Below are 130786 nucleotides of genomic sequence, written 5' to 3'. Positions count from 1 at the left end.
TAGTAGAGAGAGAGAGAGAAGAAGAAGAAGAAGAAGAAGAAGGTGATAATGATGATGATTGAAGAGGTTGGAGAGAAATTGATCTCAGACCTGAGATCTCAGTTCTCATATCTCATATTTGAGATTTGTGTTTGTTGTCATCACCATTATTGTCACCGGTGAGTATTGAATCCCTCTCCTCCTCTTCCTTCTTCTTCCCTCCTTTCCTCCTCCTTCTTCCCTCTTTCCCTCCTTCATTATTTCCTTTCCTTTCCTTTCTCTCCTTTCTTTCTTTCTTTCTTTCTTTCATTCTTTTCTTCTTTAAATCATTTTTTGTTTCTTTCTCAGACTACAACCACATTCTCTTATCCTTTCTCATATAAAACTTTTATATGAGAAATATTTTCCCTAATAATGCAAACTGTTCGACTCGGATGGTCAAACCGTTCACCCGAAAACTAGTAGCTAGAGAAGTTTTATTTCTAGGTCAGTTTTTAAAACCTTGGTTGTCACTTTAGCAGATGGATAGGGATCTTTTACTAAGAAAGCACTACTAACCCTGTCCCAACAAGTCATTGCAGCCTCACATTGGGAACCATCTCCCTTGTCATTCATGGGGAGATGTTCCTAATGTACAATTGCAATAGCCAATTGGGAAAATGTTGGTATTGCGCAAGGCTTTAAAAACCGACTCAGAACTAGAACTGTTCTACCAGTTTTGGGGTCGATGGTTTGACCAACTGGTTTGAATGAATGGTCCGTTCCAATTTAAAAAATAAAAATAATAAAAATAAAAAAGGGCTAAAACCATTGAACGGGTCAAACAGGTTGATGGTTTGATTGCCCAAGTCAACGGGTCGCTGACCAAATCAACGATTTTTGGCCAAGGACCATGTTAAGGTTGAAATGGAACTAATTCCCTAGACAGTTCTCGGGCTGAATGGTCCTACTGTCCTGGTCAACGATGGTTCAAAAACATTATCACTGTTGTCACCGTGTGTTGGTAGCTGATCCTAACTCCTTGCAAACAGGCATTGAAGGTTATATATTACGTATTTTCTTATGCTTATGGGTATCCAGGTGCCAAGATGACCTAATAGTTGAAATGGTTACATGTCACCCCTCAATTTAGGAGGCATAGGATTAAACCCGCACATACACAGGCTTTCCATGTATGGCTAGTGAGCCTCACGTGCACCTTGTTCTGTAGTCTGCCCCATCCCTGAAATCCGTAACGTGATACCAATTTGTGCTACAATGATTCAAATCTTTGGGCAAGAGTTCTCTAAGCAATGTATTTTCCCAATAATCATCTCCTCTAAGCTAAGTTAAATGGCGGTGCATCTTAGGGTTGGAGAAGTGTGATGGAAGGTAAAATTGTTCTTAGTAAAGGAATTGTGTGGATGATAAAATCTTGGGTAAGGTTAATGGTTTGTATACAAATTTCGTTGCTAAAAAAATTCTTGAAATAAATCTCTAGCCTAACTCTTGGATTGATAAAGGTTGTGTTTGGGATCATTGCCACTTCTACTTGCAACTTTTTAGGTTGGTTAATGCAAATTTTAGGAGAATAGTTTTTTCTACTACAGATGCTTTGAATTATCAATACAACATTGGGTACCGTTGCTGCTTAGTAAACGTTATTTGGTGTTTCTACTATAAATGCAAACACCTAATCCAATGTCTATATTTTTTTAGTGAAATTAATTATTGATGTGATGTGATAACACGATTTCTCAAAAATTTGTATTAAGCAATACAAAACTTGCATGGCAATGATACCAAACACAACCAAAATCTTCTGTGCTATCAATGAAAATGGGAATGTGTTTTTGTCAAGCCTGCATACTTTGTTGCTAAGAACATCATTGGTAAGCAAGAAAACATATCTAGATCCCTGCTTAATGACAATTCTTGGAAACTGATTTGGAGGTGGTGTGAATGAAATTTCAATAAGAGAAAGCTTAGAGAAAGGTAGTTCCTTCAGCTATATTGGCAACTGGTTTAATAGCATGCTATTATCTCTACGAAAAACAAACCTGGCTAAGAAATCATGGCTAATATTTCGATTATATTGTGGATTATTTGAAAAGAAAGAAATGAATTTTATTTTGAAAATTTTGAGATTAGTAACTGTTGAAAGGTCACTGATCCAGAAGCTAAGGCCCCATTTATGGTGGAAGTTGCAGGTAGTTGGCTTTTGGAAAATTAATATCAATGCTAGCCTTTTGAATTCTGATCATGCAGCAGTTGGTTTTTTTATTAGAAATTTTGAAGGTCTGCGTTGGGGAATTGGTTGTTTATGTTGTGCTTCTTCCCCTCGTTTGGCTAAAGCAAAGTTTTGCTTGAAGTTGTTAATTTATTTGCAGTGAGATTCAACCTGGACAATATTTTATTTGAATCAGACAGTAGTCACTTAATTTCCAGTATTAATGGTAATGAAAACTCCTGGCAGCAAGACATCTATTATATTTGCAAAGATAATAACCACTTGTGTGTAGGCAAGTTAGTTAGGTTCCTTTGGTGCCTCAGAGAAGCAAATAAGGTGGGTTTGGTTTGAAGCAAATCTTTAAGTGTTTGATGATGCACTTCTTTAATTATCTTTAAAGATTAGAAAATATTTTGTAGCTCTTCTTTGTGGTTAATGGAATGTTTTCTTACAAAAAATAAAAAAAAAGAAAAAAGAAAAGATTGTAAAAATAATGTAATCCACTAGTTTCAAGTTTTCAATGGTGGTTCCCAGAACTAGGGGTGCCAAAAACCGAATTAAACTGGTGAAGCTAAATCGAACAATATATTGTAAATACTACAATATATTTGTAGTATATATGAACCGGGGTGCTCATATATTTATAATCTTCTATTTATAATATATTATATATTTATTTGTAGTATATATTGTAAATATAAAAAGTCAAAAACAGAAGAACTGAACCAGTTAAAGGACCGGTTTAGTTTGAAAAAACCCCCGGTTCAGGAGCACCCCTGCTAAAAAGTAGGGGTTCGTTCCAGCTAAATCGAGCCAAATACCTGGCTATTCAAGTTCAGCTCATAGAAAAGTGTTAAGCTTGAGTTTGGGCTTGATCTAGATTCGAGTTAGAGACATGAATTTAAGTTCACTTAGAGCTCGATAATGAGCCAAGTTTCATATAAAAAATAAAAAACATACATATAAAAATAAAAAAATTATATATAAAAATTAAAAATTACTTGTTATATATTATTTATATAATTAAAAACTGTACATATAATATAAGTTCAATTAGGCTCATGTGCTGAAATTCATTAGGCTCGAGCTTGGCTAGATGAGCAAATGAGCCTACATGCATATTTGGTTCAAGTGTATCAAACTTTTTACAAGAGCTGAGCTCAAATAGCTTGTAAAAAGCTTAGTTCCTTGGAAGAAATGTAGGTAAATGTTAGCATTGATCCCCACACCTCTATCATCAGCCAATACAAAAAAAAAAAAAAATAAATAAAAATATAGAGACTGTTTTCACACATTATTCATCACTTTCTTAATTGAGACTGAACCAAAGCAGTGATGAGCAGAGTCCCAAACTCACTACCATTCCACTTCCTTTCTCCACTAATATTCTCTCTATTCCCCTCTCTTCTTCTTCTTCTTCTTCTTCTTCTTCCTCCTCCTCCTCCTTCTCCTTATGGTGTGAGCTTCCTAAGTCTTCCTAGAGTTCTTGTACATGCTCCTTTCGGAAACTTGCAGCAGTGAGCATTGTAATAATCAATTGATTGTTCATATTTACTAGTGCTGGGTAAAGTGGCACTTTTCAATTCAAATACTAAAATGAGACCATCCCCAAATCACAAGGTACTAATCCACAATTTACCAAATAAATAAGTATAAATATTACAAAAACTTCCACATGCAACGTGCATATTTATTAGTACTATTGTTATTCTGAGCTTTTCCCTTTGTTGACGACAGAATCAGGTACAAACAGTTGTCCAAAGAACCTCCATTGAGAAAAAGGCTTGGATAATTGTTGTGCTTATTTCTCTGTATATATGGAGTTTTGGGCAGTTCATGGTATATTTGAATTAGCGATCAATCTTATCCATAAAAACAATGGTGTTGCTAAATAATGAAAAACTGGAAATGATGGAAATTCTCCTTTCATCAAATCTCTAGCATCGATCTATGACCTTGAAGAGAACTAGTTTTGATGGGTATTGTACAAAGGACATCTCTTCGATTTGTCTATGTCATACATAGATCCAACACTTGATTTTACTAAAAAAAGGTCCAACATTTGAATGGTACTACAAAACCTTCCTTGATGAAAGCTGATTGGGTTTGGATTTGTAGTTTAACTTGAGCCCTTGGAGTGTTTTGCACTGGGCAAGATGGATAGCCATAATGATCTCTTTAATATAAAAACAATAATGGTTTTGATGTTACCTCTACACTACAAACCATTGTTGTTTCATTTAGAATCAGAAGATTAAGTTTTGACTAACCTGTTGGACAAGCTAGGATGGACGGGGATGAACGAAAGGGTTACAACAAATATTTGAATTGCCTGACAGTTTAGATGGATATTGGTGTTGAGCCAATATGTTTTGATGATAACAAACTTTTTGAGAGTACTAACAGGGTGAAAAGCTAAGTGTGTAGTTGCAGTAAATCCTCAATTGAATTTAAGAGACTTATTAGTGAAGCAAATGGTAATCTTTGGCACAAAGGAACAACTAATTCAAATGGTGAAAATACTCTCCAAGAAAAGAAAGAAAGAAGCGGAGCTACCATGACAACTTTTTACTCTATACCACTATGCACTTTCTTGAGGTAGTCATTTGTAGAACGCACAACATTGGGTTTAACTGTGATTGGCCTCAACTTTACAAGACCTTGAAGACTAATGGTTAAATTAGTTATAAGTGGCTATGTTTTCTTCATACTTTATCTGAGCTAAAATGAGAAATTTCTAAGTGTGAAAACCTAAGGAATCGATTTTCTGTTTCTAAGTGTCACCCGTTAAAGTTTTCAAAAGCTGATCATATCTTATAGTCGACTACCTACAATGTAGTAGTCGACTATCTGTGATAGCAGAGACTAGTGTCATTGAGTATTTGACTACCCATGAAGTAGTAGACAACCTGTGACAGCCAAGTTTGGTGTCAAACTAGCCCTGGCCAATAACCGACTAATGGACAAGGGGTATGTAACTATCCTTAACAACCAGGACCTTAAGTGCATCAGGTAGCCGATTACCAAGAGGTAGTAGTTAACTACTAGAGAGAAAATTCTTTATTTTGAGCAATAGTCGACTACTTACTTCTAACAAGGTTGAAGCAATCAGCTATTAGATCGAGCTAAGCAACAACTTTATGAAAAGAACAAAGGTTTTTTATGGCTTGAAGGCTCAATAACTCTTTCCTCTTTTGGTAAGCCTTCAATCTTATTGAGAACAAGCTTTGAACATTTCCTAAAAAAGATTAATCTCTTCCCAATAGATCTATAACATTCATATGCTCTTAAAGAATGATTCTTATTATAAATACATGCATTTGAGATGAAAATCTCAAGAAAGTGTATAGTGCTATAAAGTAAAAAAGTTCATTGAGAGCAATAAGCAAGAGAGCAATCTTGAGTGAAGAGATTCTAAACTTAAAAGAGGTTTCATCCTTAGAGAAAAGCTTGCAAAAGCTATTTGTACTTCATTAATTATTTCTAAGAGTCTTTAATCTCTACATAGTTGGGGGCATTTTATATTGTGCTTCCATTGTCTTATCTAGTGTATTTGGAGCTAAGTATTCTATGATTAAACACCATAGTGGTTTGGATAACACCCGAAAGTCTAATTGGTTAAAAGTCATGTTGGCACTTGTGAAATTCAATTGTTCTAAAGGTCTTGTTGGCACTTAATAAGTCCAATTGGTTGTAAATGTTTTGCAGGCACCTAGGGAGTTTAGCTAGTATAATGAAAATTGTCAAGTGGTATAAGTAGGGAGAGGATATAGAAGGAAATATTTGTGTACTTTTATTGTTTGGTTTTGTAGTTTGTAGATACTCATTTCATACTACTTTTTTTATCACACAAGTACTTCACACTATATTGCTCACAATTTGTTTTTGTTTAGCACGATAAGTTTTGAACAAGTATTGGTTTTGGGGGGAAATCTTTTAGAACCCAATCAGGTCACCAGGGCTAACAACTAATTCCATGGTAAGAAAATTTGGTGAAGAATAAGTTGATCACTAGGATGGGGAAAGTGGGTAATAGGAGAGCCACTATGTTTGGAATTTGGATTTTTTCCTCATACCATCCTCATAGCCCTTACATCCATCCATTGGGAGTGTCTCCATGAATAGAAACATATAAATACGGAGATGCTCCTAATGCATGACAAGGCCAGTAAGGATAGATTTTGTGAGGACAAAATCTGAATTCCTATGCTAGGCAATAGTGGAAAAAAGAACAATGGGAAAGAAAAAGTAGAAAAGAAATAAAAAGGAAAAATGGAGGAATAGAAGTGAGGAGGGAAAGGGATAGAATTGGTGGCATTGCTCTGGTTGCAAGAAAATAATAGAGATGTAGAAGACTAGTTTTTGACATCCATTGTTACTGTTCAATCTGTTTCTCTACAATAAGTCAGATGAGGCTATAGGAAATAGGGGAGAAATAAAATGGAAAAAATGGTCTATTTGGTTTGTAGTTGGAATTGCAATTAGAATCGAAATCCCTCGGAATTAAAATCAGAACAGTTTATTCCCTTAACTTGTTTGGTTCAGACAAGAATTGGAATCAGCTGGAATGGGATCTCATTCCCAAGGAAGGGGATACCATTCCACCGGGAATAAGAATGGGATTCTGATTCTGCCTAAATAAATTATTGGGGCCATTTTGGTTATGATTCCAAACCCCTATTCCTAAAAATCAAATGACCCACAATATAGATGAAGAGGGGAGATAGAGGAGAAGGAAATGGGAGAAGGAAGAGAGAGGAGGAAGTGAAGAAGGGAGGGGATGACGAGACCGTTTCTTCGTTTGATTTTAATTTAGAGAAAAGCAAAAAAAATGTAGAAAGAAAACAAGAAGGGGGGCTGAGATGAACTCACATTCATGGACCCAACCCTCCAATAAAATTTGAACATGCCATTTTAGTTTTTAAATGATTCAAAACATAGGGTTGGACTATGATATGGGAAAAACGTTTCTCCAATGAACTAGAATCATAAACATTGTAATCACTCAGTTGTTATTTATCAAAATTCATAGGTAGGTTTTAATTGGTCAAAACTCTTTCGATACCATATCTTTTCCGCATCATAGATTTCCCCTAAACATAATGTCAATATCATCAACTTTGATGGTGAAATTTGTATAAAGATTTAAAATTAGTAGTCATTTTTGAGTTACAATAGACCCTACCACAACTATCCCTTTAAGTACAAAAAAAAAATAAAAATAAAAACCATCCCCTTCTTTGGTTTTTGCCTGAGAGAAACAAAGATCTTAGACCATAACCACGATTTTGACAATCCCAAACAATAGTGACAATGGTAAGTGATACATTGATGATAATTCTAGACACCGATACCTACAATTCTAGACCATAACCACCGAGATTGATTTTGATCTATGGGGTGGTAGGTGATGTTCAACCAAGACCCATGCGTTGAGATGGATGAAAATTAACGAAGAGGGGCTTTGGTTCAATAACAGGTGAACTGAAACAATTGCTGTAATTTAACTTTCAAAAATGAAAAAAAAAAATGAACTGAGAGAAAAGGTGGAAGAAGGGGAAAAATCTTTATATATATATATATATATACATTTTTGGTTTAGTGACTAAAGGGGTATTTTATACTGTAGATGAGAATTTAGGTGATGTGTTTTCATCCAAAAGGGTTAAATATAAAGTTTTCACGTGTGGCGTGAAGGAAATAAGGGGCAAACCATACTATGATGTTTCTCAATCCTAGCCATAATTTCTCGAGAATTCTGGGTATTTCCTTTCATTACCCACAATAAAGTATAGAATGGAAATTTGAGTGCAGAAGGACAGACGTGGAAACTTGTGTCCACATGATGGGGTGGGGGTGGGGGATCTCAACTAGATGTTGTTTAGTGTGACATTGCTTGGGTTAGCTTTAGTGCTTAAAAAACATCACCAGTGGATTTGAGTCCCATTTTACTAGTGAAAAATGTCGCGAAGACAAATGAAAATCAGATACAATTCATAACTCAATGTTGAGCTAAAAATTTGGTTGGGTTAGCACGAATGCAACCTGGAAAAGTAGGATTGGGTTGGGTTGAGTTGACAAGCATGAACCCGGTTTAACTTCAGAATGAGATAGGGTTGAGGCTTTAGCCAATCTAAACCCAATTTAGCTTCATATATAATTATGTATTTATTTAAGTAGTTTTTCTAAAGCACGACACTTGTGTCATTTTATATATAATGAGATAATTATTAAATTAACCCCAGCCCTTTATAGTAGGGGAAAAAAACTATGGTTTTCAAAATCGGACTAAACTGGACGGTCAGATCGGAAAAACCGGGAACCGGTCACTTGACTGGTTCCATTTTTTCCCAAACCCGCTTTTCCCCCCAAAACCGTTGATTTTGGTCAGCCAACCATTGAATCGGCTGGTTAATCGTTCGAACGGTTTTGACATTTTTCAAAATTTTTAATTTTTTGTCAAAACAGTTGAACCGTTCGAACCAGTAACTGGACCCCTGACCAGTTCAGTCACCAGTTCGGTTTAAGAACCATAAAAAAAAAATAGTTGATTGATATAAGCACAGAAGTTGGGCCAAACTAAGCCCAACCTGATCTCAACCCAATTCGAAGTTTTCAAGTTTGGATTGGGGTTCAATAGCTTGGATTGGGTTAGAATTGACCTCAACCCGATCTAACCTGGCCGACATTACACCCCTAACTTGGATTGGGATGGAATCTCCACTATAAAAACATTTCTTCAAACCTAGGCAAATGTGTACGCTAGGACCTAGGCTTCAGGAGGGGTATAAGAGACTGAGCTGTAAAATGTGATGAGCTTACTCCAATTGTTGGTGGAAGTATTCCTTGATCCTTCTAAACTAGATGGGTGAATATGGACTTGTACTCCCTCTGGTTGTTTCTATTGTATTTCATTTTTTAGAGTTCTCTCCAAGCCCTCCATTAGTTCTTTGCCCTCTTTCCCAAGTAAGGTGATTTGGCACAAGCCTAACCCTAATGAGATTGGTGCATTCCACTAAGAAGTTTCCCACCAGAAGATTAATGCTTTTGTTTTGCTTCAGTGAAAAAATTGGAACTTATCCCCACATTGTTGTCTTTTGTAAAGCTAATAATGAGAGTAATTATTGAGGTTTTAAAAACTGACCCGAAAATGAAACCGTTTTGGCCACCAATTTTCAGGTCAACAGTTCGATCATCCTAATCAAACAGTTCGAACAGTTTGAACATCTTACCCATTAGATTGGAATATTAGGGTAAGATGCATACTATATAAGAGAAAATAAGGTCTGAATGACAGGTTTAAAAAAAGTGAAGAGGAGGAGGACTTGTAGGTTGCAATGGTGATGACGACTACTTACAACGGCAACGGCGGTGGTGATGGCAAACTACAGTGGCAACAGCGACAACGATGGTGGCAAACTGGTGATGAAAGTAGATATGAGATTTCTTAGTCTCTCGGATCTCACTCTCTCAGCCTCACATCTCAAATCTCTCTCACCGTCTCATGCGAGAGATAGATTTGCATAGATCTAAGATTTCTCAATTTTTAAAACCTTGACGCAAACCATTCTCTAGGTCAAACAGTTCAATGATCAAACCATCTGGGTCAACGGTTCGTTGACTAATTCAACGATTTTTTACTAAACACCGGGTTTGGGGTAAAACAAAACTGATTACTTGAATGGTTTCCAGTCCAAACGATCTGACCATCTGTGCCAACGACGGTTCAAAAGCATTGGTAGTTACCATTTTCTCATCCCTTATGATTATACTACATCTATTTGTTCCTTTCTAGATGTAGGCAAAATCCTTACAAAGCCTTTTTATTCTAAGCTTTCTCCTGCAATCAAATAAGAGGGAAAGACTAATGTGACGATGCACTAAAGCAGCAATACTTGGGAAGAAAGAAATCCAAGAATTTTCATAAAAAAGAAAAAAAAAAAAAACAAGGCTTGATTGAAACAATAATGATCAAGGTTGCCCATTAGATAAAGTCTTTAGACATCTTCTCTAATGTTATAACAGATGACATTCTTAGGAATTAGAAGTGGCGAATTTTGCTCCTAACAAGATTGGTATTATCCATCTTTGGTCTCCACCAACATTAGGGTTTATTAAGCTCAACTTTGATGGTAGCAACATGGGAAACACAAAACTATCATGAATTCATGGTGTATTTATGAATGAAAAGAGCAAAGTTATTGCCCTATATTCAGGGCCAGTAGAGAGGGAGATTTTCTTAGAGCTGAGGTTTTTAGCAATGATGGAAGGAGTGCAAAGGGCAGACTTCGAATATGGGGAAATTAATAGTGGAAGGGGGGGCTCACAATTGGTGGTAAACAGGCTTCAAAATGAAGAAATGAAAATGTGGATTTACAATAATGAAATAGAAAAAATTCAGGTGGTTAACAAGGTACATGGAAGTCTCATTCAGTTGGTGTATGTGTAGTGCTAATTCCATTGTATATACATTAGTGAAACAAGGGGTGGGACGGCAATATCTATTATGGGCACAATTGTAAGGAATGGGTGTTGTCAAGGGGAGAGAGAGGCTCTTTTATCTCTCAGTCTTTACCTGTACATTTACTCTTTGTACCATAACATTTTCCTGATCTTAATGAAAGTTTATAGTGGTCGATCAAAAAATTAGAAAAAAAAAATCATTGCTGCAGGGAGATCTCAGTTCTTCACGTCACTAAATTCAACAGTAACTCCATTCAAGCATCCGCTTGACTGAAATTACAGCCAGTCTTGATAGAATTGTGCACACGTGAGAGAATATCCACTAGGTTGGACTTTTGACTGTTTAAATTGTAATCACGAGGTCTCTGAAACAACAGCTCTAGCGATCATCACGGTACTCTGGGTTCTCTTTCAAGATGACAAAACCTTCCAGGATGGGTGAAAGTGGAATGTATCTGCAAAAACAGAAATTCATTAGTGTGCACTGAATGATTCAAGGTTAGCACTGAGCTATCGTTTTTCAGAAAATCATTCAGTTGTTTACTTCTCTGTAGCTAGTTCAGCCCTATCGCCAGCTGCAAGCAAAACTGGGGTCGAGTGTGTTTGGAATCCAGTTATGGTCTTAGGTCGTCCGGCCTGGCCAACCACATCAACAGCTTGGCCCACCCGAACAGGGACAGACAGAGGTTTCAGATTCTCATCCACAGTCAACAACATTCTTGGCTGTAACATTGAACAGTGAATGAATAAATAACTTGAGATAAAACAGACGATATACCAGAAAACCACTGAAACTTGTACAAAAAAATGTGACTAAAAACAAGGATGAAAAAGTCAAAGTCAGACCTGTATGGCCACAACAACGAAGTAGAGGACATAGTGGTATTTCCCCAAGATGATAGATTTCATGTCAAGACATGCATGCAGTAAGACCACTAATCCAGCAAGTGCCATCCTGGAGGAAAAAGAAAACAACGAGATTTGAAAGCTACCTCAGCCTATATGCAATTAGTTATTAAGACTGAAATTGGAATTCAAGTCCATAAAGAGCTTAGTTTGAATTAGTCCTACTTTACTACTTAAGGATGGAATCATCCATGTCTTCAAGAATTAATGGTGTAGGATTTCTTTAAAGCAAGTGGGCTTAGAAAGGGAGAAGAGGTTAAGAAATTAATGATGGAATCATCCATGCCACAATGACATGGAATCATCCATGTCTCCGTAAAGCCCCAGTTGCAAGAGTCATAATCGCTCCCAAATATGTTATGACGTCAAACCTTGGGACCTTCAGAAACTTTTTGGTGAGCTACATGAGAATAACATTATTGATAGAAGCCTTGGTTATTCTAAATTGCCTTCATACCAAGAAATCAGGTTTACTAATTGTCAGGACCAAAAGGCATCCATCCAATCAGCTTGATCGGTAACATCTATAAGAATCACTTTAAGATACTACCCAAAGAATCAGGTAAGTATTAGGATTAATCTCCTTTTTTCCAGTGTTATGGAGAGCCATAAAAATTCTTGAATAACAACCTTTGGGTCTTGGAGGACTCATTCTCAATAGTAAATCTAGAAAACAGCCATGCTCATGCAGACAGCAATTTCTTAGGTAGCCACAAAATAGAGAAAGCCTTGGTGATAGATATGGTGGACAAAAGTTTGTTCTGAATGGCTATCCTCCGTAGGATTTTACACTTCCAATCAAGGGTAAAAACAAGGTGATTTGCAGATGATACATCCCCTACCCTTTTTCTAACACAGAGTAGATAACGAGCAGCTAGTTTTCTATCATATGGTGCTTTGGAATGTAGATTTTGCAATTGAAGGATACCCCTTAAAACACCCGGAGATCTACGTTAGCTAGATACAGCAAAGTGAAGAACAGGGAACATACTCTTATGCTGTGTTTTCTTTCATAGAAATTAAGAGACAAAAATTTCACAAAAATCCTTAAGAATCTTCCCTCAAACTTTTGGTTGTTATCTTATTTCCTATCAAACCAAACATAACCTAAAATGAAGTATCTCACATGATAGAGGCTCTTTATAAGTATTTGGTGTATCATAGGGTCCATTTTTTAAAATGCCTCTAGGTGTCAATCCAATCAAGTTCAGGTATTGGGATCCATGAGACAGAAGGTTTAGAAAAGAAGCTTGCCTCATGGCAGAGGAGGGACAATTGTGTCTACCTGTGTCCTGACATTAATTAAATGCAAAATAAATGTGCTGCATATGTTGAAGCACCTCCATACAAATTTGCAGTGGGAGGAAAGCGAAATCCCTGGACCAATTGATAAATTGGAAAGTAACATGTACAAGGAACGAAGGTAGCCGGCATCAGTAATCTGAGAGAGAAAATCATCCCTAATAACAAACTGGCTTAGGAGATTCCCTTTAAAACCCAATGGTCATTAATCATCTCAAGAAAATGCTTGCTCTCCAAAGAAAATCCTTGCAAAGTATTTACTTTTTTTTCTCTCGGAAAGCTAAGAGAGATATACTTTTCCCTCTTATGTTAAATATGCATCCTTCTCCCTTATTTTAGATATGAGTTGATAAAAGTGGACTTACGGTGATAGTAAAAATCGATCAGAATGGTAAGGTGCCAGTGTTAGTAAACCCTTTCCCAAGTGCACAAGACCTTGAGCAATTCGCACCTAAACATGAAACCAAACCATATTAGTAACACCCCCACCCCCACCCCCACCCCCCCCAAAAAAAAAAAAAATCAATCAAAAACAAAAACAAAACAAAAAAGGGGAGACACAAAAAGGAAGAGTACATGTGAAACTTACACAGAACAGAAGACTAGCTTCTTTGTAATAATAGCTTGAAAGATTACGAAGCATGCCTGCTATTCGAGCATTATTGGTACCAGCACCTATAAGACCCAAGGAAATGATGGCTGCCTGCATAACCCACAATTAATTAGTTCTGGGATATGTTTTCTGTTTCTTGATGAATTCATTAGTTCTGGAATATGATAAAAGGTTGGATGCCAAACATGCTGCATTAAGCACATACCATTGCTACTTCTGAATCTGTATCGTGGCTGAGTCTACTTAATGTGTCCATAACATTGACCTGGCCAAGCACATTGAGTAAATAAATTGAAGGTAGTGAGTTAAAAGTTATCTATCTACAGGGAGAGAACAAAACTTTATAGTTAATAGGACTTAGACCATTAAGCTGAACACTTTGAGAGTTCAGCTGACATGTATGTCCACAGTCCACACATTAATTACCTTAGGATTGGAAACACACAGAAGACCAAGAGCCAAAGGAACTGCCTGGCGGATGTTCTGTTCACCATATTGTAATAGATGTTCCAATGATCGAATAGCCATCTCAAGACCCAGTTCTTCAGCCATTGCTGCCATAGCAATTCCAAGCACAGCAGGGCCCTGGTGAGTCTCACCTTTCTCAAGGTGCTGTGCACAGTGCCCCAGAAGATTCTGGACCTGTACGAATACGGATTATCAACAACTTCATAAACTAAAAAATGATCTACAAGTGAAACCAGGCAGGCAAAGATGGAAGACCTTGAGTACATTCCCTGTTCCAGCATAGGCACAAGATAGCAAGGTCATGTCACAATATTTTCTGATTTTTTCATTAAAAGTCTTGGAAACTTCAGTAGTGGCCTCCACACTTTCCTGCAAGGCACCAAAAACTCTAACTATTGTTAATGAAATTGCCACAACTGTAAAACATTCAAATTATGTGTCTTTCTGGTGAAACATCAGCAGTCAGAACACACTAAAAGGATACCAAACAATCAGCACAGATTCAGGGATTGGCCACTTGAAGACAATATGATAGTAGAGTCAGAACAAACTAAAAGTTTAAGAACTCAGTAGGATAAATAAGAACGCCAACGATAAAAGAAAAAAAAAAAAGAGAGATCCAGGGTCTTGACTTCAGTTACCTGCTTCCCAAGGTATAGAAGGCCAAGACTTACAGGCAGAAAACGAGCGAGTGGCTCACCCAGTTCTGAATCACTTCGGTCCATCAAGGCAAAGACAATGGCCTGTGCAACTTCTTCATTGCATGAACTGACATATATCAAGCCCAATGATATTGCAGTAAATGCAATCACATCAAGTGGAGCTTTTGCATCTCCAAGAATTGGAGATAATTTAAATCGTAACTGTTAATACAAGGCAGTATAATACGTAATCAGAAAAAAGATAAATAATTAAATCCAATAACTAATTATACCAATATAGTGGCCAATTTTTCTATTTAAACAGTCTAGAAAGTAAATAAATATAGTATCACTGACCATCCAATTATTCTTGAATTGTCAAAATTTAGAAATAAATAATCTGAACGTAGATGTATTTTCATAGTCTGGGACATACCCTTCAATCAAATCTAATAAAGAACTGATCAAACAGTTACACAACCTCAGCTCAGGATCTTATGCACCATGCACTGCACAACATATTGAAACCCCCCTTCCCAACCCAAAATATGGAAGAAGATAGCAGTCAGAAGGTCAAAAGTCAAGGCTTTCACCTGCTCATTTTGGGTTCCTGCATATGCAAGCCCGAGGCCCATTATTGCACCAATACGAACACTGGAATCATCTTTACCTATATAATCACCCAGAAGTGCCAACGCCTGAAAATGGATGACATCAAAAAACAAAGCAATGATATGAATTATAAATAAATATTAGCCTGCAAATATTTTAATCTATACATAAAATGTTTAACTTACAGGATCACAGTCATTCTGAATACCACAGTTGACAATACCAACTCCTAATAATGCACCAGCAATGACATGGTTGTCATTGCTGTGGAAGTATTTGTCAATTTGTGCAAGTCCAGAATCAACATCCCATAACAGAATCATACCCTAAAAGAGAAAAAAAATTAAAACATGACCACAAGTTGGGAAAACTCCAAAACCAAATTCTAGTGCAGGATATACCAGACTTGCAGCAGCACTAGTTTTCCCATGTTCCTTATTCTTGAATAACCAGCTTCCAGTAGAACCACCACTTGAAGATTCTGAAGGAACAGTCATTAACTTATCCTGCAGGAAGGAAAAGATAAAACTATAAAACACATGGAGGTTAGAATTGATAAAAATAAACATCAGTTCATAATCACACAGTTACCTGGCCAAAGCCGGCATTTACAAATGCATTGACAAAAGTAGCTGCCAAATTCTGCCTGGCTGAATCAACATTTGCACTAGCACTTGCCCGGCCATCAAGCAAGTGCACCTAAGAAAATCAGATCAGACTATAAATTCATATTAATACAAAAGGACTATATACATAGTAAGGCAGATTACATGCACAAGGCGTTTAAAGTGTTTCTGGTAAACATGGTGCCAAGGATCAAAATATTGATACACCCAATACTCATCAGTGGGTATTGGTGTGTACAAATATGACTGATGCCATACTTTTTTTTATATTTTAGCAGCTTTATAGGGATGTAATCTATCACTCCAAAGTTTTAGTTTTAAAAACCTGTATATCGGTGTATTTGATCCTTGCACGGTACATGAAATATAAATTTAAAATTCATTTCCCATTGGGGAAGTAAAAGCATCAAAAACATCACACTTGGAGATACTAACAACAGAGTAATAACTTAAAGGCATCAAGTTGAGAAAATGATGCTGCATAAAACACAACACAAACATAAAAACAAGGGTCATGTGACTTTGAGTGGAAAGGAATTAATGCAATAAATTGTACTCAAGGTATAAATGAAGCCAAACAGTAAAATAGGTCCCAATCAAGGATTAAAGTATTGGGTATTGTATCGAACAATTCAGATGTGGGTACGCTTTGCAAGTGCATGGGTACAGATAAAAAATCAACTAAATATTAAATTCTCAAATGTAAACTAAAATATCAATTAATAATTTATAAAAATATATAATCTTAGTTTAAAGTATATAAATTTGTTAAAATTTCTAAGATACATATCATATGCAAATTAATGATTTTTAATTAATAAAATAATTATTCCATTATTAATATTTTTATTTCTCTAAAATTTTTGAAATAAAAAATCATTTTTCTGAAATAAAACTACATTATTAGATTTGATAGGTTCAATTTAATATTATATTCTTAAATATTTTGTAAACAATATTTTTATTTTTTTAAATAATAAATATGTTGTTATTATTGTAAATTAAAATATTAATTAATAATTTGTAAAAATATATAAAAAATTTAAGATGTATATCGTGTGTTAATTTATAAATTCTAAGTATTAAAACAAGTGTTCTATTATTAATATTTTATTTTTATAAATTTCTTGATATTAAAAATCATCTTTTGATACAAACATGGATTTGACAGATTATTTATTCCATTAGTTTATAAATTACTAGTTTTGAATATTATTCATTTGAATTTTTAGTTGGGATTTGTTAAACATAAACATGTGTTGTTTGTTTGGATTGCATGTTGACACCAAAACTAGTAAAATTATTTCCTTCACATTTATTATCACAAGATGTAATGTGGCTTAGCGGTTTAAGTTGCATTTAAGGTTTAGACACTTTGTGCTAGGTGACCTCAGTTTGAATCACACCATATTCATCTTTTTGATAGATAGGCGCAGTGTATCAATGTGTATCAGTTAATACAATGCGATATAGGCCAACACACACCCGTATCTATCCAATACATACAATTCACAGGATATGTTTCTATTAGTAGCATATCCCATGCTGCCATTGACTGATACTGATAGGATATGTATCAGACATATCATAGCAATATATAAACCTTGGTTCCAATAATACATGCAGGTAATTACTAATTACTTTGTATATATCCTCAGGGGATTTTGGCTCCATGACTTCGATATCACGAGCAAGAGTTAGATAGCCTTCACTTAATTTAGTGTTATTGATGATATCCTGTAATGCCTCCCTGTCATCGTCATCTGCAACCATATCTTCATCAAGTAAAATTGCTACCCCCTGCATTAAAGAAATATAAATCAGCAAACAAGAGTCAAATATCTATGAATCAAGTAAGACAAATTAGCCAATTGATGGTGACTCAGTTGGTAGGATCTCTGACTCATCAGAGTAGAGACCTGGGATCAAATCCCACTGCCACCAGGGTTGGGGGTTAAGGGAGGGGGATGGGCTACCCCCGTTGTGTAGCCCCATAAAAAAAACAAAATAAGACAAATTGAAGACTTTCATGCAAAGTGAGCATCAAAAACTATAATACATGCATAGGATGGTCTCATTCAAAAAAAATCACTTATTTGTGTTTTCTTCTCCATCATTTCCAAACCCTTCCTTACCAACTTGCATGTCCCTTCATGACCTTTACTGTCTCTGGTATACATCCCAAACCATGAAAAAATCCACAAGCCCAAAACCCTCCGCCAAAAACAAAAAGAAAGAAGAAGATAATTCAGAACTATGAAACTATGAAGACTAGTAGAAGATCAAAATGTAAGATTTAACATGGAAGGCACCATACCTATTGCACGCCCAATAAAAAGAAAATGAGACAACTTCCCATCATAATCAGCACAACCAGAAGCAATACTTGAAATACACTAGTAGAAAAAGAGAATTTTCCAATTTCTCATCTAGAGAATATTGTGGGAATATAATCGAAAATCCCAAATGCAATCAAATGGTTGTGTACGTTTGTATCAGGCAAGAAACCATATAATTCATGCTGGATTTGGTTATTCAAGGAATAATAACATTGATACTAACAATAATGACCTCCGGCACAATCAGATATCCCTTAATTGAGCAAATGATTACTGCACCACACTCAAAGCAATGCATATGAAAGGTAATTCTAGACAAATGATCTCAAAATGATGGAACTTACATGTCGAGCAAGAATATAACAGAACTGCTTCTTTTGAAGAAGATCATTGCAAGATGTAAAGATCTGTGTCACGTACTGTCAAGCATAAATTGGAAAGTATAAGAACCATAGGAGAAGAAATCTTTTGGGATGACTACACAAACAACTCTTTATTCATGTAAAAAAAATGTATGAAAAAAATTTAAGGGGTGTAGCAAGTCATCTCACTTCAAACACCCAAAAAAATCTAAAAGAAACTATTTGTATTTTACAATGAAGTGCAAACCTGCAAGTTGTCCAAGAAGAGTGCAATCCGAAGTGCACTTGGGTACTCTTCAAACTTGAGATAAATTGTGTAAGCTATATCCAGAACTAAAATATCATCTGGTCCAGGGAGATAACTGCAAAATATTTGAATGTGGAATTATGATTTTCAATATGAAAAGGAAAGTACAAGGAAGAAGAAAGCCTTTGAATGTATTGCCTCTAAAAAAAAAACATTCACAATGTAAATTTGTTTTTCTTTTTCCTATTTTCTTTTGATCTGCAACCAAGGAAAAAGAAAGCTTAGTTTCTAGGCTGATACTTCCAGACAAAAGAAGAGTACATTAAAATCATGTAACAGACCCAATCCCATTGATGAAACACCATTTTTGGGTGCCTAGGGTGGTTATCCTTTCTTGGACTGCCTTCTTTGTATTCTCTTATCCATATCTAATGAAACAATTATCACTTATGAAAAAATTAAATAAAAAATAGATTATTATGAGATTATTAGAACTTTCTGTACATGTAGTCCAATGTGTCATATTCCAGTTAACTAATATTTATCCACCTCTTTTTCCAAGTTTTGTATTTATTCTCCTACTTGCAACTATACCTCCAAGGCAAGAAAGCATCCATATTTTTCATCTAAAAGTTCTATACTAAAAAATGGACAAACAACCTAAATAAGTAAAATCATTTTAAATTAAAATGAAATAATTAAATGTATTTTGTTAATTACAATCTTAAAGCAATGACAATAGCTCTGGTTTTTATGTTACGTGTAAAGAAATAAATGAGGTAATTAGCATAGCAAAGGCAAGTTTGATATTAAACAAGCAACTCAAACTCACTGTCAACACTGCCAATCAATAAGAGAGGGAGAGCGAGAGAGAGAGAGAGAGAGAGAGTATTGTCATTAATCCATTCCCTTGTTGACTTGATCCAGAACATTGCATTTAGGATGTACTTATTATATTGATTGAAGCCAAGGAAACATACAATAATTATTTCCCTGCTATACTTCACATGCTCTGGGACTAGAGGAAAAATGCTTTCGAGGCTAGAACATCCAGAACAAGAAAAATAACTTTAACAAGGTACTTACCTAGCCGAACTAGTAAGGTACAAGCATGTCCTTTTGAAATTTGTAGCATCAACATGTTCAACTAACAGATCAAGGTCTTCAACCTAGGTCAATTTAAAAATTATACATCCCTTTCCAAATGAACAATGAATGAGTTAAAAGAAATGAGACTTCAATACTACCTCCATTAGAAGATCTACAGCTTCAGGTTCAGCATTATGCTGCAACACAAAAGGAAGAAGGAAATAATAAGTCTTCTAAAAGAAAGGGATAAAACAATTAAACAATAACTGTAACTTCCAAAAGAACTGGACAAGCAACCCAGTTTAAGATAAACAAGGAAGAAACAGAGATCTTCAGTTCTAAATTTCTCATAAGCAATATTCATCAACAATACCTTCATATGGAAAGTAACAATTTGTTCCACAAGCTCCATTATGTCATCTATTGTTGCCTCCTCAATCTGCTGTTGTGAAAGAAAAGCAAAGATATAAAATAATAAGAGAAATAATTACAGAAGGGTCTTAATAATTAGGAACATAAGACTGCAAATGAAATTCCCATATGTAACTTAGATAAAGATGTACATCCCATCACCACCTAATAGATACCAGAGACCCCCAATATGATTAAAAATTGCATAATTGAATGGCCATTAAGGATACAATATCACGTAGACACTGGTTCATAGAAAAATTAGTCCAAAAATTGAAGACATATAATTGGAACACGAATGCCAAAAGTAAAAGAAAAGTAGAATATATTTTAAACATTAAGTTTGTAAACTATCTCCTCTTAATTCCAAAAAACTTCTTTCAAACATCATAATCAAGATTGTCTACAGCATTTGAAAAGATCAATTTCCCAACCTGCCGCTTTGTATACTCCTGTGCAATTTCTCCAGCAAGATTCCTGATAAAAACAAATTTATCATCAGTAGGGATTTTTAAGACATGAAAATGGAATGGTACATTGGCACCATTTATCAAAAAAAAATGGTACATTGGCACCAGAAGGATGCAAGCAGAATGAACTGAAATAATAAAAAGTTAAAAAAAAATGCCCATAAAGCATCATATACTGCAAGTAAATTCCAGGCAAATAGCCCATTTTATGGCCAATGAAGATGTGCATTTCTTGTACAATATTGAATAAGGGTACAAAGATAAAATGTACAATCACCACCTAAAATTCAGGAAAATTATTTCCATTATTTGTCACAAGAACATTGCTAATATACACTCTTGATTCATGTTCAACATGGTTAATGTTAAATAATCGAAGTACGACCCAGTTACAACTGGATGTGGGCAAAGGTTTTTTTTTTCTTTTTTTATTTGGGGGTGGGGGGTAATAAATATAAAAGAAATTTATCAAAACCAAAAAGATCAAATTAAAACTCCAGGTGATGAGAAATCACCCCAAGATAAGCCAGAAAAGGCAAAAACAGGAACCAAATGCCAACAGGACACCCTACACCAGCCCAAAACATCTATATAAAACCACCCCAAACATTTCAATGCAAGATGGAACAGAACAACCCATATGTCAATAAACCTCATGATTGCACGTCCAAATCGCAGATCAAGGGAAACCTGCCACACCTTTACAGCCAAACAAAATCTTTAAACCTCCTAACAATGCCCATAAACTCCAGCTCCACCACCAAACTGAGCAGGTGTTGTCATCCTTACCTCTTTCCAACTTAGCAAGTGTTTTCCTAGCAAATTTTCTTCCCAACAGGTCTCATTTGGTCAAGAATCCCATCCCTATCTCTCTCTTGCACCTCCGATACTTGTTCCTCCTTATCTGAGTCTTCCTTTTCAGGGTCTGACACAATCTGGTTGTATTTCACATAAATCAACCACCCCCATCACCGTAAGATATTGATCCTTCTGGTTTAAAACTTATCCATCTTCCCCTTATTGTGTCTGGCTTTAACTTTCACCCTCTTCCTCTTGTAAAGTTTCTTGAATTTATTACAAGGCCCCTGCCCCACATAATCCTTCTTTCAATCTAGAGAAAACCTTAGTCACATTATTCAACTGTCCTGAATTTGCACCTTTTGATTTTTTTTTTTTTTTTTGGATTTGAAGGTAATTTACTTTTCACCATTCCATCTTCACTTACTTCAGGGTTCAGGCCTTCTTCCATCCAAGTCTTTGTTCAATTTCCCATCAACAATTTCACTGAAACTTCCTGAAACAAAAGACTCCCCACCCTCAACTACATACTTATTTTCTTCAGAATCCTTCTCCCCAACTGCGTCCTCTCTCTCTATGGGAAAAGCAGTCCTTATCAAAACATAAGCCAACCAAGTTAATTAAAGCAAAGATAACTCAATCAGTTCTGTAGATTACTTTCATGGGTTATTCATGTAAGCATTTCTTCCTTTTGTTCTTTTCCTCTTTTGGTGGAGGGGAAGGAAGAATGATGACTCAACAAATCATACATTTTCCATCAACACAGCCAATCAAGTGTGAAGGCAATAAATAAGGTCATGTTTGGATAAGCTTTTTCAAAGTACTTTTGTGCTTAGGCAGTAAAAAAAGAAATCCAAAGTTTGGTTAAGTGTGCTTTTGGAAGTAGATTCCCTGAAAGCAAAATTATATCTGCAACAGAAAGCACAAGTCATTCTAGGCTACTTTGTGCTTCAATCACACACCTTGGGCCAAATATGCCTTAACAAAATGCAATGAGGTGTAAACGTATGCAGCCTTACCATGTGTGATGTAAACACAATAAGATACACACACGACAAAATATATGCCATGTTTAATGCCTGTAAATATGACACATGGGAAATTATATGCCATGTGGCAAAATTTGTGACACGGTGAAATATATGCCATATGGAAAAATGTCCCACATGACAAAATTTGTGACATGGCAAATATATGCCACATGGCAAAACTTGTGGCACAGAAAAATATATGCCATCTGGCAAAATGACATGGCAAAAGTTATGCCATATGACAAAAATTGTGACACATTACAACATATATGCCATATGACAAAAATAGAAGCCAATTTTGATGTCCATAAATGTGGCCAAATATACACCAAGTGGCATCCATATGGCACAAAAAATGGGTCATGTAACATTTTTATATTACAAATTTTAACAAATAACAAGATGGCATGGGGAATTCATCATGTCACATGTGGTAAAGCAACATGTTGTAACCAAACATTTAATTATGCTTTTACTTTCAAAAGATTTTTCGAAAGCAGTGTTTACCAAACTGCAAAAACAAACAGTAAAAACATAAAACATGCTTCATGCTTTTATACTCTGAAAGAACACAAAGGCAAAGGCTTATCCAAACACAACCCAAGTCTTTAAGCTTCACATAGTTTTTAAGGCGCCAAGGCAAGGCTAAGCGATAGGGGGCGCCTTGTTGCCTAGTCGCCTAGGTGATGGATTTTTTTAAGTAAAACCATATATCCTAGGGTAGATCCCTAGGTTCCATAACCATCTTTCCTTAATAATTATCCACAATTTTCATAAGAGAAGTATAAATTTCATGTTTTAAGTTTAGAAACTCAACATTTTATGAGAAGAAAAGGAACAAAAAAATAGAAATTTCAAAAAATATAGGGGCTGAACCCTTACTTTTGTTATAGGAAGGAAGAAAAGAAAAGGTGGAAGAAGAAGAAGATTTGTAAGAAGAAAATGTGTTGATTAGACAAAAATTTAAATTCTTCCCTTGCTTATTGTTTCAGGTTCTGAAATCTTTGAGGATTCAATCAAGGATCAAAACTTCAATACGATATGCCCCGTATCAGGTGTATTGTATTGTATCTTTGGCGCCCCAATACACATGTTTACAGGTGTTCTCGGGAACCCATTTTTTAAAATAATATATATTTAAAAATGAAATTGAAACCCAAAGAAATAAAAAAATAGGGGGAGTATCATTATTAGTACTGATGCACCTCTGCCGATACATAGAGGTTTATCGATAGTTCGATACTTTGAACCATGGGTTCAATACAACAGTTAGCAATGCTTGTGTTGATTAAACCCTAACAAATAAGAAAATAATAAAAAGAAATTAGTACATGAACACATAAAATGAGTATTCTAGTTTATAATGCCTATTTTATAATTATAATATCAAAAAATTAAAATATAAAAGTATTTTATAACATAGTGCACAAAACTACTTGGCGACTGGGCGAGCCTCCAAGGGCGCCTTGTCGCCTAGGTGTTGCCTTGACAACTACGAAGCTTCATTATCACTTTGAATCAAGACTAAGGGCTTGTTCATTTGCTCTAACATCTGAAAGTGCAATAATTACATTAAGAGGTATATTGGTATTGGTGAACTTTTCTTTCCTCTGAACTCTAAATCCAAAGAATGTTATGTTATTCTCATAGTTTTCAAGGCGTCTAGGCAATTATGGGCGACATTGGGGCGCCTAGTCACCTAGGCGATAAAAATTTTATAATATAAAAATATGACTTTTGGCTAGTTTCCTAGTTTTATATACCATTCAGCATGTATGTTGATAGAAAAAATAGCAATTCTCTTTATTAAGAACATTAAATTTCCTCTAAAAATGTGGCAAATCATCACATCTAAAAGATAAAAATCCTTTACATATATTAATTTCATTATTTTCAAAAATAATAGTACTATAATAAGTATTTAATAGAGAAAATTCATATTAATTAGCAGCTAAAGATGGTTATCAACTTTATATGATAAATATTCAAGATGGAAAGTAAAATAGAAAAAAAAAACAAGGATGGAGTTTCTGTTTTTTTTATCAATAACACCAGCTTCATTAAATTAAAAGAAAAGAGGCAATATGGATACAAGAGGGGAGATAAAATATCTTAGCTCCCCAAAAATAGAAAACAAAGGGAGTGCAAAGAGAAAAGATTAAAAGCTAGCCCAAAAAACAGACTCCCTATTCACTCCTTGCTTGGCCAACCTATCCACAAATGAGTTGGCACTCCTCTTCACCCAGTTGTACTGAATCTCAATGTCCCTACCCAGCCATAAGAACTGTTTTTTTTCATTGTTAAAGTTCCTCAAACCATTGTCCTCTGTCTTCAACCAACTAACCACCACCTTCGAATCACCTTTCAGGATCAAACGGTTGATATTTAATTCCTTTGCTCTTCGAATTCCTTCAAGCGCTGCAAGGATCTCAGCCCTAAGAGAATCATCTTCTCCAATAGGGCCAGAGAATAAACCAATAACAATCCCTTCCTCATTCCTGAAGACTCCTCCAATCCCAAAGGGCCCTAGATTCCTTACACTGCTGCCATCAAAATTCAGCTTTATAAAGCCCGAGGGGGGAGGGGACCAAAACGGACAAAATGTCCTCTTGCATCTAGCATTGGAAGCAGTCTCTTTCCAGTTTCTTAACAAGTCATCCACAGGAAAATCTGAAAGCAACTCCAAAGATTTTAGCCAGTGGATAGCCCTTAAAAGGATTCGACCTAACAAGTCTTCCAATGTTCTTTCCTTGTCGAAAAAAATGCGTGAGTTTCTTTCTTCCCACAATGACCAGCATACCATTGCCCTAATACACCTCAACATAATCTTCCCTCGCTTCCTAGGCCAACTGAAAAAAGGAGAAAACAAACCTTGGACAGTCTCCGGAGGATACCAAGAACACCTAAAACAGGAGAAAACCCACTCCCAAACAGTTTTAGCAACCTTACAAGAGACCATGAGGTGGTAGCCAAATTCCCCATCAGCTTTACAAAGAGCACATCTATTAGGAAGTAAACAATAGTAGGGTCTCTTTCTCTGAAGTAAGTCAAAAGTGTTGATTCTTTCCAGGAAAATTTCCCAACAAAAAGAAAAAACCCGAGGAGGAATAGGCCTGCTCCAAATTTCCTTAACCAAAAAGGACAACCCAAAGGGGATAGGAGGTTGAGTTAAGGTTTTAAAGAATGAAGCACAAGAAAAGGTACTAGAGCTAGAAGGGGTCCAAAATCTGGTGTCTTCCTTAGCAGGGTTTAGGAAGACAATCTCAAGGGAGGCTAGCAAAGTTATCAAGCTATTCGTGTCTATATCCCTAATTGCCCTACACAGGCCTAGGTTCCATCCAAAGCTAGAAGTGGAGACTGAAGGGACCAAGAAAGAAGATATGGGTTCATTTCTCAAGTCTGATAAACATACAAGGAAACTGGTCCTTCAAAGGAGAATCCCCGACCCAAAGTTGTTCGCAGAAATTAGACCATACCTGATTCAAGGGGAGAAAACTGGAAGCAAATTGTGAATGGATTTCCAAGGAGAAGCAACTAAGGCCCTTGCCAAGATTCCAGGATCCCAGCCACTGTCTTCGACCCCATGAATGCTAGACACAATCTTAGTCCACAATTTATCCCTTTCCAATGAAAACCTCCATAACCATTTCCCCAATAGAGCCGTATTCATTTTCTTGAAATTACCAATCCCAAGACCTAGTTTTTTACACCTAGTGACCATCTCCCAACTCACCCTATGATCTCTCTTCTCTCCAGGCTCCCACAGAAAGTTCCTTATTAATTTTTCCAAAAGATCGGAAACCTTTGAGCTGATCTTAAACACTAACAGATAGTAGACATATAGGTTAGCTAGGGTAGACCTAATGAGAGTGACTCTCCCACCTAAAGAAAGATAATTTCTCTTTTTAGACCGCCAACCTCTCCACTACCGAAGCCCAAAAGCTAACACTCTTAGGATTATCTCCTAAAGGGAGGCCCAAGTATGTCAGGGGCCAGTCCGAAATTGCACAACCTAGCTCACCTGCAAATTCCCTTAGGTCCCTTTCATTCACATTTACTCCCACCACACAACTCTTATCAAAATTCACCTTGAGGTTAGATATATGTTCAAAGAGTTGTATTGTCAACTTTAGATTCTGGATCCAATTAAAGTTCCCTCCTTCACAGAATAGAATAGTATCATCTGCAAACTGTAGAAGTGTTAAGGGAACCTCCTCCCTTCCTACTCTCCACCCTCTTATAAAATTCCTCGAGTCTGCTCTATGGATCAATCTCCCAAGTACATCAACAATAAGGGTGAAAAGAAAAGGGGAAAGAGGATCTCCTTGTCTTAGACCTCTCAACGCAGGAAAAAAGTCAACCACAGTCCCATTCACCAGGATAGAATAATGACAAGTCCTAACACAGCCCCAAATCCACTTACACCAGTTGTCTCCAAAACCAGAACTCCTCAACACCTCCATCAAGAAAGACCAATCAACCAAGTCATAAGCCTTCTCCAAATCCAATTTGCAAACCACTCCCTTCTTCTTTGACTTCCTAAAGCTCTCCAAGCTCTCATTTGCAATGAGAATCTGATCGATGATCTGTCTTCCCCCCACAAAAGCACCTTGGTTGGGTGCAATAATAGAGGGAAGCACCTTCTTTATCCTGAGAGACAACACCTTTGCAATGATTTTGTACAAGCTAGTCACTAGACTGATAGGTCAAAAATCCTTTGGTTGTGATGCATCTTTCTTCTTTGGGACCAAAGCAATGAAAGTTGAGTTCAAGCCCGGATTTATTACACCCCTCTGTCGAACTCCTCAAAAACTAATCTAAGATCGTTCTCCAAAATAACCCAACAGTCCTGGTAGAAGGCCATTGTGAACCCATCTTGACCCAGAGCTTTTGTCCTATCCATTGAGAATACTGCTTCCTTAAACTCCTCCATATCAAAATTTTTTTCTAACCACTCTCTTTTCTCTGCACTTAGAGCCGGCCAATCCAATCCCTCCAACCACACTCTCTCATTCAAAGGCCTTCTAAAAATAGATTTGAAGTGGTTTACTAGAGCCTTTGCAATTTCTACCGGGTGGGACAACACTACTCCATCAACTTCCAAATTAGAGATGAAATTCTTCTCCTCCCATTTGCCACTGAATGGAAAAACCTTGTGTTTCTGTCTCCCTCCTTTAGCCTCTTACACCTGGATTTTTGCCTCCAACTATTTCCTCCTTAACCAAGATGTCCTCCATCTGCCTCCTCAAAACCCATCTCAACTTCCTTTCTTCCTCTCCAAAGGAACCATTCTCTTCCTTCATGTCCAAATCCTCAATTTGCTCCACCAAAACTTGTTTTCTCTCTTCTAATCTTCCAAACTCCAGCCTATTCCACTCTTTTAATTGTGATTTTAAGTATTGGAGTTTCTTGTGGAACCTCGTTCCCTCCCAATCAACTACCAGATTAGCTTGTTCCCACCACTCTCTGATCTTCTCAATGAAACCCGGATGAGTCAACCACATGTTTTCAAACCTGAAAGGGGTAGGCTCAACTCCTCTTATTTCCTCATTGACCAACACTATAGGCCAGTGGTCTAAAGTAAGTCTTGGGAGAGCCCTAGAAGTAATATTGCCCCAATGTTCCTCCCAATCTGTTGAGAACAAAAATCTGTCAAACTTAGAACAAATTGGCCTTAATTGAAGGTTGGACCAAGTGAAGTTATTATTAGGAAAGGAAGTTCTTTAAGTTCAAAAGAGTCCACAAATTGGTTGAACTTCCTCATACTTGTTGTCACTCTCTGTCTAGGGTTGTTGGTTTCCTCTATAAATCTCGCTACATTAAAATCCCCACCCACACACCAAGGTCCATCCCATAGGCCTCTAATGTCACTCAATTCTTCCCGTAATTTCTCCCTCTACCTATAGTTATTGGGGCCATACACATTTGTTAGTACCCATTCATACCCATCGTCCACTTGCCTGAACTTTAGGAAGGCAAAATGATCTCCAATTAGCACCTCCACACCTATGAGTACATCTTCTTTCCATAGGGTCACAATCCCTCTTGAGGAACCCCACAAGGGAGCAGCCACCCACTTTATACCCCTAGAACTCCACACACTCCTTGCTCATCTGCAATCAAAATCCATTCTTTTGGACTCCTGAAGCATTACCACATCCGGATTAAACTTCTTAATTACCTCTTTAATTGTCGCTCTCTTCCTAATGCTGCCCAACCCCTCACATTCCAACTTAAGATTCTCATTGAAAACTCTTAGCCTTAACCCTAACTCCTCCAAGATCTATTTAGACCCTTTTCTTCTATCCCCTTTCACTTCAAACTTCTCGTCCCCCTCAATATCTCTTTTTAATCTCTCCAATTCACTCAGCTTTCTATTCTTCATCTTGCTGTCCTCTTTTTTCTGCATGTAGGCTTTTAGATCATTCAGGTTCTTCAGCTTGCACCCCAAGTTTTTCACGAACTTTGCAAATGACTCTTCCCCACTAGTTTCCTCTTTTTCTAAAGTTTCCTCTTGTCCCCTCCATGCTCCCTCTCTGCATTTCCTTCCTCTCCACTTCACCCAAAAGGCTCTCTATGATTTCCCATATTTTTGTCTCTCTGCAAGTTTTCTCACCCACTTCCCCCCTTGTAGACGCACTGTGGCTTTCAGACCAAGGGCTTCCGACTCTTGGTTGGGAAGAGAATCTGGAACAAGGGACACAGAGCGCTCATCAATAGCCAAAACCGAATTGATAGAGTTGAGGGATTTACCTGAGGCAGAGATGTGAGGAGAGAGAGCACAGGCGAAGGAGTGGTAGTCACTTCCTTTTTTGAGAAATTAGAGCACTCTGTCTCCCCGAGTTGGGGGAAGAAAACCCATGTCGTTGTATCAACACAAAGACCCATTTCTGTACCGAAGTATGTACCTCTCTATGAGGTACCCTTGTTCAGCTCTGAGAAGGCTCGAGCTACCTCCTTTTCGGCCTCTTGCAAAGCGCTAGAACTAGGGAAGGGCTCAACCAAATTTGGGTTAAGATCATTCACCCGCTCCTCCCCCTCCTTTCCCTCCCCCACCGAATCCCCTATGAACAAAAAATCAAGGCTGAAAGAATCCCTATTCTATTCTTTAGATAGAGCTTCGTTTGCCGCACTGCCTAAACTCCCATAGGCTTCCGATCTTTCATCATAGTCAAAATCTGAGCCGCAGCTTATCCAACCTTGGTCAGCCTCTTCCTTCTCTTCTGTTCTAACTCTCAAATAGTGTGGGTTCGGGCAATTAGGAACGTTGTGTTTTTGCGCGTCGTCGGCCAGCCATCAGACCCAACACAGAGGACGGTATCCTTCCGCCTTGCTCACCATCTGAGCCCCTCCACAGTCGAGAGGGTGAGACCTAGACAATGATAGATGAATGTTGCCATCTATCATCGCCCCATGCCTGCCCTGCCCCACGTGATGACTTAAGTTGTCACGTGGGCTTTTAAAAAAACCACCCGATGCCTGCCCCGCCCCACGTGAAGGCTCACCCACTGACCCGTCCGGCCCAACCTTCCTTAAACCCGGTTCAGACAATGATTTTGAGCACACCCGAACCTTACCCCTTTTAGCCACGTCAGCATAGGACAGGCCACCCTCTTTAAACAACCCAACTACAAAAAAAAAATTGAATTAGAAGCCTTAATAGGAAAGCTTCGAGACTTGGGGCACCCCTGCGACTGTTCCCCTTCCTCTGTAGTTCGCCCGCACGCACCAGGCTTTCCCGCCAGCCCCTGAAGGTCATGTGTACACCAACCTGCAGACTCGTCAGCTCCTTCAACCTATGTTTGTCTTCCCCAGAGCGAGGCTTCATCTTTTGAAGCTAACCAGACCTTGTACCAGGCATCTTCTGAGAGAACTTCAAAGGCGCGCAGCAAGTACTCCGGCCTGATCCCAGCAACCTTAAGTTCCATAGCTCTCAAGTTTCTTAAGTTAACCTCCAACAAAATTCCACCCAACGCTCTGATAATTTTCCTTAGTATTTGATCATTCCAAAGGTTGAAAGGAAGATCGAGAAGTTTGATCAAGAAGTTGCCGACTCTAGATTCAACTTCGTTACAAACTGAATCCCAGTTCTGAACCTCAATCAAACTTCACTCTACAAGGAATGTACTGAAACTCAATTTCGTATCGCCAGTATCTAATAAAGCTTTCTTTTCAACAGAAGGCAACAACACTACATCTTCATCTAAGCCCAACCTCTCTGCAACTACTTCTAAAACCTTCGTCCAATCTTCTATCCCCCTATCTGCCACTAGGACCATCCTCTTCTACCAGCTCCCACTTCCTTCTTCCAAAGCTACTCGTTGGAGGACAGTCGAGCTAGACACCAAAAGCGAAGGAAAGCCTTCAAGCCAGAGACTTCTTCCACTCTCCCTTCGACCTCCAGAAGAAAAGCCTGAAGATTAAAAGCGAAGGAAGCCCACCCTCTCCACTTCTGGCCTTTTGGAATACACAACACTTGCCTTTTGGTATTACCAAAGAGTTTGGTAACCATTATAAACCACTCGTTTCCATTCCTCTTTAGCACAGTTTCGAACCTCTTACTCTCACAGGTCAACGAGTTTATCCAACCTTCTTCCCGTAAAGAATTAACAGTTCCATCCACAAAACCTTTCAACCACACACATGCCTCCTCCGGTAGGAGAATCGTCACCGTGCTCCCTTCTCTGATTTTCAAGTGAACCTTCCCCCTTGTCCTTCCCTGCTCGAACAGGAAAGATTTGGCTTCAATGATCAACTCCAGTCTCCATTTCCCCGCCAGCTTGAACTTCCTCTCCTCTCCCATGGTTTCCCCAAGTTTCAAGGGATTTTAAAACATGAAACACACAAAGGATGGAATTTCTGTTTATTTAATTAGAGAGAGAGAGAGAGAATAGAAAAAATAACTTTATTATTCTATTCTTTCTTTCCTCTTTCTTTTCTTTTCTTTTCTTTCTTTCTTTCTTTTTCTCTTCTCAAAACCTCTTTTAAATTTCAATAGTAAAACATTAAAACAAAGTATAATTGATATATATAGCATATAATAAAATGTATTAACACATACATTAATAAGATGCAGCAGTATAAATGATATTATAAAAGGCACCCACCTTGTCATTTTTGTCGCCTAGGCAGGCGCCTAGTTGCTAAAAGTCAAGGCGTTTGGGCGAGGCGCCCTCGCCTAGGCGACGCCTTGACAACTATGGTTATTCTGAATTCTGAATTCTAAAAATTGTCAAATGTCCATTTTAACCCCATATATGAGAACTTTTGTTTGCTTTTTGGGGGTATCATTAGAAAACAAAAAGTTGTAAGATTCCACTTTAAGAGGTAAGAGATAAGAGGCAAAGAACACCCACTTTCCTCTTAAAGTTACAAGATTCCTCTCAAGAGTTAAGAGTTAAGAGGAAACAAACAGGCCCTAAGTGCATACATCAAGGTTCAAACAAAATTTGAGGGAATAAATCTGTAAACACTCAAAAGTAAGAGCCATCTCCAATCTAGTTTGATTTCTAATGCCATTCAGCTGTTCCAGAAATGTTATTCTTGGAAGAAAAGAGTTGTTTGAATAAATGAGTTCAATATGATGTGCCTGTTCTTGTATTTGAGAAGTAGCCCAGACCTGGCACCTCGCTACCAAGGGATAGAATCTTTTGGAAAACCCCCCCTTTTTTCTACATGTTGAGCCATATGAATGTCAGAGGAACTGCTACATCTTTAATGATGAATATCAATAGAGAAAGTGTTGGATAAGGTAAGAGCAGTGTTTCACCATTGGAATTCATTCTTGGAAGGTCCCAATGTAATCAAATTTATAGAGTTGGAACATGATCATTCTCAACCCGCCTCAAATAGTGAAACACAACATTAATAGCATACTGAAAACTGATAATTTTCAGCTATCCAAATTTTACTTCAAATCGCAAAAAGGGCCAGTTTCTGCATTTATCCAAGTTTGTGATTCAAGTCCTTCAAACTGAAATATAGAATAATAACATTATCTCAAGTCTAAGTGTCATTCTGTAATCTATGTACTTCACCCACACAATGTTTGCCAAGATAATGTTCACCCTAATCTTCCATTATAATTTAAAAATTAAAAAGACAGTAACAGCTATCTGGTAAATTCAAGTATATACAATCAAATCGTTATGATCAATAGGCCCAATCTTCTACTTTTACAATATACAATGACCAAATGTAGGCCATGATCAGACTGATGGCTCACATACTAATGAATCAAACTCAATATAAAAAAATAGATGCAAGAAAGTTGAACTTACATTTTGGATCAGTGAAAGAAAGGAAGAATCAACTACAAGATGCTATCTTCCTATACCTCTAGAGTTGTGTTATAGATTTACTTGTGGTTCTGAACACAGTCTAGAACAAAGATCTCTATACAATTGAAAATGAATGATTGAGGACCTTAAACTTGATGTGATTTCCATGAATATTTCTGCCAGGAAAGATTGAACAATCCAATTTTCCTTTTTCATTTGAATAGGAAATTTGATTGATCAGTGGAAAATAAGTATCTATATAGAAATGTTAAAGCCACCCACGATGGCAATAAATAAAATTATGATTATGAGCCAGAGTAAAGAACCCCTTAATTTTTTGTTTGAAAAAAATTTGTTTGGAAAATTTTTTGCTTTTTCTATCAGCAACACAAAATAAATTTTATTTATAGTGAGAGCAACAGAGTACAACAAAAAGTTGTGGAAAAGCAAACCCATTACATAATTAACCCCCCACTGAGATTACAAATGTGCTCAAAACATATGTTGTCTTTGAACCCCGGGCTTGGCAAGGCTGTCTGCCAAGCTATTAGCAAATCATTTGACCCTTCTAACTTGGATAAGCATATCCTTTGCAAGCTATTTAAATTGCCTGAACTCATTTCTCAACTGCCAAATCACCACTCTTTTCAATCATCCCACTACTATTTTCGAGTCACCTTCAATGATCAGCCTATCAACTCCCATTTCCTTGGCTTTCTCAATCCCTACCTAGAGCAGCTAGGAATTCTGCTCTAACTGAATCACCCTGCTCAATTGGACCTGAAAACCAAGGTTTTTAACCCGTCGTTGACCTAGATGGTCGAATCGTTCGAATCGTCATCTGGTCAACTTTTTGGGTCCGGTTCTCATAAAACTCAGGTTTTGGTAAAAAACCATTCACAAGTCAGCAAACTGGACAACCCAAACGGTTGACCCATCGAACTGGCGACTCGGTAAGCGATCGACAGTTCAACTGTCAACCTATACTTTTTAGTTTTTAGTCAATTTTTTAGGTTTAAAAAATCAAAAAATCCCCCTTCTCTTTTTACATTTTTTCAGTTTTTCTCACATTTTTTTTGCATTTTTGGATATATATTTTCGTAAATATTAGGCATTTTTATAAGTTTTAAGATATTATAGACATTTATTTAGCTATTTATAATTTTATATCATTTTCTAGATATTTATACAATATATATATATATATACACACGCATATATATACACACATATATGTGTATATAATATATAATGTTTACTATTTTAATTATGACATCACCGAACTGAACCGTTCGACCCACCTGGTCGAACCAGTGACTCATGACCCGTTGGAAAAACCCGATCGACCTCTGGGTTGGTTTTAAAAACATTGTTGAAAACAATGCACAAATAGCCCCATCCTCATCTCTAAGTACACCAATACCTTGAGAGACCCGGGGTTACCCATACTACCGCCATCAAAGTTCAACTTCAGCCAACCTTCCCCTGGGGTTGACTACACCTCTAGGATTTTTTTGCTTCCTAGAGGAAGAGCCTACATATTCCCCCCAACTCCTGAAAAAGTCCACCTTGAAGTCCATGAAGAGTTTCAAGGTCTTAACTGAATGAACCACCCTAAAGGTAAGGGTCTCAATCACTACCTCCTTACTTCTCTCCTCCCCAAATATTCTTGAATTTCTTTCTTCCAACACCATCCAGACTATTGTTGCTTTTGTGCATCTCCACAGGATCCTGCCCCTCCTTTTTCTTCTCCACAACACAGTAGGGCTAAGCAACCTATCCAAACTGGCAGAACGGAACCATCTGCAACCAAAAAGAGAACAGAACCATTCCCAAATACAACAAAGGGACAGAAGATTAAGAGATGAGAAGCAGTCTCATCATTCAACTTACAAAGAACACACCAATTGGGAGACGAATACCACTTTGGTCTTCTCTTCTGAAGCATGTCACAAGTGTTAATGCAACCATGGACAAACTCCCAACAAAAAACACTGACCTTGGGGGGAATAGGAATGCACCAAACCTCTTTGATAGGAAAGGAGGGGGAAGAGGGAGTAGAAATAGGAGATCTGAAGAAAGAATTACAGGAAAAAACCCTAACACGATTAAGGGACCAAACTCAGGTATCTCTACCCTCCACATCAAAGAAAATAGAGCCCAAAATGTTAAACAAGTTGGATACATCAAGGATTTCTGATTCTCTAAGGTTTCTAATAAAACCCAAATTCCAATTCAGCCCAGAAGAAGAGGGATGATGTTGAAAGAAATCAATCGCAAGCCTATCTTTAAGGCTTGAGAAAGCAAAGAGGGAGGGGAAAGCATCTTTCAATGGAGTTACCCCAGCCCAAACATCCTCCCAAAATCTTACCTTACTACTAGAAGCCAAGTCGTATTTTACAAAATTAAGAAAACAAGGGAGGATACTATGAATAGCTTTCCAAGGAGTAACCAAAGTAGCTTTGCACTGACAACCAAGATCCCATCCATTCGTTGATCGCAAACGCATACTAGCCACCACTTTATGACACAATATCTTGCTTATAGAGGAAATTGCCAAAGCCACTAACTGAACAAGCCTGATTTTTCAACAAGCAGGCCCACATTCCCAATCCCCAAACCTCCTTCCTTCCTTTCTACCACCAGTTCCCATCTTAACAAATGATCTTTCTTCCCCTCCCCCAGTTCCCAAAGAAAGCCCACCATTAACTTCTCAACTCTTTTAACCATTGCCCGGAGTCCAAAAGCTAGTCAATCTAGGGCTACCACCTAAAGGCTACCCACAATTATCTTAGAGGCCACTCTCCATTGACACCCCAAGATCTCTACAACAACCCTAATCTCCTCTTTTTCCAAATTAATACCAGCCACCAAGCTCTTATTCCAATTTACACTCAAATTAGACACCTCAAACAAAGTAAGCACCAGCTTCAAATTCTCAATCCCCTCCCCATACTATCCATCACATAAGATTAAGATGTCATCTGCACACTAGAGGTAAGTCACCACAACCCTCTCTCTCCATAATGACCAACCTCTAAACAACTGCAAACAGATAGCTCTCTTGAAATCAGTTTACTAAGGATCTCAGCCACCAAAGTAAAGATAAAGGGATAGAGGGAATCACCTGGTCTTAAACCTCTAAATCCCTTCAAAAAAAAATCAACCACCAACAAGTTGACAACTATTAAGAATGGCTAGTTTCCAAACATCCTCTAATCCACTTGCACCAAACCTCCACAAATCCACAAATCCTAAACAATTTGTTAAGAAATTCCCAATCCAATAGGTCATAAACTTTCTCCAAATCCAATTTGATTCTCCCTTCCTCCTAGATCTTCTATGGGCCTCTACACAATCATTTGCAATTAAGATTTGGTCAATAAATATGCCTATCTCAAATAAAGGTGCATTGAAACTGGGATATTAATGAAGGAAGCACCCTTTTGACATAAAGGGATAGCAGCTTGGCTGTCACTTTGTAAATGCTTATTACTAAACTGATTGGCCTAAAGTCACTCGGATGGCAAACCTCCATCTTCTTTGGGACCAAGGTGATGAAAGTTGAGTTCATCCCTGCATTGATTTTTCCCCTTCTATGAAACTCTTTAAACATCTTAATCAAATCACTTTTGATAATGTCTTAGCAATCCTAATAGGCTGATAAATAGCCATTTTTTTATTAGTAAACATGTATTTTATTTAAATTTCAGATTGTAAACAGTTTATACAACTTGGCGATGGGACTGTCGATCCCTTAAATCACTCTATTCTATCCCTCATTACAATGCAGCCCAAAATAATTGCTGTCTCAATGCCCCCTGTTTTGCTAAACAAAACAGCAAAAAAATAAAAAGCTATTGTAAAACCATCAGGCCCTAGAGCCTTTGATCTATGCATAGAGAAAATGACTTCTTTAATTTCTTCCTCCTCAAACCTCCTTTCCAAATTCTAGCAAATTTCAATCAACTCCATCTACTGACCAAGTAACATTGAGAGGCCTTCTATAGATTGACTGATAATGTTCCACAAAGGCCTTTGCTATCTCACCTTCATCTGTGATTTCTGTACCCCCCACCACCCCTCCCTTCTTCCATTGGCAATTGCATGAAAGAACCAAGTGTTACCATCCCCCTCTTTAATCCACTTCTCTCTCTTCTTCTGTTTCCAGCTAATTTCCTCTCTTAAAAGAGTCACCTCTAACTTCTTCTTACATCTCCACCTCAACTCTCTATCTCCCTCCCCTAGAGAACCTTCTTCTTCCTTTCTATCAATATCCTCAATTTGTGAGATTATTTGTGAGATTAAAACAGCCTTCCTCTCCCCCAATCTCCCAAACTGTAATCTATTCCATTGTTTTAATTATGCTTTCAATCTTTGCAGCTTCTTAAAAAATATCTATCCTTCCAATTAGGAGATTGCAGATCCATATTCCAACAATCACTAACCTTCTCCTTGAAGCCTGAATGTGTGAACCGCATATTTTTTAACCTAAAAGGAGGACCTCCTGTCAAGCTCCATTGGAAAAAACAAATGGGCCAATGATCAAAGGTAATCCTAGGCAAGGCTCTCCCATCAAGATCTCTCCAGTGAAAATCATCTTTGACAATCCTTAGCTTCACGGAGACTGTATAGTTCCCTATCAATTCTTCCATGCACTTACAATCTCCTCCTTCCACACACTTATTACCCCTCCTGAGGCTCCCCATTACGAGGCATAGTTCCAACTCATGTTTCTCTCTCTCTCTCTCTCTAGAAATTTCTGATCCATCTTCCATCAACCTCTTGGATTTTGGATTCTTGAATCAACAAGATATCAGGATTTTCCATTCTAAGCAACTCCTTGATTACCCTTCTTTTTGTGGCACTCCCTACCCCTCTCACATTCCAGCTTATAATCTTCATAACAACCATTGGATTTTGACCCTTTCCCATATCCCTCTACAAACCCCCTTTCCTTCTTCCTCCCCTAGCACTTAACTCCTTGTCCCCTTCAACATCATTAATGAGCTTCTCCACTTCATTCATTTTTCTTTTCTCTCCCATCTCCTTACCTTTCCTAGCATCAGATTTTAAATTCTTGGCATTATCTACCTTAAGGCTCCGTTCGCTTTCCGGTAAGTTACTTACCGGGTAAATGCAATTACTTGGATAAGTTTTTCCTAGGAAACACTTACCCAGGTAAGTGCATTTACCCATGTTCTTTTATTTCTCAGGTAAATAAGGCAATGACCATTTTAGCCATAGAAATCCATTATTAAAGGGGGCATTTTTGTCCCATTCAAGTGTTGGCAACTTCCCCCTATGTGGGAAAGTTATTTGCCCACCTAGGAGATGGGTATCACTTTCCTGGGTAAATGATACCTAGGAAAATAAACTTTCATTGGCCCCCACATAAAGCTGAAAAAAGAACATGGGATTCTTGGTCAATGGGAACCAAAATCCCAATGACCAACACCCCCCCTTCCAAATCCAAAAACAGAACGCCCCCTAAGTCCCAACTTGTTAGTCATACCCTTCACTAGATCATCTCCTGGGACAACTTTTTCCTTAAAGGTAGAATTAGCCTCCCTACCCTCTTCACCCATGCTGACTAAGTTGCCTTCTCTTTCCTCACCTTCCTCACTGGGGTGGGTCTTTTCAAGCTGATCTTCCTATATCTTCAATCCTTCCCTATCCTCTTTCACTATCCCCCCTTGCATTCCATTATGACCTCTTTCTGCCTCACTCTCCTCCCATTGATCCTTAAATAATTCCTTTACTCCTCATGAACTCCATCGCTTTCCTTTCAATCTCCTTGATTTCAGGTAGCAAAAAACTAGGTGAAGCAGAGCAAAGGATGGGAGTCAGTGAATATGTCAAAGCAATGGTAGCAACATTAGTACCAAAAACCAAACCACCAGAGTTACAAGGGTTACCATAAGAGGATGAAAGACTATAGGCACAAAATGCAAGGTGTCCAGGACCCCGTCATTGCCCTATTCCTGTTCTGAGCTTGCTTCCCCTAGCAAGTCAGATGGGACTAAATGTAAGGTATCCATGTTTACATCGGCTTGTAAAAACCTTGGCCTTGCCTCCCTAAGTAGAGTTTCAATGGAGGTTGGATGAATCGACTGCATTTCTAATGTCCAGACACTCTGATCCTGTTGCTGACCCATAAACGGCTCCTTATCTTTTAGAGAAATAGTAGGCCCTAGAAAGAAAGTCGGGTGCAACAAACAAGAAAACAACTCCAAATGGATTGGTAAGTTCTCAACACAGCCCAAATCAAGTCGCACCCCTTTCACAACCATAGTTGTCAAGGTGGCCTAGGCGACAAGGCGCCTTTTGAGGCTCACCTCGCCTAATCGACAAGCAGTTTTGTACCATGTATTGTAAAATATTTTTTTGTTCTTTATTTTTTGACATTATAATTATAAAATAGGCACCGTTAAACTAAAATATTAATTTTTTGTGTTTATATACTAATTTATTTTTATTATTTTCTTATTTGTTAGGATTTAATCAACACAAACATTGCCAAATGCTGTACTACTACTTTTTCTTTTATTCTTTTCCTATAACAAAAATAAGGGTTCAGCCCCTATATTTTTTGAACATTCTTTTCCTTCTTTTTTCTTTTATTCTTTTCCTATAACAAAAATAAGGGTTCAGCCCCTATATTTTTTGAATTTTCTTTTCCTTCTTTTTTTCTTCTCATGAATATGTTGATTTTCTATACTTTAACATGAACTCTATACTTTTCTTATGAAAATTATGAATAATTATTAAGGAAATATGGCTATGGTACCTAGGGAACTACCCTAGGATCTATTTTTCTATATAAAAAAAATCCATCGCCTAGGTGACAAGGTGCCCCCGTGATGCCGAGCCTCACCTTGGTGCCTTGAAAACTATGCTCACAACTTCCTCCATAAATGTCGAAGCCTCCTCTCTGTCAGTTCTAACAACTGTAGAGAATGTATCACTTACTTTTTCCATTGAGAAAAGAGAGAGATGCCCCTACTCCAATAAGACCTGGATGGTACATTGCCAAAACTGGACTCATAGTCAGCGGTGCTCTCCTCTTTAGAATCTTCACAATTTACCCATTTCCCATCATCTTCCTCCTTCCAATCCTCCCTAGTCCTAGAATACCTTGGATTAGGCTTATCTTGGTTTGAAGATTAGGGCTTCGCCCACTATAATGAGACTTCTTTTGAACCCTACAGCCTAGGGCACCAAGGGGGACAATGATGGAGCTTGCTTATCGTCCCCCAACGTTAAACCTCCCCTTCTCCTATTCTCACGTGACTCTAATAATGTACCCAGTTCGACCAAGAGGTTAACCCTTGGTTTTTCTCCATGCCCACCGAACCCCTTTTACTATGTAGGAAGTTTTTCCTCCTTTGTCCACCATTCAATAGAACTCAAAGTATTTCATTCTTTAAAAGGAGAAGTGCCTCCGAATAAGGCCTTTGACGTTCCACCTTCCCTTTTTAGGTTTCCCCCATTATGCAACACTTCTGTCTCTCCTCTACCACCTAGCTTCTGACCCTCCACGTCAACCTCTTCTTCCTCCTTCCCCCTTACACAGTTCCACCTCCACTTCTGACACCATCCACACCCTATGCCACTGATCGTTGGTGAAGGCTTCAAATGATTGTAGTACTGCTTCTGACTTGCACCACCAATTTTCAGAGTCACCCCCTGCAAATCCAACAAAGTTTTGAATTGGGATCTGCTCCTCACACCAACCTCACATGAACATCTCACCATGCATTGGGAACATCTCCCATGAATAATAACGTATAAGTATGGGAGATGTTCCCAATGCATGGTAGGATGTGCATGTGAGGTCGGTGTGAGGCATCCTGTGTGAGGAGCAGATCCGGTCTCCGAAGTTTTCTCTACCATAACACCACCACAAACAATGGTGATCTGGTTCAACACCTGGTTCGTACAAAGTAAAAAGGGAGCCCAATGATCCTGATAATAGAAGCTTTTCACAACCAACTCTTTTTCATTACAGGTGGGATTCCAATTCTTAATCACCATTTTACCAGCTCTAGTGCACACTAAAGCTATGTCCTCCTAGACATCATCTATTTCAAGAATTGTGGCTTTTTCCTCAAACGGCCATGAAAGACCTTCTCCTTTGATGGGAAAACCTCCATAATATCACCCAATACCCCTTTCCAATCTTCCACTTTTCATTCCACTCTCACCACCTTCCGCTTTCGCCAATCCTCCAAACTTCCATTTACCATTAATCTCAAATGCACAGCCACACCAAAGAAACCTCTCACCAGTTGCGATTTTTCCACCTCAACCTAACTAACCTCGAGTTATTTAGCTTACAACACTTTCAATTGTGTTTTCATCATTTTTGTTGCCTCCTTTGTTAACCACCTTCTCTGTGCAAACTCGCCCATAGCCTCTAAAATCAACCTCTAACCTTGTTTTCCTCTCCCTTATGGGAAACACACCAGTTGCCTCCTACCATTCCCAAATGATTCTTGCAACTCAACGAAACATCCCTTACCATTGCTTCTCTTCTCAACGAGAAATTTCTTCCCTACACAGCTCGTCTCACCCTTCCAACCAGGTGTGATAACAGCATGGATAGTACCCTCGATTTTTTTATTTTTTCAAATAGTAAAAGAAAAGATTCCTTAAAAGGAAAAAAAAAAGATACTACAATCACTCTAGTGTTGAGGGAAGGGAACACCTAGGCATAGGCAAATAGATTACAAAAAATTCCAAAATTACAAACTTGTAGTTCAAAACATTCTAAAAGTCAGCCCCTAGCTCTGATCAACAAGCATGATCCAACTCAGGTAAGATGATCACCCAATCTGCAACAGATGTTCTGAAGGTTGCCACAGTTTTCTCAATCTTCCATCGTCCCCACCTTCTATCCTACTTTCAAGAGCACACAAGGGTCCCAAATTGTCACTATTCCTCCAGAAATATTACTTCATTCAGTACCATTCAAACCCCACAACTCAAGCCCCAAATTCAGAATTATATCTCACATTCACTCATTCCAGCTTTGATACTTCAAGCATCACCATCTCTGGCTTATATTTCTGATCAAGTTTCTAGACACCACCCGCCTTCTAATTTCCTTTAAACCTCTGAAATTCCACCTAAGTATTTTTATCCCCTCCTTTCGTTCTTCTTCTTCTTTTTCTACTTCCCTTTTCCTACTACCTCTTCCACACCCCTCCTCTTCTGTCTTCCCCTTCCAATGCTTCCTCCTAAAACTCCCCTCCATCCTGAATTCACCTCCCTCCACCAATTTATCTGATCTCTCTCTCCTCTCTTCTCCTCTTCTTGAAATGCTCAAACTCCTTCCTGGCAAACCCCTCTCCTCCCCAGAAGAACAGGCTGTTAAAACCCTCCTCCTTTTGTTAAAATCCTTATCGGCCCGACTGCTCCCTTCGCTTCCTCCGAACTTTACCAGTCTACCTTTTTCCCCCACCCTTCTCTCCTTACCAATACTTCCCTCTGGCTCCTCCCTTTTTTTAGCCAAGACAAGCTCATGAGAAAAGGGAACACAACTTATCTCTTCAGGTTCAATCGTCCTCCCCATCTCCCTAGAACCATCAATGAAGCCCTTGAACCCAGTCAACAGCCACTCTATTTAAGATCACTATTAATCTTTTGTCTTCGCTGATCTTTAGTGTTAAACCTCCACCTGATCTTTGAACAAGAACCTCTTCTTCTCCACCACCAGCTCCTTTTTCCACTTTAACGCTGGTATGAAGGTCCTTTCAGCTTCCAACACCACTTGTTTTGTCGTCAAAATGACTTTCTCGCAAGCCCTTGGTTCCTACAAAACTCCCTCTTGGGACCACCTTTGCTTTGGGGCGGCACAAGTCCGTTTCACAATAGTAGAGGCCTTTGCTTTGTAGGTGGGTTTTTAACATAAAGTTGGCAAGCATGTAATGGGTAATTGTGTATAGAGGTGGAGAAATGGCTAACCACTTCTCTCTGGTTTGCTAGGTTGTGTCAAATATATAGTGCTCCTTTGTTCACACGTAGAGAGTTGATTGGAGGAATCCTACATGTTCTATCCCCCTTCAATTGTGGCCAGCAATTTCATTTGAGACAATGGAAGCTGCACCATGGAGGACCACACCTTGTACTTTATGGGACAGATGGAAGGAGACAAATCAAAGATTGTTTTTAGGTAGATTGTGTCCATTACATAAGATTGTTCATCAATGACCTGCAAATATTTCAAGGATATAAACCGGCCTGATTTTGATTCAAAGTGCAAAGAATTAAATCATCATTAAGCCAAGTATAGTGGGCACTTTTATTCTTAGTGAAGAATGTATCGATTCATGGAAGTGCTTTTAGTTGGGTGCCTTCTCAACCTCCCTTTTCACAAACAAAATTAGTTTATTACCAGTAAAAATGGATTGATAAATAAAATGGATCTATTACCATAAACCCGCAAAGTAATAACTAAACATGATGCCCCCACAATCTATTACCAGCAACTTCTGGGTCAAACTCACCTTACATACTCATGGCCCCATGAACCAATATCTCCCTCTGAACCCAATAATCTGTATTTCAGGCTTTCCTGCAAGAGTAAACAGAGGAAATATTCAATCAACTAATACCTAGAGAAAAGGAACAATCCCTTTTTTATCAGCTGAGAAGGAAAGAACTCTAAACAATTAAAATATATTACAATATTAATTATTTCCAGAAATTTTTCACCCAACGGAAACTAAAAACAATGACAATCAAAAGACTGTAAAATATTCTATTGAAAAGATTGGAAAGTTTGTAGTTTTGTACAAAACACTTATTCATCCAAAGGATCATAAGAATGGGCTTTAAATGATAACAGTGTTTGCTCAATCAAAGAAAGCAAACACCTCTTGTATACTTTGTTTTTTTAATGATTTTTGATAGGTTAATGATTTTTATTTTACTATAAAAAAGAGCACTTTCTCTTTTTTTGAAGAGTAAAGAAGAAAATTTATTAAAATAAAAAGAAAAGCTACACACTGGAAATGAGTTTACATTAAAAGCTGGAAAGAACCTCCCAAAAGATTTTCCACCAAATCTCCACTGTTTACTTGCTCAAATTCTGGGAGAACCAGAAGCCAGCTTGAAACAAACTTTCCAACTGAAGCCACCAAAACTTCAATACATTTTGTTTTGCTTCCTCTAAATCTTTCTTTTTTTTTTTTTTTTTTGATAAATCGCTTCCTCTAAATCTTGGCCAAGAAGAGAGTATTTCTGCAGATGAGGAAGGCTGAAATACAGGAATGCCAAACAGGAAAGAATGGAACTTCCATATGAAGTTTGCCACTTCACAGGAAAAGAACAAGTGCCACATAGATTCCTCTAAATCTTTGTTAGACAGTGTATGCCCTTAGCTCCAATCAGATTGATGTACCGATACATTTATTGTAAATGAGTAAAAATACATAATTGTTTCATGTTATGATTGGTGTGTTTCTGTGTAATTACCGCTTAAATTGGACACTTATGAGACTCGTGTTAGTTTAGAATGTTCTCAGCCATTAAATAGACTTGGGGAGTATATCCTGCCAAGGCCGACACTAATGTGCTACCAAAGAAGTTGGGGCAGCTTGTCTCAGTTGTTAGGGTTGGACCCGAAGCACATGTAGTGTGTGCTTGTTTGAAACACTGAACCCGGACCATTTTCCAGTTATGCCCTAGACCTTGGAGACTGATGGGCAAAACTGGAAAGTTACACATAACCCCTAGACTCAATTATGGTACTACACTGGGTGTCGGATTGGGTTGTCTTTGATATGCCAATCAATGATATCCTTTGGGGGGCCAAAACCTGGGTATGTTGGGGCATTCTAAGAATTCACTCGAGTGGGTGATCATAGTGACAGAATCAACCCCTTTGTCAGACAAAGTGAATGACTGGGACTGCACTCTCTCTGATGAAAACCAAAAACTACTGGCAGTCGATATCAACCGTGTTTGAGATTTGTTTTGCAAAATATATTTATATAATATATATGCATATTAATATTATGTTTTAAGAAAAGGGTTTGCAAAAGGTTTTAATTCCCAGAACCCATCCGAGCAGAGTGCAACATGCACCTTGTAGCCAAGGGAGAGGTCCTTCCCTGTCGGGCAGTGTTTGACCATTATGGGCTGAGAGGTTAAGTCTAAGAGACCATTAAGGGCTGTTTTACCTGATGAGCTATATCTTACTTAAGTCCATTGTCCTTGGGCCTTCATAGGATGGTTGGACTCAATGATCATTTACTATAAACGTTGGGCCCATTAAGAGCCCATATTGATGGACTCAGGGGTTCACTGTGCTTGACAGTGAATTCGGCTAGGCCTTTTCACAGAGGCTGGACCGAACCCATGTGGGCTTATGTGAGCTCATTGTTGGGGTCCCATGCCATACAAAATGAAACTAAATGAGCCAGCAACTATCTAGGGACGTGAGCTTCTTGTTTAATGGGCTTAAAGCCCATGATTAATTGGATTAATCAAGTAATCACATGACTGCTTAAGTAGTCATGTGATTTGGGCGAATATAGGTACGGATATGGATTTGGAGCACCCATTCTCATAAGAGGATAAGTCTTATCCACTTATAGAGTCCAAATTCAAATAAAGGTTTGGATTAGGAACCTCCTAATTCGATTAGGAGTAGGTGCTACTTAAGGCTTATAAAAGGAGAGGGTGAACTGCTCTAGATCATCTTCTGCTCTTGCCACCCTGACTCCCTAGTTTGACCTCTAATTCTTGTGACTAATCTTGATCAATTTAATCTTTGATTTTTGCATGAAAATATCATAGAAAATTCGTGCTCACCTCCCTTGTTCGATCCAATCAGTTGGATTGCAATTTTGCTGAAAACTGTGTTGCTAAACTGGCTTCAATTCAAGTTGCGCCATCTTCAATCGAGGCTGGTTTTGGGAGCTACATTTGTGGAATACGTATCAGGTATACTTCTCCATTCCTTTTGGTTTCAGATCTAGTCCGGTTACGGTGCAAGAATGATCCTTGAAAAATGCAATTTTTCTAAAACTGGGAATACGATTCCTAGAAGGTTGCAAGAAATTTTTTGAAATTTCGCCCAACCATCTAGCATGGTTTGGCCATCCATATGATAGATTTAACCTTCCTTCAATCTAGCCATGTTGAACCCTCTACTCTTCAAATGGTATGTTTTTAGGATGATGTCTAAGACAACCAACCAGCCAAGCAAAAGCTTCCACTCTTGAGGACACCAAACCAACTGATCACAGAGTTGTACTGTAGACCAGGCCAGTGGCAGGCCAGAACAGACCAGTACGACAAGGGATGTGCATGGTACGGCACGGCCACTACAATACCATGTTGTGCTAGGGCACAGCACAAGAATCCAGGTTGTGTTGGGCCTAGGCTAGAGAGAGGACCGGACCCCTAAAGCACAGCACAGCTAAGCACACGGGCCAGCCCAACACAACCCGAATTTGATAATTTTTTGTAATATTTTCAATTTTATTTGAGAGTTATTTGTAATATTTTCCAATAACCCAATCCCATTGTAATTTTTATCTTCAATTTTATCATTTTATTAATTCGACTTCATTGTATTATTTTTTTCAATGTATTGTTTATTTTTTGTACACATTAAATTTGAAATGAAATAAAATTTTCACAATTTTTTCCAACTTATTGTCCATTATTCATGTTAATTTTCTGCTATTATATGTTTTTTTTTTCTAACTTAGTTTAGGAAAATTGGAAAAGAAAAAAATTGGTCTGGCCCGAGCCTGCCCTGCCATGGCCCAATTCCTCAAGCCCGACATAGTACAGCCTAGCACAATTGGGAACCGGGCCACGGGCCATGTCAAGCCTGACCTAGGAAGGGAACTGGGCTACCCAAGCATGGCCTACCAAGGCCCAAGGCATTGCACAAATGGCGTCTGAGCTGCCTTCAATCCATGTCATGTCAGCACGACACGGCCCACATTATAGGTCTAGCTAGTCACCTCTAGTCTCATAGCATTGAGCAATCTCCACTTGTTCGACTAACCTATACAATCTTAGGCAAAGATCACACAACTTCCCAACCCCACTCCAATCCTCTTCCCAAAACCTCACTCTAGTCCCATCTCCCACCCTAAAACTCACCAAGCCCCTGAACTCCTGATTTAATATCATAATTCCTTTCAATACACAAACCCCATAAGGGCTTGAGACCTCTCTCAACTCCCCCCAAACCTTTATCACCACCCTTCTCCATAAAGACTCCTCCAACCCAAACCTCCAAAGCCACTTGTCCAAGAGGGCTTTGTTAAAAGTTTTAGTTCTTCTAAACCCCAACCCCATCTCTTTCGTCTTGCATACTTTTTCCCATTTTACTAGGTGAAGCTTCTCCATCCCCCTTGCCACTTCCTAAAGGAAATTCCTCTACAACTTCTCTATCTTATTGGCCACCTCAGTTGGTATTTTCAACAGCGAAAGCTAGTAGGTGGGGCAAGCTCAACAACGCACTGCAATAAGTGTAATCCTACCACCATAGTTGCCAAGGCGACACCTAGGCAACAAGGCGCCCTCGGAGGCTTGCCAAGCAGTTTTGTATATTGTGTTATAAAATACTTTTATATTATTAACTTTTTGAGATTTTAATTATAAAATAAACATTATTAAACTAAAATATTCGTTTTTTGTGTTTACAAACTAATTTACTTTTTAGTATTTTCTTAACTGTTAGGGTTTAATCAACATAAGCATTGCCAAATGTTGTATTGAACCCTCAAAGACTCCAAAACCTGAACCAAATCAACCAATAAGTAAGGGAAGAACTTAAATCTCTTTTTCTTCTTCCACCTTTTCTTTTCTTCTACATTTTCTTTTCTTCTTTTCCTATAACAAGAATAGGGGGTTCAGCCCCTATGTTTTTTTAATGTTCTTTTCTTTCTTCTTTTTCTTCTCTTAAATACGTTGATTTTCTAGACTTAAACATAAAGATTATACTTTTCTTATGAAATATTGAAAATTATGGATAGTTATTAAGGAAAGGTTTAAGGGACCTAGGGAACTACCCTAGGATATATGGTTTTTACTAAAAAAAATTCAATGCCTAGGTGACTAGGCGACAAGGCACCCCCTATCGTCTAGCCTCGCCTTGGCGCCTTGAAACTACTACCCAATGAGAGATATTTTGCCTTCCACTTTGCCAACCTCATCTCCACTCTTTCTATAAGAGGTCTCCAAATGCTAAGTGATGTTGATTTAGCCCCAGACGGGAGACAAAAGTACAAAAAAGGCAGGTAACCAATCTGACATTCCAATGCTGTTGCAAACAGTGCAATTTCTTCTTGACTAATTTCCCTTATTCCAATTATAAGTTTTTTTTTTCAGATTCACTTTCATCCCTGACAACAACTCAAAATTAGCCACAATTGCTCTTAAATTCAACACCTGTTCCACATCTGCGTTTAGGAAGATGAGTGTATCATCAGCATATGGTAAATAGGAAATGCATGGCCCCTCTGTCCCGACTTTAAAGCCTTCAATCCAGCCCTCTTGAACCCTTTGATTAGTAGCAAATTCAGCACCTCCATAACCAGCACAAACAACACAGGGGAAATGGGATCCCCTTGTCTCAGCCCCCTAGATGCTTGGAAGAACTCCGGGGTCACTCCATTGAGTAAAACTGAGAAGGAAACAGACGAGATATACCCAAATATCCAGCTCATCCATTTTTCCCCAAATCCCATCAAACTTTGAACTGCTTCCAAGAACCCTCACTCCATGTGATCGTATGCCTTCTCTATATCAAGTTTGCACACCAAACCAGGTCTCCCAGTTCTTAACCTAGAATCCATACATTCACTAGCCACCATCACCCCATCCAAAATTTGTCTTCCTTCCACAAATGCCATCTACGAATCTCCCACCACTTCATGAAGCACTTTCTTCAGCCTCAAAGATAGACTTTTGCTAATAGCTTGTAAGGACTGCTTATCAAACTAATTGGCCTCAAATCTTTAATATTCAAGGTCCCACTCTTTTGTGTATCAAAGAGATAAATGTTGCATTAGTTCTCTCCAACAGTTTGTTCTCGCAAAATTCCTTCTAATCATCTGCATGAAATCTTCCTCCATAAAATGTCAGTAGTGCTTTATAAAACTAAAATTAAAGCCGTCAGGCCCTGTAGCTTTATCTCCACTAATCTTTTTTAGAGCCTCATTTACCCCAGCTACCTCAATCTCCCTCTCCAGCCAGCCTGCTGAGATGTCACTAAGTTTTTTAGATCCAATGTCTCCTAGTGACATCCAACACCAAGACCTACCTGAGCATTTTCTTATAGAACTCCACCACCATCCTTTGCATTTCTTCCCAGGTCTCAACCACTTCCTCCTCCACATGGATCTTTGTAATCAGGTTTCTTCTCCTCCCGCATGCAAAAGCATGGAAAAAGGTTGTATTTTTATCTCCTTCTTTCTCAATAAAATCTTTGTTGTTACCAATCAAAAATAGGCATTATGTAATGGATGGTTTATCCCTATTATCCACAGACAATATAATAATAAATTGGCAATTCGTTGCAAGTTCTTCATCAACTAGGAGGAGCATTGTATCCAGTCATCACCACCTTAATATAAACATAATCAAATTAAACCTTTTTTGTTGGTTAACCAAATCAAACTTTGATGGATGCAATTGTTGTGATCCAGGAATCTCAGGTATGGGGAGAGTTTTGGGGAACAATGCTAGATATATTTTAGCTCTATATTCAGGACCCATTGACAGTGAACTTTGTAATGACAGAGTTAAATAGTGAGATCCTCTTAGGGTCTTGGACCATACTGCTTTTTATATACTAACCAGTGACAGTGAGATCCTCTTAGGTCAAATATGAAATACCTAGGTATGTTGGAGCAATTTGGAATATTACCTGAGCGGGTGACCGCTGTGATAGGATCAGCCCCTTTGTCAAACAAAGAGAATATCAAGATTAACACTCTCTCTGATGGAATCCTAAAACGGTCAGCAGTGGATTTCAATTGTTTCTGAAATCTCTTTGCAAATGTAGTTATATTTATGATATATTATTTTATTTAATGAAAAAGGTTTGCAAAAGGCTTTAATCCCGAGATCCATCTTAGTAGAAGGTGTGACACTGCATTTAGCAGTTAGGGAAGAGGTCCTTCCCTATGAATAGTGTTTGATCATTTAGGGCTAAGAGGTTGAGAGCAAAAGACCATTACAAGGCTGAAACTCGATGGGCTTTATCTTATGTCAATCCATTATCCTTGGGCTTCATAGGGTGACTGAAACCAAGGATCACTTAGACTTTAATTGTTGGGCCCATACTGAGCCCAATTCAATTGGCTTAGGGATTCACTAAGTTGGATCAGTGAATTCAGCTCATGTGTTTTCTAGCATGAGCTGAACCCAAATGGACTAATATAAGATCTTTGTCGGTCCCACGCCATACATTATTCAAGCCCAATAAGGCTTGCAACAGTTATGCTATTGAACCAGTTAAGTAATAAGCCTTAGCCCATTAACTAGTTAGACTAGCCATGTGCAATGAGTGGAATATGGGTATGGATTTGGATATGGATCTCCATATTATCTAATGTGATTAGGGGTCTAATCAAATCAGATTTGGATAGTCCTGATCACATTAGGATTGGAGTCTATATATATGAGACAAGAGATAGAGTTCAACCAGTACTAGTAATTCACATTCTAGCTCCTTCCTCACTACTCTCTTGCTACCGAAAACCCTAGTTTGTACCAGCCTTGAGAACCATGATTTTCTCTTTGTTTCTATTGTGTTTTCTACTGCAACACATAAGAAATCAAAGTGGTTTCACAGCTGCAAAAATACAAGCTTGTTGGAGAATTTCAGCTGAGACTAGTTGCAGAATCAGGCGCATCAACTATGTATGCCATCTTCAGTTGGGAGGACAATTTGGGTTTGAATCTTGAACATAGTTGTCAAGGCGATGCCTAGGCATGTAGGCACTTTTTTGGGGACTCACCTCGCCCAAACGCCATATATATATACCTGTTGTAAGTTTTGCACATTTAATATTTTTTATGTTTTAGGGTTTTTTCAACATTAAGCAATGTCTAGGCGACCAGGCGACTAAGTGCTCACCTGTCACCTAGGTTCTCTTGGACAAATTGAAAAGTATGGGCATGAACCACCACTCTAGGAACTGCACTTTTTGGTCTTCGTATAAAGTCCATTCATATTTAAATTAGAAATAAAATATGGTTTGACCCAATGCTAGATCAATCCTAGGAGAATCTGATTCTCCAAATTCAAAGAATCTAATTCTCAGGTTTGAACTGGATTGAAATTTGGCCAATAAACCCTAGCTGGTTCAGCCAACATATTGATGTTAACAGTCCGTTCAACACTTACTTCCTAAGAAAATTAATAGCCAATCAAAAACTCAACATCCTAGAAACTTCCATACTTCTTTACTTCCCTCTCTAGTCTCTAGGTTGGTTTCAGAAATGCAACACTACCTTAAGTTGATTGTCAAATTCAAGATTCTTTCAAATCACTTTATTAAGAGTTGGAAATGTCTAGCTCCTATCTCTCCCTTGTCTTCACTGAATAAAATGATGTCATTTACAAATTGATATCGACCTATAGTTGCTTTTTTTTTTATAAGTAGACATATAGTTACTTATGCCCTCCCACCCTCCACCCTTAAGCAATCCAAGCCTATTTGTCATAGAAATTAGCCTACCAAAAGCATCTTCTATTAAGGTAAATGAAAGGGAGATAATGGCCTCCCTTCTCTTGTCCACTTTTAGCTAGGAAAAAGAGGGGCAGCTTTTCCCCTCTATCTAGAATTAGGATTGAGGTCCTAATTCAGTAATGAAATGAGTGTGGAGTGTGTACATCCATTTATCGATTCCCTCCATATTTCCCCGAATCCACATTTCTCCACAAAATCCAAACATGACCATTGAGTCCACAAAGTCACATACTTTCTGTAGATCCAATTTGCACACCCATCTTTTTTCCACCAAATATCTTTATTTTCTTATATTTGTAATGAATTTAATCAACAATTTGTCTAATAAAAACTCCTTGCAATTGTAATACAATGGATGAAAAACCCTCTTTGATCCAAAAGGAGAACATTTCCATAATAATCTTACAGAGGCTACCGACCAAGTTTACTGTCCTATAAACCCTGGGGTGAAATGCTTCTTCTGAATATATTTATAAGGTTAAACTGTCATTTAGTACAATGAAACAGCCTAACAGTCTGGAGGTGGAATGAACAGCCAAACAATCCATGAAGGAGGACCATCCAAGCAAAGCATGGATCAAAGTAATATAGACTGGGATCCAAGTGAAATTAATGCAACTTATGGTTGTGCAGTGTAGATAGGTATTCAAAATCCCACACTGAATTAAAAAAAAGGAATCAAATATGAGGTGAGAATGTGACAAGAATAAGGTTTTGGAGGCTGCATGTGTTGAGAGTAGCCACTAAAGGAGCTATATCCAAAATTGTTTGAAATAGAATATTAGAATAGAATAAGGAATGCCTAATAGCATATGTGTTTTCATAGGGAATCAGGGGATTGGAATCCCACCTTCAGGAGGAATTTAAATGATTAGGAAATAGAGCTGTGGATGGAACTTATGCAGAGCATCAAGTTTAACCTGGAAATTTATAACAGCTTAACCTGCACATGGACCACCAGATTTCCTGCCGAGAAGGTGTGGCATACAACAGCTCCTCATTATGTAGTCCTTCTGCTATGGACCACAACACTGGGAAAATGTCTAACTGTGGACAATCTGTACAGAAGGGATATATATGGTGGTTGAGAAGTGTGGGCAAGCTACTGAGTAGGTGAATCACCTGCTTATACATTGCAGGATTGCAAGAGGAATGGGTGTTCACATGTTAAACCCTTCAGATACAGTGTTGTTCCCTGCAAAGTTAGAAGATCTTCTAATGTTACTGACAAATGAAAGGACTGAACAAGAGGGGGAAAACCATATTTGGGGGGGGGAGACTTATGGGGGCAAAATTTACTATTGGGTGGCTACTCAGAGATGTTTCAAGCATGTTTACTATAGTACTTTTGTATCTAATGTCATTGACTGATTTGTATAGGAGAAATACTGCTATTAATCTTATTGCCCAGTATTGTTTTTGTATACATTTTTGCACATCAAGGAAACACTTTAAACTTTTCTTCAAAAATAAATAAATAAAACCTTTATTGTTACTGATAAAGAAATAAATAAATAAAACCTTTATTGTTACTGATAAAGAGGTTTTCTTCTAATTGATAACTCTAATAAAGAGGTGCTTGAGAAAAGTGGACACACAAGCAATGGCTATACAGAGACTGAAATATAATTATCTTATTAAAGAAGCTCAAAAGAAATAATAAATTTTTCTTCATAGTAGTAGTAGTAATATATCTTCCTGAGCTCCTTATCCTTGTTATCCTTTCCCCCCATTTTCAATTTACAATTACTTGTAGCAGCTTTTAAGAATCTTTGATCCTTGCTACTAATAAAAATGCCAAGGTCATATGAAAAAGAAATTTGTGTTGTTCACTAGACTGGCATTAGTTTTCCAAATTTTGCACTTTAATTTCTGGAAATAGAATTTATATACTATAAAGTAACTCCACTTACCCTCTCTCCTTCAGCAGACATGGTCAAGGCCAAAACCGAAAGAATATCAGCAAGGTATTTCTGAAATCAATAGGGAAAAGTGTGAACCAAGCTATCTCGGAAAGAACTAGCATAAAATGATAACCAGGAAATTCAAACCTTTACATCTGACTCCCCCATCATTTCATAATATGCCTTTAAGGTTCCATAGTGTGACCTAAGAAACTTCAATGGCTTAGGAACAGAGGTCATAGAGCTTGTTGAAGTTCGGATCTCCTGCCTACGATAAAAAGATAAATTGTAGTTAGGATAGGATAAACCCAAACATAGGAGACCTTTCAAGTTTATGTATCATTGTCCTCAAATTACAGAACCGTATACAGTTTCAATTATCAGCCATATATGAGCAACGTGGTCATTTCGTATATATCCTAATTTTCAAGTAAGATTCCGTTTCCAGAGTTAAAAGCTCTAGTGTCTCTGATTCCTGAACACCCTTTCTAACATAACCGAAAGATAGGAAGCACATTTGTCTAATTAGCGCCCAGTCATGACTAGGGCTTGCTATTTTACAAATGAGATGTTGATTCTTCAAAAGGAAAATTATTTCAGTAAATCACATGAGAAGTATAAGACAATATTTTCAAACGTTAAAGAGTGCAAAACTTAACACATTGATTGGAAACGATGTTTGGAAATATAATGCTAAAAAAGCAAACCATTTACAAAACAATTTCTTCTAAGCTAATACCAATTATACAAACTATCGATACATATGGTCATTCCTCCGAAGTCCAACCGATGGGCTACTTCTTAGGTTGGTCATATACCAACAGAATCACCCTAAGCATTTATACGAACTTTGAATTACTGCATTGAAAATTTCTTGTTGTTTGGAGATCAAGAACAAGTACCTCATGCTTTCTAGAGCAAGCTTCTGCACACCAGGATCCGAATCCTGAACCCTCTCGACATACAGCTCCAACTGCTGCTTCAACGCCAAGTCCTCATCCGACTGTAATTATCAGATAGAAGAAATTGTAGAAGATTAGAAAAAAAATCCAATGAAAATGACGAATAAATGAAAAGTAGAGTTTTCGACTTACAAGATCCTCCTCGTTCTTCTCGTTATTCTTCTTCTTTGGATCTTTGGACGGGACCTTCAAGGACGCCTCGTCTAGGCTTCTACCAGAGTTAGGGTTAGGGTCCGTTGTCATCTTCAGAGCTTCAATTCAGAGAACGGACTGGTTTGAGAGGAAGAGGAGAGAGTCGAGCTTCAGTGAAAAAGGAAGACCGGAAAAGGAACGAGACTACGCGGGTGACGGTGGAAGGCGCAACACTAATTGCTATATTAACGAGTGCAAAATGCAAGGGTCTGTTTGGTTTCTTGGAATAGATGCCTGGAATTGGAATGGAAATGACCCATTCCGATGATCCGATCCCTACCATTTATGCAGGAGAATGGCCACTTCAGGCCTCCCATTGCAATAGTCGGCAAAAAAGTAAAAAAAGAAAAATGCAGGACAAAAAGCCTCACAAAGGTTAATCTTAATAAAATAATAAAATGTTATTATATTAAGAGTATATATCTATACCGGTTTCGGGTCGACGGTTTGAATGTACAATTCGAACAGATGACTCGTGAACAACAAAATTTAAAAAGTAAAAAATTATAGAATCGTTTTGTCCATCGGTTTTTAGATCGACGGTTTTACCGTTTGGTTCAAACGGACCACCCATTTTGACAACAAAAACTACACGGAAAATTTTGAGAGTGTGAGGTCCATTAAATAGTATCATATGTGTTATGTCATTCGAGTGTATGACTCATACAACCCAAAAATGAAACCGTTCTGGCCACTGATTTATAGGTTGCTGGTTCGATCATCTGGTTTGAATGGATAGCCCATTTTAACAACAAAAATTAAAAAAAATGGCCAAAATCCATTGATCGGATCAACGAGTCAATTGCTTAGGTCAATGGGTCGTTAACTGATTCAACGGTTTTGGGCCAGGGATCAAGATTGGGGTAAAACGGAACTGATTGTCTAGATGGTTCCCAATTAAAAAAATAAAAAAAAAGGCAGTTTGACCATTCGGTTCGAATAGATGACCCGTTCAAAAAAAAAAAAATACAAGCAAAAAATTGAGTGTGTGAGGAACATTAAGTAGTATCATACATTTTATGTCATTCGAAAATGTGACTCATACGACCCGAAAACAGAACTATTCTAGTCACCAGTTTTCGGGCATGTGACTCATTTGAGCATGCACTCAAATGGACGGCTCGTTTTGACAATAAAAATTAAAAAATTAAAAGTGGCCAAAACCAGGTCAATGAATCGTTGACTAATTCAACAGTTTTTTGTCAGGGATTGGGATTGGGAGAAAACGGAACCGGTTGCTTGGATGGTTCCCAATTAAAAAATAAATAAATAATGGGCAAAAACCATTGAATGGGTCAATGAGTTGACTGTTTGAGCGCCCAAGTCAATGGGTCATTGACTGATTCAACAGTTTTTTTCTAGGGACCGGATTGGGGTAAAACAGAATCGGTTGCCTGGACGGTTCCCGAGCCAAAATGTCAGTCCATTCGGGTCAATAGTGGTTTGAAAACCATAGTTTTTTATGCTTTTGGATTTTCACTATTCAAAAGTTTCTTCTACTGTGGGCTTTATTCGAGCATGTGTGGTATGTTCATTTTTTTCATTTTTTGCTTTTTTGTGTGTGTGTGTTGGTCTTTTTCTTTAAGATCCTCCAAAACGGTTTAGGGTTTACCACCGTTTTATTTCTTCCCTTTTATTTTTTTTCTGGTGCAATGTTTTTTTAATTTTCTTACAAGACAATTTGTTTTGTTTCTTTCTTTAATTACATGTATGTTTAGCTCCATCTTAAAGCGGAACTTTGGACTCAATTTTCTGATTTTTTTTCCTTAGTTTTTCTAGTTTGGTGGATTTACCGCTATTTTTTCTGTGCTTAAAGTCACTTTGAATTCATCTTTCAAGGTTTGGGAATCCCTTGCAGTGTCCACTAGACCTATTCACGGGTCGGGGTTTCGAGCTTGACTTTACACTATGTCGAGCTCGGGCTTCAGGCCAGGCCCATTCAAAATTTGGCAAAAACCATGCCCGAGCCCGGCCCATGAACAGGTCGAGTGCCTACCCTTCCCATGACTATGACTACAAAGTTATTTCGTCTAATTATTGACATCTAGAAAAATGACCCGAAAACAGACCCGTTTTGGCCACTGGTTTCCAAGTCAATGGTTTGACTGTCCGGTTCGAACGGATGGCCCATTCTAACAAAATAAAATAAAAATAAAAAAAATAATTAAAAATAAAAAATGGCCAAACTATTGAATGGGTCAATGGGTCGACGGTTCGACTACTTTGGGTCAATGGGTCATTGATTAATTCAACGATTTTTTGCTAAGGACTAGGTTTGGGGTAAAACAGAACTAGTTGCCTAGACGGTTCCCGGGCCATCTTGTCCTAATGTTTGGGTCAATTAGGAGTTCTTCATGTAAAACAAATGACAACTATAAAGTATAACTCGGAACTATCACTGTATGATCGTTTTCTTTTATATGAAATTATTTGCTAAAACAATATTTAAAAAGCGAGCATATGATGGTCGCTTTTAAATCTTTATATGAGTTTCAACACTTGATTACTTATAATTATAAATTTTTTATTAAAAAACTATTACATTTTTTTAATATAGCAAATAGCAATGTTACAATTCCATTCTAGACCCTACGAAGCAGGTCCCTTCGCTAGTTTCTTAAACTACTACAATTGATAATTACCATCATCGGTATATCTTAATTAAACATACGAAATGTTCATTTTGCTCTTAAATCAAATACCGCCCTACCTCTAACTCTCTCTCTCTTTCTTTGCGTTCTCTTTAAGTTACCCCCAATTGTCCATTCGGACATTGTTTTTGCAATTGTAATTTCAGCGGAAAGCCCATACAAGCATGCCAAGATTAGTGTGAACAATCTCGATTTGCTGTTTCCTCCCTATTCAGATTTAGAGCCACTGCCAATAAACTCATTGGAGACGTCAGCTAGAATCCCCGTATTGATTTCACCCTTATCAAAATGAGGAGAATTTTGAAAGATGTTCAGCAAGCAACTTAGAGTAGCAGAGAGTGGAGAGAATTACAGGAGAGTTTAGAGACGGAAATGGGGAAATGGGTGTCGTATAGCTCACATTTGATGGACAGCTTCGAAACGTCAAAAATGACAATCACCACCTATGACGTTGTGGCGTTACAGCTTAGAGCAATCGACGAGGCACAATTTCTGTGAGTTAAAGGGCAGGCTTATGTGAGTCGGCAGATAGGCTTCCGTTAGGGCTGTTCATAAGAAGACTCAACCCGACCAATCTGACCAATCCGAATCGAGTTAGGCGGGTTTTCATCAGCACCGGTCGGTTTTGGGTTGGGCAAAATCATAAACGGATATATCAAGTCGGTTTTCGGTTTTCTTATGTGAAAACCAATTAGTTTTCTAGTTCGGTAGTTCCTAGTTTCCTACTTAATTAGTCTTCTACTAGAACTAGAACAGCCCTATCTTCTAGTTCTTACTTAACTAAATTGTATCTATCCTAATTTTAATAGTCTTTTACACCAAATAGGCAACCCATTAGGCAATTACAATTAGAATTAGGTGTCCTTCTAGTTCTAGGCTTATCTATCATTTTTTTACAGGAGTAAAACCAAAACCGACCGAACCCGACCAAACCCGACTCAAACCGACCAGGTCGGTTTTGCCTATCAGTGGGTTGGTTTCGGTTTCTACCTCATGTAACCCAACCAGGTCGGGTCGATTGGAAAAACCCCTATAAATCAACCCAACCCGACCCGTGAATAGCCCTAGCTTCCGTGAGTTAGTGGGCAAGCTTTTGCTAGATGGCCATACAATTTTCTTGAATTGGCGAGGCCCAATATCTATTCGATAACTCATGTGGTGGAGCCACCTATAGTATTTTATAGAGATCTCTTTGATCAATGTCATATAAACATTATACACAAAGTGTGTATGTTTAAATATATGTGGGCCAGGTCAGACTTGAACACAAAACCCTGGCCCAAGCTTAAAATTTCCAGGCGGGGCCGGGCTGAAATGATCACCCCTAGGAAGGAGGTGGTTGGTTAAAGTTGAGAAGTGAGAAAGAAGAAGAAGAAGGAGAAGTGTCGTCGGAGGTGGTTGTCACCATGTTCATTGAGCATTGTTGCAAAATTATTTGCCATAAGAAGAAGAAGAATGAATTGTCGGCGATGGCTCTCTCCTTGTTCATTATCACCACTGTTACAAGACTGCTTGCCCTCTTCTTAATCTCTCTAAATCTCTTTCAAATCCTATGTCATTTGCTTCATTAGAGTATCTTAGATTTTAATATAAGATTAATGTTTAATCTCTCATCTCTTGCATTAATTCTTCAATTTCTTCATTGGAGTTACACTTTTTTTTTTTGTTACAACTTAAAGGGAATCACATAAATGAGAAAACTCAAAATCAAAATAGAATAATTAAAAACCTAACAAATTTTGGGCATTGGGAATAATCGAACAAGATTTTAAGGTATGAATCTTTTATCATTTTTTTTTTATTTTCTAATTTATATTTTAAAAATAAACAAAAATTTAGAATTAGTTTAAAAGCAACCCGAGAACCGTTAACCATGTCGAACATTTTAGTGGTTAAATAGTTCGAATTAGCAGTTCCATGACCATTTCAACATTTTTTTTTGGTAAAATACCGGTTTAGAGCCAAAATGGAAATAATGACTTGACCATTTTCCAAGCCAAATGGTTTGACCATCCGATTTGGTTAAATTTTTAAAACATTGATTAAAATACTCATTTTTTTAATTTAGTCCCTATTTAATTATAAGGTTTAAATTGTCAATTGAACTACTACTTTTCACCTCATTCAATTCATTTCATTTAAATATTTAATTTTTTAATAAATGAATAAAAGAAAAAGAACTATATATCTATACTATATATAAAAGTGTCTATGCAGAGTGGATTTTTTTTGGACTAAAATTACCCTCTATTTCTTTGTTTGATAAAAGGTATGAAAGTCATTTTATTACAACTTTAGTGCCAACTTTTAGTGGCTATTAAAATGCCCATATTTGCTTATTTATTGCATCTCTAATTGTAAGGGTTGAAAATATAACTTCAATTATTACTTTTCACCTCCTTTAATCCCCTTTCATTAAGTCTTATACTTAAAGGTATTAATTTTCATTTTCTCTTATTAAATCCTATATTTAAGTTATATCAATATTTTTAACAATATGAACCCATAAATTTTAAAATTGGCTGAAAAACAAAACCATTCTTTATCCAAGTGGTGGCTAAGCAATTCAATTATCCAAATCAAATTGATAAACCTATGCAGTCATAGTTAGGTAATAACTTTTTTAAAATAGAAATAAATGTAGAAAATTACAAAAATGTAAAAAATGTTAAACACATTAATGATATTTTATTAATAAAATTAAAAATTAAGTTTAATAAACAATAATTATTTTTATTGATTATGAAAATGAAATACATACTTTAGAACTGACCAAAAATAAAATTATTTTACTATTTGACAAAGATCAATAGTTCAACTTTTGGGTCAAATGTATTACATTTAATGTCATAAATAAATAATAAAAATTAATAAAATATAAAAATACGAAAATAAAAAATATATAAATGTTGCAAAAAAGATTCACGCACATGTATAATATTAATTAATTTTCATATTAAACAAAAAGTAAGTGTAACATATCAGAATTATTTTTATACAAAAGTATAAAAAATTATAAAAAATTAAACACATCTATAATTCTATATTTACACTACTATTAAAAATATAAATAAGATTTTGGAACTTTTTTTTGACTAAAATACTCATTTTTGAATTTAGTCTCTATTTAATTATAAGGTTTAAATTGTAAATTGAACTATTACTTTTCACCCCATTCAATTCCCTCTATTTAAATCTCACATTTCTTTGATAAATGAATATAATAAAAACTAAAAAAAATATTATAAAAAGAAAGATCTTGCCAAGTAAGTAAACCTGTTAATGATATTTGAAATTTCAGAACTCGATCCAATTATTACGTATTTAGATGCGGTGTTTATGTATTCATATTTGGATTTTGCAATATGCATCCGATTAATAATAAAAAGCAAAAATCATATAAAAATAAAAATACTTATTTATATAAATTTGTGGATATGTTATTACTATCATTATTATCATCTAAAATTTCTATGTACAAAGCATGTTCACACTTACTAGTAAAACAAAAGGTGCATGGGGAGTTCTTAGATGACTCACAATTGACTTAGGCTTTAGCATCAACTATTGGCTAGATTGAGGTTGATGTAGCTGAGATGAGATTTGTTGTGGCAATTTGTTTATATTTTCAATGGTATACATGAGATAAGGAATCTGATCATGATGCACAAAATGTTTCTTATTATTCTAGCTATGTTTTGTTGTAGTGCAAATTTATTTGCACTAGTACAAATGCATAGGTGTATAAATGTAAAAAATGCAAATTCTTCTTTAATTTGTTTTGGACTTTATTCTGCTTCATGTCTTAATTGATTTTCTTTGTACCATAATCAAACCAAATAAGCTAAAATTAAAAAAAAAAAGGTTAAAATTTACACTCAAGTCATTTGCACTGTCATGATTTTGTATCGATGCAAATTCATTTGCATTGCAACCAAACAGATACTAGCATTACTAATAATATATTCATCTCTCATACGATGGGAATAAGTCTTTTGTTTCATGATACTTAATTAGTTTAGTAATCGTGACTTTAACAACTTATTTGATGTTTCAATTATTCTTCTTCACTTTTATTTAAAATAATTAATTAACAAATTATTATACATCAAGATCAATTCTCCTTGCTATATCATATACCACTCATCACTAGATTTGTTCTTACGTCAGGTAGCCTGACATGCCGGCCTGGCTTAGCTCATTCTAAGTCGGGCTTTGACAAAGTTTTAAGCCCATAGGCTCAGGCTTGTTCTTTCCCAAATAACACTGACCTGAGCCAAAGCCTGACACAATAATATTATATATATAATTAAAATATAATATATTAATAATATAATAATTTATATGATTTTTGATGTATATAATTATTTATATATATAATACTAAAATGAAATAGTATATATATATAGCACGGCCCACTCAATATGGCCCATGGGCCTGGAAATCCAATTCCAACACGGTCCAATTTCATACCAGGCTTGGGTATGTGTGCCTATCTGATGGGGACTTAATAGAAAATGGTACTTCTTGCAACAAGGGAATCTGCGATACTGTTTTCACTATGTTTAATGGTTCAAAGGGTGGTCTGAAATGAAGAATGCGAGCTCATATCTAGATTCTGCATACTGTTACATTGTCATTGTAGAAAAAGTGTTATTACTTATTAGTAACGGAAGATACGGTTACATTGTCATTAATGTAAAAAAAAGTAATATATAAGTTGCATAATATAATACTTTGACTTAATTTTTTTACTTGTGAAAGATAAAAAAAAAAGTATTGTACTAAAAAAACTTTGACCAATCAAAGTCCATTCGTAAATTTTGATAAATACCATTTGATTTGATTGATTAACACATTTATAATGCCAGTGATTGATCACAATGTGTTATAGTATTATTTGGCGGAATGCAGCATGTTAGCTAATTCGATCCCCTTTCTTGCCTAGTTATGAAAATCATTATAATTTCTCACATTTTCTCAGTTAAATTAAGTAGTCCAACTAAAAAATTTTGAAGCTGTTAAGCCATCATCGTCGTCGTCGTCATGATTGACGGTGACAAAGGAAGTATCGGATAATCGTTTAATATATAATAATGTCTCTTATACTAAGAATTTTTTATGTTGTTATTCTTATCCACTCAGATGGGGACCTATTGTTATAGTATAAATAAGCAATAACTTGGACCCTTACACGTTACACCCTCTCCCCAAGGAAAAAAAAAAAAAAGGCTGAAATTAACTTGGACCGATTAGCCCAAATCCAATCCTAACCCAATCTGAAAAACGATCAAGTTAGGGTGAGAGTTAGCCTTTGGGCAGCATGATCCAACTCAAACCCGACTCTATTATTACCATTTTACATGTGTATTGCCTTAATTATTGAGCCCTAACCCTAATGACAAATTGTCATTAGTGATTTTCATTTCATTATGTTTTGTTATTGCTCGCTTCATTATTATAGGGATGTTTGGAATCATGGCCGTTTTTTAAAAAAATGGTGCCACATTGGATTCACATAGGCGTTTCAACAAATGCTCATGTATCTCATTGTTTGGTTCAGCTGATTATTAAAAAATTGGGCATGCTTCGAAAATCGGGACCCTACCAATGCATGAAGCGTCAAATTTGGCATTTCATGCATTGGTGAACCGTTTCCCCCAATGGTTGACTGATGTGTATCCTATGTGATGCTTACCTGTCAGCACATAAATAAAAAAACGGTGATGAAAATCACCTTATCAAACAGCATAGTATTACTCACGGCTTATGTGGCAGAAGCATTTTTTTGTGAAAAATGGGTCTTGGAAGTATGAGCATTATTTTTTTTGAAAATCGGTTCCAAAAGGCGCCCATGCTTCCAAACACTATATATATTTATAGTAAACTTTAATCAATTTCACTTTTATACTAACAAACAAATAAAACATTAAGTAAACAAATTCCAACAAAAAGTGTTGTCAGTATATGATTATAAAAGTTTTGCTTAGGTCTTTTAGTCAATTAAGAGAATTTAAGAGGATGGGAGAAATTTTGGTTGGGTGTTCAGAACCTTGGGTTGGGATCCAGTTGATCTCAATCTGACCTAATCTTGCCCAATTTGCACCCTTACCCTAAAGAAAGCACAAAAATGTGCATGGTTTTTCCATCTTTAGAGAATCAGACTTTGACAAAAATAAACTGTGAAGCCGTCCATAACTTTGCACTTGATGATTGGATTAAGGTAATTTTTTATTTTTTTTTTAAATTTGGGCAATTTATTGAAAACCATAGTTATATAGATGTGTCATGGGCAATTTATTGATCGGTTTAACGTAGGTAGTTGAACTAGTGAGCAGTGACTCTTGGTTGGCTCTCTAAATACTGGCTTCTCCATTTTTTGTTCCATTCAGTAGGGGTGGCAATTGAGCGGATTGGGTTGGATTTGCTTTAGGTTGAGCTTCAACACAATTCATCTAATCTGTCAATCCATTAATGACCCAGTTATATAAAATTAAATGGGTTGGGTTCAATCCAAACCCGCTTTAATTCAATCCAGCCTGTTTTAACTCAATCCGGGCCAGGTCTGATTGGATGGCCCATATTGGACAAAGCAAATGGCATTGAATCATCCTACCCGGGGTCTATTTCAGATTTGGATCGACCCAAATCAGCATATGTTGGATCAGGTCAGATTGCATTGAATTGGTCCAGATTCGGGTCAAATTGATTTGGATTTATGTTGGGTGAAGAGTATTGATTCAAGACAAAACAAAATTTAGTCAATAATTAATAGAAACTTAATGAATTAATTATAAACTATTTAATTCAAATAAAGAAAATTAAAAAAAATGCTAAGGAATTAATACTTATGTCTATAATAACACCCAAAGGTTATTTACAACCCAACCCAACCAACCCAACCCATTTAAGTGTGCAGATTGGGTGATGGGTTGATCACACAACCCACCAAGTAAATGGGCGAATTGGGTGGATTGGGTGGGTTTAGTGGGTTCGGTTAAAAATTGCAACTCGTACCATTCTGAAAAAAACATTACTAGAAGAAGAAAGGTAGAAGGGAAGTACGTACAGGAGGGAGATGGGTGGTTTGATAACTAGTGAAACGGATGAACTGAATGGCTTATTGCCTTTCAATGGATTGAATTCGAAGTGGATTTATCACTATATGTTTGAAATTAAATTTCATATAAATGTTTTATTTATTTTTATTTAAAAATAAAAAATAAAAAATGGCCAAATCCATTGGATGCATGGCTTGAAAGGTTTGAACAATTCGATTGTCCGGATTAACAGTTTATTGTCCAAATCAACAGTTTTTGACGATATAATGGTTCCGCGATAAAACAAAATCGGTCACTTGACTGATTTTCGATTTTCCGGTCTGGCCGTCCGGTCCGATTTTGAAAACCATGGTCATGATGACCTCTCAAAAATAATATACCCGCGCCCTCTTGTCTTTAAAATGAAGGGAAAATGTAAGGAATATTCCTAGCATTCTATTTCATATGTTTATCTAATTCCTTCCTGCTCTAAACCCTCATCATCAATTCATCATAGTGGGGGAAGGGTCACCATCTTGTAAGAGAAACCAAATGCAAAATAACTGGCTGATTATTGCAATTGACATAAGAACCTTAAATATGACAAAACTCATTACGGAATCATGAGTTCTAAATTAATCATCAGAACCAGCATCATATCGGTTCATCAGTTAGTAGATTCATTATGTGTTTGGCAACTTCCTTCAGAAGTCATTTCTATGTTCAGAGGCTTTTTCAATGGATTTAAGCAAGATAATTATACCCTTTAAGTTGCGTTTGCATGGTTTGATAAAAAATAAGAAATAAAACAGAAATTAGTTGAGGGAAATTAAATTCTTATGGAATTTCCTTCAAATTCAATATCTGCTTTCTAGGTGCAGGTTCAATTTGTTTGGCATCCATAGAGCGGGTCATAAAAATCAAATCAAACATGTACAGTACTCTCCTCCAGATATCAACTTCAACCTGTAATTTTATTGACAATATTACATCCATATCAAGCAAATACCCACTTGCCGAAAATTTATGCTCAAAGACATTTTAATGCTTGAAAATTTAAATAACTCGATCCCGAAGTAAGCATTTTCTTTTTGTTGAATCCCTTCTTACTCAAATTATAAATTGATTACACCTATATATATATATATAGTTTATTATACATTTATATAAATAATAGATTAATAGTTGTCCTAGAAGTGTTGCTTATGCATCTGTGCTGTACGCAGAGAGAGAGAGAGAGAGCGCACGTGGTTTTGCTACATGGTATTCTCTAGATTTTGAACAAAATTTTGACAAGCAATACTCAACTCCCCCATGTGCTTCGATTTCAGGCAGATGTTCCTACCGTCAGCAATAGTTTCTGATCTGACCGGTGACCGCGTCCCGATCGAGTCGGACCCAGGCAAGATCTGGTTCTGGTGCAGTGATTGACTAAACAACGTACCCACACCGATTAATTAGCCATTATTTATCCTTTAACCAATTCAGAAAGCCGTAAAACCAGTCAGTTTAGCATGGAATTATTACAACATTACTTAACTCAATCCACCACCAATCTCTCATTATCTTGACCTTCCTTCTTCCAAAAAAACAAATTTAATTTGTTGGGTATACGTAGGAGATTTGGTAAACCATATTCTATTCTCTACGCGTTACAGCCACGCGCATGGACTCAATCCAACTGGATCCATCACGAATAAATTATAAGGATTTCAATTAAGCAGAATCGATCGGAATCAAGTTATCTCAATTGGGGCCCTGGGGGCAGGGGTGTTCACTTGTCGGTTTGGTTTGGTTTTAAGTTATTTGGCCAATTGAATTGATTTGATGAAAACCGGTCAGCTAAAATTGTATTGGTTTGAATCAATTTTCTGTTTGATTGATCAGTTAAAAAATTTAGATTAAAAAAAAAATTAAATTTAAAGAATTGTAACTATATTATTAAAAAGTAAGTTAAAAAAATAAAAAAGTATAATATGAAATATTTTAAACTAGAAAATATGAAAAAATTTCAATTTTCTATATTAAAAAATATAAATTTAAAAACGAGTTGGCTTGGTTTTGATCCGTTTACAAATAATTAAACCGAAACCGACCCAACCTCTGGGATTACCGGATTAGCATAAAAACTAAACCAAACCAACCAACTCGGGGTCGGGTTGGTTGGTTTGATCGGTTTATTGAATAGCCAGCCCTAGGTGGGAGAGTAAACAAATATTGCATCAACACACCAAGCCACCGAATAGACTCTTTCAATGTTTTGCTTCTATATAATTACGTATAATGTAATGCATTTCGTGGGTTAAGTCTGCAGATGTAATGACTACGGCTGTTCACCACATTGAGCCCTTGACTTTGAGTTGGATAAAGAAGGAGACCGTCCGTCCATTATAAATAAGGTAAGTAAGATGGGTCTTCCCGTATGGGTTCACTCAGTCGTACGTGTTCATTATTAGCAGAGAAAATGAAGGTTCCATCGTCAGCAGCAAAGGCAGTGATCCTTGGCCTCATTTTGGTTAACTTCACAAGCTTGTGCTTTGGTGCACTGGAGGTAGGATTCTACAGGGGGAAATGTGGGGTTGCAGATGTGGAGAGCATCGTCAGAGGTGTCGTTATTGCTCGATTTTCCAGCGACCCAACCATTGTGGCAGCTCTCCTCCGGATGCAGTTCCACGACTGCTTTGTCAATGTAAGTGCTTTTGTTGAGGAGTTACTACTGAGAGTCTGAGAACTTCTGGTTCAGTTCGTGAAGGTGATAATAAGCGAGCTAGCTTTTTCAGACCTCTCAGTGAAAACATATGCACATTAATTTCTTTGACTTTTCTTTAATTTGCTTCTATTTTCTTAGGGCTGCGACGCATCGTTACTTCTAGACGGCCCTTCCAGTGAGAAGACTGCACCTCCCAACTTCAGCGTGAGAGGTTTCGATATCATCGACCAAGCAAAGACTGCTATTGAGAATGTTTGTCCTGGTGTCGTCTCTTGTGCTGATATCATTTCTCTCGCCACAAGAGATGCTGTTTTCTTGGTATGACAAAACCCTGAAACTAGAAATGTGTTTCGTGTGAGAGAGAGGGAGAAAGGCTGTTAAGTGTTAACTTATATAGTGGCAACATACTAGATGATAAAATCCTATTCAGGACCTCACCTGCCAAGTGGTCTAGGGTGATATCATCTGATACCGTAGATCTTATAACATAACGGGTCCCACTTTTATGGTAGACCCCAATTTTATAGTGAGATGTGTGGTGTTAGATTAGGTTGGTAGGGTGTTGGAACTGGTTTATTGGCAGGAAATCTCAATTCATCTAGTCTAGGGTGATATCATCTGATACCGTAGATCTTATAACATAACAGGTCCCATTTTTATGGTAGACCCCAATTTTATAGTGAGATGTGTGGTGTTAAATTAGGATGGTAGGGTGTTGGAATTGGTTTATTGGCAGGAAATCTCAATTCATCTAGTGTTAAGTTTGATCTTCATCACTCCATTATAATTAATTAAATTCTATTACAAGGTATATATGAGTGGATTTGGGCTTGTTCACACCACACTTCAGATCCAATATGTTATATCTCAAGGGGGTGCTAGAGAATAAAAACCTATTTAGAGATATTGCTGGTAGGCTTAAGATTTTAGGTTGAGTGGTTCCTTAGACTGCGTTTGGTTGGAGTGCAATTTTATTTGCACTAATACGGAAGTACAAATGAAAAAAAATTCAAATTCTCATTTAATTTTGTTCTGTGATTTACTTTATTCTGTTTCATATCTTAATAATTTACTTCATTTGCATGACATAGGCAGTGTTTGGAACCATGAGCATTTATTGAATAAACGCCGACACATATGTTCCACTTCAGTATTTCCCTCATTATGCAAATCCGTATGCATAGAGGCTTGTAAAAATAAGCATTGATTTATGTGCACTCCTACCATTGAGGCAACTTCATTTTAGCGTTTTCTTTAATGGGTAGGTGTTTATTCACTGTTTTGCTGATGTGTGGTGCTTAATGACATCTAAGGGCGCCTAAGTGTCAATAAATACCCATAACTCCAAATACATACATAGTTTTGCATCAGATTTATTTGCATTGCGACCAAACTAAGTTAAGAACACAATTCTTTTGGCTATATGGGTTTGGCTTTAATCCTAGGTACTGAAATCACAACCCAAAGATTTATTTTTTTATCAGTTGGCAGTACTGATTTGTAATTTATTTGACTAATGCGAAAACCCAGAGTGGGGGAGGGAGATACGAGGTACAGACAGGAAGAAGGGACGGTCTGGTTTCTCTAGCTGCAAATGTCGATCTCCCGGGGCCTTCAATATCAGTCACCGATGCCATTGCAGCATTTGCTAAGAAAGGACTCACTGCCACAGACATGGTTCTTCTTCTTGGTACTTCTTTCTTGCTTCTTCCTTCTCCTGCTTCGTTAAATATTTTTTAATTTCACAGATTAATTTGTTCTTGGATACTACTATAGGCGGTCACACTGTTGGAATCACCCATTGTTCGCTCATTAGTGATCGTCTCTACAGTTACCAGAACACCGGCGGACCTGATCCAGACATGGATCCTGCTCTTGTTTCCATTCTGAGATCAACGTGTCCTCAGAATGCAGCAGTGGACAATGCAGTCGCTCTGGACCAGATGAGTCCGCTTGTTGTGGACAATTCTTTCTACAAGCAGCTGCTGATGAGGAGAGGGATTCTTCCGATCGACCAAGCACTAGCTCTGGACTCTTCGACGAAATTCACAGTTATTTCCCTGGCCAACGGCGTCAAATTTCCTGCAGGGTTTTGGGAGGCCATGGTCAAGCTGGGGGCTGTAGAGGTGCTTACTGGGACACAAGGAGAGATTAGGAGAACCTGTGCAGCCATCAATGGCCCTTAATTTCTGGATGTAGTTGGTTATTTTCAATCACTTTTTTTTTTTTTTTAAGTATTTGAAATAAAAGATCCAAATTCCAAACCACGTTCCAATCTTTCATCAGTCAATACAAAAAAAAAGGAACTAAAAAAAAACAACTATTTCTCAAGTTGATATCTTAAGACAAATTAGAAAGAAAAAATGGAGATGCGGGGTATCGATCCCCATACCTCTCGCATGCTAAGCGAGCGCTCTACCATCTGAGCTACATCCCCTTGACAGGATTAAAAATTTTTTAATTTGGTAAATGTTTCTAAATGACAGATAACTTCCCTACTAGTGCAGTCTCTCTAAGTGGGTTTAGAAGAGACATGGGATTGAGTTCTGCTGACTCACCCGGATATATTCGGTAAGAAAACGTTTCTTTAAAAAAATCATAATGTAAAAGCAAAAAAGAAAAAAAAAAGAAAAAGAGCTTGCATTATCGACAACCATGGTCTGCACAACAATCAATATTTTTATTTGAAAAGGATGGTGAATTCACATTTCCATGGGGGGTTCGAGATTGTTCTACAATAATGCAAGGTTTTAAATATCGATACGCGTATCAGACAGTATCGATACTATATTTTATTTTTCAAATCTGATTCAGGGGCCAGTTTAAGGTTCCTCCACCCTTTGAATTAGTCAAAACCCCGATACATCCTCTGTAGGGGTGTATTGGCCAATACGGGTTGATACATTTCGATTTTTTGAACCTTACAATAATGTTTTTCTCCCAAAAAAGCACAATGCATAAAATTGAGTCTTTTTGGTAGGAAAACGGCAAAAAACAATTTAATAGCTAATCAAGGGGATACAACTAATGATAATCAACTTCAAAAAATGGTCTAATGGCAATCCACATGGACCCACGTGCACAGAATAGAGGTATAATTGAGTTGAGTCTAGTTGAGTTTTCAGCTCAAGTTTGAATCAAACACTCATAACTTAGAACTTAAAACTCAAGTCGAGCTTGGTATGTATTCAAACATGCCGCATAACTAATGTAATTTGCAATATTGTAAAAAATTCTAACATAAGCATATACCATGATTGTTTGTTTAACCGGTCTTTCTCATCAAGTTTGAGGTAACCAATAATTGATAATTAAACATTTGGCACTAGAGTGCTCGACAAAATGAATTTGTAGTTGTTATGTTACATGGTATGAGTGTTGTTAGTGCAAAGTGTATGCGATTTTTTAGGTAGATTGTATACAAAAATGTGTATAATTGTGTTAGCGTTTTAGGCAGGTTACCATGGTTTTTGTAGATCAGAGCCTAGGGTCTAGTTATCGAGAACTCGAAGTTGAAAGCGTAGGGGCTAGGTACCTAGGGCTTCTTGTAGTTGTAATTGGAGGCCTAGGGATTAGTTACCCTAGGGTTCAAAATTGAAGGCCTAGGGATTAGTTGCCCCAGGGTTCAAAATTGAAGGCCTAGGGGCCAATTGCCCTAGGGCTTCTTGTAGTTGTAATTGGAGGTCTAGGGGCTAGTTGCCCCAATGCTTAAAATAGAAGGCCTAGGGGTTGGTCATCCTAGGGCTTCTTGTAGCCTCGGAGTTTGTTGCCCTTGGGGTCAAAGTTGATGGCTTAGGGTAAGTTACCTTAGGGCTTCTTGTAGCTATAATTGAAGGCCTAGGGGTAGGTTGCCTCAAGGCTCAAAGTTAAAGGCTTAGGGCCTAGTTACCCTAGGGCTTCGTGTAGGTGTAAGTGGAGGCCTAGGGGATGGTTACCCCAGGGCTCAAAGTTGAAGGCCTAGGGGTTGGTTGCCTAAGCCTTATTGTAGATGTAGGGAATGGTTACTTGTTTCGCAACCTGAGCCCAACATGCACTGTAATTTGATGCACTCAGTTAGGCTTGGGCCCGAATAGGACTTGGGTTGGTCAATGAATTCACTCTAAAATTATAAATGTATGTATGCATTTATGCAAATATGTATACATATATGTACGCATGTATATATATATATATATATATATATATATATATATGCAAAAATTTACATATATACATATGTATGTATGAATGCCTATACTTGAGTTGGGCTCAGGCTACCTAAGAGCTAGGCCCGAGCCCAACCTGAAAAATAAAAAAGTTCAAATTCTTGAGCCAGGCCTAGTCCGAGGACTAAAAATCCAAGCCCAGCCCGTGTAAAATTTCAGGTTGGGTCAGTTTGGGCTCAGGTTGACCTACCCAAGTTGCACCCCTAATAAGCGATGTTCAGGACTGGCTTTCTAGGCCTATATTGACTACACTATGGTTGGTGCTATGGGTTGGTTACCTAGGGCTTAAGCTCTTATGATTTAAGGTGCACTAAATCTATAGAAGGTTAGTAACATTAAGAAAAGTGTATACAATATGATGTGCTCAACAGTTAAATGTGTGATTATGAATCTATATGTTATGATAAAAGTTAGGTAGTAAGTATTTCATTAATATTGAAAGATGAAATTACATCGATCGCAATTCATATATACATAGATTGACACTTGGTATAAAAAATGATCAATTAAGAAGAAAAATTCCATTAATGAACATTGATGTTACATTCTAAAATACATAGAATAATTTATTCATGATACATTTTCAGCCAATGTCCATTTATGGTTTCATCTTCCTCATAAGTTTCAGGGTTACATAGTACATAATATCCTGATGGGTAACCTTTTTTTATGATATAGAGGCCAACCTAGTTAAGGGTGGATTTATTCGTAGACTTGTCTTGTCTTACATGCAACACCATCTTAAACACTTTGTCCCCTTCATTGAAAATCCTTAGTTTTATTATTTTGTTGAAATTTGAGGCCATGAGCTGTTTTAATTTTACTTGGTGTTGAACATTTTTATCTCGATTCTCATCTAAGGTTTTGAACCTATAACATGCCATCTGATCCATATCCTCTATCTTGAACGTCTTCCTTGTCGCATAAGCCATTCTAACTGATACTATTTGTATTTCAACTGGTAGCATTGCTTCTTGGCCACCAGGGAGTATGGTGCTGATTTTGTCCATTTCCTAATGAAACTTTTGTAAGCACACAATGTGCTAGAGAGTTTGCCTGGTTAATTTCTCCGATGTTCAACCATAGTTTACTTAACATCTTTAGTAATGTTTTATTTATAGCCTTAGCTTACCCATTTTCTTGTGGATAATCAGTAGTGGATGTGCTTAGTGGATGTGCCATTTCCTGTTAGGATTCTCATGGATACTCCAAAATGATGGATGATGTGTTGTCTTCGGAAATTCTTCACATTGGATGTGAATATTCTTTTTACGGGAATGGTTTCAACCCACTTAGTGAAGTAATCGATGGCAACTAAAATAAAGTAGCAACTTCTAGATGGTGGATTGATCTTTCCTATAAGGTTTACTCCCAAGTGTGGAGTGGTCATGATGTGAATATTGGGTGAAGTTCATTGACTCATTGGTGTATTCTTCATCAATGGAGCTAGTATGTATGGCATTTCTTTACATGTTTGGTTGTATCATCAATCATCGTAGGCTTGTAAAAGCCTAAGTGTAAGATATGATTACGTAAGGCCATTTGACCATGGTTTGTAGCTAGCTCTTGGCTATGGGCAACTTCTAGAATGTGTTTTATTTCATCTTTGGCTATGCATCTCAAAGGTTTGTCATTATAGGATTTAAGATATAGCAACCCATCATGTAAATTCTCTTCACCCTAAACAACAACCTTTTACTAGTTACCTTATCTACTAGTAGGGCATATGTTGTTAAGTAAGCTATATAAGAACCCGTCCAATCAATGGTGTCAATTAGGTGTGAGCATTCGGTTTATTCAGTTAAAAACCAAACTTTATAGACCAAAATTTAAAAAACCGAACTAAAATAATAAAAATCGAATCAAAACCAAAATTTTTTGTTCGAATTTTGGTTAAGACCGAATTGTAATAATATATACTCTATTTATATATATTATAACATATAATATATATTATAACATATAATATATATTATATATTATAAAATATATATTATGAAATCAAAATTCATGTTATTATATATTATATATAATAATAGAAAGTTTGGTTAATTCAATTAACCGAATTTCTAATTTTAAAAACTGAAACCGAAAACTGAGTTAATTGAATTGATTTAACCAAAAACCGAAACCAAAATTTTTGGTTTGGTCTTTTGGTTTTAATAAAAAAATGCTCACCCCTAGTGTCAATGACCAAGCACTCATACTTGTTTGTTTCTAGTAGGCATTTTTCGTAATCATTCAGTATTCTCATCACATCTACTTTCATCTCTAACAAGTAATACCTCATGTGTCGTAGTTTTTTGTATAGGGTAGCAATTATATTTTTGCAATACACTTCATGAGTTTCTTTTAGTACTACCCTACTTTCTTCAGCATCCATGCAATGAGTGCACACTCATCAACCATCTTATGGTATAGGACATCATTCACTAATTTATCATAGGAGGATTTTGTTGTCTTGGGGTGAGGGGTGGGGTTTTTAGTTTCCTTAATAGTCTTTATCTTGTATTTCAACCCAATGGAATAGTCGCTCGATGGATGGTTGGTCCTTTATCTATATGCAAACTATGGTATTTTCATTGCAAGGTTGTATCTTAAAACCCAGGGTGGCCAAGGCATCTGCATAGTGATTTTGGCTCGATTATGATGATGGTAGGTGATGGTGAGGTCTTTGGTTAGTTTTTAGATGAGTGTTTTGTAGGGTAATATAGAAACCTCTTTCACTATAGTTGTTTCATCCATTTGATTGCTCACCAACTACAAGTCATCAACTACTAGGATTTTCTTGGCACCAAGGTCTTTGGCTATGATTAGTCCCAAGACAAGGGGTTCATATTTTGTGATGTTATGTGAGCAAGGGAATTAGAGCTTAAAGAATAGGCTATACTTGTACTGGAAGATGATGTTAGAGTAATACCTGCTCCTATTGACGAATTGACATAACTACCATCAAATGCTAACTCCCATTCTCCATCTTCTACCATCGCGATTAGTGGATGGTTACCCAATATATCCTCTACGATTTCTAAGGGTTCATATATTAGAATGGCTAGTAGGAGGTTACCTACTACCTAGAACATTATAACTTTGGATTGGCTATATTTAATGGTGTATTCAACCACATTAATCACTTTACTAGCCTTCCAAATGGAGGAGGTCAGTACACGAAGTACTTAATGGGGCCACTTTTTGCAATGAGAACCACCTTCTGGCCTAGGATGTAGTGTCTAAACTTTTGCACCGCAAACGCCAAGGCTAAAAACTATTGCTCAATGTGCGAATTATTCCTTTTTGCTTGTTATAGGGTTCTGCTCGCATAATAAATGGGACACTCCTATCCATCTACATTATCTTGTGTGATCGGGCAACCTACTACTTGGTTTGCTGTTATGTACATCTTAAACTTCTTACCATTTTGAGGTGGGAACAAGTTGGTTCTTTGGCTTGGACCTATTTGATATGTTTTTGTAGTGCTCATATGACCACTAAAGTTGTTGGTCTTCTTGGTTAACTTGAGAGGAGAGGCTATTGGTGCTAGGGTTGGGATGAACGTCCTAAGGTATGAGACTTTTCCTAGGAAGGAAAGCTCTAGAACAACTTTTATCTTAACATCATCTAGATGTATGCTTGCCCGATCAACCTTGTAGCCTAAGAATTTGTTTGGCTCCACACGAAAGGTGCACTTAAGAGGATTCGATCATAAGTTATACTATCTGCACCTAATGAATATCTTTCTAAGAACTATTTGATTATCATTTTTCTTCGCTTTGTCCACAACATTGTTAACATAATATTCAATCTTCTTGTGCATCATGTCATGAAACATACAAGTCATCACCTTCTAATTAATAGCCCTTGTATTCTCTATAGGTATCCTAAAGGTTGTGTGAGGAGCATCTAAGGGGTCCATAAAGATCTAATTGTATCTTCTATAGGCATCAAGGAAGGAGAAGGGTTTATTGCTTGTTATTGCATCAATTAGTGTATCCATAATAGATAGGGGAAATTTATCCTTTAGCATATTTCTAAAGTTGACAAAACACCTATGGGAAGTTACCATTTCTAGGGTTAGATGGGATGTAGAGTGGTTTGAAGACTTGATATTTAGGATCTAACTTGAGTTGGTTGTTCTTCTTCTTAATGAACATTATGTCGGCTAACTACTTAGGGTGCATTATGGGCTTGATAAAACCGGTCTTGAGGTGCTTCTTAATTTCTTCCTTCACTTTTAGTGCTATTACTGGACTGAATACGGACTAGGGCTGCTTGATTGGCTTGTGGTTGGGGTCGATGTAAAGTAAATGCTTGACGAGATTATGATTTAGGATAGGCATTTGGTCATATAACCAGGCAAAAACATCTAGGAATTCTATGATTAAAGTAGGTTAAGTTTAGTTTTACGAGTTAAACCAATGGGATAGGTGAGATGTAGCGTACCTTTCAGTAGTACTAAAAAGCTTGTCTTATGTTCACCCTCTAATCTAACTGAGTTAAACATGGATCTGTTTTCATTTTTTTTGTTGTTCAATGTTGATTTCTTCTAGAGGCTCTTGTACTATGTTGTTCAAGTCTTGTAGGTGTTTTGGGTGAGGAGTTGTCTCATCGTAGTATTCTACTAATTCATTCGATTCAGCCTATCGCAAGTTTCTAATTTAGTTAGGGTTCACAACATAATGACTTCCATTTTAAAGTTTTGTTTGTTCTAATTTACCTAGTTAATATTGAAGACAATGTCGTATTCTTTTGTTGTTTGCTCAGTGGTTTCTGTGATTTGAGATAAATGCTTGCTTAATGAGAAAAAGATATGTGAATGTACTAGTGTAAAATAAACAGATATACAAACGTATGGTGTGGTTGGGATCTACTACCAACGTATCATCAGCGAATAACTCTATGCTACCTTGTTGTTGTTGTTGTGGAGGTGTGTTGGATTTTTGAAAACTTCTACCAATGCCCTTATTGTTACCTAACTGTTTCATCAGCTAGTGTGCTGGGGAGGCTGAATGGTAGTTTATAGCATTGACTACATTGATGTTTCCTCCTTGTAAGTGATTGGAGAGGGGATTGCTACCTTATTGCCAAGAAATTATCTAACTCAACCTTTACTTAGAAACCTTTGACTTGAATAGAGACTTTCAAATTACTAAAGCCAAGGATTAAAGTATCGGGTATTATATCGGATAACACGGATACAAATACATTTTGGAAATGCATGGATATGAATAAAAAATATAGAAATGTATGGATATGCTATGGAAATACATACAAGTTTTATAAATACATTAATAACACTAAATTGAAGATCAAAATACACAAAATATAAGAAATACATTATTATTTTATTTACCATACACAAAGTATATTGGGATGCATAGCTATCATATAATTTTATTTATAATGGATCAATCAAGAGTCAAAGACACTAAATATATGCACCTATTATATTTTAATTATTATTTTATTTTACTATTTTAATTTTTTTAAATTAACAAAAAATCAACTCAAATTAAAATATGAATTAAAAATTTATAAAAATATAATCTTAACTTAGAGTTTATCAATTTTGTTAAAATTTCTACAATACATATCATATACAAATTCATAGTTTTTAATTACTAAAATAATTATTCCATTATTAATATTTTATTTCTATAAACTTTATGAAATAAAAATAATTTTCTGAAATAAATGTAGACTAGTGCATTTGATAGATTCAATTTAATATTATATTATTTAATTTTTTTATAATATTTTTATTTTTTGTAAATAATAGATATTTTGTTATTACTTATTAATGTAAATTAAGATATTAGTTAATAATTTATAAAAACATGTAAAAATTTTAAGATTTATATCATGTGCAAATTTATAAATTTTAAGTATTAAAATAATTATTCTATTATTAATATTCTATTTGTATACATTTTTTGATATTAGAAATCATCTTTTTATATAAATGTAGATTTGATAGATTATTTATTCTATTAGTTTATAAAATAGTATGTTTAAATTTTAGTTAGAGTTGTTAAATATAAATATTTATTTTTTGTTTAAAATGCATGTGAACACAAAAGCTAATAAAATCATTTATATACCACTTTTAATCACAAAATCACATTTGGCTTGGTGGTTTGAAATGGGATCATGTTTACGCATTGGGTGGACTCGAGTTCGAGTATCTTCAAACGTGTTTTTTATTGTGAGGCTTGGCGAAATTGTTGACCCAACCCATGACCCCCTCAACCCAACCCATCCTGACCCTAATGGGTACCTCGACCCAACCCACAGAAACCCTTTTTCACTTACCCTAATGGGTTGCTCAACCCATATTGATCCACCAATAGAATGGGTGGGATGGGTGGGTCAAATGGGTTGGGGTCAAGATTGCCAGCCCTAGCTTTGTATGCATTGCTTCACAAATTCTTTGTCACCCATTCATCTAGGATTGAGTACATGGCCTTCTAAAATCGCATGACATAATCCGACAACCTTCTCTGGTGTGCCATTGTCATGTGCTACTTCAGCGAGAACCACTTGGTGACAAACTTGCCCATCAACTCATTCCAAGAATTAGTGCTTCCTGTTGTCAAATTCACAAAGTAGGAGTAAGCGGGACTTGTCAATGACTTGAAAAATTCTTGTACCTTTAGGTCCTCGTGTAATGCAAAGTAGCCCATGGAATCTCTGAACTTGCTGATGTGTTCTTGAGGGATGTCATGCTGACTGTCATATAGGGACTGCTGCTAGGGAAGGTAATAGCCTCCCGAGTATAGTTTGAATAGGATTTTTTTCGAGGAGGGTAGTTGTTCAGGTTTGGTTCTGGTTTGCTTAAATAAGGCCCTGCACATATTCATGCAACTCCACCTGACTAACCAGCAACGTAGAGGGGGCACCGACCTCCTCAACTGTTGTGGCTAGAGGTGGTGCTACGAAAGTGGATGGTGGAATGGTGTCGTTAGTGGCTTACAAAGGTCTAAGGGGAGCTGGTATCTAATAAATCAGGTTTGGTGTGTCTATTGCAGGAGCTTGTAAAGCATATGCTGATCCACTCTGGCCTCGTGGCTAGGTTTGGGTAGAGAGCTGAGTGGAGCGTGGTGATTGATGGTGGATTGGCATCTAGGGATGAGCTTGATGGTGTTGGAGAGCTAGCATGAGTAACTCCTTGAACTCAACTTGTTGGGGCACCAGGGCATTGATTTGGTCTACTTTCAGTAAGAGTATAAACCTTATTGGCGAGGATCTTGAGTTTGTCACCATCTTTGAAGTGGAATGCGATCTTCATGTCATTCTATTCTAGATTCTCGGTGGAGTTCTCGAGGATGGTGGTCAAGTTGATCCTTCTTGTAGCCATCTTTTTTGATCACGGAGGTAAAAGATTCTACATGAATGATGGCTCTGTGAGAGGAGTTTACCTGAAGGATGGTAGATGGCTCTGTGAGAGGGAGGAGGAAGGTTGCAAGGAAGCTTAGGGAAGGCTGATGTTTCAATCTGGTAGAGCTTACATAGAGGTTCTATAAGACTGAGGAGAGATTCATGCCTCCTCACCTACATAGAAAAGGAAGCAAAAACAAAATTAAAACCATAGTTTTCTCATTAAAATGTATATGTTGAAAAGTGAATAAAGAATGCACAAATAATAAATATATGTGAAGAGTGAGAAACACATATAACACATATACTCATCTAAACCTTATTCCAATTATTTAGATAGATAGATAGATATGGATATATAGATATAAAAAGATAAAGATATGTGTGTATAGATATGGATATATGGAAGTAAAAAGATAAAGATATGCATGTTGTGCACACGCGCACGTGTGTGTTTTGGTTGTGTGTGTGTGTGAGAGAGAGAGAGAGAGACAAATGTTGAACCCGCTTATTGCCTTCAGTGCCTTGTAAAAGGTTGGTTGGATGCTGTGTTTTCCTTAAACCATACCTAAACTGAAAGACCTAATTTGAAATGAGTTGCGAGAAGAGAAACAAGATCAAGGAGACTGCTTCGTGTAAACAGGGAATGAGCCAGAACTTAGCATCAAGGACATGAGTAATGGGGATTTTGACACAAACAGGGCTAAGATGACTAGAAGATCAATGTAATTAGTAGGGGTGCAAGTCAGGCTACCTGAATTGAAGAACTTCAACTACATCAGGCTGGGGTTAGGGTTTGGGACCATTAAAATTTTAACAAAAGTTGAGCCAAACCAAACCCAAGTTGCAGCCCTGGTTATTAGTTTATGTTTTCACATATCAGATGAAGCTGTATATAGAACTTACTTTTGATTGGTGGTTTTCTCGTCCTCTTTTGTATTTCTTACTAATAAACCTGCCATTACAAATCATAAGGTGTTAAGAGAAATTAAATCAGTTACATAAATTTGGAATCCCGACTGGTAATGAAAGATTACTTACCCAAAAAGATGATGCCATTTTCCTACCCTGATAAATTTTATACAACCAAACCCCAGAAAACTGTTTTTTCCATGGATCTCATGCACATTATATGCAAAAAGGGAGAAACTACAAATCATTTTTCTCTCTCTTTCTACCAAATTTCATTTCAAAGCATAACAATGAACCATGCATGGAAGAATTGCCAGTAGTTCCACAAACTGCTTCTGTGACTTTTCCATGTTTCTCTTATAAGACTTTCTTATAATCATCTTTGAACCAAAACTTTATTCATGAAAAAGGAAAAAGCTATCTGATTCAGTCATGCTACATCCAGGTACCTTAGTCATATTCCTTTGTTTCATAAAGCTCCTCACCTGCTCCGCATCATCAAACCTACCTGCAGCTGCATATATGTTGGCCAGAAGGACATAATATCCAGCCTTCTGTGGCTTCAACATCAATAGTTTCATTGCAATTCTTTCCCCCACCTCAACGTTGTTGTGTACTCGACACCCACTCAAAAGAGCACCCATTACAGCCTCATCAGGCTCCACTGGCATATTTTCTATAAACTTCTCCGCCTCTCGTAGAAGCCCTGCTCTCCCTAAACAATCAACCATGCAAGCGTAATGCTTCAGCTCAGGCACGACTTTGTAATCCTCCATCATATTGAAAAAAGCCCGTGCTCTACTCACCATCCCAGAATGTGCACATGCAGACAAGACCCCAAGAAAGGTCACGTCATTCGGCTTGACTCCTTCCATAACCATTCGATCAAAAAGCTCGAAGGCAATTTGGACACCTCCGTTTAACCCATACCCTAAGATCATCGAGCTCCAAGAAATCACATCTCTTTCAGGCATTTTATGAAAAATTTTGTGTGCATAACTAAGAACTGCAGATTTAACGTACATGTCCATAAGAGCATTCCCCAAACTCAAACCCAAACACAAACACCTCCTTATAATCCACCCATGCACACTCTTTCCATGTCTCAACAACCCTAACTGTCCACAGATCAAAAGTAAGCTGACCATGACCACCCCATCAAGCGCAATCCCTTCACCGACCATTTCTCTAAATACGGCGAAACCCAGCATTGGTTCCCCATGCTGTGCGTACCCAGCCAGCATAGCTGTCCAAAGCACTGCATCTCGTTGAGGCATTTCATCAAACAGTCTTCTAGCTTCCAAAATTCTCGCCAGCGTAACATAAAAGAAAATCAATGCCGAAGCAACAAACACGTTCCTCTCCATCCCCATCCTCGCACACAACCCATGTACTGACGCACCCCAACAGATAGCCCCGGAGCTAGCGCAGGCCCTGAGAACAAGAGGGAAAGTGAATACATCCGGTTGAACGTCCGAGTTCCGCATTAGAACAAACAGTCGTATCGCTTGCTCAGGATCTCCCGACCGAGAAAATTCTCCGATTATGATGTTCCATGAGTAGATGTTTCGATGGGGCATGTGGAGGAAGACTGATAGAGAACAAGAGAGATTGTTGTGTTTGGAGTACATCATAACGAGCTTGGAGCTAAGGATGACGTTCCCATAGAGACCTGTTCGAAGCAGTCGAGTGTGGAGGCTACCAAGATGTCTGGCGTTGGCGGAGGAGTGTAGAAGGGAGAAATAGTAAGAGACAAGGTCGTATGCGTCTTTATTGGCAGTCGAGATGTTAGTTGTGTAGAATTTGTTATACATGGTCCTTGTTCTTCCAAGAATAACGGTCGTTTTTTGCATTTTGCCATAAACGAGTCTGCTGCTATGTGAAATTGTGGACCTGTTTGATTGGCAGACAACCTGACTGGACGTTTTTACTGTCTACAACGTCTTTGCAGATGTCCTATTTGATTCCACTGTGTTTCGTTTTCTAAGTATCAAAGTATTGGCATTAGGAGCTCCGTGTGAGTGAGTGAATACTCCGAGTCAGTGTGGTTTCTGAGAGTGAGCTGCGTCTGTGTGACTGATCTGGACTTGTTTTTGCTCCTCCGGGAGCGCTGCTGAAGCTCGATCTCTGTTTTTTTTCCAAAGGAAATGGATGAGGAGAAAAAGTTGGTTAAGAGAGATTTTAATGGGAAAGGTGTTGGATTGTTTGCTATGGTGATTTGCGACAGGCCAATCAACGTAGTTGGAGGTATGGATCTGTTATGGTTCTAAATGGTTAAATGCTTGGTGGAGCTGACCTTAGAATCAAACTTTCCTTGAAATAAACTCCAAAATAATTTTTAAGGGTGTGATGGTTTCATTTGACTATTGAGTGACTTAATTTATTTGATCATTTATTTTTATTTTAATTTTGAATGTGTATGCAAGTAATGGAAAAGGTAATATTTAAAAAATTTAAGTCATAATATAAGTTTTGAACCATATATTATAGGATAATTTACATATTAAATTACTCAATTTAATCAATAAAATACATAAGTTTTAAACTATATATTATATTTATTGAAAATCAAGATTTGAAAGAGAATTTTCATTTTTTTGAAGGGGGAGAATAAATAAAGAATATGTTCCATTGGTAGACCTTAGAACCAAGGTTCAAAGTATCAGAAACACCAATTGTATTGGAAAGACAATTTTGAGACATATCGAGATACACCTTGGATACAAATGCGTATCAGAGAAAAACTAAGACACACATAAACACACTTAGAAACACTATAAATACTTTAATAAATCACAAAAATACATCAACAACACTAAATATAAGACCTCAATAAGGAGTATATACATTAAATTAAAATATATTAATGGTTTTATAAAGAAATATATTGTAGCTAATTATAACTTCATTAAAAATCATATGCTTAACTATAATTTATAAATTATAATTCTTAAGTTTACATGTTTTATGGGATGGGAAAAACCCAATTCTCCTATCCAATCATAGAACATTCATTGGCACAACTTCTATGTGAAAATATAATTAATAATTATTTATTATTTATTATTCCAAAAATTATAAAAAAGAAATAAATATTATATAACATATTCAAAAATAGTTATTAAAGAAGAAATTTCAATTGCTTTGTGGATATGATAGATCATCCATAGAATTATAATATATTCAATCTTTGCAATAATAAATTATAGTTAATTAATTAATTAATTTTTAATTCTAAAAATAAAAAAATAAAAAAAATAATTATTAAAGAAGAAATTTCAATTGGTTTGTGGATATGATAGATCATCCATAGAATTATAAGATATTCAATTGTTGTTTTCCCGCATTAATTTGTGGAAAAGAAGCTTGTTTTCCCACATTAATTTTTTATAGTTTTTGGCTGTATCATTTTCGTCGATATAATACCAATACGCCCCGATACACCCCCAATACATCCGATACAAATCCGATATGCATGAAAAAAGACAAAACGTACAAATTCCATGCATATTCCGTATCTATTTTTCAAAAATCCGATGGAATACGTCTCATATTGGACGTATCATATCGAAATTTGAAACCTTACTTATAACTAAGCTTAGAACCACTAAGGCCAACCAATCCTATAACCGAGTTTCATAGGGCAGGTTCCGGTTTCAAAAACCTTAAACTGACCATCACATGATAAAATCAAAGTTCTGCCATGAAATTGAACTGACCCGATCCTTGCCCACCCCTAGTTTGTGGGAATTCCCCTTATACTCTAAAGGCATAGACCGATGGGAGTTACTTCTTCACCACATTAATTCTCTAGTTGTTCCGTTTTTAGTGCCTGTTATCCGACTTTAATTCTCATGTGCCTTAAGATTTTAAGAATGAGGTGCATGTTTGTTCTTCTAGTTCTTTGTTTATTATCTTTTAAACTCCCGTTGCCATATATGCCACAATTAAATTACTACGCTACAAGGAATATGGCCTTTAGCTACGAATAAAACCGTGGCTAAGGGTCAAAAAAACCGTAGCTATAGACCTATAGCTAGGGTTTATCTACGGATAGAAAATCATAGCCTATGTTCGTGTGACTATAGCCTACGGCTATGGATCAATTAATCCGTGGCTATAACCCATCTATAGCTACGGTATCTGTCCGTAGCTAAAGGGCGAACGCAAATCATTTGAACCTTTAGCCACGGGCTGAACCATAGCTAAAAGATGCATATAGCTATGGTTTTTAAATTGTCTATAGTTATATATCAAAATCTATAACCACAGATTTTTATAAAACCGTAACTATAGCTCTTCTACTTATAGCTATGGTTTGGCACAAAACCATAGCTATAAGATGCAATATATGCCCACAGTTTCTTGGAAAACCATAGCTAATTGTTTCAATTTATAAAAAAATTGTGGCTATATTCCAAATAAAATACACTACAAGAAAAAAGGTTATAGTGACAATTTTATTTTGTCACTATATTCAATTTTAGTTATTTATAATTACGACTTTTCTACCACTACAAGCTTTCTACTTCTCAAACTTGCAACATACATGAGAAATCACCTATTTTATTTTCACATCACATCAAATATGTAGATAAATTTCTACAAAAGTTAGCATGTTAATTAAAAACTAAAAATACATGGTAATATAACCTCGATACATCAACAAGTAAAAAATGTTTCAAATGTGGCAATTTGCCATGTTACATATAATAACAAAATACAGGAATAATTTGCTATGTTACATATAATAACAAAATACAGGAGTAATTTGCCATCTCAAATCTCTTCATCCATGTATGTTGTTATTCCTTATAAATGCAATCAACCTGAAAAACAAAATACAATGAAAATTAGATTTTTGAATTAATATATATGATAATTTCAAACATGAATGTAGTAGAGTGTTGTATGATTAAGAAACAAGATCTCCAAAAAATGAATGTAAAAGAGATTGAAGTGGATGAGTAAAAAGAATTTGAAATGGTAAAATTAATAATGAGTAAATTAGTGGGAATCTAATAATGCTTCAAAATGAGGGAAAGTAGAACTAAATGATCTAATTTGGGGCAAAAAGAAAAAAGAGGAAGAAAAGAATCTGATGAAATAATCATGGAGTTGTTAAAGCTGTCGTGGACAAAGGTCTATTGCTCAAGTTTATCCTTTACACAATGCAAGTAGTTAAGCAAGGGTTCCAAGGTCTTGGGTTATCCTCTATGTAGTCTGCCCACAACCTCTTAAAATCAAGTGTATTAAGGCTGGAGGTTCGTACAGGAGCAGCACAAGTTGAATGGGGAGTACATGATTTAGTCTCCTATATTAAGGAGAGCCAACGGGGCTACAAGGAGCTACACAACGGGAGGTACCATACCCCCGGAATTTGATCCTAGGTCTTTGCTACAATGACTAGAGATCCTACCAACCAAGAATCAAATAAATCAAACTAAATTTGCTTATTTAGTTTGGTTCGATTTGTTTTCATTTCAGTAACCAAATTTGAATACCCCTATCTTTCATTGCTTGTAGCATGACATTTGCTTTTTGAGATGAAAAGTGAAATACCAAATATGCCATGACCCATGCCTTTGGTTGTAGTGTGTTTGTTGTCAATGGGAATGGTTGGTCATCTGTGTTATAGACTGAACATTAGATTTTGGTCACTACGACCTGAATAAGATAATGTTGCAAAAAGGTTTCACTAAGAGGGGAGAAGAGAAGAAATCTGACTATTGGGTCGGGTTTGAATCAGTTCAGGACTAGGTGGAACTAATTCCGAACCGATAATAATCAAGACAATATATCCGAAACCAGAGTCAACTCATCGGTTTTGATTCCTAAAACCATAGCCAACCTAATCAGTTCATGAATATTGGGTTGAACATGACCCATTCAATGCCCTATTTCTATGTAATATAAAATAATATATACATTATCTATAATATACATATAGTTAAATATATGTGCCCAACCCTAAAATTTGGGGCTCTAATGAGGGCCCGAGCCTCGGCCAGGGCTTAAACATAAAATCTAGGTCCAAGAGCAAAATTTTCCAACTCGCTAAAATGATTACCCTTGTTTTATGGCAAAAATAGTAGGGTAAGGTGCCTTTAGTACTTCAAAACACATAGGTAGCAAAAAAGTTATCAAAGACCAATTCATTAGTTCTTGGGTTAGACTAGTTTGGTGGATGGTTTTGGCTTTTTTTTTTTGGAGTAAATAGGGTTAGGTGTATGATCGAATTGGTCAAGGGTTGGGTCATGGTTTAACAATAATCTGACTAGCTAGTCTCGTCCAACTTTCTAAACATTGGTTAGTGTTATATGTTTTATTATATATAGAATAAATAATGATGTTTTGAAATATGTAGAATATATTGATTTATTTATATTTTATTTTAGTTTTTCATCTTTCACAAATAAAAAAAGGTTAAAAATTACACTTTGAGGCAAAAAAATGGTAAAGTGATGAAATAATTTATTAAATAAATGATTATTTATTATTTAATTAATAATTATTTATCTATATTGTATCACTATTACTTTATTAATAATTTATTTATGAATTTAAATAATTTAATTTAATTGTCAATATTATTTTCATTCATAGGTAATTAATTAATTTACTATTAGTGGTTTGCATATTTAGTTTATTACTTTCTATTAATTATTAATTTACTTAAATAATTGAATTAATTTTTGGTGATTAGTTTTAATTAATCAAATAATAATTAATACTATACTTATTTATTTCTATTTTAGAAATTATTTTCTTTTTATTAATGTACTTATGAAATTATTAATAATTTATTTTCTAGTTTAATTATTATTAAATAGAAATCATTAATTATCATTGTTATGCAATAGTAATGAGCTAATAATTTGTTAATTATTAACTATTAATTATATCTATTTACTTTAATAAATTCTTAATTATTAATTTATTATAAAAGGTAATTAATAAATAATAAATATTTTAAATGAATAATATATGATTATTATTTATGAGATAGGAATAAAATGATTATCCGTGGCTAAAGATGATTAACTCCGTAATTATAGCCATGGAATTTTAGTTATCTGTGGCTATAGTGATAGTTTTTTAGCCACGAACAGAATAACTTTTAACCACAGACAAATTGTCCATAGCTAAAGCTCAACTTCTACTTTTGTAACTTATCTGCTTTTGTAATTTATAGCCATGGATACATTATAACCGTGGCTATAAATATCTTTTAGCCACAGACAAATTGTCTGTTGCTAAAGCTCAACTTTTAATCACGGACAAGTTGTCCGTAGTTAAAGCTCAACCTCTACTTTTATAACTTATAGCCACGGATACATTATAACCGTGGCTATAAATGTCTTTTAGCCACGGACAAAATGCCCGTAGCTAAAACTCAACTTTTTGCCACGGACATCAAATAGTCCTGGTTATATCCCATGTTTTAGCTACGGTTTTTTGACCGTAACTAAAATGCCATAGCTATAACCCCATTCTGTAGTGTAATTTTATCCACTTCTACCGAACTTAGCAAATTGTTGAAAGTGTTGGAACGCATGTTGATATTTGATTAAATTTGTTTCCTAGTTGATTCATTATGGCTGCAGTCTTACTAGACAAGTATTTCCATTGTTTACATTTATTATTTAACTACATCAATTTGTTCTTAAGTTCATTATAAGTAGTTTTTTATTTATTCTTGAGATTATTTTCCATAGTCATCTAGTTTACTTGTTGAATCTCTAGAAGACTACATTTAATCTCAAGTTTGTACACACATATACTTGCAACTACTACTTTTAAATTTGTTGTACATTTATTTTCCATTTACAATTTACTTCAAGCAATTATTTAATTTATTGTTCATTCTTTTAGAACTACTTTTAAATAGCTTGTTCTATTCATTAAGAAGGCTTAGATTTAGTTTTAGGGAGAGGTACTTAATCCATACTCAATTCACTCCCTCTAGGTAAGGCCCAACACAGCCTGAATGACATGACTAACTATTTATACAGCCCTTCTTTGGTATTGAATTGTCTTCTACTCATTGCCAGGCCTGTGGATCTGATAGTATCTGCTCTTCAAGTCAATCTTGATGAATATCGTAGCTTGGCTGAGTTGGTCTAGTATCTCTTGCAACCGAGGTATGGGGAATCGGTACTTGGTTGTTATTATGTTGATGCCATGACTATGTATATACATTCGTCAGGAGACATTATTCTCGGAAACGAGTAGGGGGAAGACTAACAAAGACTAAGGTTGGGTTGTATGTGTCCCTTCTTAGGTAGCTCATGAACTTATCACTACATAGATAAGATCAATCTGATACTAGATGTCTCGTAAAGGGGGAAGGTTAGGATGGCCATGAGGATGGTTGGGGCCATATCACTAGGGGGGGGGGGGACTTACTAGTAGGACCCACATCAACATCTTCACCTTGGCCTCACTCTCAAACACCTTGTTACAAGGTTTTTAAAATCGATTCGAAGAATGAACAGGTCAGGGATCCGGTTTTCAGGTTGAACGGTCTAATTGTTCAAACCAAACAATTGATCCACTAACAAAAAAATAAAAAACGATAAAAAATCAACGATTTTTAGAAAAAATCTGATTTTCTGAAAAAACGGAACCAGTTCCCGATTTTTTCGATCTAGTCTGGTTTTGAAAACCATGCCTTGCCTTGTTAGGTGTATTAAAGTGAGCTTGATACCAGTAGTCTTCTTTTGATCTTATTGGTGTCACAACGACCTAAGCATATACTTCACGCCTTCCTTTACGAGGTTGTAGGAGTTTGACCTCTCAATGTGTCTGACACTTTAGTCATACAGGCATGGCCTTCCTAGCAATAGGTAACAAACATACATTTGTGTAACATCACACCAAACCTTGTCAATATATGACTTACGCATGTAGAAGCTTAACCAACATTGTCTCATGGCTTTCACTTCATCTCCATTCTTCAGCTAGTGAAGAGAGTATGGCTGGGGATGTGCACTGGTGGGGAGCCGAAACTTTTGAACTACTTCCTCTGACACCACATTCTTACAACTACCTCCATAAATCAATGACATTGTACACCTTGCCTCCAATGAGACACGAGATCTAAAGATGTTGGTGCATAGCCAGTCCTCATCTTTCTGGGATATCAATAGACTCCAGTAAACGATCAGAGCCTCTCCTTCTAAATCATCATTCACAAACTCAACATTCTCCTTTACTTTTGAAGTTTAGATGGAGGGTTGTTGTGTTGGATCTTTTCATAATTGTATATGACTTGTTTCAACTTGTAATTGTTAGTAGTATACACAACCTCATTGCACTTAAAGATATGAATACCCTTCTGTAGGTATGGTCTTGCTAATAGCCTAGATGATGGGGTTGTTCCTTGAGATGAGCGGGGTCATAGTGGTAAACTTATTGTTTTGCCAGGTCAAATGTGGAAAAGGCTTAAGAGGCTGTAGACATGTGAATTTTTTAAGTCAAACAAATGGGCTTCATTTACATAATAGCCTCTAAATAATATGGGCCTCCATGGGCCCAAGGCCCAAGACTACATAAATATGTCTTGATGGCCTAAGGATCCAAGTATATTAAATCCAATTTAGCCCATCCACTAACTCCTACAGTGCATGTATAGGAGTTGATGCTAACCCAAAGCCCCACTCCCATGAGATTGGTTAGCTAAGTGGGCTGAGGTGGCAGCCTTAACCCTTGGCTATAAATAGCCTTGCCTAGGAAGAAAAAAAATGTCGTTTTTCTTCCTTTTGAGATAATTACATTGCAAGAAGCTCTCATACACCAACATTGAAGATTTCAAGCAACCACAAGTTCTTGCAACCTCCAGTAACTACACGATCCAGAGAGAAGAAAGAAAGGAAAAGCTTCTTCGTTCTCTACAATGCACTTGGATTCAACAGATTCTCCTAAATAAAGTGATGTTTGATTCATGTTGTTTGGTATAATTCTGTGTAAGACCCTAAATTGGACACTTATTGAGACTTGTGTCAGTTTTAAATGTTCACACCCATTTGATAAGTCTAGGGAGATTTATCCTGCCAAGGCCGATACTGGTGTGCCGCCAAGTGTTGGGATGGCCTGTCTCGGCCACCAGGGTAAGACCTAAGGCACATGCAGTATAGGATTACCCGAATCCTTGAACCAGACCAGATTTCCAGTATTGCCCCGGACCTTGGAGACAGATGGGCAAAACTGGAAAGTTACACCTAACCCCTAGACTCGATTATGATACTTCACCAGGTGTCGGATCGGACTGTCTTTGATATGCCAATCAGTGAGATCCTTAGCGGGGGTCAAAACCTGGGCATGTTGGGGCAGTTTGAGAATTCATCTGAGTGGGTGATCATAGTGACAGGATCAACCCCTTTGTTGGACAAAGGTAATGATCGGGAATGCACTCTCTCTGATGAAAATCAAACTGCCGGTAGTTGATTTCAATCGTTGAAATTTGTACGGTTTCAAAATATTTGCAAATGGTTTTAATTCCGGGATCCATGTGAGTGGAGAGTGCAACACTGTTTCTTGCAGCCGAGAGAAAGGTCCTCTCTTGTCGGGCAGTGATTGATCATTATGGGCTGAGAGGTTAAGTGTAAGGCCATTTAGGATAATACTTGATGGGCTAATCTTGCACCTGCCCACAGTCCCTGGGTTTTTATAAGATGGCTTGGCCCAGGGACCACTTAATGTAAGTGTTGGGCCCATAGGGTCCATGTGATGAGCTCAAGGGTTCACTGGGCTTCTCAGTGAATTTGGCTAGGCCTTGTAATGAAGGCTGGGCCGAACCCATGTGGCTGGTGTGTAGATCAATGCTTGGGTCCTACACCATACAAAGAAGTCCAACTAGGCAGTAGATTGGAAACTAGTTAAGCACTGAACACTTAATGGGCCAAGAGCCCATTTCGAACTGGGCTAATATGATCACCCACTTATGGGGCGAATCTGGGATTAAAGTTAGCAAAATGATTGGACCTTTAACCTAATTCACTCTAGGAGATCAAATTCAAATCAAATTTGAATCTGGTAACCTCCTAATAAGATCAGGAGTAGGCTAACCTAATCTACAGATAGGATTAAGATCATCCTCTACCCAGATACTGATTTGGATTGGGATAACTCCTCATTAGGAGGTTTCTTAATCAAGAAGAAAAGAGGAGAAACCCTAAGAGAATATCAACAGAATTTGAACCTAGGGTTTTTTGTGCAAGAAAACTTGCAGCGAATTGAGATAGGATCTCATAACTCTCTAGAGAGAAGAGAAGCAATATTTGCCATCTTCATCTCAGCAATTCTCCTCTAGCCGCCGCCATTCTTTGAAAAGATTGAATCTTTGAAGGAAAGAAATCAAGAAATAAGTTCTTGATATCAGTTTTGCAGAAAGAACTGAAAAGATTTGGTGCTTAGAGTTTCCAGAGGATTCTTGCAATGGATTCAGTGTGTAGGACGCACTCTACTGGTTCCGTTCCACATATTGCTGTGTCATCTTCAGCAGGAGCGGATCTTGGTGTCCTCTTTGGGCGTGAATACCAACTTTGGGAGATACTACTTCTCTGGATCAGGTATAATTCCTCCATTGTCTTTTGGTTCAGATCTGGTTCGATTATGGTTCAAGTAGGATCCTTGAATATTGTATTCTAAATTTAGGGAATATGATTCCCAGTTGGAAGAAGGTAGGAAAATTTTTGAAATTCTCCCACCCATTCCGCAACCTTTTTGGCGGCCATACAATGGATCCTACCATTCTTTCAAACTCATCCAACTAAAAAGTGTTTTGTCTTGAAGGACAAAATACTCTATCTCGTAGAACAAGGAAAGATCGAGATAGATCTTGGTGACAATTTTGTTGCTACTAACGTCACCATGGTGACTTTTGGATCTTTAGACCCAGTACCACAGCAACCCTCTATAGGTTATTCCTCCTCTACTCAAGCTACAGTTAGTGTCCAGACCTCAAGGAACTCTGCACCCGCAAAAGGAAAGTCAGCACCACAGCACAACTCAGCAGATTCTCCTAAATTATGGAGATTGGGGGCAAGGTAGTTGGACCCCCAACGACGTATTTTCCTACAGTATCCCTCCCAGAGGGGGCAATTCCTGTCCAATTTATTATTGATCAAGAGGTGACCATAGTTTATGCCTATCCTGACATGCCAAGGTTCGGGAATCCCGACATCCCAACTCTCTATGAGCTAATGACTGATGACTTGGACTACTGGGAAGAGTCGTCTATTTCAGAAGATGAGATAGAAGATGGGTGGTCCACCTTCACCAACAAGAAACCCAAAGAGAAGGTACAACACCAACCCAAAGGAATCATTTTGAGTGGGGGCAATACTATCTCCATCTACTCTAGTGACTTAGAAACACCTCCTCAAGATGAGATCGGATGGACTGTTGTCTCTCGACGTAAGAACAAGGTCATCATCCTGTCATCCCTGTGTCAACCAGATCAAAGTGGACTAGAAGACGACGAGTACACAACGCCTCCAAGAAGAAGAAAGTGTCAAAGAAGAAAGCACCTTAGGTACCCCTATCTAGTGAGGAAGTGCTTCAACAACCTTATCCAACTCCAGTAACCCTTTGGGAGGTCATGCTTAGAGAACTTTTCCTAGAAGAGTGTGTAGCAACATACATGGTAACAATTGACGAAGAGGAAACAACACCATCAGTAGAAGAAGCTTCATCCGACAAGGACAAAGACATGACAAGGCCTCTTCAAGAGCACCCCATGTGTGACAAAGAAGTAGCAAAGCAACTGGAGGAAGTGCCATCCCACTTGAGCCTTACCCAAGCACTACAACTACTGTAAAAGGTTCACTTTGCAATGGCGAAGACCTTGATCCTTCCCAACAAGTACCAAAGCAAATTACCAAAAGGGGACAACTGCAAGGATTGCATGGCGACAATTACCTTCACAGATGAGGATTTACAACTTGTGTCACGTTCACATAACAGACCCTTGTATGTTGCTGGATATGTTCATGAGCAAAAGATGCCACACATCCTCATTGGTTGTGGATCTGCCATCAACATCATGCCAGTCTCCACTATGAAACAACTTGGGATTGACAAGGACAAATTGCTAAAGAGAAAGTTGACAATCCAAGGCTTTAATCAAAAGGAACAACGTGCCGTGGGCATGGTGCGTCTCGAGATAGAAATAAGAGACTTAACATCTTCAGCCCTTCTACATGTCATCGACTCTAAGACATCCTACCAACTACTTTTGGGACATCCTTGGTTGCATGAGACAAGAGTGGTTCCTTTAACGTGGCACCAATGCTTTAAATACTATCGTAATGGAACACAGAGGAAAGAAGTCACTGAGCCAGATCCTTTCAACAAGGCCGAAGCACATTTTGCTGACACAAAGTTCTATGCTGACAATATCATTTCATAAGCTCTTTTGGTCTCTATGCCAAAATCTTATACAATGAAAGTTTGGAAGGAAAAGGAAGACACAACACATGAAGAAGAAAATGCATCTTCAAGTGGTGACAAGAAGCATCTACAAAACCATCATGCATCTACTACCTTGCCAACAACTCCAACTTCGACTTCCTCTTCTTGTAACCAATCAACCACCATGCTTCGTTACACACCAAAGTCAAGGAGAAGGGAAGGGAAACTACCTTTTGAGGTCATGGTTGCACCAAGTACTGCACCGATTTCAAGGAGTGACATTGAAGTTCTTGAGAAGGATCTTGTGCTTCCAATCTCCACAACATCGAAGTTAGTGATTTCTGAACCTTTACTAAAGGGATTTGTTAGATCTTCATCAACCAGTAAAGTAGGGCAACATCAAGAATGGTGGTTTGACCCCAACGCTGATAAACTCCTCAAGAAGGAAGGTCACAGAGAAGGTGAAAATCGTCGGTTATGAGACCTTGAGCCAGTCCTTACAAGTGGACAAGCCTATGGCCTAACAAAGATGCAAAGAGCTTTACAAAGTAGATGCTCCCATATCCCTCAGCAAAATGTTGGCTTAGGATACCATCGAAATCCACCAACTCAAATTTCACGGAGGAAAGCACCGTCCAACCACATCACTATAGAAGTGGTGGACAAGAAGGAAAAGAAGCATAGACAATAGAGTTCAGTCTTCGATCGGCTAGGAGAACTGAGAGAAAGACAATTAGTGTTCGATGGGCTTGGAGGATAAGATGTTGCTTCAACGTCATCTGCTCAACCACAAAGCACTTTGGTACTCTCCCACATAAGGCCCAAGGGTACCAATATGAAGAAAAAGGGCCGACAACAAAGTTAAAGCCTACAATGTGCCATCGCTACAAAGGAGAAGTCAGAGCTTCGGAGTGTTGTTCCTTCTCGTATGAAGAGGGTGGAAAACTTGGAAGCTTCCTCTAATGAGACATTGACAGTTAGACAACAAACTATTGTCATCACATCTTCATCATCTTCTCAATCAAAGTTCAACCTCAACCAAAACAAGACATGGAAGGACAAAGTGAAGGGCTAACTGAGGATGAAGAAATTGTCTCGGTTAATCACATCACAATTGAGGAGGAGGAGGATGAAGATCTATCAAGCACTTCTTCAGATGAAGAACTTGAGCCTGCTCCACCTACCTTTGTAGGAGGCTAAGCAACAGTAGATGACCTAAAGGAGTTGAACCTTTGCACTAAAGAGGAACCTAGACCCATCTACATCAGTGCACTCCTTAACCCTAAAGAAGAAGCCAAATACTTCAAACTAATCAGGAGCACAAGAATGTATTTGCTTGGACATATAAAGAAATGCCTGGGTTAGACCCAAAGGTTGTTGTCCACCACCTCTTTATTAGGCACGGGGTACGATCAATTAAGCAAGCATAATGTCGATTCTGGTCCAAGTTGATTCCGCAAATTGAAGTAGAAATCAACAAGCTCATTGAAGTTGGTTTCATTCGGAAGGTGAAGTATCTAACTTGGATTGCAAACATTGTCCCTATGAGGAAGAAGAATGGTCAAATTCGGGTCTGTGTTGACTTTCAAGACTTAAATCAAGCTTGCCCAAAAGACGACATTCCTTTTCTTATCATTGAATTCATGTTAGACGCAACTACATGCCACGAGGCATTATCCTTTATGGATAGTTCATCTGGATACAATCAAATTCACATGGTGCCTAAGGATGAGGAACTCACGGCCTTCCAAACACCAAAGGGGATCTATTGTTACAAAGTGATGCCTTTTGGGCTTAAGAATGTCGGTGCTACGTACCAGCACACGATGTAGCGGATCTTCGATGACGTTCTTCACAAGAAGGTCAAGTGCTATGTCGATGACTTGGTTGTCAAGTCTAAGAATAGAGAAGACCATCTCGATGATTTGCATAGCATCTTCAATAGGCTAAGGAGATATCAACTAAAGATGAACCCTCTCAAGTGTGCATTTGGAGTCACCTCAGGCAAGTTCCTCGAGTTCATTGTTTGCCATTGAGGGATTGAAATTGATCAATCAAAGATTGATGCCATCCAAAACATGCCAGAGCCGCGAAACTTACAAGAGTTGAAGAGTCTCCAAGGACGACTGGATTACATTCGACGGTTCATCTCCAACCTATTAGGACGTTGTCAACCGTTCAACAAGTTGATGAAAAAAGATGACCCATGTAAGTGGGATGAGGCCTGCAAAAATGCCTTAGAGAGCATAAAGCAATACCTTCTCAAACCCTTAGTACTTGTCGCACCAATCCCTAAGAAGCCGCTCATTTTATACATCGCTGTACAAGAGCAGTCATTGGGAGCCTTGTTGGCACAAGTCAATGAGGAAGGGAAAGAGAATGTACTCTACTACCTCAGTTAGACACCAATAGGAGCTGAGTTGAATTATTCACCCATAGAGAAGACGTCTTGGGCCCATTAATGGAAAGTACCTTAAGAAGTACTACTCCTAGTCTTTTGCATTGTAACGCTCCTGTCTCATATGAGCCTAAACTGTAAATGGCAAAACAAAAAAAAAAAGAAAGAAAGTCTTTTGCATTGTAACGCTCTTGGCCCACATGAGCCTAAACTGTGAACGACAAAACAAATGTCAAATATGAGAATTTTTCTCTTAGAAAATAAAGAAGGAAATATCAAAGTCAATTTCCAGCATCATTTGACTACAATGTACAAGTTGTTTCATTTAAAAAAAAACAATTTTTGGAGTTTTACACAATTAAATACACTCTTACAAAGAGCAATGGATGTTTCTACAAGTTGTGTTGTCTCTTAACATTGACTTGCATCTCATGCTTGTTGGCTGCCTTCAATTGTTTCAACTTGCCATGCTAAGCTTTTCCGCTATAGGTGCTTCACTATCTTCCTGCTTCTTGCTAGAGTATTGTCTTTGGAGGTTAAGGAAAGGTGTTGTTCCACCTACTTTTATTATTGCTCCTCTATTCCTTGCCATTCCTCCTCAAAGGTACAAAACATTACATCAATGTGGAGTTTCTTGTTGTCAGTGGAAGACATGTCAACTGATCGTTACCCATTCATTCGTGTGGGTAAAGATCTTCACAACAAGCTTCCTTAGAAGGGGTACGAAGAATCTCCTTCCTCCCATGTTAAAGGAATGCATTCATCCCATATGATCTCATAGAAGTCAACAAACTCTATGGAAGCAATAGAAGACTCTATCATTGCATGATCCATGACAATTCCTTTTGGTTGGAGAGATTCAATGAGTTCCTTCTATTAAGCTCTGTGCTAACAATGAGGATTTGTCAAAAAGTTCTTCAAAAATAAGCACTAGTTGGAACATTCTACAAGTAAAGCAGAGAGATCATCCCTTCAAAGTTAGGTCTTCAGGGTTTGTCTCAAGGTGGAAGGTTTGTGAGGGCCTGTTGTTGATGAAGCTCCGCATGGTGTGACTCTCTGGTGAAGAAGCTCTATGCAAGATAATCCCTAAATCCAAGAGACCTCAGACACAAAAGCCTATGAAGCTCTAGATCTAGGGACGCCAAACCATTGAAGGTCTGTGACGGCCTGCTACTAATGAAGCTCTACATGCTATAATTCTTCGATGAAGAAACTCTATACAGGCTAATTGCTAAACCCAAGAGACTTCGGACTTGAAAGTCTATGAAGCTCCGGTCCTAGGGACCCTAGACCATTGAAGGTCTACAAGGGCTTGTTGCTAATGAAGCTCCACATGTTATAACTCTCTGGTGAAGAAGCTCTATGCAAGCTAATCCCTAAATCCAAGAGACTTCAGACCCAAAAGCCTACGAAGCTCTGGACCTAGGGACCCCAGACCGTCGAAGGTCTGCGAGGGCCTACTATTGATGAAGCCATATCGGCATATCAATTGGTGAAGTTCTAACTTGTCAAGTCTCATAGAAATGATATGCAATTCATGATACCCTGACAAAATAGTTGACTTACCAAATCTGTAATCCTGCATGTACAAAATTCCAACTATGAGAAGAGGAAAAGAAGTAAAATCTAAAAGATGCAATATGTAGTATGCTGAAACAAGGGGTCTTGAAAAGTGGAAGTTATGTAACATATGACTCGTTCGGGTCCACAAGCAATAAGGAGGACATTGGCACCTTGGCGGGATAAGTTCAAATGCTTAATCTAGTCATCATAAGGAATATGTTCATGTTTCCTATTGACTGGGTTTGGGTTCGTATGCAATTCAATGAGAACTCCATCAAATTTTCAGTGGGCTGCTGTCATGGAGTTTAAGCATCCTACTGTTGCCATGTGATACGGTAAGGTATCATACTATCATCTCTCAAAGATTGGCTCCCATACTAAGTTTATTCATCCAATGCCAAAAGGGACACCCATGCAAAAGCTTTACTCTACAATAGTGCAATCCACTCTGTAACGGTGGCAACCGAGCTGTTTACAATTAATCAAAGGAAATCAATCTGATTCTGTTGAGCATTGTTAAAATACCAAAGCTGCCAATGGGTTATTAGGAACAAACAATCAAAGTGAGATTTTAGTCAATGTGACTGAACACATTTACAGGACAGAATATGAGAGCCTCAATCTAGAATTTTTATGGTTATAGTTCTGAAACTATGAGCGTATGCAGTGTGTTTCAAAGCATTACTTGATCCAATGAATACCATTTTCCATCATGTCACCACCAAACCCTCTTCTAATGGAAGAATAAACTGCTACACCAAAGTGGACATAGCTACCCAACATGTGCATATTCCCCATATTAGTGATTAAATTCGATTCGATCATCTTGCTGCCTGGGACAGGTTGGCTCTCCATCCTTTGGAGTTGCCAAATGGTCTGAATTTAATTGTACACAAGTTGGACAGAAAATCTTCTACATACATGATAGTGTACTAATACATCTTTCCGTTCAATAACCCCAATCTCATCACACCAGATTGTTGATGAGAGGAGATAAGAGCACTATGCCAAAATTAACATCTTGCTATAAAATCTCATGATTAATAAATGGGCCAGGTAGCAAGAGAAGGTTTTTTTTAGTTCTTGGTTGATTAATAAATGGGCCAGGTAGCAAGAGAAGTTTTTTTTTAGTTCTTGGTTGTGATAAGGGAGGGAATGTAACATGTTGTGATGTGATTGTTATGGAAGCAACAACACATATCTTGGTAGATCAATTACAGCTAGCAATGGTGAAGTGATGATAATACCTATAGAAATAAAAGAAAGGGATGGACAGTCCAACAAATACAGGTTGATGATAGCTTCAATTGTTGAATATTTATTAAAAAGAAAAAGAAAAAAAAATGCAAGAAAGAAGGGAAAAGCTTCTGCAAGAAGCTCTTAGACACCAACATTGAAGATTGTAAGCAACCACAAGCTCCTATAATCTCCAGCAACTACAAGATTCAGAGAGAAGAAAGAAGGGAAAAGCTTCTTCGTTCTCTACAATGCAATTGGATTCAAGCTCTCAAAAGAATATCAAGCCACCACTAAAGGGCCCTTCTTAGAGAAGTATCCTTCATAGCCAATCAAGCGTGAAGCCTAGAGTGAACAAATCTACACCAAATCTCCCAAAGCACCAAAATGAAGGAAATCTACATCAATACTTCAAGAAGTATGAGAAACACGCCAATGGCCCTCATCTTCACCAAATTCGACCGTCAATCAGAGGTTGCTCAAGTCATCGAACAAAAGTTAAAGAGAGTTCATTCCCTTGTTTATTTTCTTTATTACAAATTCATTTTTACAAATTGTCCCCATATTTTGTGCTAACCAAATACACAAAATTTGTGTCGACAGAGGCCATTGGTCTGAAAATGGAATAAATGTGCAATGCCACAAAAAATTGTTGCCTCAAAGTAGATTTATGCCATTTGATGTTTTTAGTGACTTTGATCTCCTTGGGTTCCTTAGGCTCACCTAAGCCAATAGAAGTTCTCTTTATCTTAGTATGTATGGCTTCCTAGGTTCTAATAATAGGTTTACCTTGCTGGCGATGGGTCTAGTACAGGTTGTCCCACTAGGCAAGGACTTGACCTCGTAGCTTAAAATCCACAAGGGAAACCTTCTTTTCTTTTGGGACCATCTTGTAATCAAAGAATTTTTCCACACTACTTAGCTAATCAACATAGTCTTTAGGGGGCGCTCTTTTTCTGGATTTTAAGAGGGGGGGAAGTTGGTCAATGGAATTTTGATTCCCATTGACAAAAAATCCAATGTTTTTTTTTTTTTTTTTCAGATTTAAGTGGGGACCAGGAAAAAGTTTATTTATTTGGGTATCGCTTACCTCTTAGGTGGGTAAATAACATTCCCACCTTGGGGGAAAGTTGTCAACACTTAAATGGGACAAAAATTGTCCTTGTAATAATGTATTTTTATGACTAAAATGGTCATTGTCTTATTTGCATGAGAAATAAAAGAACATGGGTAACCTGGGCAAGTGCATTTACCCAGGTAAGTAACTTACCAAAAAGCGAATGAGGCCTTAAGGTAATCCATAACAATAAAGTCAACGATCCTATTCTTGTTTCAATCATCCCAATGTCGTGGTAGAGGTTTCTCAATGTACACAAGACATTTGGGATGACAACGTCTTCATCCTAGCAACTCTCGGGTGGATGATGCCAAAGCTTTATCATTCTCATCTGTGTGAGATTGATAAATGGAAAGGAGTTAGGTATAGATGAGCACTTCTAGAAGTTCTCTTGTCATGGAGCTCAACGAACAAGTTGGTAAGGTCTTGAACTTGATCAGAAACCTAGTCCATTCTTTTATTGGTATTGTTAATGTGCTCCTTAAGGTCCAATATCAAGTGATTGTTCCTCGACAAGCCTCGAACAGAATTCTCTTCAGTTTTGTTTCTTCCATACCTTGATGCCATAAGTGCTGATACTAGATGGTGTGGCCGGTGGTCCTTAAATGGAGTAAGGGGTTGTTTGGCAAGTCATTTTAGGTAAATCTTTCAACAACCCAATAGACAAGAAGATGCATTATGCTTTTGGGGTTTTGTCTTTAAAGATAGACTATTTGGTTCATGTCATGGTCTACAAGGCTGTTAAAAATAGCTGGAAAGGCTACTTCCAGTGCTAAAAGACTTCATTTGAGGCTTCCTAATACTCAACTTTTTTGGTCTTTCCATGCACTCATTTTTGTGTCTTTTGATATATGGGATACCAAAAGGGAAAGACCATTTTTTGGTCTTTTGAGCTTCCTGTAGAACAAAATACATGCCAAACACCACCTAAGCCTCTCTCAAGAACTACTAACAACATGCAACATTCAGGGACTAGGGACTGGGCAGTAAGGGTAGCACTAACCTCTTGGATTTGCAACTTGTCGAGAGAAGCCTTAGTCTCTACACACATAGGGAATGTTAAGGATTTAGCCTATGTGTTTCTATAACAAGTCCAACAAGAGGAAAGAGGAAAAGAAACTCGGCCTGCTATAGGCATGGCTGATTAAGAATGATGGAACAATTTAGCGCCTAAAACAAAACACAAAAGTGACGTGATCTGACTGTTAGGATTCAACGGTTGCTCGGTGTGATCTTCATTGGTGGGCTTGTTCCGATGTGGCCAAGGGTTGGGACTTGGGAGAGCCAAATTCAGTGGAGTATCTTGAGGCAAGTGTGGTTTACGATCTTGTTGCATTTGCAATCCTACAACGTCATGGGGTGTGCTATACTTGGCCTCGTAGGGTTTTGGGTCTCTCTCCATGTAATCTTGTGGAATGCGATCTCACTCCCAACTTTGTTTGGTCTTGAATCTTATAGTCTACAATCTTATAGGTTACACCATTCATCCTAAACCCTAAACCCTTAAATCCCTAACCCTATACCCTAAAATGAGCATACAAAATGGCTATAGTAGGTATCATACATCAAGGTTTTTAAAATAGAATTGGACAATAAACTGTTCAAGGGTCTGATTCTAAGGTCAAACGGTCCGACCATTCGAATCAAATGGATGGCCCATTCTAATAAAAAAAACAAAAAAATTTAAAAACAGGCCAAAAACCGTTAGACAGTTTGAACGGTTTGACTGCCCGAGTCAATGTTTGCTAACCAAATCAATGATTTTTTACCAAAAGACAATTCTGGGGTAAAATGGAACCAATTGAGTGACCGATTCCAGAATTTTTCTGTCCAACCGTCTGGTCGGACCAAAAGGCAATACGTGGTAGGAGCCAAGTATTTTTCAAATAGGGCTGGGTTTGTGACTAGATATGCTGTATGCACACCCAATAAGAGCCTCTTTGCATCCTGTCCCCATTTGCATTCACTTAAACCGGTGGGCGTTTTATTTACGTTTACACTGTAAACAAACAACAAACGTAGCCTTAAAAACATAATCTAAAGTTTAAACACTTTTAAACCACAACAACACACATACACATGCTAAAATTGAGGCTTCAAAACCACAAATCCTAATTTTTAATTTCCTTTTAATAGCAAAAATATAATAATAATCCATTTATCCGAAACCTTTGGTTTTTGAAATTGCTTCCGCTGATGTAGCATTTTTTTTTAAACAAAAATCATGCTTCTAGGCAAACACCCCATTACATACAACTTTTAAAGGGTATCGATCAAAGTAGCTCTCGCTTACTAAGCGAGCACACTACCATCTAAGCTACATCCCATGACTGAAATTTTATTTATTTTTATTTAATTCTAATGTAAGTTAATCTGGAAAACCGGTATCTTAAAAATAGTCAAATCTATGCATAAAATGGGCTGCAGAATAAAATTGCACACATCCAACAGAATAAATTGTAAGTTAAATGTGATAACAGGAAAAGAAAAAAAAAAGACCAAGCGATTGTGAGCTGTGGATAGGCATGTTAACGGTATTCGAAAATTCGAATACGAATCCGAGATTCGATTTAATCGAATCGAATTAGGATAATTTGAATCGAATATTCGGTGAAATTCAAATATACATTTATATGATAAATTCGATAAATATCCGAACCAATTATATATATATATATATATATATATATATATATATATATATATATATATATATTTATAATATAAAAGTTTAAAAAAAATTGAAAAATAATATTAGTTCAATTTTTTGAATTCTTTCATTTTACCTCTCAAAACCCTAACCCTTCGTCATCACTAGTTGCTGCCCGAGCAACCACCATCGGTCCATCACCGGCCACCCCTCATCATCCGACCAACCTCCAAGCACCAGCCTCTCATCGGAGTTCGAACCCCATCGTCGCTCATCTCGTGTCTCGTCTTTCCTCTTAGGCTCTTACCTCTATCTCTCTTCTCTCAGTCTTTGACTAGTCGCCTAAGCAATCACCATCACCGACAACATCGTCAGTTACAGATTGGTTTGTGCTGCAACCTACGACGGCATCGTCGCTCATCTCGTGTCTCGCCCAATCACCTATTTGCCGCTGCTCAAGCTCAACCAACCTTCAGGCCTTAACCGTCCAACATCATCGGCTTTGTGCTACAACCCATGACTTCCGGTGGGAATCCATCGCATTCACACCACCGGGAACTCACGCTTGCCACCGTCCCCTGCCTCTTTTCTCAAGGTGATTACAATCTTACAATTACAGATTGGTTCCTATGCATTTTTTTAGATTTTCAGCTCTTTTTCTAATGAGATAGTGATTTAGATTTTTCAACTCTTTTCCTATGCTAAAATTTTCATATCACAATTTTTTTTATAGTGATTTAGATAATGATTTATTGGTTTTTTGGTTTTTGGTTATGAACTAGATTTTTCATTTTAAATGAGAGAATAGATTACAGATTTAGGGTTTATTTATTTTCTTATTCTAATGAGATAGAATAGATTACATATTTTTTAATTCTGGAAGTGTTTGTCTTTTAGATAATGATTTATTGGTTTATTGATTTCTGATTATGACTTATGAGCTAGATTTTTTAACTTAAATGAGATAGAATAGATTACAGATTTAGGAACTAATTTATCCATGTAGGTAGTGGTTATGTTGCAAATTTTTTTGTCCTAATTCTTAAATGATATTGTGAATATTTATTGCTTCTCATTTTTAGTAATTTTATTTTATGATTATCCATTTACTTTGCTAGTTTTAAACTTCTAATATTTTTTAAACTTTATTTGTGTAATTTTTATTTAGGTTCCGTTTTTGCTTTTGAAGAAAATATTAAATGTCTTGATTGGTTAATCCTTCTCAATTTAGCATTGGACCTAATGCCAATAGTGAAAATGGTGAAAATGTGAATAATCCTAGTGTTGCATTGCCTCCATTGGTCCCTAGAAAAGGAAAAAGAATATCTGAAGTGTGGAAGCATTTTGACATAATCCTTAATGCAAAAAATGAAGAAAGAGTTGTTTGCAATTATTATAAACAAGATTTTAATGCGACAAGCACTAGTGGGACCACTCATCTAACTAATCATGTCTCAAGATGTCCGCGAAAATTACCAAAAGGACAAAGAGAAATTGGACAACAAATGTTGACAATTTTTTACAAATGTAAGTGAGTCAACTCGCAGGCTAGAGGGATGGAGATATGATCCCATAAAGAGTAGATATGACTTTACAAGATACCTAATCAAACATAACCAACCATTTAGCATGGCAAAGCACAAGTTTCTTGAGATATGGGCTACTAGTCTTAATCCCATGTTTAAAATGGTTTCACGCAACACGATTAGCAATGATTGCATGAAAATCTATGAGGATGAGAAAGAGAAGCTTTATGGCATTCTTGATAGACTTGATTCTCGGATTAGTCTTACTACTAATATGTGAACATCAGGGCAAAATATTGGATATTGTTGTTTAACTGCACATTACATTGATGATAAGTGGCAATTGAGAAAGAATATTATACATTTTCGAGCTATCAAAGCGAAACATGATATTGTAAACTTTACTAGAGTCATCAAAGATCTTGTTTTGCATTGGAACCTTGATAGTAAAGTGATGACTTTCATGTTGATAATGCTTCTATGAATGATGTTGTAATTAGAAACATGAAGGAGTGGTTTTCTAGGCAGGATAAACTTCTTTTGTCATGGGAATTGTTTCATGTGCGTTGCACATCACATGTTTTGAACCTCATTGTGCAAGATGGATTGGATGTTGTTAGGCACTTGATGGGAAAAATTAGAGAATCAGTCAAATATTTACAAGCTTCAAGTCAAAGAAATCTGAAATTTGAAATGGCAAAAAGTCAGTTGAAGATTCGTAGTAAAAAGGAGTTGGTTTTAGATTGTCCTACAAGATGGAATACAGCCTATGATATGCTCAAAACTACACTTGAGTATAGGGCTGCATTTACTCGACTGGAACAAATTAATAAATAATAAATCTTAATCCATCTTCTAAGGAGTGGGATATTGGTCAAGTTGTTTATGAATGTTTGGAATATTTTTATAAGGCAACTAATGCATTTTTAGGGACTATATATCCAACATCCAACTTGTTTTTTTCCGATATTTGTGAAATTCGTGTGCAGATTGATGAATGGCTATTGAGCAAGTATGATTATATTCAAGCAATGGCTGGGAAAGTGTTGGAAAAGTTCAAGAAATATTGGGATGATGTTAATTTACCATTGGCAGTAGAAATGGTTCTTGATCCAATATACAAATTGGAATTTGTGAGGTATAATTTGCATAGGGTTTGTGGTTACGTAGGAGAAAATGAAGTGGCAAAAGTGCGTAAATGTCTTTATAACCTTTATTCTCACAATGCAAATTATGATACCTCATCCACTCTTAATGAAGAAAATAGTCCCCTTGAATCATCCATAACAAGTTCAGCTTCAGGTGTATTGCAAGAGAGTAAGAAGAAGTATCTCAAAGGCTTTCAGAAATGGTACACAAGTGATGAAACAACAACATCAGTGTTCTATTACAAAAAATCAGAATTGGACCAATATTTGGAGGAGTCTTTGATTATGGAAATGCCAAATTTTAATGTGCTAAATTGGTGGTCAATTAATTCTTCTAAGTTCAAAATTCTCTTAAAAATGGCTCATAATGTCCTAGCAATTCAAGCAACCACTATAGTATCAGAGTTCAAATTCAGTATAGGTGGTAGAGTGTTGGATCTTTATCAGTGTTCATTGCTTCCAGAAATAATGGAGGTTTTGGTTTGTGCACAAAATTGGGTTGAAGCACCTCCTAAACCAAAAACTCCATGTAAGTAACGATATTCATATATTTTTTTGGTATTAAGTTTATCATCTTTTTAAAATGTGTATATTAATTGTATTCTATGTTTCTCTTTGCATGTTTTAGTTTCTTTTGATGGAAATGATACTCATGCAAGTGGTGCATCCAATTAGCATATGTAAGGAAAATAATTTTCATTCTTTTAAATATTTATAAATTGTGATTGATGTTTTCCAAGATTTGGACTAACATGTGGTTTTATACTTTTCTTGCCCTTACTTTTCTTTTCTTTTTTTTATAGGGTTAAACTTTAGTCATTTGCATGAAGGATAGTTTGGAGCCTTGAACAAGCTGGTTGGTCCTTTGCATGAAGGATAGCTCATTAGCTTGAACTTTGGTCATTTTCCTGGGAGATTTGAAGCCTTAGACTGTCTTTTATAGTTTTTTTATGATGGTTGTATGGATAAATTGGTTATTTTAAACTATTTGGGACTGATTTTGATATATTCTATTTAGCTTTTTTATCTTCTTTTTGGCTTTATTGAATTGACACTTAGGGTGGCTATGTGAGTCTTTAGTTTTGGTGCTTTAACGAATATGGTTTTGACTATAATCTAAAGTAATTAAGCAACTTATGTTTCTCCTTCTCTTTAATTAATTATGGTTGTTGAATAGTTCATGATTTGATTAATAAGGGAAGCAATGAACAGGTAATACTTGAGTTTTGACATCTTTATGTTTATTTTTTCAAAGTATAATTTCAAAGGACTTTTATTAATTAAATTTTTAATTTTTGCAAGCTTTTGATTTAAAGTTGAGGGAAAACAAGGGAGAATCCAATCCAAATGCAACCTTGGGTCAGGGTGATAGGCAAGTGAGGGAATGGGATATCGAAAGAGGTTGATTTAAAAGCTGCTACAAACAGTTGAGGTGATAACATCTTTGATTTGTCTTTTCCTAATTTCTGTAATGTGCAAGAAATGCCACTTCATTTTCTGTATACATAGGAAATTATATATTTGAGTTAGTGTTTTCAGTATCTACATTCCTAGTTCCTACCGCATCTATGGAAATTACTTAGTATTTAAAAATTAAAAAAAAATGAACAACAATTTTACCACTTCGAAATTAAGAACATCCATAGCATTTTACTTTTTCTTCAGAAATTAACCTAAATGGCAGTCGTTTTTATCTAATGTCAGGCCATGAGAAATTGAGAAGAATTACTTTGTTCCCGTTACTGAGTACCATAGCTTTTTCCTTTCGAATTCGAAACCAATTATAAATATTATATTCGAATTCGATTCGATATTTGACAGATATTAAATACATCAATCACATATAATAATCGAATTCAATTCAAATCCGATTACTGATAACATACATTCGAATTCGACCGGATTTAAAGACTCGAATTCAAATTCGAATCATAACACATTCGGATTTAACCTTTATATATAATAAATTAATATAAATATAATACACTAAATTTATTATATACATAAACTCACATATAATATAATATATAGAATATATTTTCATAATTTTAAATAAAATTATATAAAACTTATATATTAAATTAATAAATGTTATATTATAATTGGGTGAATGTCAGATCGGGTCTCCAATTTTCGGATACCATTGATAGCCTTAGAAAAGTGGAGGTGATGTAGTTACAATCTAGTCTAATTCCTACTTTGTAAAGGCCATTTAAATTGCCATCCCTACTCTATCCTCACCTACCCATGTTATTGTGCATGGGAGATGTTCCCAATGCACGGAGATAGTGTTTTATGGGTAGCTGTGAATAGAATTCTTGTTGGTAAGAGATCCTGAATTCATTTAAATTGAACTCACTTTTGCTACGGCAGTGTTGTAGCATAGAGTTAAAATTGAGAACAAGGCCTTTGATGTATTGCAGTGCAATCAAAGGCTTGATTTTATTGTTTCAGCTAGGAGTGGCAACGGGGCGGGGATTATATTCCCTATACCCGATCTCAACCCCCAAATCACCCTCCATCCATGTTTCCGATCAATGTTGGAGAAAGAAATCCCCTTTCATCCCCAACCCCCAACGGGGATGAATTCCCCGTCAGAGACCCAAATCCCCACTTTTGTAGTCATTAACAAAGAAAAAATTATGAAAACATAAGCAGGCGAGAGAAAGAGAGATTGGGATTGAGAGAGAGAAAGAGAGAGAGAGGACCGTGGCGAGTTGAGGCCGACAACGAGAGAGAGAATCCGATGGGCAATGGCGATGATAGACAAAGGTTAAAGGAAGATTGAAGAATTGAGTTTCAGTTCTTTCTTCTTTGAATATCCTTGTCCTCTGTCGAGACTCGAGTGGTAGGCTAGTAATCAGCGACAATACGTCCGATGATGTTCGACCTTCGACAGGCGAGTGGCAACAACGACGATGATCGGCGAATCGATGACGAAGACGAAGGAAGAAGAAGACTAGGGTTCACAGACTCACGGTTCAGAGTTCTTTGTTTGTGTCTGTCGACTATCGAGTCTTTGTGATTTTAAAGTTTTAATCATTCAAATTAAATTACCTATAATATAATATATAATATTATAATATAAATATTATATAAATAATATATAATATATGATATTATATTAATTATATAACTATATATTTATTAACCAGGGCCAAGTCGGGGCGGGGATTGCATTCCCCATCCCCATTCTCGAACTCAAACAAGGATTCAGGGATAGCCCCAACCCCGACCCCAACCCTGACCCCGACCCTGCTAAAGTATTCCCCATACCTAGCCCCTTTGGGTCGGGGAGCCCGAGTACCCATCGAGGATGGGGAAAATTGCCACCCCTAGTTTCAGCGCAGGGATACAACAGTATTGTAGCAAATGTGGTTTGACTTAAATTTGTGATCTGACTAATACAATCTCGAGGGCCCTATATCTATCCTGTATATGTTAAACACTTCGGCTGTGTTTGGCTGCAGTGCAATCATATTTGTACTAGTACAAATGTATGGGAGTGCAAATGTAAAGAATGTAAATTCAAGTTTAACTTTTGTTTGGGTTTTACTAGGTTTTGTACTACAATCAAATAAAATAAGGTAAAATTTGACAACAAAAATAAATCAGAATTTGCACCCAAATCATTTGCATTCTCATAATTTTGCAACAGTGCAAATTTATTTGCATTGCAACCAAACACAACTTAGGAAAGACCAAAACACATTTCCCCGAATTTCACAATGGTGCTAAGGCTTCATTTGGAAATGATGCAAATATAGTGTGAATGTAAATATGCAGAGTATGAAGCGGTCCATACAAATGCAAAGTTGGGTTAGCTTTGCATTAATAAATTTACCTTCTTACCAAACAGACTTTTAGGCTAAGTTTGGAAGTAGTACAAATGCAAATATGTAGAGTGCAAAACCTTAAATTTTGTATGTATTTGCACGGTACATATTTGCATTGCACTTTTTCCAAACTGAGCCTTTTTTGTAAGGGATGCAAACATGAATCCAAATAAAATATATGCCTTTTTTTAATGAAAGTCCACATTGAATGCAAATTTACTTATTTTTCACCGATGTACATTTACTTCTCATTTTCAATGTAAATATGCGTTGGAAAATACGTTTTCTGTCATTTGTCAATGCATAACTACACTTTTGCCAAACACTAGAAAAACTGAAGGAGAATACATATTTACCCTGAACCAGGATTTACGCTCCATTTGCATTGTTTCCAATCAGAGCCCGACTGGTTCGTTCCAATTCCAACAGTTTGATTGGATAAAATGGGATTTCAATTCTAAAGATTCCGACCTGATAGAATGACATTCTCCCATTTGAGAGAATGACCATTTTTGTCCTCTCTTTGAAAATGAGAATTTCATCCCAACCAGCCAAAAAAAGACATGCTGCTTAGAAACCCCCAAACCTTCTCTTTACCCGGCCAGTCATGCATATCTTAAAGAATCCAATTCAGATTCCTATCTGAATCAACCAGAGAGGACTGGTGAACCAACCATGGGGATTTCAATCCCAATTACAACAGAAAATCAAACAGACCCTTAGAATGGAGTTCACATCTGCCTCTCATAGAACGTGCCCCAAAAATGCCCTACATGCACATCTCAGTATACAATGAAAACATCTTTCATACTTGTCATTGGGACACCATGCACTCATTTTTGTGTCTTTCGGTATATGGGATACCAACCGGAAAGACCATTTTTTAGTCTTTTTAGCTTCCTGTAAAAGAAAATAGATATGCCAAACACTACCTAAGTCTCTAGAACTACTAACAACAACAAAGACACTGCAACAGTTAGGGACTAGGGATTGAGTAGTAAGGGTAGCACTAACCTCTTGGATTTGCAACTCGTCGAGAGAAGCCTTATTCTCTACACACATAGGGAATGTTAACTGATGAAGGAAGATTTGGCCCGATCTCATGGTTATGCGACACGTGACAAAAACAACAGCTCGGCACAAAAGCGAGCCTAAGGCGCGAACACCAAGGGGAGACACCAGCGGACCAAACTCCCTACTGGGGGCCCGAACTCACCCTTGGCCCCAAACCAGAAAGTAATCCGATCTGGCCTACCTTGTAACAGTTCGGGATACACTTCACCGAACTGGCCAACCTTGTAACAGTTCGGGATACACTTCACCGAAGTGGCCAACCTTGTAACAGTTCGGGATTCACCTCGCCGAACTGGCCAACCTTGTAACAGTTCGGGGTACACCTCGCCGAACTGGCCAACCTTGTAACAGTTTGGGGTACACCTCGCCGAACTGGCCCACCCTATACATACCTCCGAACTCAAGACTTTGCCTCGCTCACCACTCTGCATCACCTTTCGAGCACTAAAACCAAACAAATCGTACCATGCCCGACACTGAGGAAGTCCGTACCCGAGGGCGCCGCATCGGACTGGCTTGGGATCTGACGCTTGACGGCCGCACTCTAAACGGCCACCTGCCACCGCCACCCGACACTGCCATTTCCAGTTAGAGAGATGGTTAGGCAGTGACGGTTCTGTCCCAGCAGAAAGGACGACGGCCGAATTGACAGACGCAAGGGTAATCATACCCGACCTGACAAGGGCCTCGGAGCGAGTGCGCGAAGTGATTATAAGAACCCCCTGCCCCAACAAACAAGGTATGTGAACTTTGCGCTATCTGGTCTACAATTTGCCTTTGAGAGATTATTGACTTGAGCTTCGGAGTTATCACACCGGGTTCCCCCCGGAGCTCTCTCATCTTCCTCGTTTCAAGCCCCCCGACGCTCCAACTCAGAGGCGAGTTCGTTGACAACTAAGACCGGCCGGATTGCGCTCCATCAATTGGCGCCGTCTGTGGGAACAGAGGCAAGCAGTGCCAGCACCAGGCCCAATCAAAGAAGGTGCCGGTGAAGTCGCCGAACTGCTACCCGCATGCTACCCGAGCTCAAAGGAAAGGAAGAAACGAGCTCGGGCGAGGTAAAAACCGTCCCCATTCTCTTAGTTCCTTCCCCCCTTTCAGCGGAACTGTTGGCAGTCCCCTTGCCTAGAGATTTCAAACTCCCTTCTCTAGACAAGTATGATGGGTCCTTTGACCCCAACAACCACGTCGACGCGTTTCAGTCACAAATGCACCTCGCTAGGGCAAGCGAGTCGTGCATGTGTGTGGCCTTCACCACCACCTTCAGAGGAGTGGTCCGCACCTGGTACCAGAACCTAGCTTCCGGGTCAATAAAAAGCTGGCCCCAGTTCGTGCAGGTCTTCACTGCGCACTTTGTCACCAGCAAAAGGTGTCCCAGAACCGAGGAAAGTATCTTCGGGATAATCCAAAGAGTGGGAGAACCCATCCGGAGCTACATCAAACGGTTCAATGAGGCATGTCTGCAGATCCCTCGGTTAGACCCCGCGGTACAGCTCGCCGCGACCAAAAGGGGTGTGATGCACAAAGAATTCAAATGGCACATGGTGGCCAACCAGCCAGCAACCGTGGCCGACTTCCTCAAGCTCGCGGACAAGTTTATGAGAACAAAGGAAGAGATCAACCAGAGAAACGAAGGCGGTGTTGAAAAAAGAAAAAGAGAAAGCGAGCCCTCCAACCTCGGCAACAGAAGAGGCCACAACCGAGATGCGAAGCCAAGTCAGCCATCCCGATCTCCCCTAGCAGTTCGGACGGATTACACGCCATTGAACACAAGGCAGACCGAGATCCTGATGACGATCAATGACGCCCCTTACGTAAAGTGGCCACCTTGCCTGAAGAGCAACCCCAACGAGCGGAACAAAAATTTATATTGTAGTTTCCATAAAGATCACGGTCATAGCACCGAGCAATGTAATAATCTCCGCGATGAGATAGAAGGACTCATCCGTCGCGGGTACTTAAGAAATTTTGTACATTATGACAATAGTGATAAAGCACGTCGGCAAGGGGAACACGGGAAGGATGTCCCCGAGCCGAGCAACAGACCGGCCGAAGCCTTGCAGCGACCTCCCCCAAAAGAAAGGCCAGTCCGGGGAACCATCCACGTGATAGTGGGCGGTTTGGTGGTGACAGGATGCACTTCGGCGGCAGCAAGGACGTCAGTTCGCGAAGCAGCCCAAGAGGAGTAGAACCCTCCCAAGAGGCCAAAGAAGGAAGACCCGATCTTTTTTACAGAAGACGACGCGCGAGGTGTTCAATACCCCCACGACGACGCGCTCATCATAAAGCTAAGGATCAACGACTTCGAAGTCTGGCGCGTACTGATAGACTCAGGCAGTTCGGCAGACATACTATTCAAATCGGCATTCGACCAATTGCAGTTGTAGAAAAGCGATTTGAAACCCGCTCACACTCCTCTGGTAGGCTTCAGAGGAGAGGAAGTCAGGCCCTTGGGAAAAATAACAGTACCTATGGAAGTCGATACATGGCCGTGCGCGGTAAAACTCAACCACGATTTCCTGGTGGTCGCGACCCCCTCCCCATACAACGCCATAATAGGGCGACCAATTACGCATGTTCTACGTGCAGTGGTCTCCACCTATTATCTGACAATGAAGTTCCCCATGGACTTCGGTGTGGGGGTAGCACGGGGCGACCAACTCGAGTCCCGTAAATGCTATGTTGCCGCCCTAAAGGGAAAAAACAAGGCAGCCGATGACCTCGAACTAGAGTGACCGGCGGAGCAGGGCGAGGAACGAGCTTCGCCCAGTGAGGAAACAGTCGCAGTCCCGACCTCGGCTACAGATCCGACGCGAACTCTACAGATCGGTGCCTTCGTCAAGGAGCCTTTGCGAACTGAACTGGTGAGCTTCTTACTCCAAAATTTAGATATTTTTGCATGGTCCGTGGCAGATACGCCCGGTATTGACCCTGACCTTATAACTCACAAGCTTAACACTGACCCTGTAGTCAGACCCATTAGACAGAAGAAACGTAACTTAGCCCCGGAGCGCTGGAGGGCGGTCGACGAAGAAGTCGAAAAGCTCCTCGCAGCAGACTTCATAAGGGAGGTTCATTACCCGAGCTAGGTAGCCAACCCAGTGCTGGTGAAAAAGCCAACGGCAAGTGGCGCATGTGCGTCGACTACACCGATCTGAATCGAGCTTGCCCAAAATACTGCTTCCCCTACCCCGAATTGACCGCCTGGTAGACGCGACCTCGGGACACGAGCTGCTAAGCATCCTAGACGCCTACTCAGGCTACAACCAGATTAAGATGGACCAGTTCGACCAAGAAAAAACCAACTTCATTACCGAGTTCGGCCTGTACTGTTACAAGGTCATGCCCTTCGGGCTAAAGAATGCGGGTGCGACCTTTCAAAGACTTGTAAATAAACTTTTTCGGCCTTTAATTGGCATGAAAATCGAATGTTATGTAGACAACATGGTCGTCAAAACACAGTTTTCGCGAGAATTAATAAAAGACTTGGATTCTGTCTTCCAAATTCTGCGTCAGTATAACATGAGACTAAACCCAAACAAGTGTGTATTCGGTGTCACCTCGGGTAAGTTCCTAGGGTACATTGTCAACCGGTGCGTCATTGAGGCCAACCCAAACAAAATAAAGGCCATCCTTGATATGAGACCACCTCGGAAAGTAAAAGAAGTTCAAAGGCAATCAAAGGCAAAGGGTTCGAATGGACCCAAGATTGCCAGCTTGCATTCGACGAGCTAAAGACTTACCTCGCCACCGTACCAACCTAAGCCAGACCGGCGAGCGACGAAGTGTAGGGAGAAGAAACAAGGTACCCGCAGATTGAAAAAATTGCCTATGCACTAGTGATATCAGCCCGAAAACTCCGCCCGTACTTCCAAGCTCACACTGTCGTTGTCTTAACCAACAAACCCCTAAGACAAGTTTTGCTGAAGCCCGAGGTCTCCGGTAGGCTGACGAAATGGGCCAACGAACTCAACGAGTACGATCTCCAGTACAAACCCCGGACCGCAATTAAGGCCCAAGCTTTGGCAGATTTTATCGCCGAATGCACTTTCAGCCACAAAGCCCTACAGGTCGAGCCCAAGGTCCCCAGTTCGGGTGAACCCGAAGCTCCCGAGCCAATAGAGTCTAAATCCCGTGAAGTAGCAGCAAGTGTGGCATCTCTCCTAGTTAGGCAAAATGCGAACTGGGATGAGGAGCCCTGGATCCTTCACGTGGATGGTTCCTCGAACCAACAAGGCAGCGGGGCTGGAATAGTCTTATGCGGCTCAGGCGGCACAAAATTAGAGTACGCACTACGCTTTGAGTTCGCGGCATCCAACAACGAGGCAGTACGAAGCACTGATAGTTGGGCTGGACCTAGCGCGAAAGGTGAAGGCAAAGCACCTGGTCATCAGCAGCGATTCCCAGTTCGTGGTTAACCATGTTACAGGCGAATATGAAGCACGCGAGCTCTCCAGGATCGCATATTTGGCGAAAGTAAAAGAGACCCTGCTCAACTTCCAGTCACACTTCATCAGGCAAATCCCGAGGTCAGAGAACACTGAGGCCGACGCTCTGTCCCGGTTAGCCAGCACAAGTCACAACAACATGAGAACCGTGTACAGAGAGGACTTACCTCGGCCTAGTATTCTCGGGGGGGGGCAGAGGAGGTCGCTCCCGTCCTGGAAGCAGAGCCGAGCTGGATCGACGCACTCGCGAGCTTCTTGACAGACGGAACCCTCCCTGCAGAACACAATGCGGCCAAGAGGGTGCAGCGCCAAGCAGCCAAATACGTCATAATAGACGAACGGTTATACCGACGGTCCTACACGCTCCTCTACTTGCGTTGCCTGCGACCTGCCGAAGCCGAGTTCGTACTCCGCGACACTCATGAAGGCCTATGCGGCGGACACTTGGGGGCAGAGCACTCGCCCAAAAAGCACTCCGACAATGATACTACTAGCCAACGATGAAGGTAGAAGCTGTCGAGCTCATCAGAAAATGCAACAAGTGTCAGAAGCACGCCAATCTCCACCATCAGCTTGCCTCCGATCTCAATTTACTCGCCAGCCCGTGGCCCTTTGCACAATGGGGCATCGACCTCCTGGGGCCATTCCCTCCAGCAACAGGTGGAAGAAAATTCCTAGTTGTTGCAGTAGTGATCCCGGCGGAAATCGAAGTACCAACCTCACCTACGGCACTGAAGCAGTGATCCCGGCGGAAATCGAAGTACCAACATTGCGACTAGAAACATACGACGATCGGACAAACGGAGATGAGTTACGCACCAACCTTGACCTACTGGACGAGGTAAGGGACCTCGCGCACATCCGGACATTGGCTTACCAGCAGCAGGTAGCTCGCTACTACAATGCCAGAGTAAAGCAACGAAGCTTTCGAGTCGGCGACCTGGTCCTTCGTAAGATTATGGTGTCCGAACCCGGCGTGGGCAAGCTTGGACCAAACTGGGAAGGACCCTATAAAGTAAAGAGAGCGCTCGGGGGGGGGCATACGAACTCGAAACTTTGGAAGGCAAACAAGTACCTCGAGCGTGGAACATCGTGAACCTAAGGCGATACTACCTATAAACCGCCAAGAGAGGTGGACGAAATCAGGTCCTATGGGACACGGTGCAAGCCAAGAACCTCGGCGTACACAAGCAAAGAAAAGGGCATATTATCAGCTCAGCAAAAAAAAAAAAAGTTCGCTGCAAAAGCCTTTGCGGCAAAACAGATCGCGGAAGTATAATAACCCGGACAAGAAAGTGGCATATTATCAGTTAGACAAAGAATCAGTTCGGGACAAAGGAACACTTGGGCAAAAAGATTTTCTATTCCGTTGCAAGAAACAGGAGTACATTGGCCATCAGAAGGCACTTCAAAAAAAAAAGATTATCTTTACATGCCCAGAGCTACTTCTTCGCCATCAAAAGGCACTTCAACAACACCCGAAGGCCCTGCCTCTCCTTCAGAGTCCGGCTCGCCATCAGCAGCATTGGCCATCTCCTGAGTAATGCGTGAGGTGGATATGGCACTAACATCGAGGTCGGGGTACATGTTCTAGATCATCCACCGGCTCAGTTTGAACCCCCTTCTGTAAGAATCCACCATCAGATCATCAAAACGCGGAGAGGCAATGTAGTCTTCAATGGCCTTCTTCTTGGCGTCTTCAATGCCTTGGGAAAAATCTGCGTTTTCTCCCTAATGTCCTCTTGAAGATACTCGACTTGATGCTGCAAATCCAACTTCAAGTCTGCCATGTGCTTGACAACGACCCCCATGGCCTTGGCATCACGCTGAGACCTTGCCTGCCTGGCCATTGCGACGCGAGCAGCCTTTTCGGCAGCATAAGCGGCCGCCTCAGTAGCTCGGGTATTCGCCTCTGCAGCACGGAAAGCCTCTTCAGTAGCATGAGCGGCAACCTCAGCAGCTCGCGCCTGTCGCGAGCTCCTCTCCACTTGGGCTGCTAAGGCATGAATTGAAGAATTCATCTACCAAAAGAAACAAGTGAGCAATGACAGCAAAATCGACAGAAAATGAAAAAGGCAAACGAAATCTGACTTACCACCATAGCATGTGTTACAGCGCGGCAGGCGACCTGGTTCAAAGGAAGATCGGTCCACGCCGCGATCTCCTCAGGGAAAGTAGTCTCCCTACTCTTCTGAAGAGTGTAGTTCGGCGTCAACACGCTCTTGAACTCCCCTTGAGCTCCCGAACCCGAGGGCCTAGCTCGCGTATAAGCGGACCCAGAGTGAGCAGGAGCACTTGAGTATGCAGGAGCGCCCGTATAGGTGGTCTCAGCGTAAGGCGCCCCAGCAGCTTCATGAATCGGAGTCACCTCGGGCTCCCTGGGCAGATCCTCCGGCGTGTTGTCTGGAACTTGAGGCTCCTCTTCCGGGGGTAGCTCGGTACGAGTTCGCTTGGCGACCCTCTTCCTCCTCTTCATACCTTGGAACAGACGCCCCCCACGAGTTCTCTCCGCGTCCATCATACCTGCAGAAATGAGTTCGACATCAGAAAAAATAAAGGAACAAAGCAACAAGAAACCGCAGTACTAGAAACCTACCCGAACTCAGGCCGGCCGCAATAAGCTTGGCCTCCGTTAAGTAGTGATGGCACTTTAAACCTTGGCGTGCCCCTTGTCGGAGGCCCTTCACCGTCTCTTTGTCGAGAGTAACACCTGAATCAGGAGCGACCTCACCCCACCCGGTCTGAAAGGGCCATCCTTGTGCACTTCGCACACCAAAGTAGTCCCGCTTCCATGACGGGACCTTATTAGGAAGATCGTGCAGAAGCTTAAAGCCCGAGCGAGGAGAAAGGTAATACGCCCGTCTTCCCCCAAGAAGAGAACCCGCCTGTCTCTTGAGCATCAAGATGGAGGAGAATATCTCTAAATCTAAAGGGAAATTCTGCTCGCAAAAAAGGGAAACTGTACCCACCAGGTTCCGAATAGAATTCAGATGAAGTTGGCCAATGGTGACACCGAAATGGTTTATGACTTCAACGAGAAGGGGGTGGAAAGGAAGTTGCAACCCCGCAGCGAGCTGCTCTCGAAAAATCATGATCTCATCAAGACCGTGTTCCCAAGGAAAGCTACCCGAAGGAATAAAATATGTATACCCCCCAGGCAGATTGTAAGACATAAGTATAGATTGAAGCCCCTCGGGTGTCATGGTCGAGGGACCAAACCTGTCTAGCATTCGACCTCGACGAGAGGTAGATGCCAAACTACCCGAAGCGGCTCGGCCTACTGGTTCATAGTCCTCGAGTTCCACCTCAGGATCACTGAGGCAATCGAGGGATACGGCTCGGTTTGTAGAACCTACGTCAGTCCTACTTGAAGAGTCGTCTGAGCTATCAAAGCTAGACACTGAGGAAAAGAGGTGGATTCAGGAAAGTACTCACCGGAAGAAAGTTTTGAAGGCTCCGGAGACGGGAACAAGCCAAAGAAACCTTGGAGGCTATGTAACCAGCCTAGGCGCGAACTGAAAAAACTTGGACGCGAGCTGAAAAGTTGGATGCGAGCTTAATAGGCAAACCGCAAAAGTGACAAATCGACTGGGGTCCCCACTATTTATAGCTACAGTAACCAAGAACCGATCGTACAGATCAAAGACGATCCGACGGCCCACATTCGCGCTGACTGCACGTCCCTTGAGGTCGGGACGTGATTGGCGCACGTCCTTTCGAAAAAAGTGAAACGTTGGTGCCCGTCTTTTTGAAACCGACATCGCGCTGACGCACGTCTTTCTGAAACTGACCGCACCGCACGTCTCCCTGACAAATGCCAACGCACGTCCAATAGTGGCGCACTTTTTTCAAGTTTGAGTGACCCGCTGTCACGTCCCAGCGGCGCGAATTTTTGAAATTCAAAACGCGTGCGGTCAACCATCAACATTTATTAGTAGGCACGTTTCCCGCCTTCTCGAAAACTGAAGAATCCTCGCAAAAGCAACTCGCACATTCAAGGTTCAAAGGACGGGACAAATCCACCTACTACCTCGCAAAACTCCCCGCACCAGGGCAAGACCCTTGCACAAGGAGTGGGGGGCAATTGATGAAGGAAGATTTGGCCCGACCTCACGGTTATGTGACACGTGGCAAAAACAACAGCTCGGCACAAAAGCGAGCCTAAGGCGCAAACACCAAGGGGAGACACCAGTGGACCGAACTCCCTACTGGGGGCCCGAACTCACCCTTGGCCCCAAACCAGAAAGTAATCCGAACTGGCCTACCTTGTAACAGTTCGGGATACACTTCACCGAACTGGCCAACCTTGTAACAGTTCGGGATACACTTCACCGAACTGCCCAACCTTGTAACAGTTCGAGATTCACCTCGCCGAACTGGCCAACCTTGTAACAGTTCGGGGTACACCTCGCCGAACTGGCCAACCTTGTAACAGTTCGGGGTACATCTCGTCGAATTGGCCTGCCCTATACATACCTCTGAACTCAAGACTTTGCCTCACTCACCACTCCGCGTCACCTTCCGAGCACCAAAACCAAACAAATCGTGCCATGCCTGACACTAAGGAAGTCTGTACCCGAGGGCACCGCACCGGACTGACTTGGGATCTGACGCTTGACGGCCGCACTCTAAACGGCCACCTGCCACCGCCACCCGACACCGCCATCTCCAGTTAGAGAGACGGTTAGGCAGTGACGGTTCTGTCCCAGCAGAAAGGACGGCGGCCGAATTGACAGACGCAAGGGTAATCATATCTGACCTGACAAGGGCCTCGGAGCGAGTGCTCGAAGTGATTATAAGAACCCCCTGCCCCCAACAAACAAGGTATGTGAACTTTGCGCTATCTGGTCTACAATTTGCCTTTGAGAGATTATTGACTTGAGCTTCGGAGTTATCACACCGGATTCCCCCCGGAGCTCTCTCATCTTCCCCATTTCAGGCCCCCCGACGCTCCAGCTCAGAAACGAGTTCGTTGACATCTAAGACCGGCCAGATTGCACTCCATCATTAAGGATTTTGTCTTTGTGGTTCTATAACAAATCCAACAAGAGGGAAGAGGAAAAGAATAAGTAAACTGGAACAAAGGAATTCTTCTTTAATTCAATTTTACGTATGTTACAAACTCGGCCTAACTCGGCCTGCTATAGATATGGCTGGTTAAGAATGATGAAACAATTTAGCGCCTAAAAAAACACAGAAAAGGGGTAGTCACGCACTCAGAAGCTCAAAATGGAAATGGAAATTAGCAACTTGGTGAGATCAGTCATGTGATCTGACTGTCAGGATTCCACGGTTGCTCGATGTGATCTTCAAGGGTTGGGAGTCAATTTCAGTACTCTTAACAATATTAGGATCATGCTCACAAGAAAAGCCCAAGTTGTGGAAGCGATGAACTCGTAAGGTTGGGTCTCGCTCCATGTAATCTTGTGGAATGCGATCTCATTCCCGACTTTGTTTGGTCTTGAATCTTATAGTCTACAACCTTGTACGCTACATCATCCATCTTAAACCCTAAACTCCTAAAACCACAATCCTATACCCTAAAATGAGTGTGTAAAATGGCTAGTAGGACACATCAAGCTTTTAAAACCGAACTGGACAATACTGTTCAAGGGTCCGTTTCTTGACTCGAACGGTCTGATAGTTTGAACCGAATAGATGGCCCGTTTTGACAAAAAAAATAAAAATAAAAAATGGCCAAAAATCGTTAGATGATTAGCGATTTACTAATTAAATCAATGGTTTTTTGTTAAAAGACAATTATGGGGTAAAATAGGTGACCAGTTCCTAATTTTTTTTAGTCCGACAATCTGGTTCAGTCCGGTTTTGAAAACCATGGGAAACATGTCCGGTAAAATAGGAGCCAAGTATTTTCAAAATAGGGTTGGGTTTGTGACTAAATATATTGTATGCAAACACCCAATATAAGCCTCTTTGCATCCTGTCCCTATTTGCATTCACTTAAACCGGTGGGTGTTTTATTTAGATTTACAGTTTAAACAAACGTAGCCTTAAAAACATAATCTAAAGTTTAAACACTTTTAAACATGGTTTTCAAAATTGGACTGGAAAAATCGGGAACCGGTCCATTTTCCTCCAAAACCGTTGATTTTGGTTAGCAAACTGCTGAACCAGCTGGTTAACCGTTCGAACTGTTTGAATCGTTTGAAAGGCTTTGACCATTTTCCAATTTTTTTTTTTTTTGTCAGAATGGGCCGGTTGTTTAGGTTGAACGGTCAGACTGTTCACACCAGTAACTGGACCCCTAACCGGTTCGTTTTTAAAAACCATGCTTTTAAACCCCAAAAACACACATGCACATGCTAAAATTGAGGCTTCAAAACCACAAATCCTATATTTTAATTTCTTTTAGGTTTAATTTGAAAGGAGTATAAATATAAATATGTACAATACAAATACATACAAAATACAAGGTTTTGCACTCTACAAATTTACATTTGTACTCCATCTAAACTGAGCGTTGTACATATTTGCATTTGTATGCTTTTAGCAAAAAGATAATAATAATAATCCACTTATTCGAAACCTTTAGTTTTTGAAACACATTTTTTGAAGCCTAGTGATTGTTCGTCTTTACAATTTAAAGAATGCAAGCAAACCTGATATACTGAATTGCACATTTTCACCATTTTCACGGGAAGAAAGGGATTCCTCTTACCTAGCCTATCTACGAGTCCCTGTCTCAAAAAAAATTATAAATTGAAAAAGAAAATGGAGATGCGGGGTATCGATCCCCGTACCTCTCGCATGCTAAGCGAGCGCTCTACCATCTGAGCTACATCCCCATCAAATGTTATCTTAATCTTTTAATTCTAATTCTCAAAATGTAATTTAATTTAGAAAACAAAAAAGTAACCAATCAATGAATCAACCGGTATCTGCAGAATAAAACTGCACCCATCCAACAGAACAAACTGCAAGTTAAATGTGATAAGAGGCAAAAAAAAAAAAAAAAAAACCTTTGGGTTCGGTGGCTTAGGCCCAGCAGGCAATTGTGACTTGTAGATAGTAGGGCGGTAATTGGATGGGATGTAGCAAAATTCACATTTGATTTGATTATTCATAGCATACATTTGAATCCGATCAGATTTAAACATTTGGATTTGAATCCAAATCCTACCAGATTCGGATTTAATCCAACTCCACTACAAATTTTTTTAAAATATCAAAAATATTGAAAATTTATTTATTTTTTAATTTTTATATATGTTAAATTAATATAAATATAACACACTAAATTTATTATATACATAAACTTACATATAATATAATATTAATATATAGAATATATTTTTATAATTTTAAATATAATTATATAAAACTTATATATTAAAATTAATAAATTTTATACTATAATCGGATTGGATGTCGAGTCAGGTCTTGGATTTTCAGGTACCATTGATAGCCCTAGTGGACATGCCAATTTCTTAGACACTAGGTTGTTCATAACAAGACCCAAACCAACCAACCCAGTCCGATCCAACCCAAGTTGTCCGGTTTTTCTTCAACACCGGTCGGTTTTGGGTTACAAAAAAACATAAACCGATGGTTCGGTTCGGTACCGAAATCGAACCGACCCGAACTGACTTATATATATAATATATTTCAGATATTATATATATCTGATATATTTTAGTTTTACTATATATATTTCAATTTTAATATATATATATATATATATATATATATATATATATATATATATCAGCTTAATTTAAGAAATAAACATATTATATATAAAATTTCTGATATATAAAATATCAGTTTTAATCCATCAAATCATTTTTAATTTTCAAGCATCTAGCCTTTGCTTTCTTAGACTTGAATCATTTACCGTTCACACTGAGAGAATCATTCACAAAACCGACCCAAACCGATTCAAACCGGCTAGGTTGGTTTTACTTAATATTGGGTCGGTTTCAATTTCATTTCTAGGTAAACCGACCAGGTCGGGTCGGTTGAAAAAATGTCAATAAACCGATCCAACCTGACCCGTGAATAGCCTTACTACACACAACGATTCTATCCACACCTACCAACAGCACAGTTACACATGGAGAATATCTCATACTCTTACATGTTATTATGCATGGGTGATGTCCCTAATGCAAGGAGGTAGTATTTTGTGGGTAGGTGTAGCATAAGGTAGATCCCGAGTTCATTTAAATTGAGTTCACTTTTGCTAGACAATATTGTAGCATAAGGTAAAACTGATAATCAAGGCCTTCGATGTATTCCAGTGCCCCACCAAACGTCACTTCGTCTAATTCAAAGAGGGGACAAAGTATGACATCAAAGGCTTGATTTTATTGTTTCAGCGCAGGGCTACAACAGTATTGTAGCAAATGTGATTTGATTTAAATTTGTGATCCCACTAATCCAATATCGAGGGCCCTATCTCTATCCTGTCATATTTGTATTAGTATAAATATATAGGAGTGCAAATGAAAAGAATGTAAATTCTGATTTAATTTTTGTTTAGGTTTTATTAGGTCTTATTTTACTTTATTTGTATTGCAATCAAATAAAATAAGGTAAAATTTGAAACAAAAATAAATCAGATTTTGTACCCAAATCATTCGCACTCTCATAATTTTGAATCAATGCAAATTTATTTGCATTGCAACCAAACACAGCCTAGGAACGACCAAAACCCATAGCCCCAACCCCTAAATACCTGTATCTCAATCTTTAACCGGAATTTCACAATGATGAGGTTTCATTTGGAAATGATGCAAATAGAGTGTGAATGCAAATATGCAGTATAAAGTGATTCATACAAATGCAAAGTTGGGTTAGCTTTGCACTTTGCCAAACAAACTTTTAGGTGTAAGGGATGCAAACACAAATCCACATTGAATGCAAATTTACTTCTTTTTAATCAATGTATATTTACATCTCATTTTCCATGTAAATATGCATTGAAAAATATGTTTTCTGTCATTTGTCAATGCATAACTGCACTCTTGCCCAATACTAACAAAATTGAACCAGATATACACTCCATTTGCATTGTTTCCAATAAGAACCTGATTGGTCCATTCCAATTCCAACTGTTTGATTGGATAAAATGGGATTTCAATTCCCACGATTTCCACTTGATAGAATGGCAATCTCCCATTTGAGAGAATAACCATTCCTGTCCTCTCTTTGAAAATGAAAATTTCATTCCAACCAGCCAAGAAAAAAGACAAGCTTTTTAGAAACCCCCCAAAAGTGAACAAACAAAGGGGTAGTTACAATGATCAGGCACTCACAAGCTCAAAATGGAAATGGAAATTACCAGCTTGGTGGGATCAGTCACGTGATCTGACTGTTAAGATTCAACGGTTGCTCGATGTGATCTTCGTTGGTGGGTTTGTTCAAATGTAGCCAAGGGTTGGGAGTCGACTTCAATACTCTAACAATACCGGGATCACGCTCACAAGAAAAGCCCAAGCTGTGGCAGCGGTGAACTCGCAAGGCTGTGGTGTGCTACACTTAGCCTAGTAGGGTTGGGTCTCGCTCCATCTAATCTTGTGGAATGCGATCTCACTCCCGACTTTGTTTGGTCTTGAATCTTATAGTCTACAGTCTTGTAGGCTACACCATCCATCCTAAACCCTAATCCTATACCTTTAAATGAGTGTGTAAAATGGGTATAGTAGGACGCATCAAGGTTTTTAAAATCAAGCCGGACAATAAATCGTTCAAGGGTCTAATTCCTGGGTCGAACTGTCCGATAGTTCAAACCAATGGATGGCTTGTTCTGACAAAAATTTAAAAATATAAAACAGTCAAAAATCGTTGGATGGTTTGAACGGTTTGAATGGCTTGAATGCCTGAATCAGCGGTTTGCTAATCAAATCAACAGTTTTTGGCCAAAAGACGGTTCTGGATAAAACGGGTGGTCGATTCCCGATTTTTCTAATCCAACCATCCGGTCCGGTCCAGTTTTGAAAACCATGGGACACATGTCCAACATAGTAGGAGCCAAGTATTTTCAAAATAGGGCTGGATTGTGACTAGATATGTTGTATGCAAACACCCAATATGAGCCTCTTTGCATCCTGTCCCTATTTGCATTCACTTAAACTGGTGGGTGTTTTATTTACGTTTACCCTGTAAATAAACAACAAATGTAGCCTTAAAAACATAATATAAAGTTTAAACACTTTTAAACCCCAAAATCACATACACATGCATTTGTACATTTTCTAAACTGTCTTAAAAAGAGTACAAATGCAAATATATAGAGTGCAAAATCTTGCATTTTGTATGTATTTGTATTGTACATGTTTATATTTATACTCCTTCCAAACTGGGCCTTAATAATAATAATAATCCACTTATCCGAAACCTTTTGAAATTTCTTTTGGTAGCACTTTTTTTAAACAAAAATCATGCGTGTAGGCAAACACCCCATTAGTTGTAGCGATTTTTTGAAGCCCAGTGGCGATCGTTCGTCTTTATAATTTATGGCTAGTCCCTGTCTCAAAAACTTTATGAATCAACAAAGAAAAATGGAGATGCGGGGTATCGTTCCCCATGCCTGCATGCTAAGCGAGCGCTCTACCATCTGAGCTACATCCCCAATGACTAATATTTTAATTTTTTTTATTTAGTAATGACATTTAATTTAATCTGAAAACTAGAAAGATAATCAATCAATGAATCAACCGGTATCTTAAAATTGGTCAAAGCTATGAATAAAATGGGCTGTGGCTCAAGTTCGGCAGGCAATTGTGACTTGTGGACAGTAGGATTGTGGATTGTAATTGGATTGGACTCGGATTGGAGGTAACAAAATCCACATCTGATTTGATTATTGATAGCATATATTCAAATCTGATTGGATTTAAAGATTCGGATTCGAATCTTAACGGACTTGAAAAGAATGCAAATTCTAGTTTAATTTTTGTTTGGGTTTTATTAGGTCTTATTTTACTTTATTTGTATTGCAATCAAATAAAATAAGGTAAAATTTGAAACAAAAATAAATCAGAATTTGCACCCAAATCATTTGCATTCTCATAGTTTTGCAACAGTGCAAATTTATTTGCATTGCAACCAAACACAGCCTAGGAATGACCAAAACCCATAGCCCCAAATACCTGTCTCTCAATCTTTAAACCCCCTTTCCCGAATTTCATAATGACACTAAGGCTTCATTTGGAAATGATGCAAATAGAATGTGAATGCAAATATGCAGTGTAAAATGGTCCATACAAATGCTAAGTTGGGCTAACTTTGCATTGATAAATTTACCTTCTTACCAAACAGACTTTTAGCAGTAAAGGATGCAAACACGAATCCAAATAAAATATATGCCTTTTTTAACAAAATCCCACATTGAATGCAAATTTATTTCTTTTTTGTCGTTGTACACTTACATCTCATTTTCGATGTAAATGTCTTGCCAAACACTAACAAAACTGAACTAGAATACATATTTACCCTGAAACAAAATTTACACTCCATTTGCATTGTTTCCAATCAAAACCTGACTGAACCATTCCAATTCCAACTGTTTGATTGGATAAAATGGGATTTCAATTCCCATGATTCCCATATGATAGAATGACATTCTTGAGAGAATGACCACTCCTGTCCTGAGAATTTCATTCCAACCAGCCAAAAAAAAGCAAGCTGCTTAGAAACCCCCCAAACCCGCTCTTTACCCGGCCGGTCATGCATATCTTAAAGAGTCCAATTCAGATTCCTATCAGGGTAGGTGTACAGATCCTTAGAATGGAGTTCACCTCCCCCAAGAACGCCCACCCCACATGCACAATGCACATCTCGACGTGCATTGAGAACATCTCCCATACTTGTAATTGGGAAATGGCCCCAATACACGGTTGGAATGTGCTGAGGCGTTTTTGGGGCACATTCTGTGGGGGCAGATGCGACTTCCTTAGAATGTCCATGCTTTCATATTCCAGGCGATTGATGTTGCACCATGCATGAGGCAACATATTTTCATATATTTATCTATTTTGTTCAGGCGTGCATGTGTGCATTGTTTATTTTAGGAGTTGGTTGCTTCGTTGCTTGCTTGTAGTGGGGAGCTCTCAAGTCTGGAGCACTTATTGAAAGTGCTGAGAGAGATCACACGACTCCTGACCACGGAGAGTTCAATTGAAATTATTGAGAGATCACACTCGCACGATAAAATAAAAGGGGCATTACATCAACTCGTTGAAAAAAAAAACAATGTTCTTCTGAACTACATAACCATTTCTGGAGAATGATCTTTGTTAATCCAGTACAAGATTTGCAAAAATGAATCCTCTCAACTGGAGGAAGCTTACTATTTCCTAATAATCAGTAATACCAGTAAGCCTACTCGACCACGGCCATTAGGTCACTCTCTCGTGCAAAGCAGTGCCTTGCATCTGTACCCAAATCCACCTGCATACAACATGGATGCAAATCATATTTAGAACTTTAAATATATGATACAATACAAGTAAACAAACTAAAAGCCTAAAAATGTTCCACCGACCAAACTTTGGAACATCAGTCATTCAGCCTTGTAACCTGGGCCCAACTAAGGGCAACTAGGTCAGCAACTCAGCATTAATATGGAAAACAATTCACTGCTCAGAACCAATGAAGATCAAGATATCATCCACTGGTTTCTGGTTTGAACGAGTTTGTTTTAGCATCCATAAAACATGCTAACTATTTGTCAGAGGAACGTATAGGTATAGCTGGCCCTTTCTAGATAATACAGTAAAGTTGCAAAGCAACAGGGCAGGTTCATAATACTAAATAATCAGACAAGCAACTAGTAAAATTGTAAAAGTGGAGATAACTTATTTTTGTGTCACAGCATAGTGCCACAAATGGTTTAACATGCGAGGCAGTGAGGGCAATTAGACCCTACATTTGAAAGGTCTCTCATTGGCTATATGTCTACTGATAGGGCTTGCTCATGGGGCATATGGAGGTTGTCTTCAAATGAAGGTAATTCTGTGCTAAGGTTCAATGCATTGTAACACTACTTACCTCATATGCATTAATATCCGAGAGAAGAACCTGCAAGACAAGATCCTGACCTTGAGGAACTATACACAAAAATGGCAAACTACACTATAAAAGGAAAAGAAAAAGAAGCAAAGCAATACAATGCAATGAAATGAAGTTTACAATAAACTCATTAACTCAAGTTGAGACTTGAGAGACATCCTGCAAATACACAATTACTGGTCAACTGCTCAAATTTTGTGACTTTTCCAGTATATACTATTTACCCACAACCAAAATACCACGGCAAAAATCACATATACTTTTTTGAAGAAGGTAGAGTATCACATATACTCGTCAGTCTGAACTTGTACCTTTTTCCCAGCTTCCACTTCCTTGACATCAGAACCAACAGATAAAATCTGTAAGAAATGCAGAGCACTGATTAATGTTGTTCTTGACAATAATTTAAAAAGGTTTCTTTTTGTTTTAGTTGCACACAACTCACCTCTCCCATTAGGTAGCGCTCAAATTTAACAGCTGATTTGGGCAGCAATACTCCACCTACTGATTTCTGTTCAACACACACTATTAATAATTACAGTTTACGTCAAGGAAAGAAATGAAACAACTTTCAAGTCTGATTTTGATCATAAGTGACTAAAGAATAATAAATTTACATTGACCAACAAGATGATACATAAACAACCATCAAGAAACATGGATCTAATAGCAGCATCACATACACATGGTGCACAAGGGAAATGAGATCACCAATTCACCATATAATGGGTCCAGCCAGGAAATCTACTTGATTCAATAAATCTAAACCTTCACATGTCTTATAGAACATATTGCTAGCCTTAAGGTCAAATTGTAAAACTTTCCTTTTAGCCTAAGTGGTATTCTCCCATCACACATCAATCCAACATGCACCCCTCTATTTCAACCATCTTGCTCTAAGCCTCTAATTATTAGTTGCACCATCCCCAATCCCTCCTTTGATATGGATTATTAAATCAATAATAAACTTCACACAGATTTCTCTTAATCCCCCATCCTAACAGCAGGGATGTCAACAGAATCTGAAAGCCTTCAACTCCATCTGAGATATGATCTGATTATTTGAGATTTTGCTGATCTATTTGCATAAAGGAATGGGATTCCAATCTTAATGCCCATGGTACGAGGCAAAGTGTGTGCCTTTTCAAAGCGATGCAAAATTTTGAATACAATTCAAAGAACAAAAATAAAAATAAAAATAAAACTATAATACATAAAAATGCAAACCTGAATTTTAAAAGAAATTAAGTGTTTTAAAAAGCCTATCGTCTCAAATTAAAATACAAAGACATAACATATAACGTACATTAAAAACTAATGCTTCAGATATTTGAATAGTTTTTGTTTTTTGTTTATTTTAGAAGCTAATAGACCATTATCAGTATAAAAACAGGTGATAAAAGGCAATTTAAAATTGTTCAGCCATTATAAAGATGTAAATCCGCAAAAGATAACAGAAAAGAAATCTAAATAAAAAAGGTATTCACTTGTGCTGATGTGCACCATGCACGCTATTTGAGAGGGGCTACTACTCTGGTTCAAGTGAAGCACATGCCTTCAAATGCACCTTACCATGTACCTAGGCACACCTTTCCATCATTTCATACTTACATAAATTTATTTAATATATACAAGCCAAATGGCGATTAAATTATTTACAAATTTCAGCTTTTTCTATATTTTAAAGACGGCAAAATAAGCCCAAATTAAACACACAAGTCCAAAGGTACTATTTGAGGTTCCCTACATCAAATCAGATTTTCGATCAGATTCGAATTTTAAATATCCAAATTAGACTCAGATGTGATTGGATGCAATCCAAAATGCTATCTCATTAAAACCTTACCTAATGGACTCTAGTTCCCACATTATTTTTGAATTTGAATTGCAGATTCTGTTTTAGTCCTACTTATATTAAAATCTCTTGATTCTAAAGCATTTCCCCGAAGATCTAATTTTTCATTTAAGCTTTCTAGTTTTATAAATTAATACTGCACTCAGCAAACAACACCTCCTTCCTAATAGGCAATTCATCCATGACCAGTGCAAATAAAAAATGGTTACGTAATGATCTTTGATGAAGTCCCATTGTGATTGGACACTTTGATGTCAACCCTTGATGTTATAACAGTGGTCATTGCACAATAATGCATGCCCTTAATATTTAATAAAGTTTCATAGAGTAGTTTATAAGTTTAAGGGACAATCTATGATGTGGAAAAGATACGGTATGGGAAGAGTTTTGACCAATCAAAACCCACCCATAAATTTTGATAAATAACACCTGATTGGCTATTATGTTTATGATTCCAGTTGTCTGGTCAGAAATTTTTCAGATATCATATCTTTTCCATATCACAGCCAAACCCTAAGTTTAATCATGTAATAATTATTACAACCTTGCTCATTCTCCGTTCATTTGGCACTTTCTTTATTTTCACCATTTTTTCTTGGTGAAACAATAATATCCCAAGTTAACAAGGGTGGGAAAGTGGGTTTGAATTAAAGAGTGGCACTTTGTGCAGAAAATACAAGGTTCAATGACTTCAATCTGTATCCAGTCAATACCTACTAAAACCTCAAATAGTAGGGAGTCCTAGGGACCAAAACTAGGTAATGGCCCTTTAATGTGGTATCAAAGAGATTCCATATGTTCATGGGGAGAAGGCAGACTTTAAAGCATCATCCTCTTGAAACTTTCATGATACTAATAATGTAAGAAAAATAATGACAACACCACCAATAACAATGAGGCTCAACTCATTCTGTGGTTGAATAATGAGAAATTCCTTTCTCCTTTGGCAAGTAGGGGGATAGGATTGAGTCCTCAAATCGAAACTACACCAAGCCGTGTTGATCCATGTTCAAGCCCTCCAACTGGAAATAGTAAAGTAGTAAACTCAAGTTGGACATCAAAATGGAATTTTGGTCCTATTCCACCATGACTTTCTAAAACCACCTCCAAACCAGACAACTGGTTTTTTTTTATAGTTAACCTGAATTTACAGTTATCAAATAAAAGATACCCCCTGCATTTTGCTACTACAACTCCCTCTGCAAATATCGGCTTGGATTACTATGTTGAGAATGAACATCAAAATCTGTAACATTAATACATCAGTTCGAGTGGGCTTAGACGAACTCAAATTAAAGTATTCAATCAATATCTTAAAATTTAGATTAAACAATGCGGTTAACGACTTAACTCTTCAACAAGACCAATTTTACCAGGCCTTCATTGTAGTTTTCTTTGTGTTTCTAAAATTTTACTAATTGTGCAGGGAAAAAGATATAAAAGACCAGAAGCCCATAAGAAACACAAATTCGACTTAAGAAGAGAAGTAAAAGAGATAGATACCGCAGGCAACTCCTCTAAACGAATCAGAACTCTATCGGATTGTGGAACAACCTACCAGAAAGAAAGGAAAACTATGAACCTCAAGCAAAATACAGAGCAATTCGAGAACAGCATACATAACCAAAGCCAGGTTAGAATAGAAAAACGAAAACCCAGGAGGGGGTGGAGCACCTTCGTAGGCTCCCATTTTTTGGCCACTGCATTAACTCTCAAAGCATTCTTCCGCAAACCTGTTCACAACCCATGTGCAAAATTATGGGAATAGTCAGGAAAAACAAGGGGTGGAACTTAAACAAAGATATCTATGGAGAGAGATGAAGCTTCAGAGGTGAAAACCTGGTAATCTCTGATTCGAGAAAGAAGAGAGGTTACAACGAACCAGTTAGGGGTTTGGTTCCCCTGTCGAACAGTTCGACTGTTCGAACCAAACGGATGGTTGTTCTGACAAAAT

At 38.0% G+C, this 130786-nt stretch overlaps 5 protein-coding genes and 1 non-coding gene across 8 annotated transcripts; 2 read left to right on the top strand and 4 right to left on the bottom strand.

The window, feature by feature from the left end:
- Positions 1-10540: 10540 nt before the first annotated feature.
- LOC148848437 (26S proteasome non-ATPase regulatory subunit 2 homolog A-like) lies at positions 10541-54994 on the bottom strand. 2 transcript variants are annotated; one of them, XM_088948157.1, is made up of 25 exons: positions 54579-54994; positions 54387-54487; positions 53632-53752; positions 53494-53553; positions 43358-43425; positions 20702-20744; positions 20230-20298; positions 20015-20053; positions 19854-19936; positions 18768-18882; positions 18503-18577; positions 17461-17619; positions 15785-15892; positions 15595-15699; positions 15379-15519; positions 15175-15279; positions 14582-14803; positions 14196-14309; positions 13899-14114; positions 13678-13737; positions 13449-13562; positions 13225-13310; positions 11498-11606; positions 11196-11374; positions 10541-11106 (listed from the first exon to the last, which is right to left on the bottom strand). In XM_088948157.1, exons 1-25 carry the CDS (start codon positions 54687-54689, stop codon positions 11031-11033), a joined length of 2679 nt encoding a protein of 892 aa, XP_088804283.1. In that variant the 5' UTR covers positions 54690-54994; the 3' UTR covers positions 10541-11030. The 2 variants fall into 2 exon arrangements, with proteins under 2 accessions (XP_088804283.1, XP_088804284.1); XM_088948158.1 differs by having other exon boundaries at positions 20230-20295; positions 54579-54982.
- Positions 54995-66766: 11772 nt separating this feature from the next.
- On the top strand, positions 66767-69298 carry LOC148848436 (peroxidase 57-like). Its single transcript, XM_088948013.1, has 4 exons — positions 66767-67018; positions 67178-67357; positions 68570-68729; positions 68816-69298. Exons 1-4 carry the CDS (start codon positions 66794-66796, stop codon positions 69223-69225), a joined length of 975 nt encoding a protein of 324 aa, XP_088804139.1. The 5' UTR covers positions 66767-66793; the 3' UTR covers positions 69226-69298.
- An 8125-nt stretch (positions 69299-77423) lies between these two features.
- On the bottom strand, positions 77424-81887 carry LOC148848435 (Pentatricopeptide repeat (PPR) superfamily protein). Of its 2 annotated transcripts, none has more exons than XR_016100491.1 (3): positions 79660-81677; positions 79525-79573; positions 77424-78792 (listed from the first exon to the last, which is right to left on the bottom strand). XR_016100491.1 is itself a non-coding variant. In XM_088948869.1 (3 exons), exons 1-2 carry the CDS (start codon positions 81381-81383, stop codon positions 79565-79567), a joined length of 1413 nt encoding a protein of 470 aa, XP_088804995.1. In that variant the 5' UTR covers positions 81384-81887; the 3' UTR covers positions 77424-78792; positions 79525-79564. The 2 variants fall into 2 exon arrangements, 1 of the variants encoding a protein (XP_088804995.1); XM_088948869.1 differs by having other exon boundaries at positions 79980-81887.
- Positions 81888-92368: 10481 nt separating this feature from the next.
- LOC148848434 (uncharacterized) lies at positions 92369-92944 on the top strand. The gene has a single exon (XM_088951321.1). It carries the CDS (start codon positions 92369-92371, stop codon positions 92942-92944), a length of 576 nt encoding a protein of 191 aa, XP_088807447.1.
- Positions 92945-120675: 27731 nt separating this feature from the next.
- TRNAA-AGC (transfer RNA alanine (anticodon AGC)) lies at positions 120676-120748 on the bottom strand. Its single transcript has one exon. It is a non-coding gene; the product is annotated as a tRNA-Ala (tRNA).
- Positions 120749-126114: 5366 nt separating this feature from the next.
- Positions 126115-130702, bottom strand: LOC148848432 (10 kDa chaperonin 1, chloroplastic-like; the record flags this gene model as incomplete). Its single annotated transcript, XM_088951320.1, has 7 exons — positions 126115-126356; positions 126957-126986; positions 127289-127336; positions 127423-127488; positions 130336-130386; positions 130507-130565; positions 130672-130702. Coding segments are annotated over 7 exons (354 nt in total), but the record flags the coding sequence as incomplete, so codon positions are not given.
- Positions 130703-130786: the final 84 nt, after the last annotated feature.

Source organism: Nelumbo lutea, chromosome 6, assembly GCF_056320005.1.
Source record: "Nelumbo lutea isolate HS-2025 chromosome 6, American lotus-T2T, whole genome shotgun sequence".
Lineage (NCBI taxonomy): Eukaryota > Viridiplantae > Streptophyta > Magnoliopsida > Proteales > Nelumbonaceae > Nelumbo > Nelumbo lutea.
This window is presented reverse-complemented; position numbering and strand designations above follow the sequence as displayed.

What these genes read in the sequence shown, in the direction of transcription:
- LOC148848437 (XM_088948157.1), bottom strand. Translation starts at nt 54,689, where the DNA reads ATGACAACGGACCCTAACCCTAACTCTGGTAGAAGCCTAGACGAGGCG. An exon ending in TACCTTACTAGTTCGGCTAG is followed by an intron (nt 18,883 to 19,853) that starts GTAAGTACCTTG and finishes AATATTTTGCAG; the next exon opens with TTATCTCCCTGGACCAGATG. An exon ending in CAGATTCAGAAGTAGCAATG is followed by an intron (nt 13,563 to 13,677) that starts GTATGTGCTTAA and finishes TGGGTTATGCAG; the next exon opens with GCAGCCATCATTTCCTTGGG.
- LOC148848434 (XM_088951321.1), top strand. Translation starts at nt 92,369, where the DNA reads ATGGCGAAGACCTTGATCCTTCCCAACAAGTACCAAAGCAAATTACCA.
- LOC148848436 (XM_088948013.1), top strand. Translation starts at nt 66,794, where the DNA reads ATGAAGGTTCCATCGTCAGCAGCAAAGGCAGTGATCCTTGGCCTCATT. An exon ending in CAAGAGATGCTGTTTTCTTG is followed by an intron (nt 67,358 to 68,569) that starts GTATGACAAAAC and finishes GCGAAAACCCAG; the next exon opens with AGTGGGGGAGGGAGATACGA. An exon ending in AGACATGGTTCTTCTTCTTG is followed by an intron (nt 68,730 to 68,815) that starts GTACTTCTTTCT and finishes ATACTACTATAG; the next exon opens with GCGGTCACACTGTTGGAATC.
- LOC148848435 (XM_088948869.1), bottom strand. Translation starts at nt 81,383, where the DNA reads ATGCAAAAAACGACCGTTATTCTTGGAAGAACAAGGACCATGTATAAC.